At 35.5% G+C, this 144,179-nt stretch overlaps 1 protein-coding gene across 1 annotated transcript; it reads right to left on the reverse strand.

Annotated features, from left to right (window-relative positions):
- Positions 1-4,558: 4,558 nt before the first annotated feature.
- On the reverse strand, positions 4,559-94,265 carry ETV1 (ETS variant transcription factor 1). Its single transcript, XM_054692400.1, is given in 14 exon segments — positions 4,559-6,459; positions 11,510-11,611; positions 16,821-16,990; positions 20,002-20,070; positions 21,876-21,944; positions 39,079-39,132; positions 39,135-39,325; positions 43,549-43,737; positions 46,373-46,502; positions 81,851-81,904; positions 90,953-91,000; positions 92,325-92,412; positions 93,225-93,357; positions 93,786-94,265. Coding segments are annotated over 13 exon segments (1,431 nt in total). The 5' UTR covers positions 93,270-93,357; positions 93,786-94,265; the 3' UTR covers positions 4,559-6,237.
- Positions 94,266-144,179: the final 49,914 nt, after the last annotated feature.

The raw sequence follows: 144,179 nt of genomic DNA on the forward strand, positions 1-144,179 counted from the left end.
TATTTCACGAAAGAGATTTTGAAAGGAATCTGTAAGAAACTTGGAAAGCCATAGAAAAATATTCAGTTTCAGTTCTAATTTAGAAAGTTCCCAGTGTCTAGACTAAGAATATGAGGAAGGAGTAGTAGAGATACCCAATTTATCTTGATAGTCTGATTTCACATTAATTAAATACTGTTATTAAATCTACCAAGTTTCTATTTGGTAATTTTTCCCTTAAAAACATTATCTGAAATTATCACAGTCTTCAAGAGTTTAAGCATAGCTTTACTGTGTTCATCACATCTTTCAATTCAAACTAAAAAACTTGAGTGAAAGAGATTAGTTTACTGTTCGCTGAAGTGAGGCTTTTTTAACGGGCTGCTTTTATATGTTAACATACATTGAAATAACTGAGTTATTTTTGAAACATCAAATAAGTTAGTTACCTAAATAAAACTTTCTCTCCACAACAATTATTAGGGCTTTGTAAAAACAGTATTTGCACATTTTTTTCTGTAATAAAGCTATTAAAGACTATAGCATAAAATCCAGGCTAAAATATTAATAAAGGAACAAGTTAATTATTAAGAAAGCATAAAATTACAATTTTTACGTTTCTAATTCTAATATATAACAAAGTATCTCCTTTAGATTTTTAATAATTTTAGAGTTAAAGACTGAATGATTTCAAAATAGTGGTATTGGCTTATGCAAATTATGAATATAATTTTATTGAATGGTACACTCAAAATGACTGAAATAACAAGGTGTCACATATTTTACTATAATTTTGTTTAATATTTAAATATAAGTATTAAATATGTCTTATCTTGCAGTTTAAAATGTGGTGTCACACACAATGTTTTTTTTTTTCCCACCACATTTCCTTCTGTCCACTAAATTCATATTCAACTTTCTATAGGGCAAATAGTTCTATTGATTATTCAGAAAATTAAAATGTATGTAAGATGTCATAGTCTGCTTTCAGCAATGCTATGTTTCAAGAAATTTTAATAAAAAACTTTATGCTTCCAGTTCTACTTAAAAAAATGTTACTTCTTCTAATTCATGTAACTTTATATCAATACTGCAAGATTTTTCTGAGACACCTATTCCTTTCAGATCATGTTAAATAGCAGGGATCATGGGGGCAGTGTTTACAAAATTCTGAAAGAATTTGATCACTATATTTGTCTCTTTTGGGATCATTAAGCTGTATTCTTCTCCAGTGGAAATAACAAAAGCAGTATTAGCTTCAGTCATTTTGCTTTTTAAATGCTTAAAGAATAAGAAAATAAATAAAAATCATTTGATAATCATGTCATGATATATATAAATCAAAGCATGGTGCTATACCACTTAAACTTATGTAGTAATGCATGTCAATTATTTCTCAGTAAAACTAGAAAACATGATTTGATGTTGCTGTGGATTATTTTGGTTTTGCCATTAACCTCAGCTTCTTCTCAAAGTCCATCAGGGGTAGAGCAATAACTTATGTCATGTATGCTTGGTCTCTGTTCCATGAGTCACTGAAATCATTTAGATAATGTATAATCCAAAATCTCTTCCTGAGATAAACTTGCTAAAGGGACTAAGGAAAATAATGTATTTGAAGAAATTAGAACATAGAACTAGAAAAAAAATAAGGTATCATAAGACCTAAGCTTACAGAGATACCTAGAAAGTGACGGAAGAGAACAAAGATACTACTCAAGTACTCAAAGACTCCAATGATTAGCAGTCAGTCAAAATTTAGGGGACACTGATCAGGTGCACATTTGCCAACTTCCAAAGTGAGGATGATAGTCTAATATTTTCAATTTCTGGCCTTTTATTTTAAATTTTGAGCATATTCAATTTGCTATAATCACATAAATTTCATATATTTTCTCAAACCTTATGTATAATTTTAATACATCCAAGTGAATAAAAATTTCCCCAATTTTATAATGGATATTGGAATCTCTCTGCAAAAAAACCCTCTACCTTACACATGAACTCATAAACCATAGCTCTTCCATATATAAAGAAACAATTCTAAATGAAGTCTTGAATTAAAAAAAAAGTCTGCCCCTAAAAGTAACAAATTCTAAGTAAATTGGGGCTTGCTTTTTATAATCAGGTCCAACCTTTTTGAAATTTGGCTTTATGCATTTCTTATCACAATTGTTCTAAGTGTTCATTTACCTTCTTTTACCTCCTCCAACTATTTTTACCTAATTTCCATTTTTTTACAGCTCTATTTTTCTCCTTCCTCATATCAAACTGTAAGTGGAAAATAGCTCACTCATTTCTTATTTCTGAATTATAATTTTTCTCTTTTAGGAAACCAAATTGAATCATTTAAAGGACTTCTCCTCTGTAATGCTTTGTTATTATAAATTCTGAAATGTTTCCTGACAATGGCTCATGTTTGCAGTTCCCATCACCAGGCCAAATGCCTTAACACTGGGTAATCAATTTCCTTCCTAGTCACACAAAGATAAATTGGCTCATATTTTAGAATTGTTCCTTTGATTAACAGAGACATGTTCTCTAGATTATTCTTACATAATAGTAATCATTTGCAGATATTAAGATTGTAGAGCGACAACCCCTACTAGTCTCAAAAGTATTTTTAAAAATATAAATGCATCGAGACAACAGAATTAATTACACCCTCCCCTTCTCTGATTACATTATGTTTATGCGGGGAGTGGGATTCAATAAAGTTTAGTACCATTATCAGATACTTTAGTGGGGTTGAGAACTTTAATGTAGAATATTTTCAGTACCATTTACGTAAAATTAGCTGAGAGTATATCAATGATAAATTTAAAATGTTCTGTAATTTCTCATCCTCGCTTCCTCAATAGAACTTCTTTGTCCTTGGATAAGTCCATTGCTATTTTTCTTAGAGAGTTTTTTACCTATACAATGGGTTGAATAGCAGACCGCCACACCACGTCAAGGCCCTATATATCCATTTGCTTAGGCCCAAAACCTGTGAAGGAAACGTAAGGTGGTAAAAGGGACTTGAATATGATTTAATAATCTTGAGATGGGGAGATTATCCTGGGTTATCAGGGTAGATACTATACTTAATCACATGTCCATATAAGAGGAAGCAAAGGGAGATTTGACTGTAATAGAGAGGGAAGCGATGTGATCACAGAAACAGAGACTGCAGTGAGGGGGCGAGGAGCAGCCTCTAGAAGTGGAGGAAGCAATGATCAAGTACTCCCCTGGAGCACTCAAAAGAAATCATCCTATGGACACACTTTTAGCCCCAAAGACTTATTTTTGACTTCTGAACTCTGAATATAAGAGGATAGATTTTTGTTGTTTTAAGGTACTAAAATGTGGTTATTTGTTACAGCAAACTGATAAAATCTGTAAAAAGGTAGTACAATTAAAAGACCTTCATCCTTCTTTGACTTGAAAAATCTGCTCTGTACCATGAGCTTTGTGGATTTTTATTTTAAACATTTTCTATAGACATAATTTAAGCAATATTATTTTCTTTAGTTATTTGGGAGGTAATAATTTATGTTGCAGTTAGTCTGTTGGGTATTAACATGTCATTCTCAAGAGGCAGCAGACACTATTGGATATATTTCTTTGAGTTTCTTTTACCAAGTTGAAGGAAAACATTATATCATTAATTTCTGTATTTGAGTAGCCAATCCAATTAGAAATCCAAAAACACAAGCGTCTTGCAGAAATCAGCTGCCAGATTTATTAATCTATCTGAAAATAAAAACACAACCAAACAAAAAAGTAGAATAAAAACAGAACTTAAAAAAAGTTTTGATACATTTCCCAAAAGTTTATAATGCAATGTTCTGAACCCTTCTGTATTGGAAATATCCCAAATGTTGACCAAGTACTTCATTCGTTCAGTGAGTCAGTACCTTAAACAGTAATATATATACATACACATATATGTATATATATACAGACATATATGACAAACTAAATATATATAGTTTGTCCTTAAATATGATATAATTAATACCACTCCTTCCTTTGATCCCTTAAGGTAACTCATGGCCTAATTCTTTCCCACTGGCAAACTAGAACTAGACATTTAAAAAGAAAATGAAAAAAAAAGAAAAGAAAAGAAAAGAAAAAAATAGAATCCTCAATACAAATTTTCATTTAGATATATTTTAAAGACCCACTTTGAATTTCTTGAAATATGTCAATTCTCTTTCCAATAGAATTTTAGTTGAATATTTTAAAATCTGTTTTTATTCTAAGTGCTGTAAATTGTCAAATTTCTGATTTTTAAGGCATACTTTTAGCCTATAATAGGCCTAATGATATATGAGTATGTGGAACAATCACTGAAATCACAGGTTATACATACATGTTGATAATAGAATATTTTTGTAGGATTAATGTGAATGGTATTGATTACAGTATGTGGGTTTGCCAATAACTGTTTATAGAAATGAGTTATGATATGTCCTGTCGGAAAATGGGTAGCTGGGAGATCATCTTTTACAATCTTTCCTGTGCTCATCATAAAATCCTTTTATAGGCTGATTTGATTTTATCTTTGTGTTCAGGGTTTTCTTTTAACATTTTACTAGAGACCCTAACAAAATGTTATTGCTCTGGGATATTGATTGATTGAGCAAAATTCACATTTCTTGCTTGAATCATCCAGCAAGCTATTCAGAGATTCTATAACACCATTTACTTAAGTTTTTTTTTCCAGTAGATGGAACCAACATATTCTGCTTTCAATATTTTCTCCAATGCAAAACAAAACAAAACAAAAACCTTGAAACTTTAAATCTTTAAATCTTCTTTCAAACAATCCAGTCACATTTACACGAGTGTCCAAAACAAGATGATGGATAGTATCAGTGCCAGCACTATGTCATACAGCAACTTCTCAGATTCTTTGACAGTTTGCAATTTTCCATTTTGCCAAAAGTTACAAAAGTTTCCACAGTTTCCCTTAGCAAGCTGAAGCTTACTCTTCATTTGTCAGTGTGCATAAAAGCTGCTTATAGCATAGCATGGCGTAAGCTATTTTTTAAGCAATAAATGGATCAAGTCATCTATTTTGTCCTGAAATGCTATCTGTAGTTAACTGCATTGCTTATAAATGGTCATAGTAAATTCAGCATGAAAGAGAATATTACAGAAAAGACAGCAGCAGAAGCATTAGCATTATCTAATATTTATATATGTTATCAACATAACACAGCAGTAAAAGGTTTAAATGCATATCAATGGGTACCATGTCTAAAAATTACTATAGTACCTATTTAGTGTATTGGATATTTTTCTTAAGGAGTGCTTGCTGTATCTAGAACAGCGTGGTATGTGATTTAGTACAGTTAATTCTTATTGATTAAATAACGGGATTATGTACTGAAGGAAGTGAAAGGAGACAGATATTTTTTGCTTCATTGTGATCCCAGACTTAACATTTAAACAAAAATCTCCAAGGATCATGACAGAGCAATATTAAACTGAATTGGGCTTCAAAAATTTTAAGACAGTATGATTTGTACCTAAACAGCAAGGTGGCCACCAAATACATGTAACGCTACTGGCCTGAGACTCAGTTTGGAGCCAGAGTCCAAAATTGTGCCCTTCACCTACAGTCATGGTGATTACTCAACTACAGAGAGAATTAGCCATTTTATGGTTATCTTCTGTGAGTCATTTATAAAGCAAAACAAAACAAAAACGGCGAATGCAACCTCTAAATACCTTTTTACATGAGGTGCAAAAGTCATTTCTAACAATTAAACTGCCATTTACAGTATTTTTTTTTGTACACCTTGCAGAGTCAAAAATGATAGGGGAAAATGCCCAAGGCAAATAGTCTCCAAGTGGATATTTACACAATGTGAATTAACTGTACCATAGATATCCAGAGAAAATGAACATTTTCTTATGTTAGGAAATCAAATAAACATGATATAGCTTCATCATACTTAAAACCTGTAGGATCCCATCCCATGTCTAAGTAAAAATTAATCCCCACGTCCCCCCGCCCACTCACCCATTATTTTCCTGTTATACAGAATAATGTTTAGATTACTCCCACCCACCCTCAAATAAAGTGCGCAGTCCATGGCAGACCATAGAATAATGCAACAGGAAAAGCCCCTTTTTGTGTATTATTATTTAAAAATAAAATACAAACAACAAAAATAAAACAGAGATTGGCGAGAATTCAGAGATTCTCTGCATCTTGCAAAAAAGAGGGAAAGCGCGGGGAGGTCCTGCTTGACTGTCACCGTGTCAGTACACGTAGCCTTCATTGTAGGGGTGAGGGTTGCAGCAGCCCCCTTCTGGCATGTAGGCCATGCTCTCGTCAAAGTGAGACAGAGGCACCGTGTCCTCTTCATTGATGTGACGCTCCATGTCCGTCTTCAGCAGTGGGCGCTGGTTATCTGGAAAGGCCATGGAGAAGAGGGCTTCCGGGTCACACACAAATTTGTAGACATATCTCTCTCCAGCCACCTGATGATAATATAGAAGAGAAAAAGCCATCCTCGCCATCCCCAGATGGGGATGGACAGGGAAAGAAAAAACCAAAAACATGATTTAATATAGCAGAAAAGATAGAAAGCTGAAGACAAAACAATTAAATATTAGCAAATATACGTGAGCACACACGCACGAGCCTTACTTTGTAGACTAAATGACAGTTCAATGGAGGAAATGCAAAATGTTGATGTTTGAGCACTAATTACACTACATTCATTCCAGATGCAGTTAATAAACTTAGAAGTTTTCTTGTTTTAATAGAAAGGTAAACTTACAATGTCATCTATGGAAAAGAAATCATCCATTGATTTCTTTTAGATGATATCTATACTTGCAAAAAGAGGATCCTTTAAGATGTAGTATCTCTCTCTTAATAGTACATTTTTTAAACTGTTGTAAAAATAAACTTTCAAACCTTGAAAGAAAAATGTGCTTTGTCCCTAATAAGGCTAGACTAGTGATTCACTGATTCACAGTGTGAACCATTTTTTTGTTTTGTTTTGCTTTGTTTTTGTTTTGGCACTGTGTATTCTCATCTTAGGGAAAAAAAAGACACATCGCCTTATTTAAATGAAAGATGGATCAAGAGGACAGCATTATCCTGGATACATCACTTTTAAAAATGAAGGCAAAATGCATTAGACAGAAGTTAAGGATGTGTGTAAAGTGTCAAATTGAAGTAAGAGGTGTAAAAAAGTGAAAGGAATTTGGAATACACAATGCATAGGGAGGAAATGAGAAAGAGCAATGTGACAGCTGCCTGAAATAAAGAAATAGCATAATTTGTAGGGAATGATAGGACCCAAACTTAAATTTTGAAGAGAAATGTTTCTCTAGGATATTATAAACATTGAGAGAAACAACTATGACCCTCTCCCCTCCAGTGTCATTAAAAAGACAATTATCAAGGTTCTCTGAAAATGAGGAAGGTTGTGGATGAATACAATTCTTTGTGCTAACTTTGATAGAAACTTTCTCTGTGTGTGTGTCTGTGTGTGTAGAGTTCAGTAAGTTTAGAAAGGTGAAATCTACTCAACACTTTGATTTCCTGTGTATCAAAAATGCACTGCTGGTTACTTTGTAATGTAGGGGAATCGTGTGTTCATGGCTTCTAAACTATCGATATATGTTTGGAAAAAAAGGAGTAACTACCATGAACACTGCTGCTATGGACCCAGATTTAGAATATTTATGCCCTGGATTCTTTTACCCTGAAGGAGAAATGAATTTAGAATCTCCAAATAATCTCAGTATTCTTAGATTTGAAAACCGTCAACATGGAGTTTTTATCACTGTGGATACATTTCTGAAACTGCCCTCAAATCACCTTTGTGAAACAGAATGCAATAGTTCCTTGGAAGGCCTGCTGTAATGCTGCCATGGAAGTCTCCAACATAGGGAGTGGCAGACAGCAGGGCCTAGCATAAAGTTTTTCACTGTAGCCCTTTATACAAAGGAAATTTGTAAAAGATGAAATGGTAAAAGAACCATAAAAATAAAGATATATAATAACAGAGACAAAGATACTAAATACTAGTTTTCCTTTTTTCCCCTTATGTCTTAAGCATCTGCAGGGAAAAACATGGCCTACACACCTCTGAGCATTTTATAACCTGCTTTGTTTTTTGGGGGGCTGTGGAGAAAGGGGTATTTGTTTTAGGCTATAGGAGCTTTTTTGTCCAGCCTCCTGTTGTTATTGGTTATAATTAGAAATGACTTGATAAATCACCATGGGGGATTAAAATGTATAACATGCTATCAAGAGTATAAAATCTTGTAAGCATTTTGCTTTGACTCATTACTTCCTTCTATTATTCTTTTGAATAAACATTCTTAGGGTTACTACTATATTTATTGGACTAGGTTAAATGCCACAGAGTTTTGAGCAAGGGCTGATAACCAGCCAAGGGAAATAAAGTCTTCCATTATCAGTAATACAATCATAATATAAAAAATGCTTTACATTATCTATACCCAAATTACAGATAAATAAAACATGAAATTTATGGGAGAGACAAATCATAATTAAACAAGGTGGTATCTTTTGAACTGTGCTTTTACAAGACTAGATATTTAAATATGTTTTAACCTTTAAAGTGTCCAAAGTAGTACAGGGATAATTTGAAGGAAAATTTAGGATGACAGATTAAACAAATAAGCAAAATAATCTATCATTATATCACCCAGAAATAACCACTATTAAAATATTGGTATATACTTTTTGAATACTTTATAAATTTTAAATAGAAGTATACATGCATGGTCTATAATTATAACAAGCACTACTTCACCATTTATTTCTTTCATAACCACTGAAATGATCATTTTTTTTACGTTTTTAGATCCACTTGGTTATTTTTAAAATTGTCTAATCTCATCTAATTTTCTTTTATACACATGATATGCACACATAGTGTCAAGTTTATAAACAAGTGAGGTCATAAAAATATCTTTCCCTACACATTAAAATACATAATTCTACATATTTGTTTTAAAGGATTGAGCAATACTCTTCTGAACAACAAAACAAGAATTAACTTAGCCATTAGAATGGTACATATGATAAAATGCTGATGATAGAAGCAATACTTTCTAAAAGAGTGAACAGTAGGAGTGAAGCAATGAGGGAGTAACAGGTGTGTCAAAGAACAGCAAGTAGAATGGCTCAAATGTGCGTGGAACACGAGAAATTTTTTATGGCTATAAAAATTACGAAAGGCCTTGATCATTGTGCTACTTACAAGCGGACTATAATCTCTGCATGTTATATCATTAAAAAAACTGCCCCTCCTTACATTATAGTGAAACCCCAAAAGATCTACATGTATATAGCATTTTGCGATCTGGTATTAGTTGAGAAGTGAATAGTTTCCTTTGGCAATTATAGTCTAATAGAGACAATTGTGAGGCATCTTATTATTTTTTGTTGTTTTCAGCATCTGTGCCATTATTGATTATTTGATAGCATCTTATTTTATTAATTTGTCAGAATAAGAGATTAACAAAAGGGGTATGGGGTGACTGGATAAATGGAAACCTGAAGTGGTGACAATAGGAAGAAAAAGCACTGAGCATTAGCACCTTTGAGAATATATAAGACTAGGGCTGGCATCCTAGAGAGACCCTATCAAACACTTGTCTCAAAGCTGTTTAGAGCTCTTGAAATAAGTTTTTACCCTTTGTGAATGCTCCCTTTAATAAGAGACTCAATGTTCAAAACAGACCAGTCAAAGATGCCTTCATTTCTACTGGCTTCAGGGCATGAGGTGAATTAAGCATGCCTTTTATTGTGCCAGGTACAATGCAAGAGTCTCAAGTAAACTGTTTCAAATAATAACACAACATTATGAGGTAAGAGCATCACTATTTACCAGAAGAATGTGGTAAGAGACTCCAGTGAGAAACTAGCATGTAAAACTAAATTCTGAGTACATTTTCTTTTACTGCAGCAGAACACTGCCCAGGGAAACAGGCAGTGTTCCCAGCGCCAGCCCACTTGTTTTTCTGGAATTAGGGAGAGGATAATGAAGGCACTGGGATGAATTTGAAAGGATTTGGTTACAAATAAAAGTGGAGGATGAGAGAAATAGAGGAATTAAAATGACCCCACGTTTGACAGGAAGCACACATGGTAAATGATTAGCAATTGAGAATATAATTCAACCCTAACTTTTAAAGATCTTGGACATTCTAACAGGGAAACTGAGCAAAGGGTGAGGAAAAAGGCAAAACATGCAGATAAACTATAGATCTGAGGCATACAGCAGGGGTAGGGGAGGGAGTCAGGTCACAACAGGGCAGGGAAGAGCAAAAGGGACTTTGGTGATGGATCATGGGTACCTTGGTGGTGGGAGAATTATGAGGACCACACCTGAGGGGAGAAATCAATGTGGTACAAATATGAACAATGATGTAAGAAAAAAAATAGCAAAAACTAAAAAAAAAAAAAAAAAAAAAAAAACCCTGCAAAAATGAAAAAAGAAAAAAGATCTTAAACATTTTAACTTTTTCTTTACTTCTTTTTTTTTAAAGTTCCATCTAACTTCTGAACTGGACAACTCCAAGAGCACCGATTCCCTATAGTCTAGGAAGCTCAACGAAGTCATTTGTCTCTGTTCAAGTAAGTTTCACACAACAACAGATCTAGTTTTTCTTGGCATAACTGTGATGACATATAAATATGCCACAATGTGCAATATATATGTTCAGGTTCTCCCAAACGAACAAAGGTTGCATAATAAAACTGTAAGTTTCACAATGGATAAATCATAACTTATTTCACAGTCAAGGCAATTAATTGAACATGCAAGCAAGGGGGAAGGACACAACAAATATCCAAATGTTTTATCTTTAGTCATTACCTTGCTCAAAATACTCACATTTTGTACTAAGCTTAACACATTTTTTTTATCTCATTCTTTTTTCAAAAGCTACTTGTAAATATTAAGGGAAACTCATTTGAAGTAATGTAAGATATGTTTAACTTCATTCTACCAACAAAATAAGATCAAATATTGATTTCATAAATGTTTTTAAGGTAAGCTGTTAGGTAATATATTATCAGGCAAGATTTCAGGCGAGGAAAAAATTGTTTTTAAGAATGAATAAGATATGTTCTAAATGTACTAAGAATCTAAAAAAGTCAGTCCAAATTCAGTTAGTATTAGAGCCTATCAGCAAAAGCACTTCAAAATTATGCAACTGGGGAGAATGAAGCAGAGTATCAACTTCTTCTGGAGAGATATACATACATTATCAGCACTGAAACAAACTTTTTTGACGAACACAGCAAAGTCGAGACTTCCAGAAAGTCTACCACTTTGTGTATAATATTATACATTTGTCGATAATGCCCATGAATTTATAAATAGAAGGCTTCTAATACCAAAACCAAGAGCTAAGCATATGTTAAAGTGAGTGAAAACCTCGCTTCAGCAATGGAAAGATATATGGCTTTTAAAGTATAACGTTCAGATTAATGTGCAACATTTCAATGAATTTTAATGCTGTATTAACTTCTCACCTTTTGCATGATTCCTTTCTCATAATAATAGCGGAGTGAACGGCTAAGTTTGTCATAGTTCATAGCTGGCCTGTTTTTCTGAATGCCCCAACGCCGGGCCACCTGCCACCGAAACAGAATTAAGTGTTAACTTATCAAGATATTTCATAAAAATTAGTTAATTAATTAATAACTTTCAAACCCTCCCAAGAAATCCAAATCAAAGACATAAATGGCAAAAGCTGTCATGATCTGAATTTCCTGTGTCCTGGTTTGCTTTTTAAACCAGGCGTGCAGTGATCCTTCTGAAACATCACAATAGAATTCTTTGTCGCTATTGTTTTGGATACAAAATTAAATGGAAATAAGGGACTGTGTTTACAGTGAGAAAGAACAGGCTGCAATTCACCAAAATGAGGCAAGTTTCCCATTCTGAGACACAATGTCTGTTTTTCTCCTTAGCTTTTCAGATAAAAACTATAGATCAAGAACAGCTTAGTGAGCACTGTTATAAAGGTGCTTTTGGAGGTTACGATAAAGGAAAGAAAAAGAAATCTCACTTGACACTAAATAAGAGTGAACACAGTGGCACAGTGTGCACAGCAGAGGAAACGGGTATACAAATTAAACAACTCAACTGCAAATAATTTTTATTGCCTGAAGCAGCATTAGGGTAAAAGTGTAGCTGATACTAAACTGGGGAATTAAGCATTCATTTAGAGAACAGTAATTGGATGCTAAAAATAAGAAGGAAGTGGAAAAGGTCACCATGTATATGAGTCCACAAACAAAAATCTCTGAAGTAGAATGTCCACTTTGTTGTTCTGTGAAAATCTCAGGGTTTTTTATAACATGACTTTGGAGAAAGAACTTATCTGGCAAAGAGAGAGTTCTTCAACAGAACCTTAAGAAAACCTCCTTCCTCACAGTATATGTACACTGCTCTCGTCACCAGCCTGGCTAGCTGAAGCATTATATTGAACAATATACCGTGCTCTTGTCATCCTAGCAAAGGCACGTTCTCATTCATTTCCACTCTTTATTACTTGCACAGAAACTGCAGAGGCCACATATACCTACGCATCCCCAAGAAAGCATTATCTAATAAGGTTAGTGCTTTTTATTTCCATGAAATTCTAAGTTGTTGCTACGTCACATTACGAAAATAGAATGTTTTTCCAAGAGATCATTCTGTCTCTCTCTACGTTATTAGCAACAACCTTTTTCCTGTTTTTTTTTTTTTCTCTTTAAAAATACGGATTCTTGCTATTTTCTCTCCCACTAATTTGTATCCCCTGAACTCAGATACAGTATAATTTAGTCACATGCATCAGAACTCTTTTTAAAGAGCAGAGAGGTGATGTAACAGGGACATGATTATACATCCAAGCAGACAGTCACAGTGGCAGGTACATCTTAATTTACCAAAGATAAACTTCATTTTAATGGAAATGTCCTGAGCAATAGCGAAATTAGAGAATGGCAATAAGGAACAATGGTAATTCTCTCCAAACAAAATGTCATTAAAAGCATAATAATGGACATCAGGTGAATTTTCTTTAATAGACATAGCAACCTAAATGGATGTGAAGATAAATTCCTAATATCTTCTTAAAGTAAACAACAGCTTGTGAATACTTATTCACTTATAAATGGTTCCTTACTAGAGGAACTCAACAGGATGTACCTAGAAAGTAAAACATTTCTTTGTGGAAGTCTCTGGGAGAGGAAAAATGACTTTTTAATACCATAAAGAGTTTGACGCTTCTGATGCTACTCAGCACTCTGGGTGTTAGTAAATATTTTAAAACAATAAAATTTATTCTTAGAACTGTTTCAGTGTTACATTTTTCATAAAGCTGAGGGAAGTGGGACACGCTAATATGCCTATGAGATGCAGATGAGATTACAGACATGGTAATGAAGATGATGAATGTTCTAGAAATTTGTTGTACAGCAATGTGCTTAGCCATACAGTACTGCACACTTAAAACATTAAGAGTAGGCCTCATGTTAAGTGTTCTTATAGCAATAAAAAAATTGAAACTTAAAATTTAGAGATAACATAAATGATTTCTAGGATACGTGAGCTCTCCCAACTAAGAAAGCCCATCCAGTCCTCCCACAGGGCCCACCAATCAACACTATACCCCCACCACTAAGAGCAAAAGCACAATTTCCAATATGGCATGAGTGAGATGATGGCACTTATTTCCTTAGGAAGACTGCTTCAAACAAAAACTTTGGCTATTAGTGAGGAGAGGGAAAAGAACAAAGCACTAAAGCATTCACCCTTATTGTCACATGAATTAAATGGAAAAATGTAATTAGTGCAAGTATTATTCAACTTATTTTTAAGTCATGCTTGAATATGCAACAGTAAACCCTGGAAGCATAATCACGGTCTGACTTCTTGGTAACGCTTCTAGCTCAACAAATTTGAATATCATCAAGACTTCTACACTTAGTCCTATAGATGCTTTACTATGCTAATCATTGTTCCCTAGGATGCATGCTTTAATAATCTCTCATCTCAAATATATCAAAATGAGAAATATTGGAGCTTATGTGATTGCTATAGTTATCCAAACAGACTGAGCAGACAAAGAGTGCAGGTCTGAAATCTCATGAAGTATCATTTTAAGCTGCAAGTTGAATCACCAGTGGAAGAGCAATTCCAACGAGGATGGCTTCAGAACCACCTTTCATGAGCAGCTAAATAGTAGACAGAGGACAGTGACAGTGAGTCACTAAGGCTAGAATAATTCCACATGTTTTCCAAAGAGGAGACTTAAACAGTAGTCACGGCCTGAGGAAAGCAACTGCAACTGTGAGCAATGCAGCAATCAGAAATGGAGGTTTCATTTTGAACAAAGGTCATAGACTTTTTTACTGCTTATTGCACAATTGCCTTTGAGTAACTTACTATCTGGAAATGGTTTACTGATTTCACATTATACAGTCCTTTGTTAGTTTATGAATCTGCTGCAGAAAAGATGTCTAAATGTCAGTTTGGTCTATGAGATAGATGTAACTGTATGTCTTCCGGCATTTAAAATCACAGAAATTCAGAATTTTATGAAATTATGGTCACCTGGCTAAGTTTCTACTTATTTAAATATGGTCATAACAGAGTCACCCACTGCTATGTAAAGAACCTCATCACTTGCTGAGTATTTTTACTCTTCTGAGTGGATCAATAATTACTGACATTCAATGGTTTTCTCTGTCTTAATGAATATATGGTAAAAATAAGAAAAAAATCTGCTTCTCCTCAACTTCATTTTAATCACAGATGGAGGGAAATAACTGTTTTATATAAATTCCTGTTGAATGTACTCAGTTCAAGCATAAACCAATTCTTGCAGTGATTATCAACATCTTTCTCGATGTGAAGAGTACACATTCCCCTCCTGTTAAAGGGCTTTTAAATTACTTTACTTTAAGTGTTTCTAGTCCAATTTGTTAGTGCTTCACATTTTTGTGGTTCTTTCACTTACATCATTTAAGTATATCTACATAAAAACTAATTTCCTTTGACAGGCAAATTAAGTTTTAGACATACTACAAAATTCAATCACCCAGGCATTTTGCCCATGAAAGATAATGGATAATTTCAAATTCTGATATTGAGCCATTTTGTGTGTGTGTGTGTGTGTGTGTGTGTGTGTGTTGTGGGCCAAGGGAGATCGCTTTCTCTAGTGCTACTGGCATATTGCCATAACCTGGAAGAGAGTTAATTATACTAACCAACTCCTCTTATTTCATACTTCTTTTAATATATATTTGAATCAGTCTTTAATATCTTAATAAGTAGTTATTTTATCTTCTGCATATCAAATTAGGCATATTATCTAATTATTATTGAATACATGGTTTAATAGAGCAGAAAATTTAAGATGTATAGGCTCATTAGCTTAGGTTATAGATGTTCAGTATACATGAAACTAATCACTTTGGATTCAAAAATGGTGAGGAAATTTTTATTGAATTTTCTACTCTTCTGATGTGTTTATATGCTATAGGTGAGATGATTAATCATAAGCATGTTACATGAAAGTCTTACATAGCTTTCTTGGTTAATAAGAAATAAAATAAGTTTTAATAGTAACAGATAAAGCACCTTTTAATAAGACAGACATTTCATATGACAGTTATCATTAAAGAGGCTCAAAATGCCTTTGGTGGGCTATGCCACAGCAACAAAAGTAGCCCTAAATCTTCAAAGAATACAAATTCAACCAAGAAATTCTTCATGAAAATAATCCATTTGTATATGCATGGGGCAGAGAGAGAGAGAGAGTTGAACAGTTGGTTGAAAGTGTGTTCCACTTATCTATATCATCTTTAACCAAAGTCCTCATTCGAGTATTTTCTTATGTCTTATGGTGACATTTTAAACTTCATCCTTAACTTCTAATGGAGGGTACACAGCCGAGGTAACTTAAGAGAAATGTCACCAACAATCAAAGGAAAAGCATTGTTTCCTTGAGGAAACACAAGTAGCGCTGTGTCTCCTAAGAAGCACTTAAGGAGTGAGAATTTTCCACTGTGGCCCTTGCATGCCCTTATTCTCCCCCATGCTTTCCTGCACAAGACTTGAGTCTCTAAATGTTCCTCTTCTAATGTCTTAAGACAAAGCTATACTATCCAAATAACTGCCAACTCACAAGAACAATTCTCTGCACACCCAAATCTCAGTGAGCTTCAGAAAGACATCCCCTACCCCCCCAAAAGACCACAGAACACCCCCCAAATTAGACGCTCCTTTTGAGACTTCCCAAGTCCTGCCTTCTTGAATAATGATGCTCTAACTGATTTTCTTCAATATCAGTTCTATAGGATGGCATTCAATTGGAACAAGCACAAAATACATTCATGTTTTACAGTAAATATTCACTTGCTTTTTTTGGGTCCACCTTCTAAATCAGAAAGTTTTCCTGGGCCTCCCCTGGTGGTGCAGCGGTTGAGTGCTGGGCTGCAAAGCTGGCCGTAGCCTCTAGCACTGGTTGTAGCACCGGTTCAATCCCTGGCCACCAGCAAGGGTCCCACACGGCGCGCAGACTTCTCCTGCCATGCCCACTGCTCCCCTCAGCAGTGTATTTTGTCGGTCTGCCTGTTCTGTTCCCCGCTCTGGCTCTGGTGAATTCTCTCACCATACCGTGCTCCTGACTGTACCCAGTACTTGTATAAATAAATAAATAAATAAATCTTTAAAAAAAAAAAAAAAAAAGTTTTCCCAAAGCTGTAACATTAAAAAAATACATTTTGGCATAATAATCAAATCTTTCTATTATATATAAAATTTTAAACTAAAATCTACTAAACTAACCTCTTCAGGCTCAATCAGTTTAAATTCCATGCCTCGCCCAGTCCAGGCAATAAAATGAGAGTTTGAAGGGTCATCCAGAAGAGCTACCAAAAACTGCCAGAGCTGCAGAGATCCCCGTCGCTGGTATGTGGGTCCTTCCCGATACATTCCTGGCTCTTGTTTGATGTCACCTAAATTAAAATTTTTGAAAGTTTCTATCATTAACAACATTATGACATTGACATAGCATTTATATTACTCCAGTCACTGAACTATAAAACCCACTTTAGGAGTTATTAAGAAATATATTACCATTAAATAGAGATTTAAAAGAGTTAGAACAGTTGAACATAAACCAGGAATCTGTACAAACTTACAAACAACTACATATAAGGGTCAATATAAATGCACACAGGTACAGAATAAATTCATGGATATCATTTACTCATAAAAACTTGTATAACTATCTTTCCTTTTCATTGATTTCTTTAGAACCATAGTATCTAATAATACTTTGTTGGTTTTACTGTTAATACCATTATTCACACCTCTAAGCAACAGTGAAGAGGTGGTAGGCAATTTTAAGTTGCAGAAATTTTATTTATGCAAATTAAATTCTTCAAATTACAAATGTAAATACCTTTGACTGCACATGACAAATTTGAAAATTTTAATGGAGATATTTCCAAGTAAATTTAAGAATAACTTAAACTCTGAAGTAATCTGCACTTTATATATATATTAGAAAAATCTTGCTGTCAATTCAAGGCATCCTGGATTAAAATTGTGCCATTGTTCATACTGGCACTAGTAATTTTTCAGAAGCAGTAAATTAAAACTGTCTCTCATTTTTCTTAATTCTTTGTTTGTAATTCACTCACATGAATCCAGCTTGCTATTCTTTTTCCAACAACCCACTTTAAAACATTTATGCTAGAGCTACCTGTCAATCTCCATTTTAAACAAGATTTGTTTGTATTACATTTATTTGGTATACATTTATAGTATAAAATTCTATTAAATAGGTTATAACATTAAAGGTGTTAGTCCTTCAATGCTTGTGGTGCAAATCTGGTCAATTACCTTGGGTTTTATGGGCGGGGGAAGAACCAACAACGAACAAAAGAAAAAAGAAAAGTCTTCCTTTGCATGGCTACTGACTATCTACTTCTATCTCCAGCCATTTCAAAAGTATGTGGAAGTGGTCACATTGGGAGTGGACCTAAAACTGGGGACCTAAAAGTGTATCATTGTTTATGCATGACATTCCTCTCTTAAACAATGAAGACAGAATATATTCAATCTGATCTGTTCACACAAAGTGTGAATTATAATACAGACTAAATCACAACTTTTTAAAACTCTGCTTTGATCAGTAGACAAAAATATGGCTCTAAAGTAATTACAGAATGAACACTTAAAAAACCTAAGCCAAAATATAAATTTATTCAGTCAAATGCTGCTAAAAAGCATTATGTTGTTTTGAGCTAAGCTAGATAATACAGGAGTGTCTCTTCATATTGATTTCAATGACAGTTTTATTTATTGCAGTTTTTCCTCCTGAGATTTACAAAATTTTTTAGGGAGGTAACTGAAAAATTATGCAGACAGAGTGAAACACTGTCAAATTTTATAATCTCTGGATTACTCCTACCTATAAATGTGACATCATACTGACCTTGTACAATGAAAAAAAAAAAAAAAACTGATTTTCTTTTTTCTTGTTCACTATCCTTACAAAATGTAAGACTAATAATATCTTCCCAAAATGTTTCCTTAGTCTAAAATTTAGGAGGTTTTAAAAGTCAAAGGGAGTAAATCATCAAGACAGCTCACAGCGCTAAAACATTAGTGTAACTTTGGCCTGTTAGATTATATAATAATCCTGGGTACATTCATAAGCAATTTTTCTTCATTATAAACCCATACGAATTATCACAAATTCTTAAAATGTTAAGCTCAGTATGAATAAGGAAACTGATGGAGGCCATTCCAAGAAGTCGGGCTTTATGCTTTTTCTCAAGAGGAAAAACTGTACATTGAAAGTGTGACGTTCTGCTAATGCTGCTAAACAGAATAGTTCACACCTCTGAAGCCCAGAGCTTAAAGCAAACATCTACTACAGAACAAGGACAAAAAAAAAAAAGACCCCTATTGGAGTTTAACCCTGTGACCTCAAATAAATTTAGCAATTTAAAGGGAGGTTAAGGAAGCAGATCTTGCAAACATATTTTTCCTTCTGGGAAATATAAGAGTAGCACAAACCTTGGGAACAGAGTAGTCTTCAGGCAACTAATTAGAGAATGAGAAGCAATCTGAACACGCAATTTACTGTTTAAATAATGACAATTAAAAACTTCTGAGAGCTACCAAGTCATTACAGCTATGATCCCCAAAGTTTGTGCAATCAGCTAATCAGAGGGCTCCTGCTCGTTTCCTGTTAAACAATCAAAGCAGGAAATATGGAGACCACTCTGAAGAACCACTAAATCAATTAACTGTTCACTTTTACCCAAGCTTCCTTGTAGATGCTGACTTCTGCCACCCTTGTCAAGAAAAGAAGATTCTATCTAACTTGACACCCTGTTCCAACATCTGGAACTTTATCACAGCAACAGTGAGGGATATTAAAAAGGTAATGCTCTCCTAACTCCATTTTAAGCAATTACAAAGTAATGCCACATTAGTGGCGTTTCTTTCCAGGGGGAAAAAAAAAAAAAAAAGGCTAGCAATCACTAAGTAAATGGGCAGCTATGCTGTTCCTGTGTTCCATAATGCATCTTTTCGTGAACAATAAAAGGAAAGAGGCTGCATTAGTCATCTGTGCATCCACAGTGGCATGCTTTCTGTTCTGCTTTGTTAATTATGGGATCAGCTTTCAATAAATCTCAAACAACAAGCTGCATGTGCTCAGCAAGGCGTTGGGAAGACCCCTTTTACTCTACACAAAGCTCAGCCAGAACCATACTCTGGTTATAGCTCTAAAAACGTGATCTCTCATAGGAGAAAAGAAAAAAGCCTCCTAATGGGATAGGAAAGAGAGAATTTATAAGAGGTAAAGTTTAGCTAGACTTGAGTGCATCATAAATGATGTGCCCTGAAATCCTTAAGTAGGGGGGTCGACTCTACTCAGGAAAGGCGAGAGTGCTCCCTCCACTCCCTCCTTCATAAGTCAAAACATGAAACATGATGAAACACCTACCATCAAATTTCTCTGGGACAACACAGGTGTCATCATAAAACTGCCTAGGGCCCTTTTCAAACATACAACCTGTGGGGGAAAACGGGACACATTTATTCATGATACAAATGAAGCTTAGAAACAATTTAAAAGATACTATTTTGTTAAAAATTAATCCAAACTTGGAATAGAAAATGACTACAGTTTTTCAGTTCACATTTTTCAGGTCACATTGTTTAACCTCTGTGCCTCTCGGTTTCCTCATAAATGGAATTGATTAATTAAACTGTTTGCCTAGAGTTGTTGTGAGCATTAAATGATTTAGTATATATTAGTTTAGAACAGTGTCTGAGCACAGAGTAATATATAAGAATTTGATATTTATGTTATTGCCAACCCAGGCACAGAGACTGCATAGACTGCAAACTGAGTATTAATGACATATCACCTTCTTTTCCATTTTCTTGCAAGTTTTGTTATTCAATGAGACTAGAAGAAAATCAAAGCGAAGTGCTTTTACTTGCCTGCATTACCACCCTGATGATTTGAAAGATATTCAGTTTGCCCCCCTGCTCCCTCAGAGAAATATTTGACCACGCTAACCTTATCTTTTCATTTTCAGTAGCCAAAAGTAATCAGCATAATGAAAAAGTTACTTTTTGTTGTAATATATCTAAGTCCACAGGTTAAAAAAAAAGCAAAATAAACTGATAGTTTTTCATAGTCATTTTCTCCCCAAATATAATGTATATTTGACCTTAATGTATAATGTATATATAATGTATATGAATAAATATAAATAAATATAATGTAAATATAATATATATTATAAATATATATTATAAATATATAAATATATATAATAAATATATATTATAAATTTAATGTATATACAACCTTCATTATAAATAAATATAATGTATAAATAAATACATTTAATGTGTATACGACCTTCATTATAAATGAATATAATGTATATATGACCTTCATGTAATTGTTATTCTCTTTAGGGAGAAATAACAGGGTGAAATTTCATACAGTTTAGGCAGTTTTATTTCTCAAACATATTGGCTTCTACAATAGGTGTATGATATTAATAACAACAGTTACATTTCATTTGTGCAAAGCTTACTGTACATTTATCAGCCCATTGTATTATCCTTTGGACTTAGGGATTTCTTCTATTAATATCATTTATACAAAACAATAAATACTAGCCCTAAGTTAGAAGGAGGCATCTAAGCCAGTCATGCCAGTGACAGCGTTTAGGTTTAAAATCATGCATAGTATTTCCAGGGATTATATCCAGATAAATCATTTTTATTTATTACTTTGCAAGTATCAAAGTCCAACAGAGTAAAGTTTTTCCACTGTGGTTACCATAACACATCCATAATAAAAATTCCTTCTCTACTTCAGACCTCTTATATGAAACTCCATTCTGAGCAATCGCTTCTTGCAAAATATAAAATCAAGGATATTTACAAATGAATACATTCAGATCCACTGTTTCACTTCAAAACAATGACTTAAGTTCATTAAGAAAAACTGAAAATTCCTCGAAGATAAATTTCATTCAAGAGCTATACGCTAGGGTGATCTATAAAGCATATGTTTTATTTTAAAAAGGATGTGGTTGTTGGCAAAAAAAGAACACAAAAATCCACTCTCAGCTATTTATGTGCACATGAGTCATGTTAACAACTAAATACAAGACATCGTGACCTGAAAAAGTCTCCCTATTACTTGAAAAAGATCAAGTTTTAAAATAATAGCATAGAGAATATAAATGACTTTTTCCTATAGGATATAATGATTAATTAAGTGACCGTATCCTGGGGTGTCTGATTCTTTTGACTAGTTTTTATAAGCAAGCTCAGTAATGGAAAACTTAACTTCTGTTCTGCTGGGATGAGCCAGGAAGCCTTCTTGCCTCATATAAATGGAGTGGCAGCTAGGCACTTCTGAAAGAGGAAACAGCATTGGTCAAAGAGGAGTTGGGAGTTGAAAATGCACTGTTATCAATGGACAGAGCATAGATAGGAAAGTAGCAGAAACTGACTTGAGTTTTCTTGAGAGGAACTGTCAACACAGTTAACATTTCAGGCAGTTCCCACACAAGAAATGGAACAATGAGAAACATATCATGTAGACACCGACTCTCTTTAATAAGCATGTGAATTCAAAGTTTTACCCACAACTACCTCACTTCTAGTTGGATCTACCTGCAACTCACATGAATGGGAAGGTAGTCCCAAACAGTGGCATAAGTTAAAGTGGGACATTTGTGGAATAAATTTGCATAACCCGTTGCATTGTATTTACAAACAAAAAAACCAACAAAAGACTCATTCATAGTTTCTTTCATGATAGATAGCAATTATTGTGAAAAGACAAAAATCTCTGAATCTCCTAAAATTGCTCTGGCCTTTTAAGTGACTGCTTTTTCCCCCCAGATAAAAGCATGAATGGCTTTTCATTTTATTAAGCACACAAATCATATTCAAAACCAATGAGGCTCTACAACAGAAATCCAGCAATTTTATGGCAAACACTGTTATTACTCTAAGGGTGAGGTCTTGCCTCTGTAACCAACTTATCACTGTAAAAATAAACTTGGTTTGTGGTTAAACTTGAGTCACAGTATTGGTGATCAGATCTAATGTGTTTAGTTGCTTAGATATAGGGAAAAGGAAAGAAACATGGATTAGGAGATGAAAGATTAAAGTTCAAATCTTTCCTTCACTACTACTTAAACTACAGGACTTAACAAGCCATTAATGTCTGTTTCTATAAAGTCAGGGGTTGGGTCAGATGGTATCTGAAATCTGTTTTTTGGTTCTGAATAAAAAGTTCACTCACATACCAGAGAAGGGTTCATGGTGAAGTTTAAACTTTAGGAACAGTCACTTGCAGGAGTACCTTTTGGGGCCCTATATCTAAATCTGCAATTTCATTTCTTTTTCTTTCAGATTCCACAAATTTTGTAAATTTCAGGTTTCATTAACCTGAACCCAACCCTGCATTTAACATATAGTTTCAATAGGAACCTATAAATGTATGTGATCACATTAATTCTCTAAGTTTTACTACATTTTAAAATAACATATACAAAATAGTGTATATGAAAACTCTTCTATTTAATATATCCCTCTTTCCACCACTTGTAGTTAAGCACAGTAACTCCAAACAAGTAATAAAGTACATGTAAATGAATTGGAATGAAATACCTTTTCTCTTTTCAATTATCCATCTTCAGACTTTCATGTTATATTAATCAGCACAATTTATTTGACTCCAATATCATTCTTTCTTGGCCTAGAATGTTCCATTTGTAAAGTCTATATGATTTATTTAAAGTGTGTCTGATGAATGTTAACCAAAATATTAGACCTTTTTTCCACAGAATTCATTTTAGTCAAAAATATCTTAATGGCTATCCATAAAAGCAACATAGGATCAATAGTTTACAAGTTGAGAACAGTCTAAAGCTCATCACCAAACTTTCTATTATATCATACCTTCTTTAAATAAAATATTATGTACTACACAATTCTGACTCCACATAAAAGTGGTGTTGACCTTATTTCCTGATAACAGCATTTATGAGAGTGTTGCCAATGTAGTCGATCTTTTGGGTTACCAAATAGTTAGCAATTCATTTTAGCCCAATATTTTAACAAGTGGTACTTCAAATTAATTTTTCATTTTATTTTGATTTATTGCCAGCCATAAGGTCCCCCAAAGCAGCTGGGCCTGGAAGCAACAGTGTTAATGACTCCACTATCAGCTCAGCAGCTGCTTGGAGGAAAGCATTTTGTTGTACCAGTGTTGACACCCTGCCACAAAATACTTTTACTGACTGCTGCCCAGCTGGAGTGTGGCTGTAAAAACAGCTGGCTGGCTCTGGAGGCAGTTAGAGGAAAACATATAGGCTAAACTCTATTATAAATAAGTGTGACTAAATGCAGTCTCCTCCAGAGACAGAAAGAGGCAGAGAGGAAATGCAAACATTTCTGATAAACCCACTATTTAAAGTTGAAGGAACAGTGTATAAAAGTGCTCTAACATAATACAAAATCAGCATACTCCTCAAAAAAATCTTGACATTTGACATTAAAAAATAGGATTTGATGGATAATTTCCCTAATATTCATGTATCTATTGAACTAATTTGTTTATTGTTATGCTTATTCTGGATAAAATTCATAATAAATTAATAATTTATCATAAGGCTAATGCCAGAACCTCCATTACATTTCCAAAAACCCAAGTATGTTCTTAAAAAAAAAAAAAAGCACTGGTTGACAATTTAGGAAAAAATACATATACTACACTTATTTGTTTTCGCCAGTTCCTAATGCACCCCGGAACAATTAAAATAAACATCTAGCTCTTGAAATTGACACACTTGGATAGCAATGTTTAAACTCAGTCTATCTTTAAAATCACTGTCCTTTATAAGGTCCTGAGAAGCCTGAAAAATATGACTAAGAGGAGTTTATTCCCATAAAGTAACTAAAGTCATGTTATTCTAAAGTGATATCAGTTAATTTATGACTATCAGAGTGGGTCAGACTCTAATCAAATTGTAGAAACATTTCCAAAGTGATTATTCAATCAAATGACTAACATGGTTAATTAGGAGCCATAAACATTGCTCTGAAGTTCATCAAAGTAATGACTTGCCCAGAAAAATTACTGCTAATTAAATTGCCTGCTGCTTTCATTTCTACCTTATCTAATAAAAAATCCAACCAATGAAGTTTGACATTACATTTTAACTTTTGCTAAATGCTCAACTAAGATCCAAACAGGCTCAGCGGCAACTTCAAAGGCAAACGTTTTGGGGAAGGAATGGAAGCATTGTTTATATCCTCACTTACGTTTTTACATGGCAAAAACTTACAAAGTTTGGCAGCAATTCAAAGCTGTAGTTTAAGCTATGCATGCATGTTCAGATGACAGCATATTTACACTGTCCTGTTAGGAGATCATAGATTAAATCTTAGGATCCTTGTATGTCATCGAATAGACCTGGTTTTGAAACTCGGTTCTGATTTTTGTGGCAGTACGACATTTTATTACTTACGTAATACCTTTAACTCTAACGTTTACATCTATAAAATGGGAATGATAGAGTGCTATACTTGAGAGGTTTGTTGGGAGAATCATATGGAATAAAGTAGGAACTACATTTTGCACAGTGTGCAGAGTGAGAATTTAACATACGGCACTTATCACTTATAACAAATCCACTTTACATGAACCTCTACTTCAAACAGGAAATAATTGTTTATAAATAAGTTATTTTTTTCTTTTTAGTTTTTCCATTCTAAAACATAACTTTACGATTGAGATGCTTACTGGTGTATTTATTCTGCAACATTCTTCTCAAATCTATCATTAACCTATGATTTAAAAATATATATTGATCCATTACAAATTGATGACATATGTTTTACAAGTGAGAATGACCATTACATTTTCAAAATATCTAAAGTACTCTTTTTTTTAAAGATTTATTTATTTTCATACAAGAACTGGGGTACAGGCCAGAGGTGAGGGAGTGTAAGAGGACTCACCAGAGACAGAGTGAGGAACAGAACAGACAGATGGACTGAAATACACTGTGAGGGGAGCAGTGGGTGAGAGAGGAGAAGTCTGCCGCACCATGTGGGTATCTCCATGGCCAGTTATCTCCATGGCCGGCCGGGAATCAAACCTGTGCTGCAGAGGCTGCGGACAGCTTCACAGCGCTGCACTCAACCTGCTGAGCCACCGGGGAGGCCCTCTGGAGGTCCTCTTGAAGCTTTTTTTTTTTAAATTGTATTTAAAAATACTATTTTTTAAAATAGTATTATCCCCTGATATTTTTGTCCTAAATGATTTTAGTTTAAAAAAGTTTTAAATTCAATCTATAAATTGAATTGTGTAAATTGAATTTAAGACAAAGGATTTTTTATTATTTTGAAACTTATGGATCAAAGAGCTCTACAAGGTGACACTAGAACTGAACCAAATCAGCTTATGATAAAATAACCTGTTTAGCTTATGATAAAATAACCTGTTTAGAATTTGTCAAAAATAAGTTTATGGTCATGAAAACGTATCTAATATAGTGCAGACATTCAAAGCAGCATTTAATCATTTTAATGCATTGGTCAACAGGGAAAGTTAAGAAAAACAACAGTGAACTAAAACCCCCATACCAACCAATCTGATTAGCCTTCACCTTTAGTAGCATTATGAAAATTCTCCTTAATTAAGATATGCAGGTATGAATCTAAAATGTTGATTTCTCTGTGTCTTGACTTGCGTTGTAAGGCTGTAGTGGAAAACATAATACTGACTTGGGAACTTTACCACTTTACCGACGCTTTGACAGAAAGGGTAGGTTTGAATTTGCACATTTGCTACCAGGTACTGCTCTGATTTGCATATTCAATGCCCAACAGCACAGAATGGAGTTCCCCTTGGGGAAGAAATGGTTGGCCTAGAATTCATACCAATTACATAAGGCCAGGTCAGAGAGAAGACATTTGCCAAAATCATCTGAGATATCCCTACAATTCACTGAAATTGTTATAAAATGTATGTAAAACTGGAATTCAGATCATAAGTGAACAACTGAAAAGGGGGAATAGCCACCTCTTTTTCATTTGCTGCTTCTGGTTAAATTTCTGTAGCAATAATCTGTGTAACAATTAAGCATTCAAATCTCTGAGAGTAAATAAGAAATTCCAGTAAAATAGGAGCAAGTTCAATGTTGTGTTTTAATGTGATTTCCTTTAATACGAGCAAGCTATATGCTATATGAAAATGGATTGGAATGAAATACTTGACTATATCCTTGACTAACTTGAAGAGGTGACATAACAAAACCGAATGCAACTTTTATGTTATACATTGATAATGATAGAAAACTTGGCATAGTAAATGTCCAGAGACATATATCTGAAACTATCAAGCACTTGATGAACAGTGTGTACATGCATGCCTCTGTGTGTGTTTTCATATATAGTTTTAGTAAGGTTTTCAAAAAATGTGTTGTCTATTTGAAAAAATATTGAGCCATACCAACAACTAACGACCCCTCATGAGAGATCTCGCTAGTCTTATCTGTGTTGAACTTCAACATTACTGCTTTGTTTGTTTCTTCTCATTTCCTGGCAATCTCACTTTTTTAAAAAAAAATAATAGGGCAATCATTTTTAAAAAAGATTTATTTATTTTAATACAAGAGTTGGGGTACAGGCCAGAGGCGCAGGAGAGTGAGAGGATTCACCACAGACAGAGCAGGAAGCAGAACAGGCAGACGGAAATACACTGCTGAGGAGAGCAGTGGGCGCAACAGGAGAGGCCTGCCACGCCATGTGGGAATCTCCCTGGCTGGCCAGGAATCGAATGGCGCTGCAGAGGCTGCAGACAGCTTCACAGCGCTGTGCTCAACCCACTGGGCCACCGGGGAGGTCGACTCTCACTTTTTAATGCTTAAAGCCCAAAAGTATTTTAGAGTGTATAAATAACATGAGCTTCATGAAGATGTGTTTAAATGCAATTGCAGCCACATCCATCTTAGTCTGGCATCTCTTTACTCTGCTTCCCCATTTGCCACACAAATAGACCTCATGTAGCGAATAGAAAACTGAATTTTATAAAGTTCCCTTAAAAGGATGTGAAGGGGAGGACAGTTTTTATACCCAGATGCTATCTTTATAATAGAACAAACTAAAACTAGGGGCCCCTATTTTATATCTACACTCACTTGAGAAAGAAGCAAGTGTGACAACAAAAAGTTCAAGTTTTATAAGACCTATTTGTTGTCAGTCACAAAAGTGCTATGTGACTGTAACACTTAGTCACTGAACCTTGTATGAAGAAGGCAGAAAAGCTGGAGTTGGCTGAAATCTTAAGAATGATGAATGTTTATTACCTCGTTCACACTGAGATGGGCCCTTCATCATTAGGGTTTTTAGTAAACTATGAATATAGAGAATATAAAACCTGCAGAGATATGTCTTCTAGTGAATTTCTGTTATTAGGCTTCCAGGATTGAAAGAGAACTAGTTAGTCTTTATGTTCTAGTATGGAGCTTGAAAAATCTAAGAATAAAAAGTCATAGTTATTAGCATTCAGATGTTTTAAAAAACTTAAAGGCTAAATAACAGTATGGAATTTACTTATGAAATCACTAATGTCTCTTGTAAACAGCTGGGTTATTTTGGAACTGAATTCTACACAAATAATGGCCAGGTTCAACACAATTAGCTATATGATCTACTATGCTCACAATTTTATAAGCCTGTAATGATTTTATTAAATTAGATTTACAAGTAAAATTGGTGTCATGAAACATAAGTATAATTTTAACTTGAACTACTTATTAGATATTATTATATTCTGACAATTAACAGATATTCAAAAGAAAGTATGAGAAAAGATGCCATGAAGCTATAAGGTAGGTCAAAAATAACCAACAAGATGGAAGTTTTAACATTGAGCTTCAATCTTGACTTGCTCCTTTTCAGAAATCTGACTTAAATTATGATTTAAAACAAATACAACATAGATTGTCTTGTTCTTTACTTTCACCTCTCCTTGGATCACCACAATATTCAAATGATTTATTCTACTTGCTTGCAACCCTTGCAATGTGAATTATACTAATAAGATGTTCAGTATGATGGATCTGTCAGATGTAACATAATCATACAGTACATTGTAGGCCCTGCATAATATGATTGTTTTAACATAAGAATCTCTCTCACTTTTGTCTTATTCCTTAACCCCCCAAATGTATTGGTAAATATTAGAAAAAATATGCTATTTTTTACCCAAGGACTAGCTGTCTTCAGGAATATCTCTAGAAGTCAAGATAAAATCTTATCTGTGGAAATCCTCTATTATTTATTGCCTGTGTCCCCAATACTATGTTATTAAGTTTACAAACATGATCTCATTTAATATAAAAATGCAAAGGTGTGAGAATTATTTCCCCCTGTTTATAAATGAGGAAACTGAAGTAAAAAGTTGACAAAACATGCTCAAGATCACAGAAAATAAATAGGTATCAGGCCCAGGATTCCATATAATACATCCAATGTCATACAAACCAAAGTGGTTTGATATTTTTAATGCTATGAGTAACAAAAGCATGTGAATATAGCAGGGTATTGTGGGTACCCACATACTGTAAAAAAAGGTCACCAGAATGGAGAGTTCGAAGATGTTTTTCTAAATTTAAGAGAATAGTAAAAAAAAAAAAAAATCACAATGACATGCTTGTGATATTTTAGGCTTTGTTTTGGTTTCAACTTTTCTACATTTATTATCTTTGAATATTTAACCTTGCAAAATTTTCAAGACTGCATTGGAAACAATTAACTAAAATACATGCACACAAGCACACTCACATCACAGGAACAATAAAAACAACAATCATCTAGTTAAGCTGCCAAAAATTTCTTAAAAATGTTTTCAATTAAGTTGTTCATATCTTAGGTAAATATACTTTATGAAATACAAGTCTCCCTCCCCCCCAAACTGTTCAATCATTAACTGACTTAAGTATAGAAATCCTTTAAGTGTAAAAACTAACAAGATTTCAAACTACTCAAATATATACATATATATAAAATAAATATTTATCTCTCCTTTCTTGTTCTGATTCATGAAACACATACATATGCAAACATACAGTGAGAGACCCAAATGTGCATCTTTAAACTTGCTCACTTAATTCCAAATTTTATTGTACATATAAAAACAGTTGTTTGTTCATTTCAACCACTTGTGATAAGAAGTTTTGGGTCCAAGCATTCTATTTGTTTTCTTTAAAAAGAAACTAAAAAAATCTCGTATCATAAAAGAATGCTCCCCTTCCCTTTTAATTCTCTTGGTTTTTCATATTAGTACAATTCACAAGTAGATTATCCCTCCCTTCCCCCTTTCCTGCCTGTAAAATCGAAGTTAGATAAACACTGTGTGGCTGAAATGACATATTTGAATGGAATTCAGACCCACCAGTTCCTGTTTATGTTTCTGATTTGAGAATGTTGTCTTCTCATTCACCATACATTAGGAACACTGCTAGGCTGTAAACAGTGTCGGGTTACATGCAGGCAGGACCAATGAGCATTAATCATTACATCCAGTCAACTGGCAAAAGCAGCAGCTGATGGAACACTATACCCTTCAGCTCTGTATAAATGGACATTCCAGAGAGTGAGTGTGTGAGCGTATGTGTATGTTTCCTTTCAGTCTCCATTTTATGAATGAAACTCCAGGCTCTATAGAGTCCATTCATGTAAGAGAAATACTTACAGGGCTTTGCCCCTAGGGATCAATCAGTCATGGGTAAAGCTGATATGATTGGTTTAAGACAGCCTTCAGCCTTCCATTACTCACTTAAAATGCAGTCCCTGTCCATTTGACCTGTGTTAATGCATAAAGAGTAAATCCAGACTGTAGTCTCAATTCTCAAATCAAATCACTAGCCAATGCCACTTACTGTAACTGTAGATTCAGAGCATATTTAAGTATTTCTTAGAAAAAGTGATACAGTGGATCACAGTCCTGTTTTAAGAGATTTGCTACTTTAATACAGAGATGAATGAAGAAAACTCATCCCAGATATACATAGCAATAAAAAGCAAGATAAATTGTGAGGTCAATTCATGACCTCTATTATAATAACAAATTCAATTAGGAAGGAATCACTGTCACTTGACACAATGAAAGCACCTAAAAATCATAGGAACTCTGTCATGCCTATAAAAACTGGAATGAGAAGAAACATGAAAAATTCCTGGTCTTTTGTTTGAAACCTGTGAAGGATAGTCTACCATGGGATTATGGCAATTTAATGTTTATCTTCTAATTTCTATTACCTGGTAAATAAAATGGTAGAGGATAAATAAAATTGGCACCATGTTTTTGATTTCAAAATTAAAATATTTGACATAGCCAGGTGGGGAGGTGGTAAGGAATCCTATAATCCACCATACAGAGAAAACAGGGAACAGACCAAGATCACTGAAGAGTGAACATACATTGAATTATGAAGTTTTCAATAACATACTCTTTGCAAGCCTTTTGAAAAATAGTATTCTTCTAAGAATTACTTTGGTGATTTCAAGATATATATGGAAATGATAAAATGAAATACATTTTTAATTGCAACTGAATTTTGTAAAAAATAAAATCATAATAATCAATCGCAGGATTTTCCATTTGGACATGATGCAGCTTGCTAGTTTATTGCTGGTCTGGATTTTCACAATCAACATCAGTAAACTTTACTTCTGTTACATCCAACTTTATTTTTTGTAATTTTTTTTAAGATTTATTTTTATTTATACAAGAGCTCGGGTACAGTCCAGATGCACGGGAAGGTGAGAAGATTCACCAGAGCCAGCGTGGGGAACAGAACAGGCAGATTGACGAAATACACTGCTGAGGGGAGCAGTGGGCGAGACAGGAGAGGTCTGCTCACCATATGGGTCGCTCCAAGGCTGGCAGGGATCAAACCGGCACTGCAGAGGCTGCAGACAGCTTCACAGCGCTGCACTCAACCACCTGCGCCACCAGGGAGGCCTTCCACAATGGTTCCTTTATAATTACTGTACTCCTTATATTTCTATATAGGACAATATATTTGATTATGTATTTATGTGAAACTCAATTGTTCAGAACAGATGCAGGGAAATTTATAAAATAAAAGTCTGAGGTCAATTTCCCTAAAATGTATATCTCCCCTTGAAAGTAAATAATAATTTTTTAAATAGTAACTCCTGATGGCAAAATTTCTAAGATATTACTAGAGTACAGTAGTAACAATCGTAATAGTTTAGAGATAAACTATTAGGTAATTTCAGCCCCCTTAATTTCTTTTTTAATTTTATGCAAGTTTAGTAAGCTGATTGATGTCTTGATACCATCTTCAAACACTTAAAGTACTATTTTTATTTCTATGTGATTGCAGAAAATTATATTCTTTCTCTGTTATTCACTGATTTCATTCACACTTTTCCCAGAATCCCAGATAATGCTTACTAGAGGCAGCATTGGAAACACCTTCGCTCTTTCCCTATTATTAAGGTCAGTAGCCTCAGCACAGCAAGACACAGAATAACATTTTTAACATAAAAATCTTTCTCTTCTGCCATTTTAGAAACCCAAGAGTGGGCCTCCCTGGTGTCGCAGACAGTTGAGCTCAGCGCTGTGAAGCTGTCCACAATCTCTGCAGTGCCAGTTCAATCCCCACTGGCCACGGAGATACCCACATGGCAGGGCAGACCTCTCCTGTCTCTCCTGCTGCTCCCCTCAGCAGTGTATTTCGGTTAGTCTGCCTGTTCTGTTCCCTGCTCTATCTCTGGTGAATCCTCTCACCCTCTGCACCTCTGGCCTGTAACCTGGTTCTTGTGTAAATAAATAAATCTTAAAAAAAAAAAAAAGAAAAAAAAAGAAAAGAAACCCAAGAGTATTTAAATCTCTTGACTAAAGTACCAGTTTGGGCCTGTGTAAGTACCAGATATACTTGTCAACTCTAACAGATTAAAGTTAAAACACATCTCTAAGTTAAACATACCATAAATATTTAACACATGTAACATGATGCAAATATCTTTTCAGTATTTGTTTTATCATTTCTCTGCTAACATAGATGTTTTCTATATGCTAAGTACATGCCATCATTCTCTAAATCAAAGGTTTTTCTGCTGGTCTTCATCAAAGCCCAAAAGCGATAAAAACTAAGTGTAGAACATGGGAGGGGTTGCTTGGATGAAGAACAGACAGATTGTAAAACAACAGGATAGGAAAGGCCAATCTTACTCTTACAAATGTAAACTTTCCTTACACCTGTTTTATATGTTTCACTTCCTCATAACCTTTCTGGTAAAAAATGAATTCAGCTGACAAAAGTTTGAAAATCACAGTTCTGGTTAAATTTTAAGCCATTAAAATAGAAAAGTGAGGTGCGATAAGAAGGGTCAGAAAATCTCAAAGTTCATACAAGCAAAGAATTTTAGAGCTGGATGAGCCACTAATTTGCTGTTTCCTCTAATTATCATGCAGCCTTTCCAAGAAGAACTATTAGGAAAAGTCACTTCCTTGACATCTCAAATCTTGACAATATTTATGGCATATTTAAAAAAAATAAATAGAATGCATTTTAATCATTGGTATCATTTGAGGTTGTATTTTCTTATCTCACAACAGTTAGCACCTAACACCTAACAACTGGAAATAAAGTTTGGGGATCATCTAATGTGAAATGTACTTCCCCCAAGCTGGGAAAAGGGTACCTGAGATCTTAAAACATATGCTCTTATTTTTCTGGATAACGTAGAGTGTCTAAAAATAATAGAAAAATCTTTAATCCAAAAATTAAGAAAGGGGTCGATAATACATGTAAACAAATTATAGATTAAAGAACTTTTATTTGGGATAATTAAATAAAGACTGTGAACTAAGAATAAGAACACATTGGTTCTAGTTTTGGCTATTTCACAAAGTATGTAAGTGATGCTAAATATCTTTACTTGGATAAGTCTTGCTATTTTATCTGTATGATTCAGGTGTGGAGAAGAAATTTGAACTAGGTGCTCTCATGAGTTTAAAAATTTATGTATGATTCAGTGGAACAACTATTGTATCAATTTCTCCAAACTTAAAATAGCACTAACTACAATTGCTACTATAATGTGTTTCATGCCTCTAAACTGAAAGAAGGCCTCATCAGTACCAGCAGAAGTGACTAAAAAACACAATGAAAGAACATATTTTCTTCTGTAAACACATGTCAGTCTTTCCCCTACTTTCTACTTCTACTTCATCCTCTCAAAGCTCATTGTACATGCCTTCCCCTAGTTTCTTATTTCTGCAACCTTCTTGCCCCTGAACATTCTTTCTCCTTTATTCCCAGATCCTACATTAAAATGCTCTACCACATGGCTGGGAGTCATCTTTTAAACTAATTAGAGTAATAGAATAGGCTCTGAGGGCTAAGAACACCTTATTAATTCATTACCTCTCCAGCCAACTCCTAGGTTAAGATTTTTAGCACACCCCGAAGTGCAAAAGCACAAAGCACTAATGGTAGGACTGCAGGCACTCTGCAGGAATGGACCTGAAACGCACCAAGTAGCATGCAATTTCTCTTCCCTTCTCTAAGGCAGCCCTGCAGGACTAACAGAAATGACTAAGTAATCGAAAGCAAGTTAGGTTTGCAACATGAAACTGTAATGTCATCCTTTACTTAGCATTCTTTTTACTTATAAAATTGAATAATTTGAACACTTCTCTTCTTTGACTCTAAATGAATTGATAATTCAGAAAAGATACTTAACACTTTCTAATTAGAAAAGCAGTAAAATCTGGCTTCTCTGGTGGTGCATGGGGTTAAGCCTCAGCACTATGAAGCTATAGGCAACCAGTGCCTTTATCTCCTGCCGGGAGCTACCCACATGGCGCAGCAGGCCTCTCCTGTCTCGCCCGCTGCTCCCCTCAGCAGTATATTTCAGTCACTCCACCTGTTCTGCTCCCCATTCTTTCTCTGGTGACTCCTCTCACTCCCCGCCTCCATGCACCTCTGGCCTACACCCCAGTTCTTGTATGCATAAATAAATAAATCTCTTTTTAAAAAAAAGCAATAAATAAGCATTGTTAAAGTACAATTTATAGACAAAATAGGAATTCCTATATTATCATACATACATGACCACTGCACTTCTGTACCAAGTATTTTCTTCCAGGATTTATTCTTTACATATTTTTTTTCCACTCAATATTTTCATTTCATTAAATGGTTAGAAAAACCAAATGCCTGACTTCTAATGTCTGCTTAATATTTCTGTTATGAAGAGTCATAACTTTTTTCACCCCCAATGAATGTATATTTACAATCTCTCTCTCTCCCCGCCCACCTCCCTTTTCCCTCCTTCCCTCCTCTCAATCTCATTAACTATGTGTCTTCTCATTCCTTGGGATTAATTCCTGAGAGTAAAATAATTCTATCAAAGTGCATTAACACTGTGTGCTGATATTTTCTTGAAGCAAACTTTAGCTTCATATGCCCATGACCTCCCTACAAATACTATTCTAAGCTATCAAAAAAATAAATAAAATGAAACAAATTACCATACAATCACCTAGCACATAAAACTCTAATGCCCGGTCGCACATCAAAAATAACTGTCTCATTAGCCACTCTGGACACTCAAAACCTCATATTCAGGAGCACGAAGACAGTGAAACAGCCATGCTTCTATGACAATGGGCCACTGTATACAACACTCTGAAAGAAGCACTTGATACACAGTCAACATTTTCGTATACTCACTAAGACCTGGGGACAGAGAAGAGATCATGTTGGATTTAGGAAAAACAACCAAGCAATCACACACACACACACACACACACACACACAAAGACTGTGTCCTGTTTTTGCAGCATCATTAGGCTAAAGAAGAACAGAAGGAAAACAACAATAACATATAATTGGATTGCTGAGAACTTAATATCATGAACACACAGGATTGACTCATCAACTTGATCCTAAGCATCGAGTTTTCTTCTCATGTCTCATGATCCATTTTTCCTCTTCTCCTGGATAAAACTTTCTACCCTACTAGCATAATATTTTGCATTTTTTAGCTTAAATAATCGGCAGTTGAAATTGCATTCCTGTAATTATAATTATAACTAATAGACCTTCCATTTCCCATGTCATAATTAATGTCAGGTTTTATTAGAGTATAATCATGCTGCCTTTTTACTTACAAAGTTTCTTTTATTGTCACAACATTATGTTATATCAAATTAAGCAATAAAGAGTTTAGAGGCCTTCTGAAAGGACAACTTTAAGATCATAGGTGCCAGGCAAACTGACTACAAAGGATTTTTTTGCACTGTCTTTAAATCACATAAAATAATTTCTAATGTGCTAATTGTTCAACACAGTAGACAAAATACCAATGGTTTGGTAATGATACATTAGATTTCCTTGAAAAGGTTATTCAGTGTGCTCTCAGCAAGGATCAAAGAAGTAGTGACAACAAAATTTCTAGAAATCATACCTTTTGATTAAGTGTCACAGTGTCAACAATTTAGTGGTCAGTAAAATACATTTTGATAACCACAGATTAATATTGAATGGTTATATTGTTACTACAGTTCCTTTAAACCACATCTAGTATTATAACTTTACTATTTAGCTATTCAAGCAAACCATAATGCATCCTGTTGGTAATACTGAAATTGGAATTCAAAGGTTCTATACAACTTTCAAAACCTGAAGAATAATTTAGAGGGGAGAAAAGTAACATAAAATTAACATGTCTCAAATATTAAATAAATTTTCTACCAAGGTAGATGGTATACCTTTGAAATAGGATCCCGGACTGTTATGGACTAAAAGTAAATGTTCCCCAAAGTTCATTGTTGAAGACGATGCCAAATATGATGGAATTTGGAAGTGGTATTATGATGGCCTATAGTATTAGATGAGGTTTTGAAGATGGAGACCCCATGATGGGATTAATATCCAGAGGGAAAGAAACCAGCCATATGAGAACACAGTGAAATAGCAGCTGTCTGCAAGCCAGGACTCTGCCAACGGCACTCGGACCTTGGATTTCTCAGACTCAGGACTGTGCGAAATGTGTCTGTATTTGAGTCACCAGTTGATAGGACTTCATTATAGCAGACTGTGCGAAGACAGGGACTAGACTTTTTATTTTACAAGTGACTCAATTTGTGTTTTGAGGTCAGATAGTGACTGACTCTGAAATTAACATATAAAACCCACAAAAAGTACAATTAAATTGTATAGCAGCAGCTCCTATGTTTTGCCTTCATTGGAATATTTATCTCTTTCAGTTCACAGTGCCTCAAGAAAAGCTACATATTTGCATATCATATTACATATAATTTTGTTTTACATATATATGTATGTATATATAATTGCATATATACAATCTTCTATCCTCCAGTAGAACTGATAGAAAACTCAGCAGTTATTCTCAGAGAAGCAAAAGTTGCTTCAGATATGCATGTGTGTGTATATATAAATAAAGAGACAGAAGAGAGAGACGCCACAAAATCAAGAAAGCATTTTCAATGCTAATCTTTCTATGTTTATACATATAAAATATTTCTAGAACACACAAAGAAATTTTTTAAATGCCATGCTCTATAAATCCTTTCAAGCCAATTATTTAGGCTATTTGTTTGATTTCATGTAAAGTTTCTTGAAATCATGGGGAATTCAAAAACCAGTTCGGCAGATTAAAATGCAGTTGAGAGAATAAGGATAATATCACTGAACAGTATCTGAAATTTACAGAAAAAAAATGAATCCTACCTATAATAAAGTTCATTGTATTGCAGGCTTCTTAATTACGGACATAAACTACGGACACATATAAAAAGCTCTAAATTGAAAACACTGTGGCACATTTCCGAAGTCTCCAAATTCAAGTCAGGAGGCAAGCATTCCAATAAAGGTCATCACATCACATATTTCAATTTTAAAAATTATAATCCAGACAAAGGAATTTTACATATATGTTCTCTCCCTCTCCTCCTATGAAAATATACCATTGTAACCATGGAATGCAAGAATCAAATTTAGTATTTGGGGAAATTTCTAAAATTAGCCCTGGAGAAATAGTTTGGAGCCAGCTTCCCTTCCTTGAATCTCAGTCTTTCCCTCTTCTTCCCTTTCCTCAGCTCCACACCGTGCTGTACCGTGGGGGCCTCATACACAAACAAGTGGTCACATTTAAGCTCCATCCTCATCCTCCCACAGACAGCTGCCCTTTGACCACCTCTTTGGACCTATGGGGGAACAAAGGAACAGTGTTCTCTGCCTTCAGAAAACTAGGACTGGGATGAACCCACTTAGACCCTGAAAGTAGACTGTGAGTCTGGGGAGCAGGGAATTCATGGGTTCTGGGTAGCAGGTGTACTTTCCAGAAGTGGAGTCATGGCCTCCAAATGGGCGGTTCCTTATAGTCCAGAGCCCTCTCGCTCAGTGAGGAAACATACAAAGGATGGCCTGAGGAGACTACCTTGGAGAGTTTCCTCCAGTCAAGTTTTACTAATTTTAAGAAAGTTGAAAATTCAAGACCTGAAGACAATTTTCTTTCCTCAAGCAGAACTGACAATAAATCTGAGCAGTTATTCTTAAAGAAGCAATAGTTTCATCATCAAGAACATCTATCACTTTATATCCAGAAAAAAAGGAAATAGCATTGTTTTCAGTTATCTCCATGTCTAGAACCATCTACTTACCACAGTTAACAAAATATTAACAGTAATATGTGAGAGGCCCATGGTACCCTTCTTATCAACATTAGCTTTGATTTCATACGCTTTTTTCAGAATTCTCACGATATGTGAAAAAAGACGTTCTAATTTTGAGGTTTTAATAACAGAAACTAAACACCAGTGTGTTAAGTAATTCTTCTATGGTCTCAAGGTCAAATGTTGGCAAACTTGGTAGTAACATTTGGAACCAATTATGTTTAAGCAGTCCTTACAGCTCTATCCACCTTCACACAGTACTTTGCAGTGTTTCTGGCTCAGTGAGACTGAAGCTGAAGTCTATGAATAAACCACCAATCTGCCTTTTTTGCTACTCCTCTCCTAAAATATAAGAACCCTTACTTTCTGACCTTTGGAATTTGACACCAATAAAGGAAAACAAAGTTATAAGCAGTAAGTGGTTCAGTACAGAATATTACTTTCTATAAACATTGTTATTAAATAGTACTGACATAGCAAAAGGAAAGATTGCACAGAACCTAGAAAATATTACAATGTTATTCTCTTGGACCGAGAGTGGCCAGGATTTTGCAAATTTCACTTGGAACTGCTTTCATTTCTAGATATTTCTTCAACAATTGGCTCTTACCAAAATGGCTTGACCATTTTGTCTGACCCTTCACCTATAGGCAAAATTCAAATCAGGAATTAAATCAAAGACTCCACCAAGAAATGGTCATGAGCCACTCTGTCTGATGTCAGTACCAATCACAGTGACAAGCAAATGAGATACTTTAAATATAATTCCTTAAGGCATGCACCTACCTGAATCATATGCAAAATCTCTGGGTTCTTGTTTAATCATCAGAGGAGGGGGAAGCTTTGACTGGCCGCACCACCAACCATGGTGTTGTGTTCATACACTGGGTCATGGTACTCCTGCTTAAAGCCTTGAGGTGGGAAGGGGATGTTTGGTTCAGACATCTGCCGTTGATACATAGGACGTCCTTCCCTTGGCATTGTGGGCAAAGGAGGAAAGGAATTACAGGGCTCAGAAAGCTGGCGGCGAAATCTAGGAAGGAGAGTACAAGTTTCAAATGAAATGGTATCAAGGCCACTGCTAAATTTGACTGGTTTGAAAAAACACAAGACAAAAAAAAAAAAAAAAAAAAAAAAAAAAAAAAAGAAACGTCAACAAGGAATAGTCTTTTAAATACCAATACAATTTGTAACTACCTAGCTAATGAACATGACACCTGAATTGAAATGTACACCTTAAACAAAGACTAGATTTCTCTTTCCTGGGTCAGTAGCATGATGCTTTCCTCAAATCACAGTGTGATCTGTGTTCCTCATCTAATTAATTAGTCTCTCATAGCAACATTTCCATGATTTGAGTAGGGATAGGAGAAGAGCACCCTGTAGGGAGAAACTGTATATACCTTACCGGCTAAAATGTCCCATTCTAAATCAACTGTGTAACTTACCCAATTTCTCAAACAATTACATAAAGAAAAAAAAAAAAAAACAGAAAATAAAGAGTGTGATCTCAAATGGCATCCTCTTTTAATCTGTTACCAAACTTATTAACAAGAAAGTAAAAAATAAGGAGCCAAATAAAAATCTACTTGCAGGTTTTCCTTCCCTGACCATCATTTATGAAGAAAGGAAGAGGTGGCTCTCTTCTCAAATGGGCAAGATTTATCTGAATCTTCAACAATGTTCTAATTAACTTTGTATTCTCATGAGAAAGAAAACTGGAAAAGAGACTGAAATACAAGTTGGTTTGTTAAGACTATCTCTTTACTGTCAAGCAAAAAGAGAGCACAGTGGCTTATAAAAACTTCAAATAAAATATCAGGTTGATTTTAAAAAGTAAGCATAAAATACAGCAGATATCCAAAGATGAAAAGAACTTGTTTTATGCATTATGTATATTTGTGTGGTCATGAGGAAGTTCTGAGGCTTGGGTAGAAAGATGACAGTGAGCCTCTGCAGTCCTTCCTTCTTAGTTACACTGTGTAATGATTGGCTAATAACATAATCATTCAGTTCTGTGTTTCTCATCCATAACATCGTTGACGCAACCACACATTGTATTAATTAAAGATTTAAAAGTGTTCTATGAATGCCCCAAGAGTGCTTAAAAATAACCTATCCAACAATTTCTGTGAGTAAATAAAGCCTATGAACTCCCCTCCACTCCAATCCTTAACACCCCCCATTAAAATTGTTCCTGAGACTTTAATTTGCAAAGTTAACATTAATTTTGGTAACATTAAATAAAAATAAAGGCTAAAGAAAGGCTAAGCAATTGGCTTGGCATTTCTAAGAACACTTGATCCTGCAATTTAACTCTAGGCACACTAGCTGCCATGGAAAGCACTGAAATTCCACCTACACCTGCAGAAAATAAACTTAGAAACTCAGATATTGCAAAACAGTGAGGCTGACTGGCACTGCATTCATTTCCCTTCTCTTGCTTATTTCATTAGCCAAAAAAAGAAACAGAAATTATCATTAAGAACTGTCAAGGAGTGAATCAGAAAATTGTAACTTGAAGTTAAAATAAGAAACCAACTCACTTGTGAAGCCTTAAAAGGAAGTTAATAATACTTATACTAAAAGCTTTGTAAGGAATCAAGCCATTTGTTTTTACGAGTCAAACTGATGGCAGTTGCTATTTGCTTAGGACCATGTATACATACATGGAACGCATAGGCTTCAGTGGAAGCTGCACATTTTTGGTGCCATTTTTATGAACCCCTGACTAATGGTAAAGAGGTGACTCAAGAAGCTTCTGGAAGAGAGATAATGGGCACAGAGAATATTCTAATGCTATCTTTGATATAGAAAAACAATGCATAAGTAGTGGGGAACATGAAGAAAAAGAGACCAGGATTCCTGCAGAGTGGGATCTGAAAAGTGCCAAAGACCTGAGCTGAGGGGCAGTGAGCCTGAGGAAAGGAAGCAGGGCGCAGCCCAGTTGGCCATGAAACATTCCCAGAGTGACGTGGGGTGCCCAGGCTGGAGGGGGCTATTTGGGGAAAGGATCTGTTCCCAGAGCAAATTTTTCCATTTATAACTGAGGGACTGTCATTTGTTAGCCAGAGCCCTCCAAGAAATCCTCCTCAGAAACATACGGCTTCAGAGATTTTCCTGGGATTGGCCAGCTGGTACTGTACTCAAAACCCAGTGGGGGGCAGTGGGAAAAGACCCTGAGCTTCCCTCTTAGAGTTCCGGGCCGGCTGTTCTCAGTCTCAGATATTTGACTTCAAGTAGAGAAACTAAAATGGATTTGGCTAAAGCACTGCAAGTTAGGTCACCTAAAAACAGGCATCCTGCTTGCTCAGCAGTCACTTTCCATAAGAAATAATTCCACAGAAAGCAACTACACAATCCATACTTCTGGCACTTATTTGAAGTTTCAGAGGCTCAGGTATTATGAACTCTGGGAAGTCACCAGAAGAGGACAAAATAAAAGATGCTTTTTTGTAACTGTTTCCCCTTTTAGCTCCACACAATGTGCATCTGTTCAATGGCCACCCTGCACTAAGATATCTTTCATCTGTATTTACAAAACTGTTTACACAGATGCACATACCATCACGCCCTGACGAGGTCTCGTGTCTATGGGGTGAGAAGGGGAAGATAGTGGGAAGTGTTTATAACTAAAGTATAACAGAATTTATGATGGAAACAAAGGAAGAAGATACAGCTTACTGTCACATTAGAAAAAATGTTTTCTTCTCATCCCTTCCTAGGAAAAGTTCCCAGATTTGAGACTGGGGCCCAGTAAGTAACCTGTGACAGATTTGAAAACTCCCTTATTTTTATAAAGTTGCCAATGTCACATTTTCTGGTCTCTTGCTGATTTCTAGGAGGTCCTTTGGCACCTGTATAATGGTGTGTCAGAGCTTGTTTGTGTTGGTTTATATAAATTTGCAGGAACATTGTGAGCCACATGTTAAACAGCTATTAAGCATTAAATTAAGTCAACTTATAATATTTTAAAGGCAATAAACACTCAAAGCTCATCATTTCCCAATTACTTTACTATATCTTACTAATAATGATGCTTTTGAGGTTATTTATACTATTATATCTACAAGGTAAAAATATAATATAATGGCATGGCATTACACATTCCTTTTCAATTTCTCATTCAGGGTTATCATATTGCCAACTTGGGGTGAGCCATGGGGGTATGGGGAGGGGAGTACTGACATCACAAACGCATCCAATGCTCCAGATCTTTTGTTTTTTTTTTTTTCTCCCATACAGCATATTGTTAAAAACTTGTCAGTACTATACTGACTACGCATAAGTAAAAGATAGCAGGGGAATGAAAGAATACTATATATAAAATCTATCTGTGTTTTAAGTTATACTATTATTTTACTTAAATATGATTTTTTTTCATCTCTGGGAATCAAGGCTTTCTCACCACAGTAATCTCTCCAGCTCCATGCACTAAATCCTGACCTCCTCCTTTCTAAGTTATACTAGTCAAGTCTTTATTTCTTTCACTTTACATTCTCAGCTTCCAGGGTCATGCAGCTACTAACATTAAATATTTATCAGTTGGGAAGGATGGAAAGTAGTTTTTATCAAAGAAGTGCTATTTTGCCAAACTATGTACAGATAAACCATTCAATCTAAAGTAAGGAACCGAATTCCATAAGCCACCTTCTAAAATTAGTCTCCTAGCGCTGGGCTGCAAAGCTGTCCACAGCCTCTGCAGCACCGGTTCAATCCCCAGCTGCTGGCGAGGGTCCCACAAGGCGTGCAGACCTCTCCTGCTGCGCCCGCTGCTCCCCTCAGCAGTGTGTTTCATCAGTCTGCCTGTTCTGTTCCCCGCTCTGGTTCTGGTGAATTCTCTCACCCTTCTGCATTTCTTACTGTACCCAGTGCTTGTATAAATAAATAAATAAATCTTAAAAAAAAATAAAATAAGTCTCCTAACGTTATAGAACAAATACACACATATGCTCATAAAAATGAGATGATCTGATTTAAAGTTTAAGTGAAGCAATTTAATTCAAGCAAAGCGAGGGAGATGTTGAAATGTCAGTAGATAGATTAATTTTCCAAATTAGCAACCAATTTAAATGTTTACAAAAGGAATGTCTGTTTATAAAAGACATTCTCTACAAATTATTTATAATGATAGAGCAAGCTCTTTCTAAAAATATTTTTGCCCGGAAGAGCAACATTAATGTGTTCACTTTAAATCTACTATAGGTCTTAGGAATTTCTTCTATGAATTTTTAAAAAATGGTATTTGCAGTTTACCTGTGGTCCATGGGGTAGCTGCTGTCTTGCATGGACTGCGATGGAGGGAGGTGAGCTGGAAAGGCGCGGTCAGGTTTCGGAGTGTGAGTTGAGTTGGGGGATGCATGATGTAGTGGGGACACTGGAGTGCTGGACGGTGTTGGGGGGTTGGAGGGCCTCATTCCCACTTGTGGCTTCTGATCATAGGCACTACCCAGGAAACCAAAAAGAGGAGAACATTTCTGCTTTAGAGCAATTAAAAAAAATTTCAAACCCATAAGTTAGAATGTTATTATTTTTTTATTTTTTGCTTCTGTCATTCCAGAACATGTGATCAAAATCATCACATTCTTATAGACAAAAATTAGGAAATTAATATATTACCTAGTAACAACATGAGTAGAAAATGCTTATTTATTTGCTTTTTACAGTTATATTTACTTCTTGCAGAATTTAGGGTTCATAATTCCAAGAGGTAAACCATCATCTTACAGGAATATTTTATCCTTCAGAAACAAAGAATTTGTAAATACAAAGTGAATGCTAAATATTCACAAAATGCTATTTTAAGGGACTGTGCAAACAACTTAAAATAAGGAAAACCACTGAAACTGCACCAATGAAAACAGTGGCATAATTTCTATCTATTCTTAATACAGCTCCTTGTGCAAGTTTGATATAGCTCTTCTAAATCATTAAATATTTCTGATATTATAATTCAACTGCATTATAAAAGATTTTAAAAACAAATTTTAAAAACAAATGCCTTTGCTTATTTTCATTCTTCTTATGTAAAATAAATGATGCTTGGCATTAACCTCCTCACATGGGATAATAAAGATTAATAAGGCAAATTAAAATGTCCATGATATATTAAAACTTTCTTGGAGTACAAGAATAGGCAAAAAATAATGTTAAAAGGAAAATCCTATTATCATTTTCTAATTCTTAAACACAACTACAAAAGAATAAAATTAGTAATCTTGTTTCTATATACACTATGAATTTAAGTTGCTTCCCTAGCTTAGCTTTCAGGAATGTGATTTAACTAATTTTTATCATCTAAAACATTATTTTCTTAAAAAAAAATTTTAGTTAAATTTCCAGACAAAAAAGTTAATTCTTGGTTAAAACACTATATTTCTTTTTAATAAAAAAAATCCATCAATACATATTTTTCTTTAAAGAAGAAACACTTTTTACATTGGCTTATGTAATCATTTATTCCATTGCTGGTGCTATACAATATAGAATTTCATCAACGTGCAAAATTACAGAAGTATTTGCTATAAGTCTACTGTTACTTTAATGAAAAGTCAACAGTACTCATAGTATGTTTGGTCTACCTATTTTCTTTACTGTTATTACTGAATGATAACACACCTCTTTTATAAAATGGTTCACCTGTCTCATTCCCATGTAAAAAGAAAACATCTTCTATCAGAGGATGGTACTTTTTCCCATAAAATGCTGTATTAAGATTTTTTTCCATAATGAGATAGAGAATAATGAGAATTTAATTTACATATCATTGTAGAAATTATTAGTCTCCAAGAACCTCAAGACAACTCCTCTCCTGTTAAATTATGTATATCAGATATGTCATATAAAATAGTAGTTATTTTGTAGTCATGCTTCCAATGAAAGCTGAGATGCTACAACAATTCTGTATTTACCTCATTAATTAAATTTTTAATATTTTAAATAACTATTTTGTGACTACATAATACTCTTAAGGAGAACGTGGGAAAATTAAAAATACTATAAAATAAAACTTCTATTGATCAATATTGCCTTGTCTGAATTCAGTATGCTTTAATAGCTTCTACAAAAGATCTTTTTGTAACAGTTTTTCAATTTCAGTTGAGTTGACTCATAATTTCAGGCTCTGGTGAACCTCCTGAAAAAGCAGATATAAAAGATAAGTTTGCAAGTACAAATAGTAATAGAATGTCCAAGCATTGATCAGCTGCCAGGAGAGTATACAAATCTGAGTCTTGAATTTAATATTTATCTTGAATATAAACAGTATATGTAATAAACATATGATGATACAGGAGATTCTGTCAGATCATATATTTTTTAAATTTTAACTGGTGTAAATTACAAAACTCTAAATATTTGTAATCATTTTTATAACTTTCCAAATAAATTCCTTTTAAGAACTAAGTTTCTGGAGTAATTCAGAATTATATTATACAGAGCCAACTTCTTCCTTATGCAATTAGAGACCAATATGAAAAGCAAGAGAATGCAATTTACTGTGAGGGGTTTTTAATGAACATATATGTTATCAAATTTTCTAACAAGTGAACAATGTACTTTTACTGCTCCACCCTTTATTATCATCAAAAGGAATAACTGGCTTTTTAATAGATAATAGCCTTGGCAAAGCCTTATAAAATTCTAACTTTATTGCATTTATCCATGAATGCATCTTATAGATCATTTGCAAAGCCTGTCAGATAACTAATGTACTGCTTAGACCTGCCAAATGTTTCATTTTTTCCCTATAAACTCCATCTAAAGTGCATAATGCACTCATTCTAATGAGAACTTTCAATAGCTGCTCTTGCCAAGTAAGACCCTCTTTTCAAACCCAAGATGTATCACTGAAGTAGAAAAGCTACTAATAATTGCAATGAAAATTATTGCTTTAAAATGATTCTGAAAGAGTGTGATTGGATGGTAAACGGTTCTTCAGTTTGGCTAAATGCTAATCCAATTAGCTCATTGGCCGCTGAAGATGAACTCACAAAACATGACTTGAGATTTTATATAATTCTGAACTTTTTGTTTCAATAAGAACCACCATTCTCTATATATGCATGACTGACTATTTTACCTGACATTGTACAGGCACTTTTCTCCATAGCTGAATTTAAAGGGTTGTTCTTGACTGCAGGCAGAGCTGAGTTCTGAACATGGACTGTGGGGTTCTTTCTTGATTTTCAGTGGTAGGCCATGAAAAGCCACTAGAAAACAAAATATCCACAAAAAGTAAAATAAAGTTAGAAAACAAGTATGTTAATTTATTCTATTTCTCTTAGTTAAAATGTCACTAATATTTCATAGAAATTTACACATGGGAAAAATCACACTTCTAAGAAAAAATTCTGGAAAATTTCAGCATACTCCTCGTTCTGCTTTTATTATATAACCAAATGCATGCTTGCACTCACTCTCTCATTACTTAAATTTGTTATTTGCTTAGCTATATTAACAAAACCAGTAACTCAGTTTTACAAAGTTTTGAAAAATTTTCAGAATGATTTCCAATGAGTTAAAGCAGAAAGAGTCAACTGATTATCTAAGAATTAAAGGAAGACAAGATAATTTTAAAGCATAACTGGAAGGAGAATATCTCAATTGTACCAATAGTAATAATCTCATCGAGAATCACAAGTGGGGGCCTCCTTTGTGGCGCCGGGGGTTAAGCACCGCACTATGAAGCAATCCTCAGCCTCTGCAGCATTATTTCGATCCCCCACTGCCAGGGGGCAGCCCACATGGCGCGGCCCACCTCTCCTGTCTTGCCCGCTGCTCCCTTCAGCAGTGGTCGATCTGCCTGTTCTGTTCCCAGCTCTGGCTCTGGTGAATCCTCTCACCACCCACATCTCTGGCCTGTGCTCCAGGCAATAAAGTAAATCCATTGCAAATTCAGTGATAACTGATGACTCTGGATTTCCGCACAAAAATGTTTTAAATTCTACATCTTTGAGGCCAATGGTTATTTATAAAAGAGTCAAAAGTATCTTTCTATTTACCACAATTGTGATTGAAATGTAAGAAACTTGTTGAAGTTATAGGTCACATGTACTCTACAATAAAATAAAAATCTGTATCATACGATGTTTTATTCTTTTCCATGACTTAATGTATGATTATGCTTATGTCCATTAATGCTTAATATAATACAAAGATCATACAAAAAGGTAAAAAATATGTATGTTTGTGGAGGAATCTTAACATATAAACCAATAAATAGCACTATACACACACATACACACACACACATATTATTCTTCTATAATAAAATTGAAAAAATACCTATTAGAGGTCCTAACAAAATTATTAGTATAAATGAAAAAGTAAAAGATGAAAGAAAAATAGGAATGAGAATGAATTTTATTTTCATGTACAATATGTACAAATATGACTAATAAAGGGTTAAACACAACAAGGACACAAATTCTGGAGATTTATTCTTAACTCCTATAAAAACTGGAATTAAAACACAAAATATTAAGTCTGATTCTATAAAGGGAGCTATAACAAGAGAAACTTTGTGGCTTATGGTGCCATTCAATCTTGATTATGACAGTACAGCACTATACAGTTGCACTAGCTTGAATGTCACATAAAATTTTAGTATAAGAATTTGAGATCAAGGAGTACCGAGCATCCAGGAAAATAAGGGCTAATGTCGATGCACATAACTTTAACAGAAATGTTCAATGGTAATCAAGAGTAAGTGAAATTTAGAAAACAAATTTGTCATTGAAATAAACACATTTCACCTAAATTAGTCATCTAAGGAAACTGTAATAAATAACAATAAAATAATTTCATTGGGTGGTCTATTTCAAAGTATTTTCTTAATGTACTGTGTGTTTACTATTCCTATTCAAAGTAGAGAGTAGAGATATAGACACAAAGAAGAAACTATATGTGTCTCTATATGCCAAGAGTGCTCATGTTCACCAAGTCAGAAAGTTATAATTTGTTAAACATTCAATAAAAGAAGTTAAGAACCCCAAGTAACAATTAGGAGGATTTATTTTATTCTAATTTCAACAAACCAACTATGAAAAGATAACATGCAACAAATGAGACATTTGAATATAGACTAGATATTAGATATTAAGAAATTATTTAATTTTGTTGGATGTGCTAATGGAATGGCAATTGTAAAAAAAACAGACTTAAGGTTTCAGATTCATAAAGTATTAAGATTAATATAAAATGCCTGGACTTTTCAATAAAACAGTCTTGAGCACTACTACTTAGCATGACAAATATGGCATGATGCATACATTTGTCATATTTGTTACTTTCTTAAAAGACAACATTTTTGGCTGTTTATTACTTTGAAGATATACAGCAAAAAGGGCATGCCCGAGTTGAAATACTTTGAATAAATATTGGGTTTTACATTTTCCAACAAAAAAACAGCAGCAACACATAAGAAACTCATGTTGTCTTTCCAGGTAACATCATTACACCTGGGTGTTCAGATCTTATTTATTTGAATAAAAATATTAAGATTTAAAAAGCTGATGAATATGCAATGTGGTGCAAAGTGTGCAGTGTGATCTATTTATCAAAATATCAGGCATGTTGGAGACTACTATGTTTAATATTACTCTATTTTAAAAGTCTTTGGTATCATGAGGTAAGAAAAGATTAGTAATCAGAACACAAAAATCACTAACCATATGAGGAAAGAATCTACAAATTAGGTTTCATTGAAATTGAAAACTTTTCTTCATCAAAAGATGCTAGTAAAAGAGTAAAAAGTGAACTACACTGAAGATGTTTGCAATGCAATAGAAATTGACAAAGAACTCATATTTAACATTGTAAGAATTGCTACAAATTAGTAAGACAGAACCAATGATGCAATTAAAAATCGGCAAATGACTTTAATAGGCAGTTCAGAGTAACCACACAAACGGCAAAACAAATGAAGAACAACAAAATATGTATGAGAAGGTATTCAACATCTTAACGCTTCAAGAAAACACAAATATAACCACATGCGGTTATCACTATATGCCCACAAGATTGGTTAAACTGCAAAAGACTGGTATTACCAAGTTTTTAAGTAGACACAGAACAAGACCTTTTATATATGCTGCTTAGAGTACACATTGATATAAATATTTTGGACATCTTTTCGGCAGTCACTACTAAGGTTCAACATAAATAAATGTACCCTGTATTGATCCAACAATTACACTTTTAGGTATAACTCCAAGAGAAGGATTCCACAGGTTCAACAACAAACAGGTAAGTATAAGAATGTTCATGGTAGCTTTATATATGGTCAAACTGAAAATTCTATGGTGCATCAACAGGAAAATGGATACACTGTGGTATAGTCACACAATGGAATGTTACAGAGAAATAACAAGGAAGATATTATTGATACACGCAAAACCACAGCTCTCACACTGAGTAAAAGAACCCAAGCGGGAAAGGGAGTATCATATCTGAATTTCACCACCAGACTAGACTAAGCCAGAGTTCAAGGATCCTTTTCTTTTGGTGGATGTCAGTGTTACTGAATGCAAAAGGGCACCAGTAATACACAGTGTTGAAAATACTTTATATCTTGCTCTTAGTTGTGGCTATGTAACCATATATGTGAAGTTCATCAATACGTACACTTAAGGCTCTGTATTATAATGAATGCATGCCTCAAGAAAGTTAACAAATGTGAAGAGTATTAAGCAATGCTATACTACATAAATTAAGATAATTAAACATGTCAGGTCTCTTGTTCTGACTGAGATACCTGAGAATACACTTTAATTTCATAGAAGAAATTATTCCAGGTGGGTCAGGGGAGGCAGGGTAAGTCTGGCATGACATCAGGAATGCTTCCTAGCATGATGAAACCCACCTACCAAATGCCTGCTGGTGTCAACCTAGAAGCCAAAGGCATGATCCATGGTGGGGTATACACTGTTTTGACCTCTAGCACTTTAGACTGATCCTACGAACTTGCTAAAGTGACTCTGTAGGGAAAGACATAAGGATTCACCAACTGCTATCTGAGGCAAGTTGATTCTGAACACAGGATTCTCAAATCTGTTCAATCATCCTGTTACCCAGGGAGCATTTGAGAGAATGGGGATTCCTATACCCCATGTTGCAGAGAGAGAGAGAGAGAGAGAGAGAGAGAGAGTTAGGGAACAGAGACACTTCACCGTAGAACATGAAGTGAAGGTGGAGGTCAGCATGATGCTTCTATAAACCACGAAATGTGAAAGGTTTCCAGAACCAAGAGGAGAGGCATCAACCAGCCTGTCTCTCAGCCCTCAGAACTGTGTAGATACCTGAATCCAGTCTCCAGCACTGAGGGACAATATACTTCTGTTTGTGAAACCACCCAGTTTACAGTCTTTTGTTATGGTAGCCCTAGCAAAATAATACTCCACTCTCAGAAATTCTGATTAATAAGACTGGAATGTAATTCAGGAGTCTGTAGCTCATAAAAATGTCTAGGCTATTCTCATATCTGGGCAAATTTTAAATCCACAGTGATACTTGGCAACACCTGGATGCAGTGGGAGGCACTCAAATCAGTTCAACACTTGAAAAGACTTTTAAAAATTATCTAACAATGTCTTCTTTTCTTCGACACTCAAGGATTCTCACAGGTTGTATAACTCCAGCAGCTCAGGGATCCTCTACCCTCTGTAGAACACATTCAACGTGTGTGGGCCACTTCACCATTACGGGCCCTTGGAACTGTGATTTTTTTTTTTTCCTAATCATAAGCCAAAGGAGTAATCCGGTGAATTTGCGTTGGCTAGCATTTTTTTTTTAATTGCTGTGTGTGAGGGGGAAGAAAAGGGGTCTCAACCTAAAGAGCTTCAACATTCTGCACAAGAACTACATACAACTTTATTCTCTTCATTTTCACCTTCCTGCTTGCTGGAGATTCTATATCACAAAAATGACTCCCCTTATTTATTCTTAAATAAGGTAGGATAGTGACTCCCACCAGGGAGGGCTGAGCTGAAAACGTGTTGGGTATTTCATCACAGGGCTGAGAGTCTGAGCGTCTGCTAACAGGCAGTTTTCCAGCTCACTGGCACAGGCACAAGTGAAAGCAGCACATTCATTTTGTGCAATTTGCTTTACCTTCCCACATGGAGTTGGTGCATGTAAAAGGCTGTTAAGTACTAAATTATTCCTTATCAAATCACCATCATCTGGAGTCATGATCAACACTAATTAAATTACTTTCGCTGAACACGGCTCCAGCCTGCTGCTGAGGCTGCTAGGTACATTTCATTTCGCTTACTGTACTGTCCTTACTGGGTCTGCAACAGAGAGCTTACAGGCATCTGCGTTGTTTGTAGTTTTAATTAAAGTGAATCTTGTCTTCTTCAAGTACATCAACTCAAGTGAGTTAATGCCTTCATTTCATTTACAAAGAAGTGATGATTCAAAATGATACTATAGTTTCTCTTTATCCCTGACTTCAGACAGTTCAGATAATCTGTCTACGAAATCTATAGGCTTCCTTGGGCAATCCTCAAACACATTTCCATCCAAACTTTAACAACCCGCAACTCCTCTGACTCCACCACACAATCAGATATTGAGGAAGAGAAGCAGAAAGAACACTCAGGAGACACATCTTGAAGGTTTTTTCTTTCATTGATGGAAGCTTGACCTTTAAAACCACATCTTAAAGCTGACTAATGATGACTGAGTTCTAATGGTTAAATTTAAGAGCACCAAAATGCCAGGACATTTAAACATGCACTTCCAAAATAAACTTAACCACTTCTTAATTCAAAAGTTTACTTGGGGTTACGGTATTCATCGTTAAGTGTTAAATCAGCAATTGTTTAATTTTAGATCTACAAAAAATGAGGCATCATCTCGCTTCCTTGTTTTTCCACCGACATGTTAGGATGGAGGCACAAGCTTGCTGTCATTCTGGGCAGCACAGAAATGCCCTTCGCTTTCCAACCACAACGATGCTGGTATGCAAGCATGTCTTTGGCTGAAGGCACACATATCATAAATCACATTTGAATACTTATAATATCTATGGAGTTAATGAACTTAAAATCTGTTCCTAGAAAAATAGTTGCTTAAACAATCATGACATCAGGGCATTTTCTGTAGCATTAAATTGAAAACAGACCCTATTTGTTCTAACTGACTGCTTTACGTTAGTTCAGAGAATAAACAAGGAAATCTCAATGACCCCTGTTTCTATTTATTTTTATCTTCATCATTTATCTTCATCTTACAATGAAGATGATGATGTCTTGTAAATTTTAAAAAGATAATATACTTAGCTAGCTGGAAGTGTCAACTTTCAAAGTATGTTTGAGTTTGAAATTCTGATAGAAAATACCAGCCATAATGCTTTTAAAAACAAAAATATATAAAAAGTACAGCATTAAGGAATTTGCAAAGAGTTTTAACTACTCTATTTGATTCTCATCATTCACGACTTAAAATCTATTATCATTCCCACTTTGCAAAATTTCTTAAAACACCTAGAGAAGCTAAACTTCTTGTAAAACTAAAGACCTAAGACTTACTAACTCATATAACAGGCTAAAATTAGAGCCCTGAGCTTTGGGGTGTAACTCTCAAACCCTTGAGCTTATAATTCCAATTTATTTTGAATATACACACTTATTTCTTTCAGGCAGGAGCACTACTGTAACATGACAGCAGATGCTTCTTTGTCCAGTCCTTACTTCATTAATCTTTTCAGGTGTTATGGCCCAGACATACTACGGAGGGCACTAGCAAGGGAAGGGACCAAGAGTGGCAGAATGAAAAAAAGAGTAAGACACAGTCATTACCATCAAGAGCATACAGAAGTCCAGTCAGTGCTTTATTTAGGTTTGTTTTTAAAGTGTTTTCTCTGATAAAGATATTAGCCAATATTCTTTACATTTTAATTAATTCGTATGTATGCAATACATATTTCTGTATATACATGACCTTAGTAATATATTCTTGGCACGTGCAGCTAAATGAAAAAACACTTCTTTGAACATTCGTGCTTGCTTTTAGGCATTCTGCCTTCCTTCAATTTACTACTGTGACCAAGTGCATTTAAAAATTCACACCACTCATACTCTTCTAAAGGAAAAATGTTGCTATCCAATATCTAAAGCATCTCCTAGACTTTGATGGCCAAAACATCATGAGGGACAAGTCCCCTTCTAAATGTGGACAGAGAATGTAAATACCATGATAAATTGTCTTGACTGACCTTTCACTCTGCTTTCCTCCCAACTCTTATCACAAGAATGAAACAGAGTGGCAATTTCTACGAGTACAAAACAATTTCTCTGCGAAGAGAAACACATTTTTTAATTGCTTCTTCTATATAATTTTCTAGAACAGGAGTTAGCAAATCACAGTGTGGTCCAAACCTAGCTTCACACATGCTTTTGTAAATGAAGTTTCATTGGAACACGGTTGCAGCTCACAGAGTTACTCTGAGGCACAATGAAGTCACTGTGACAGAAATCCTATGACCCACAAAACCTAAAATATTTATTATCTGACCCTTTCTAGAAAAAAGTTTGCTGATCCTGGTTATAAAATATGGTCTACAATGAAAAAGAAGAAAACATAACAGTGGACAGATGGAACAGTGATGCCTGCTAGGGATATGGGACAGCTAAATTAGTCAACAAAGGACATTTAATTTTATTCTATTAATTCTGTGTAAACTCTGACTCACAAAACCAGAAGTATGAGATCTTGCACAGCCACTTTACAGAGATATACACAAACTAGGTGATGAAAAATGACACGATATTAAGGCTCTAAAACACTACAAATTTATGGGCTTTGAGGAATTTCAAGGCATTTATTTAGACCAAGACTAAACATAAAGTGAAGAATTTTTTACACTCGTTTACAAAATATAACTGAAAATCAAAACAAATCATTCTGTGGATGCTAAAGTGCTTGTAAAAAATTTCATTTGGTTAAGCAGCGAATTAAAAAAATAATCTCTGTAAAAGGGGGAAAAGGTAAATGGTATACATAAATTAGATTATTTAAGACCAGATACAAGCATGGCATAAAAAATGCATGCAGCCTTTTATATAAATATATGTAGTTAGGAATATACACACTAGATGAAAAGCACTCACTTTAAGTTAATATCACTTCAATTTCAGGTGATAAATGGATGGCAATGACCTCAATTAGTACTCAGTTAAAATCCAGAAGCAAAGGGGAAGGCTTATGTTCAAATAAAGACAATAGTGTCATCACATGCTCTGTAAATCCATCTTGCAAGATGCACAGAAAGCAGCAGCTTCTCTGCTAGATCTGAGCAGCCTCTCAAGGGTTCTTTTCCAGTACATTTACCTCTCCTGAGCCCTCCCCTCCCCCACTGTGTACACACACACACACTCACACACACACCCCAACATCCATTACTAAAGGGCCTAATCTCAGCTATCAGCAGAGTGCCTTGATGGGGCCATTAAACCATTTCTCTTGTTTACAGTGCCTGAAGAAAGATGTGAAATATGTCTGTGACAAAGCAAGCGATAACATTTCTAAACTGCTATCAAAATGCAAACTGAAACACATTTAAGGAAAGGGACCCTGATTCAAGTTTTCATGATTCTCTATTATATGCAGCATCCAGAAATGCATTTACCTACAATATTTCTGAGGCAGGAATGAGACCATAGCCCAGCAAGTTGATACTATTTTTTCTAAAACAATATTCTTTAGGGAGAACAGCTGTAAAAACGACACAATGATTTTAAAGTTACATTATGGGTGGGGAGAGATTCCATACCTAGCTTGCCTGTTGATGTTTTCTGACAATACGTAAGCTGCTGTTTAGCAGTTAACGACAAGGGCAAAATAAAGAAGACTCTCCTCCTTTGTTATGAAGCTCAGATTTTTTGAATTGAAGCGGTTATTAGATATGGTCACATTTTAGGAATTCAGTTGATGTTTGGCACTCAGAAACCGTTTTAGTAAAAATAATCCTTAGTGAAGTCATAGCAAAAAGTGAAGTGGTAAAAAGACAAAAAAGGGAGCTACTTTTACTAGAAGAAGGCAAAGTGTCATCAACCTAGAAGGAGATATTCAGCACCCCAAAGAAATTTCCTGGGCAATTTGAAAACCAAACTAAGTCTGAGAAACCAGGTGTTTTTCAGACAATAGCATATTTCCCCTCTAATATCAAACTTCCGTCAGGAACTGAGCAGTGCACTCTATGGCAAGGTTCCTACATGGTCTTGCCAGTGGCAGAGCTACAAAAGGAGGAGAAAAGTTTCAGAGGTGATCCTCCTGCACTCACAGCCCCATCCAAAATCAGGCGTCTACAGACTTGGACACAAGAATTGAGGACAGAACTGAAAGCAGAAGCGATGATGCTTTACAGAGTAAAAAGCCTTCTGATATTGTTACAGCCTCACAAGACTGCTATTTCTTAAACGTACACTTAATTCAACTTCCTCTGCATTGCAGAGTACCATTATGACATCTTAATAGACAGAACAGCCTGGACAATTACTCTGAATTAGGGCCTATCTTTCTTCTCTTCAAAAAATAGTGGTGATACTGAGATGTGGCCAGCGCTCACTCACATGAAGGCCACTCATTCACCAGTCCCGAGGATCCATCCAGGGCTCCCGAACACTTCCCGTTTGGGTCACAGTGTGGTTTCAAACAATTACGATTTGTTGTGATCATTTAACAATCAGCTTTAAAACCTTGTTTCTGACTTTAAAATCCTAATTTCTGGTTTCCCTTGAAAAAACACAATACCTAGCAACACTGAATCTACTTTTCAGTTAGAAAAGCAAGGCTTCTAGAAAGCAGCTGTTTATCAGTTGGCCCTCTGGTTAGGATTGTGTTTTCCTGTTTGCCACAGTCCCCACCAGTCCCACCTCTTCATTCCCCATTATTTCTGCACCGAATTCATTTTACTCACCCACATGCATGACAAGTGAGTTTCCCACCCCTTATCTAACACACGGCTAAGTAATCATTAGTAGATTTCCACACATAAATGTGCATGTGCACGTGCACACACACGCACATACACCCTCCTAATCAGCAAAAATAAATATTATAAAACTCACATTACACTGTGGCTTGGATACTGAAGTACACATTCTCAGGCAATAAGGCACAGGGCAAAGCCAGCCAGCACTTAAATCTGCCTGGTTTCCAATCCTGCCACTGCCACTCACCAGCTGTGAGACTGGGCAAGCCACATAATCTCTCAGCACTCCCATTTCCTCATCTATAAAATGGGGGTAATAACAGTAACTGCCTCCTGGACTTGCTGAAGATTCAATGAGACACTACATGTGCAGTGGGTTGCTGCTCAATAATGTCAGCTCTTGGCGCTGCTACACGCAAATGCAGAATAATGGAACATAAGAGGTGGGAGAAAGCTAGTTCATCAGCCAGAAACAAATCAGCAGAGTGGTTAAGGGCAAGGAGACCAAATCTCACCTTTCCTACTTACTAACCAAAAGACTTCTAGCAAACTAGGTAATTGCTGTGGGATTCAATTTCTGCCTCTGCCATAGAGAGCTAATCCACAGGCCTTTGTCACGGGATTTGTGTGAGGCTTAAATGAAGTGACACACACGAGAACTTAGTGCCTGGCATGGGGTAAGTACTTGGTAAATGTCAGTTACTACGAGTTCAACGACTTCCTTTTACAGAAGACAAACTAGACAAGACTGAGGTAGGAGCAGGACTTCGGATAGTTACTTCACAATTTTTTCGACTTTACCTTGTTCTCAATTTTACTTCATGTCAGTCAACTGCACACTGACAGCCAAAAACAATTCCACAAGGAGAAGAGTCTGTGAGGGAAAGGAACCCTGACAGACAAAGAGGCAGCAATGTAGCCTGGCAGAAAGGGCACTCAATTGGGAGGCAAGTGGTCAACACCTACTTCCTACCCGGCCCCAACTAGTCCCGTGACCATGGCAAATTGTGCAAACTCTGGCCTTCCGCTCCTAATATACAAAATGTAGGCATCAGACTAAGCAATATTTCCTTGCAGTGCTAACATTTAATGCCTGGGTGTAAGCACCTGCTTACGATGTGAGAGGAAAGAGAAAAATGTCCAGATCTGACAGAAGATCCCAAGGCCACACAGGGATCCACATACCCCAACAATAACTGAGGACATGACTGCATTTACAGAGGGTGGTCACAGACATTTAAAACGAGCCTCCCCGGTGGCGCAGCGGTTGAGCGCTGGGTTGCGAAGCTGCCCGCAGCCTATGCGGCGCTGGTTCGATCCCCGGCTGCTCCCCGGCCACCGGAGGAGGGTCCCACATGGCGCGCAGACCTCTCCTGCCGCCCGCTGCTCCCCTCAGCAGTGTACTTTGGTTCTTCTGCCTGCTCTGCTCCCCGCTCTGGCTCTGGTGAATTCTCTCACCCTCCCCTGCTTCTGACTGTGCCCAGTGCATGTATAAACAAAACAAACAAACAAACAAATAAATAAATAAAACATGCCTCTATTTGGAAAATTTAAAATAAATAAATAAATAAAAAAATAAAACGAGCCTTAACCATCTAGATAAAAGCAAAATCAGGGGTGATCTACTATATTCAAGAAGTAGATCCACTATGTTCAAGGGAGGGGACATAATGCACTTTAAAAAGGTGTGTGTGTAATATGCTTGACATTTTAAAACACTTGGTGCTGTAAAAGGTGTTTCACGGACCACGAAATTTCCAGTTGATGTCAGAAAGTAAAATATTATTATGATAATAAACAAAATGCAGAATCCAAAGACAAAGTTATATTTCTCGTTTTAAAAGCATCACAAGCAACATTAATTTAAAAATAAAGAGGCCAAGTAAAGAATGTGTTACTTCAGTCCTCTAAATTTTAAAGCCCAATTCTAATAGTACTTCGACAATACTGAAACTAAATGATCCTCATCTTCACAGTTTAATTGCCAGGAGAAAAGTGCCCTGGGAGGGAACTGGTTCTTCCATCTGGAAAAGGGTAAGAACAGGGAAAGGAAATTCTAATGTACGAACAATTCAAATCTAATCAGTTTGCATTTTGCATTGGCTTTATTGTTTTTGGTTTTGTTTTTGTTGTTGTTGTTGTTGAGCTGACTTTTACAAATAACTTATTTTTTTGTGTGTTTTTTATATCTATTTTTAATTGTATTTTATTGTATATATTTCTTACATCATTTTTCATTTTTGCACAATGTATGCATTTTCATCTTGGTTATAGTCCCCATACAATTCCCACCTGCCTTCTTTTGATCCTACTCCCTCCTGCACCCTCCCCCGCACCCCCCCCCACAGTGTGTCTCTGGTTTATAGTTGCCTGTTGATTTTGATTTTTACTTTATTATAATTAGTCTTTTTCCTGGTCCCTTATTTAGGTTTTCTAAATTCCTGCTATGCATTGGCTTTAAATCAGATCTTCCTACTCCTACCCCTACTGGTCCAGTAGATGGAAAGCAGCATGACACTATTTTTTTGGAAACAAATTTTGTACAGTAAGCCCAAACATACAGTAGTTCATGTCCAACTGGCAGAATAAAACCTGAACAAGCAACAGCTATTTGAGAAACAGATCTAATAAATTGAAATGAAGTTCTAGATCAAGATGCCTACCCAAACCCTATGCCTCTCAAAAATTGTTGTGCTTATTAACAAATAACCTAATTTATAACCTTTTTATGAATATGGAAAATACCTCTTCTGCAGAAATTGTTCACTTTGCTTTAATGGAGTTACTCTGCAAGCCCTGCAAACTTCCAAAATTATTCTTCCAAAACTATTACTTCTCTTAGTAATTCCTGCAATTTCTATTTTTTAAAGATTTATTTATTTATTTATGCATACAAGAACTGTAGTGTAGGCCAGAGGTTCAAGAGTAGGGAAGAGTAAGAGGATTCACCAGAGACAGAGTGGGGAACAGAACAGGCAGATCTACTGAAATACACTGTTGAGGGGAGCAGTGGGCAAGACAGTTGAGGTCTGCAGTACCATGTGGCTCAGCTCCCTGGCTGGTGCCACAGTGGCTGGTGATAGCTTGATAGAGCTGAGACTTTAACTGCTGCACTACTAGGGAGGCCCAAATCCTGTAATTTCTTATAAAGATAGGACAATACCACTTGGAAAAGACTCAGTAGTACCTATATATTATTCCCTCCTAGCTGAGTAAGGACTGGGAGACCCCAGTATTGCCTGGTGCATGAAGAAAATCTAAGGGACACTGTTAACAGATGGCCCCTCAGAATACCCTGACATCAAGGTCACTGTGTGACCATGAAAGTGGGTTCTTCCTACAGAGTGGACATGTGAAAGGTGGGCTTTCCTCTACCCTGCATTCCTCATCTCCTCTAGCTCTCTATAGGAAAAAAAAACCCAGACTGTGGACTATCGGTACAGATATCTGACAAATGGTCCCGAAAAAAGCGATAAATACATTTTTTGAAATCAACAACAAAAAAAAGAAAGCACATAACAGACATTAGAGAATAATGGTGTGGATGGGAGCCTCTAAACATATTTTACTTAGAATAAATGAAAAATATGATCTACATGTTTTCTATTTTTATCACATCACAAACATTAGAGCTACAACGTAAAATCTTACATCTATTACTCTATAGACCATAATAATATACAGAACAAAATTATGATGTTATTTCCTTGCCAAAGAAGACTGCCAATAACTTGTGTCTGTCATCACTTTGGAAAAATAATTACTGAAAAGACAGGCAGTTCTAAGATTTATAAGTTTTTTGAAGAATGAGTAGTCAATTAAGTTTATATGAAATAAAGTGTAACCATTTTCTCCAGTATTATTTTAAAAGCAATGAAATAACTATTTAGTGATGCAAACACTTGCTTAAATGAATTTATTACTGTGGTCTTCACAACTATAGCAATGTAATTCTAAATTTAGAATTCATTTCACATGCATCAGCATGATCTAGAAAAGCCTATAAATCAGTCCAAAAGTAAGAGAAATGATATATTGCCCACAGACTTAAGCCACCTCCAAGACAATCGAAACTCCAAACCTATACACCACACTTAAAACTGAAATGAAATTTTATTATTGTTCTATTTCTTCAGAGATCTGTCCTTTACATATTTTAGTATTTATTCCCTGAAAAAAAAGATTTGGTTTTGATTTGGTGGACCTATGCTACTTGAAAAATTCTATTTTCTTTCAACTTAGTGAATCCTCACTTTTGAGCCACAATTTCACATGCTTTTGTCCAGGCTGTATGGGAAATGAGGCAATAATTTGCATGGTCTTAAATTGACCACTTTACTACTAAAATGATACACTGGGCAGGAGGAAGCAACACAGAGAAATGTTCAAGTACACCTTGTAGCAGCTGGATGTCACCCCACTGCAGATGTGATCCACTGACACATTATTAGCTCCTAGCTTCTTGTTCAAAAAGACCCCGTTGCTACATAAACAATGTTGGAAATATGTTCCAAATAACAGAGCTAGAAAAGTTTGCCCCAAAAAGAAAGCCATCTGGCTAGGACCAAAAAAGTACTTTTCAGTAAATGCCAATAAAACTTTACAGGCTGCCAAAATAACAAAGACAGAGTAACTACAAAGGAAACTTTGTAATTTTCTTGACAATAAACACCTTCTTAAAAGGAAATTATCTGTCACCTGGCCTCAATTGTTATAGCTGCTAATACTAGTTTGGGTATATCCTACAAACACATTTTATTTAAATCTACTACTAATTTGGCACATTTTTATAATTTCTTCCCCAAAATAAATTTGAGGCATTTCCTCTTAAACTAACCTGTTATAGTAATGCTTAATTCAAGTATATTAGGGCACTTTCCATATTAGAACAACACTCTTTAGAGAAAGATTTTTCCCAAAGTATTTTGCCTATCTGGAGAAATATTCATTTAACTGTGTCAGATAAAGAATCTCTCCAAAAGAAAAGGGAGTTGTATGAGATATAAAATTAAAGGCCATGATTTGAGAGCCACTTTTTTAACCCCAAAGTAGGCTTTGTGCAGGAAAAAAAAGATATTGGAAATATTTATGAAAATACACACTATTTTTCACATAACTGATAATACTGATGTAGGCCAAACTTCCTTTTGAAAGTCCATGAGACTTTCTTAATATATATAATTCATCTAGCTAAAGTTGTAGTGTTTGCTTCCTAGTCTATGACAATAACATCAGCATATCCTGTTATCATTTTTAATGATAAATATTAACTTAAAAACAGCTAAAGCACAAGTAATATCAACATAATAAACCATAAAAGTCTCTACTGACACAAGCTCAGCCTTCACCAATAAAATAAAGCAAGAAGCAAACAAACCAAATGCTGATAACAAATACCAAGCAAGAGAGCCTTGTATAGACTTAGCCATGGCCTTGAAATAGTTTCAATATACATGATAGAAGGATCTGATTCTTACTTTGTTCTTACTTTTGTTCTTACTTTGCAAGACCAAATGTAAAAGCAGTGTATACACAGATTGTGTATTCAGAGCTCAAGGCTACAACCCCAAGAAAATTGTTACTGGAATGAAGAGTTTCAGAATTACAATAGCATTTTGTATTTTTTGTGATTTCTGAAGACTCATTTTTAATAGATTGTGTTCTTTGAAGACAAACTTCTGTTACTAGACATGTTACAAGTTAGACTGATTTTTTTTCTATAGGAATACATCTAATTTTTAATTAGTATAACAGTCAGGAGTTATAAATCACAAATGATGCTGGTCATATTATAGTACTTCATAAGGGATTTAAGAGATCAGTCTTGTCCACCTTCATAATCTTTACAGTGAGCATTTATTGAGAATTACTTTATCATGGATATAAAACTTAGTGAATTTTATTTCTAGACCTTGCAGCCCAATTCATGTTGACCTATTTATACAAAGTGACAGTTATATTTGACTTAGTTCATATAATCCAGTGATATACTATTGTTAGAATAACAAATCAAGCATTTTCAATTATTTATTTTAATTTATTAATTATATATACCTATAACTTAGATTTTTTTTCTTAATTTTAACCTATTTACAGTATTCCAGAAAGGCACGTAAATGTATAATTATCTTTCTTTTTTTTTTTTAACACTTTATCAAGTTGTTGATGTAACTTCTCAGCTGCTAGTTCAAATGATGTCTGTTTCTTTTTTTTTTCTACTCGAGAGCCTCCCTATAGCACTATCCCACAAGTACACCCTTGAAACTACATTATAGGAGAAAATTCCATATACTAAGATCATCCTGATCCTTCAGGAACCAAGCCCTGTCTGATGGGAACATGAAGACAACTCACCAGGTACTAAATCTGACTCCACAGCAATAGTGTCATGGCAACATTCCAATATATATTTTTTACTTTAACTTGCTAACTGCAAATAAGGGAAAATTAGATTACCACATTAAACATAAAATGCAGAGCATAACAAGGTAGCTGTGTTGTACAGGTGTTTTGGAAACCGAAAATTGTAGTGCAGAGGAAATAGTATTTGAGGACTAGAAATCTTTATACATCTCAGGCAGATCATTTTGTGGTAACATCAAAACACATATCAAATATTCATCTTTGCACAATGTAAGTCTTTATGCACTCACTGGGAAATAAGTTCCGCATTTGATTTTATTTTCAAGTGAAATTCCCTTGAATAAATATTAGCTACATTAATCCTTGTGAGTTTTTAAAATTCTAAACATAAGGTATATAAAAGTGGATCTTTATTCTTAAATGAGGAAGTATATGCAAACACTCAGCACGTTGTAATGTTTAACTGCCTTCTTTTAAACGATGCAAACTATATTGTGATGTCCATCTAAGGCACCTGTTTCAATTTTTGAGACTCAGATGATTAACAAAGTCCATGTGAAAGAACAGACAGAATGATGCCTATATAGATCACATTAGCAGGCTATTCACTTTTCTAAAACTTGGTGATCAAAGAGGATGATAGACAACGACAACAAGCAGCATTCTTTCAACCCCCTGAAAGGTTAGCCAGCACAACCCAGTATAAGAGACTCACGTGTAGAATCAATGTTTAAAGTATTTCCTTTATATTTTGTAACCTGATATATAATCTAATTCTGTAGAATACAGAGCTCTGCCAGTGCATCTGCCACAACTCCAGGTGTAAGGCTGACTATTAGGTGTGCCGAACAGTGTAGCTGGCTGATATATTCAGCAGCTTATATTAGCACCTAAACACAAAGAAGATTTATACAGCACTCCTTTGTAATTGATAGTACCAAGAAACCAGAAAAATATAAAGATGAAAGAATATGCTGCTTTCCTTCCATGTGTGCAAATAGAAAAGATGAGCTTTAGAGGAACACATGGATACCACCTGCAAAACAACCATATGATCACAAACATAATAGGCCTGGTTTGCATTCTCCTCCTCATCCCTTTGAAGTTAATAGGAGCTTTGTAAATTGAGGGTGTGCAGAGGGATAAAAATTAAGTCAGATAAAAGCTTAATTTTCCTCTTTCCTTATGCATGGCATAAATTCTTAGCCAGTACATATTTCTTTGAATTACCACATTAGATTCCACTGATATAATCCCATTTCTGATATATGGGTGTTATTTAGTATGTATTTGTTTTAATATAATTAACTATAGTGTGCCTGTAAGCTAAAACACATTTACAAAAAATATATTATGCCCCATTGTTTTTCCTCTCCTCTTTCTCACCCAATAATATGACATTGAATTGCATGCTTAGAAATTTGTAGGCTTGTTCTTAGGATAAACCTCAAATATTATCTGATTGACTTCTGCTGGCCTACAAAATTTTACTATATCTTATCAAACTGCATCTCCACCACTATTCAATGCACAGCTCCATCTAAAACACTGCTGCCATTCTCTCCCAGGACAGTTTAGAAAACGCTTGTGGAGCAAAGCAATTTATATCTGGTCTTAATCCCACCCAATAGGACATCCCCTTGTCATTGGGTAAGTCACAGAAATTTGAAGAGCCAAGTACTACCTATCAATCAGGACTAAATGTAACTACCTTAGTTGGCACACAGCTCTATCTGAAACAGTGGAGGACAGTGGGTAAGGGTGTGAACACTGGAATCAGATCTGCAAGGCAGTTGCTGTGCAACCTAGACCAATCATTTAAGTAGTCTGTGCTTCAATTTTCCCACCTGAAAAAAAATAACAGTTCTTGCTAAATTAAGTCGTATAAAGATTGGGTGCATTCAGATATTTACAAAGAGGTAAGAAGAGCACCTGAACTACCACAAGCAATGTGCAAGTATTAGTTATCATTATCCATCAAATAGAAAAACGAGAGTGTGCATCTCTAGATTTATTCATGTTCTTCATGAAGCCATTCTCAATTATTCCATTCTGCATTGATTCCTACTTTACAAAAAAGCCTGTAAAATTTACTGTCTATAACATTCATTTAACTTGCTGTCATGTTACATTTTTATTGTTAATATTATAATGGTAATAGTGTACATATTTTATTCAGTTCCACATCATTTCCACATCTATGGCATCCTTACTATAAGTGAGCCCCTTTGTAATAACAGGAAATTGACCAGTCAAGTCACTAGCTAGACAGTAGTGAGTGGAGCGTACATTGTAACTGACTGCAGGAGTCAAATTAGACAGACATTGAGCCTGACTAGTAGGACTCCAGAAACAGCAATCTTAATTGCTGTGCTAACTTCCACTGTACCGTATCTTATTTTTTATTTTTTTATTTTTTAGTAGAAGAACTGGGGTTTAGGTCAGAGTTGGGGGTTGGGGGAGGCCATGAGAGGATTCACCAGAGACAGAGTGAGGAGCCGTACAGGTGGATCTACTGAAATACACTGCTGGGGGGAGTAGCAGGTGAAACAGGAGAGGTCTGCCGCACCATGTAGGTTAGTTCCCTGGCCGGGGATCAAACTCAGGCTGAAGCAGTGATAATGTGATAGTGCTGAGATTTAACCCCTAGACCACCAGAGAGGCCCCCTGTACTGTATCTTAACTATCTTCTTCTTCTACCAAAATCCCCAGTATGCATCTGAAGGCAAGGATTATTTTTTTTTTTATTGTGATAACACTGGTTTAGAACACTGTATATTATTCATAGGTACAGGACCGTAACTCTTTAGATATATATCACCATGCCACACTCACTACCAAGGGACCACTGTCATTTTTTAAATGTGGTTTTATACATATGAACTATATCCTATATAATGCTTAAAATATTTGTCTTCTTTATCTTGGCATTATAACTGTAAAAATATAATTATACGATAATACAAACAATCCATACAATTTCTAAAACAGAACGACTCTCAAAACCATGGCTTAAAATTGGTTTTGTCTCTGGAAACGTTTTCTCCCCCAATGTGAATCATGAATATAAGTATGTAGCTTTCACAAAAGAACTACTTAAGAGCACTGGGCTCTGCCAACTACTATAGAAACGAGAGAGAGAGCAGGTCTTCCGCAAGTCTGTTATGTATATGGTGGTGTATGTATAGTGCTTCCTGCTTTGGAGTAATCAATAGGACATTAAGGAAACGAGGCTGGTGATGTCTACCTTTTGAGAAAACATTCTATTCATCATGCATGTATCTTCTAGGAAAGACAGACTACCAGCATGTGGTAGGCAGCAGGATTGGTATTACAAGTCAATCTTTTCACTGCTAGGAAAATCAAATGCAAACATTTTGAGTTCTTTTTAACTGTGTTATTGGGATTACTCTCCTGAAGCTGTTACTGAGGCTTACCCTGTGACCTCAAAACAGTATAGAAATAATAGATCCTCAAATAATATCCCTTTATTCAATGTTTTGATTTGGAAAAAGCATTGAACAAAATGATGTTATTGAGGAACTGCTTTTATTATAGCTTGTTTCACCTACAGTTGCTATTTCTAAGAACCTACTGATGACATAAGTGAGGACTTACTGAATGAGTAGATATTGATAAACTCTTCTGTAAAACTTGAATTCTGTGTGGTAAAATCTTTATATAAATATGTCATTTAATCATGGCAGTAACCTTTTTGCCTTACCTTTTGCTTTAGAGTGTCAAAGAAGTAATGATAATTAAGCTCAACATGAAAAAATGGCAAATTATGGAACCAAGATTTGCATCTAGACATGTTAACTTCCAAAGCCAAGACACTGCCTCATAAAGTTAGAGCTGCTTTAAGATTTGTATGTCAATGCTGAATAATTCTCTGATGTTAGTAATTCCAGGGTTTTTCTTTTTTTGCTACATCTAGAATTTACTTTTTTAAATTTTATTATGCAAACTCCTGTTATTAAAACTCGCAAATTTTTATTTATTTTTGTGGTCGTTGATTTTCCTTCAGAACTGAAAATACAAGAATCTTTTATATGAATGTTTTCAGTCAAATACATAATGTCTAGTAGGCCCAGCCACCCACTGCTTAATAATGAATCAGTGGTGGGCCTCCCCGGTGGTGCAGCGGTTGAGCGTTGGGTTGCGAAGCTGCCCGCAGCCTTTGCAGTACCGGTTCGATCCCCGGCTGCTCCCCGGCCACCAGAGGAGGGTCCCACATGGCGCGCTAGACCTCTCCTGCCGCCCGCTGCTCCCCTCAGCAGTGTACTTCCTCTCCTGCCGCCCGCTGCTCCCCTCAGCAGTGTACTTCGGTCATTCTGCCTGCTCTGCTCCCTGCTCTGGCTCTGGTGAATTCTCTCACCCTCCCGCGCTTCTGATTGTACCCAGTGCTTGTATAAATAAATAAATAAATAAATCCTTTAAAAAAAAAATTAAAAAAAAAAAATAATGAATCAGTGGAGTATTAGATTTTATAAAGATGATCTTAGGTTATTCATAATTTCAGGAACCAGTTACTTTTACATGCTATCCAGAAGGCCATACCTAAAGTTAAATACAATTTCATCCCAACTAGGGGTACAGCAAGGGTCCTGTGGATTAATTTTTATTATTTAAATAAGAGATGATCATAAAATTAGCACCCTTCTAATATAGTTCTCATCTTGATTATTGCTATTTAACCAGTGAAATTTTTTCGTCAGGCTGAGTGAACACTATAATTATTATTGCTTGCATTGTAAAGGTTGCATCTTAATTGAAAAATCAACACTTTTTTCCCTTTCAATGAGTACATCAACTTCAAAATCAACAAAAACACTGAAGATGCAGGCCTTGCTAGATCCACAAATTAGGGTGCCCTTGATCAACCAGAATTCATAACCCATAATCTTAAACAGAAGATATTAACTGAGCCTATAACAGCCTAGATTACAAGCCCTGAATGTTTCTGGGTCAATTTTCTGCCTATAAATCCCTATGGTCAAAGTGAGAGTAAGTTGGAAGACACGGCACTTCTGAGTTTCTTCTCATTCACTGTGGATATTCCCTTAGCTGCTTCATGTGGCCAAGAGTAAGGATCAAGTTGTTCTTACAGCTACCTATATCACAGTATGTGTAGATACAGTCTATTAAGTTGGTAGATATAGATTTAATTCTGAGCATGGCAAAAACAACACAGAAAGTTAAGCCAATCAAAATAAATGCATTTCTGATGTAATGAATTGTGTATTCAGTATAATGCATATACTATGCAATATAGAATAAAAACTTGTATAATGCAACATATAGAATAAAAACTTGTATAATGCAATATAGAATAAAAGTTGTATAATGCTTTCTATGTGTCAGACATATTCATTACATAAATGTCTCATATCGACATACTTGAGTAAATATATGTAGTCATTTAATACTCAAGACACCCTAGGGAAAGGTAACTTTTTACCCCTTTTTTTATGCAGGAGGAAACTAAGCCAAGGTGATCTTAAGTTGTATATACAAGGTCACACATAGACTGAATAGCAGAGATTTGAACTCCACTGTCTTAGGTCTCATTTCTTTTTTTTTTTTTTCTTTTAAAGATTTTATTTATTTCCACATAGAAGAACTGGGGTACAGGCCAGAGGTATGGGGGATGAGAGGATTCACCAGAGAAGAACTGGGGTACAGGCCAGAGGTATGGGGGATGAGAGGATTCACCAGAGACAGAGTGGGCAGTAGAACAGGCAGATCTACTGAAATACACTGCTGAGGGGAGGAGCGGGCAAAACAGGAGAACTCTGCTGCACCATGTGGGTTAGCTCCCTGGCTAGGGATTGAACTCACGCTGCAATGGCTGCTGATAGCTTTATAATGTTGAGACTTAACCGTCTAAGCCACCAAGGAGGCCCCTCATGCCTTGTTTTTATGCAGCACATCGGACTCAGTCCTCTGAACAAATCCCCTTGTTTTATATGACATGGCTTAATAACTATAGCACTAATATTAAAAAATAGCCTAAATGGATATTAAAAAAAGCACTATCAGAGAAAACACCAAATGCAATGTTCACTTAAATTCCACAAAATATTAGCAAAAGTTTTTTGATCTCCTCATGGGATATCCAGATATAAAGAAAATATTAAAACAAAATTTAAAAATTCTCTTTTGAAAGCATCATTGCTTTGTTAAGCAAACGTTCAGGATTCCTGTAACTGAAGGCTTATGTATACATAGGACATAATCAATTCAAAGCATGAAGATTTTCATAAAGTAATAGGGAATATTTTCATAGAGTAATAGGGAACATAGGGTGTTGTCTACTCCACCCTTGCCTTTCATCTTTGTATTATTTTGTATCTTATGTTATAAATTAGAAGAAAAGTGAAATACAAGAAACATTTTTGTTTTCCAAATTTACTATATTATATAAATACACAAACTTATGTACGTATACATGTATGTGTCAAAAACACTGAAATGTATTTTATACACTAGTATAGTCATAACATTTCAATGAATGACTGGTTAGCACATTTTGCTGGAATGCTTACAGCAGAAAATGTTACAAGATAGTTCTTGGTTCTGTTCTTCACTATCTTTGAGACTTTGGGAATTGACACTAAATATGTGTGAGCCTTGTCTGCTCTGCCTACATCCCAGCACCATTATGAGAAGCAAATGAAATATGGGATGTGAATATGATATATGAATTCTAAGTTGCCGAACAAAACTGAGAGTAATATTACCACTAGTACAGCATTTATTTTTCAGTCTATAGCAACTAGCACCTTGCCCAGCACTATGACTGTTTATTTACCAAATTTACTTTTCAATATGGGGGAAAAAAAAAGCCATGGTAGGAATTTAACCACAAGAACAAGTTTCAGTTTACCGAAATAAACATGCCAAACCTTAAGATATTAAAACTGTTATCAATTTAACTATGTAATTGACATAAAAATCAAATATTTTTTATTGATTTCTTACTGTTAATGTTTATATTTTCTGTTTATAATTCAAACAAAAATTACATTAGGGGCTTAGGAGCCATTTTAATACTAGTGTTAATAGCAAAAAGGCTTAATATATTTAAAAATAGAGAAGTTTGCTGATAAGAATTTGATAAGAAGGACCTCCCCGGTGGAGCAGCAGTTGAGCGCTGGGTTGCGAAGCTCCCTGCAGCCTCTGTAGCACCGGTTCGCTCCCTGGCAGCTCCCCGGACACTGGAGGAGGGTCCCACATGGCGCGCAGACCTCTCCTGCCCCGCTGCTCCCCTCAGCAGTGTACTTCGGTCCTTCTGCCTGCTCTGCTCCCCGCTCTGGCACTGGTGAATCCTCTCACCCTCCCGCGCTTCTGACTGTACCCAGTGCTTGTATAAATAAATAAATAAATAAATCTTAAAAACAAACAAACAAACAAACAAAAAAAAAAACTAAGAAAACATTGCCATTTACTATCACATTGAAAAGAATCAAATACCTAGGAATAAATTTAACAGAGGTAAAAGACCTCTGCAGTGAAAATCACAATATATCACTAAGAGATACAGAAAATAAAACAAAAGCCAAAGGTCTAAATTTTAACTTCGATCAATGGGATAGCTTTATCACAAGATGGGATGACTGAAGGTTACTGAGTAGCTGATAACCTTCTAATGTACCAAGCATTAATCTGCAATAAGACAGTGAATGAATGTAGAACTTTCAGAAAGGAAAACTAAGTTTGATTATCTTTGTAGAAAACAAGAACTTGGTGAGGCCCAGAAAAGGAAAAATATCCAGAAAAATAGAGCAATGACATCCATTTACTTGGCTTTCCCTACAGACCATGAGTTGAGACAACAGTGTCACCTGACATTCTAGCACCAGTGCCAAGAACTAAAGAGTCAAATCAAATCAACATAATAAGGCTGTTGTATCCATGAGAATGGAGAAAAACAACCTCAAACAGCAATAAAAGTTCACTTCACAGCATGACTGCCATTTCAAAGGAAAAGCTAATATTACTGAAAAGTTTACTTTGATATTATTCATATCTTGATAGCAATGAACCATTTTTAACTGAATCTAGCAGCCTTCATTGTACTTGACAGAACTTTTGCTGGCAACTCTAAGGAACTCTACGAAGCTTATTATTTAGGGCTACGTGTTTAAAAATTCATGGGGGATGTAGACAAGGAGGACATGCATTTCTTTCTGATGAAAATTTATCTGGAATTTGGTAGAGCATAGATCCTGATCATAATTAGTGTGAAATGCCTAAATGACACTAAATTTAAAATTATGTGTAAATACACTAAAATTGATAAAAATAAACAAAAAACTGACAGAGATGTATTGAATTCACTCCTTCACCCAACACTTACATATTTATATTAGTGAGAGATCAGAGTTTAAGTGTATATTCTCTAACAAGAAAAGGGCTAAGAAAAATGTTTCTTATTCCAGTGTTACAAGATTCTTTAATTTGGTTAAGATGGCTAATAAGTGAAAGTATCCAGTTCATATTCTTATTATTCTACCAACACACTAGGGCACACAGCCAATCCCCTTAAAATTAGAGAACCCAATAATATTTTTGGGTTTCAGTTTTTCTTCTTCAGGTATATTGATACCACTCATCTATAATATCTCTTTAAGCTAAAGCTCTGGGATTTTCATGATTATTTACTATAACTTTGAGAATTTCATGAAAATGCTACTGTACCTAGTACTGCTACTAATACTTCTGCTCTCTTAGCTTCCACCATAGTCTAATTACCCATATGGTTTGTCTCCCCTGGTGAGAAAAATATGCCATGCCTCAGAAATATTTCTGAGGTCAAAAACCACAAATAAAACTATAGGTAAATATACAGTGTTATCAAAAATCTCTTAAATCCTGGATAAATAAGAGAAAATCGGTGAAGTAGGAAAATGCCAACACTGCAGCCTAGGTGAAAATTGGAAGAATTCCCAAATACCACGTCCTTGCATTCCCATAGCTAGTAATTAAATTAGTCCATAGACCATAGTTCTTGAGTTAAACCCCAATTAGAAGGTTCTCTTAGTCTCTCTGAATCTCTAATACCTTGATAAGAAGAATTTCCAAATAATATCAATGTCCTGTATAAAGATCATTCTTTATAGTGATGTAGCACTGTTTTTGTTTCTTTGAAAATAGTAACAATTTTGAAACCTTTCCAAATGGACTGAGTATTAGCTCTCCCGAAAGACAGAAGAGCTCCACAGACTAAGTCAATATAAGCCAGGGATCTTAACTGTGTAACTGTAGTCATCACATGCTGTAGTTATTTGATTATTTTTATGACATAGGTTTCTCTCAATATAAAATGGGAACAATACCAAATTATTCCAGAGTATTAGTGCTAAACAGTGATTACTGAGAAATGTATTGGGAACTATGAGTATCAAATAATATTTATTAGCGAGCCTTAATCTCATAACGGTGACTTGGCTCTCAAGTTACAAAAATGCAGCTTTCCATTATCTCTCAAAGAAAAATGAAACACTAGAAAATAAGAGCAGATACTGGCATTAGATTTCAAATAACTTAAGCCACCTGTGCATGAATATGTTTAAAAAAAGAGACTCCCAATATCCAAGAAGCTATTCATTCAAGTCAATTCAATATTCACTGAATAGCTACAACTTGTAAATTATACAAAGATGAGTAAGGTTTGATCCACCCTCTACAAGCCAGTAGAAATTGTATTCAAGTTGAGATGTATATAAAGCCTCTATAGGCACAGAAAAATCATCAGTTCTAAGATAACAAAGAGAAAATGATACCTGAACTCAGTCTTACAGAATGAGTATGATATGAAATAAAGCAGAGTAGGTTAATGCATTTTATATAGTAATAACTACCATTGTAGTACACAACTTTTTAAAAGTCTTAAAATATTCTTAATCCCCATAGCAGGAATTTAGGCATGGCCAAATAGGTGTGAATGCAGAATCAGATAGTCATCCCTTGGGACAGCCCACAGCCACACCTTTGAGTAGGGTGATTTTGTGGAAATAAACATAAAGTCAAAATTAAAAAAAGAACTAGGCACATTTTCTTTGGAATAGGCTAGATTCTGAATGCACTATGATTATGCATATAAACTGACCCCTATAAGATCTCACATCCCTCAACATGGGATGAATAAGCCTTTGTTATACACTAAGCTGTAAGGGAGGAGAGGAACTTTTCTGGTCTGTCCACTTGTATCACATGTGCCTAAAACAAAGCATGGCACATAAGAGAATCAAAACATATTTGTTGAATAAATAAACTTTTAGAATGTGTAAACCAACTTAGCATCCTTAACAAAAACATACAACTATATATACATCTATGGGTAGGTGAAACATCAGTATGTGAAATAAGAATTGTTAATATTGTTATTCATAATTTAAATCATACAAATGAAGATAATGAACATGGCTCACATGTATATGAATATAAACATTTCAACTTTAGAAACAGAAACTGGAATACAAAATATCCCCAAGACAGAACATAAAAGAACAATCACAGTTGAAGGACTGTACACAACTTACAAGGATTGGAAAGCCAACAACTATGAGTATGTACTATGAAACAAACCTCTGAATGGTTTAATAGTGCAGCATCCACAGCAAAATGAATTTCTTTGGTAAATCTTAGATTTTAAAAAAATTCTAAGGTTACATAAAACCATTAACACAAAAGTACTTTCTATTATTTTAAAATTTAATCAGACATGGTATATGCAGTATTTTTAATCTAGCCATTCCTGATAAATTGTCATTAATTGAGATTTACAGTTAACAACACCCTCAGCTAATGTTAATGTAAGTAAAGCTTGTTGGGGTATCATTCATTAGGTTAAAAAAAAAAACAAAACAAACCATTTTTACTTAGTGAGACACAGCATAAACTCTCATTAGGAGAAAATTCAATAACAGACAGAAGCATATATGCACTGTGCATCTTAAGTAGACATTCAATGTTATATAAAAGGATAGAAGAAAAACACTTAAAGTATGACATAAAAATTCATGTCCTACATTAGCTTAGATTAATTCTTAATATCTGATTTCATGAAATTTACATATTCTTTGAAATGGTGGCCCCAAATTTACTGATTTTCATGACTACTTTGCCTTTATAGGCAAATATTAATAAAAGTTAATTTTTATTCATGTCTATATATAATTGTAGGTGTATACATGTAAATACTGGGACAAGGAATATATTGGTTCTGCTAATAATTTTCCTTCCCTATTTCTTACCTAAATTTTCTAACAAATACTGTTTGGCTTTAGTCTAATAAGACCAGCTACTACATAACAACATACTTATCTAATAATGAGTAAAGTTCCACAAAGATGGCACAAATCCCTTTTCTCAAAATAATTTGTTACTAATTATAGGAAGAGTTAAGTGGAAAGTATTTGCTGACATACTTCCTTTGAGCATACTTCTTGAAGTCAATTTCTATGACAAGTTGTTAAACCGAAGCCATTATTAAGGAAGGATAAATTAAATAGGAAAGAAAAATCTAAAAACTTGGGTTGAGATATATAATTTTAGCTTTTGGCTATAATAGGACATTAAATCCCAGGGTGGGGGAGGTTGTTTGCTTTCTGGTCTTTACTTTGGCATTAAGTCTGAACTGTCTACCTTAGGACATACAAGTAAATGCAAAATTTTGAGTCTGTACTAGAGCAAACTTTATAAAAATGGCTGCAATTTTCCAGTTATAAGTATATAGTCATTTATAGCAATTTCTCTTTATATGTATTCGCCCATTATTTTTTCTAAAGTCCAATTTTAAGTCCAACAAGCACTTTCCATATTCAGATGTTATTCTTTTTTTCCTGAAGTATGAAAAAAGTATCACAGAATCATCTGTGACCTAGGCCTCAGAGATTCTATGGGCAAATAAGTCATGCAAATCATACATGTTAAGTGGGATGCCCAAGGTGTATGATTTAGATTTTGTTTTTTTAATTGAACATGATGGATTCCTGGGAGATTATCTAAAATAAAAATTTCTGTGAGATGCAGCCTATTTTCCACAGGTCTCTATCTTGATTTGACTAGCAGATTTCTCTTGAAATAATCAAGCATCAAAGTATAACTTTTGTTTTGCTGAAAGTGCACTGCGGAACTCTAAGCTTGTGGGGCTTGTGGGCACCAGCCATGGGAGAGGTAACAATCTGATAGCCAAAATCTTTTTTTTTTTAAAGATTTATTTATTTATGCATACAAGAGCTGGGGTACAGGCCAGAGATGCGGGGGTGAGAGGATTCACCAGACACAGAGTGGGGAGCAGAACAGGCAGATCTACTGAAATACACTGCTGAGGGGAGCAGCTAGTGAGACAGGAGAGTTCCGCTGCACCATGTGGGTCACCTTCCTGGTGGGGGATAGAACTCATGCTGCAATGGCTGCGGATAGCCACTTGTGTGATGGCCAGAATCTTTACTCCATGTAATGAGAAAGATCAGGGACACCAATACTTGGTTTTGTCTAATGAGCATTGGGAAGATTCGCAGTGTGGTAAGTATCCTCCTAAACTAGAACTGCCAGTCTGACAGGTATCTGAAGTCAGTAATGATTTTCTTGTAGCTAATGGTATAAGTAGTACAATATAGGCTTTGGAATCGGAAAATACAAATAACTCTAGAAAAGATGATAAAAATTAAGATAGTATTTTAACTCTATCATTTAACAGTCTCCCTTTTAAATTTCACAGTATATTTAAGTAACATAAAATTTTTCAGAAGCTATATATTACATAATAAGTTATAAATAGCAGAGTTGATCTCACAACTTAACTGCAAAAGGCTGATACTCCTGTCTTTATTCTACAAATAAGTCAGTGACAGGATATGCAAAATATCTAAACTTGTGTTTTATGGAAGACCTGCATCGGAATCATCTAACGGTGCCTCAGAAATTTGGGGACCCAATTCCAAAATCAGAAAAATCAAATTCTCACGGAAACACAAAAACTATATGTGAAATTTTTTCATACTCTTATGTGGATAAAATTCCTGGACTCAGAGAGAATTGCATAACTGATTATTTTCAGTAAAATAACTTATCAAAAAATGTTTACCTAGGGGCCTCCCCAGTGGCGCAGCGGTTGAGCGCTGGGTTGTGAAGCTGCCTGCAGCCTCAGCAGCGCTGGTTCGATCCCCTGCTGCTCCCCGGCCACCGGAGGAGGGTCCCACATGGCGCGCAGACCTCTCCTGCCGCCCGCTGCTCCCCTCAGCAGTGTACTTCGTCAGACTGCTTGCTCTGCTCTCCCCTCTGGCTCTGGTGAATTCTCTCACCCTCCCACGCTTCTGACTGTACCCAGTGCTTGTATAAATAAATAAATAAATAAATCTTTTAAAAAAAAAAAAGTTTACCTATATGAATATGGTAACAGATAAAAATTTTAAACTGATAAATCAAAAGTTTCAATATACTGTTTAGTATATAAGATAACTAAGTAGGGGGGGAAAATGTTACCTCCAGAGATTAGGACTGAGTAGGAGGGGGGAGTTGTGGAATTTGTTTTTTCCCTACTCTATATATTATTTTGATAAAATATTTAAACTGAAAAATGAAAAGGACAAAAACAATGCAACATACAATCCAAAAACAATGACAACAACAAAAAAACATACACGAAGGAAAGTTAGAATATTCAAGAGCTCGCCATTCCTTAGACCTCAGCATTATCATCTCAGACGAGGAAGTCAAGAGACAATTTGTTCCCCAATGTCCTCCAAACTATACAAACCAAATGGATAGTTTGAGTCTGACTACAGTGACATGTTTAAGTATGCCTCCAAAATTTAAAAAAAAAAAAGAAAGTAAACTTAAGTTCTCAAATTCCAGAAGTGGAATTCCTTTTTGAATGTTAGTGTACCTTCTGGAAAAAGCAATCAGATAAAGAAGAGGAAGGTTTTTTGGCCACGCCCAAAAATTTAATCAGGCATGAAAAAATTCAAAATTAACAACAAAATTAAACCTTTTGTAAAGTACCATTTATGTGTAGCCAGGAACAGAATGCAGTAAAGCAGCATAGTAAAAAAAAAGGCAGAAAACTAAGACACATAAAACATAAATGGAACTTTCCAATCCAGGGCGAGTACATATTAACATAAAACAAGTTCAACAGGGTCTGCAAAGACCTTTCTGACTTCATTTTTTTTTTTTTAAGAAGCATATTTGTAGCAGTGATCTGTTAAGGTATTCCCCTCCCCCCCCCACATCCCCACCACTTCCCTGAAGAAGAAAAAAAATGAGCCAAAGAGCTATTCTTTTCAGGCTATGACTCATTTACTTGAACAAAGTGTCACCTATGCAACTATGGTGTGAAAGAGTTGAGTCCCCACACAACTGGTTTGTCTTGATTATTTTCAGATGGGTAAACAGCATCACAAATGTCAAAGTACAGAAATTCGCATACTTTTTGACTTTTGGAAATATAGCAGAGTCCAGGTTATTATACTTTTAACAGCATCATTTTAATTGGCCTAACTATAGTGACATGTTTAAATATGCCTTAAAAAATTCTTTCTTGAGTATAAGAGAAAGGGGTAGAGTTACAGGGATATACCCTGCTGGGAATTTTGCATAAATCTGGCTATGCCCATGGGAAAGTGCTGTGAGAATGTAAAATGTAAATGCAAACGTCATCTATCATGTTAATCACTGTAAACACTGAAATGAACTAATGTAACTAAATGGAAACAAACTAGTTAGAAAAACATAACACATAACTTGTAATGAGGAAAATGAGAGATGTTAGATTTCAAAAGATTAGTGATAGACCTAAATTAAAAATACAGGATGAAGAGATTACAGGTGTATAAAATTTAAAAGATGATTTACAAAAATTCAATTCATATACAAATTTGTACCTACTTTGGAAAATAAATCTCATTTATGGTCTAAATACTCTTTAAATTCTCTTTTCTGAAGAGATACAATTGCACTTCCTCTGGCCTGAAGAGTATCTGAAAGTAATTCTATTTTTTTTTTTTTTTGCAGCAGCAGCAGTAGTGTCTAAGTTCTAGAAAAATATGATTCTGTGAAAAAAACTGTTAGTCACTAAACTCTTTCTCTTAGTTTTCATTAATTTCCTAGAATAAATTTGTTTGGAGTTTTTATATGGTTTGTTTCTATTTGCCTTTAATGTCTATACTTCTTCAAAAGTCAGTTCCTTTCAAAGATTCACAAATGATACAGTGCAGCCAGATTCCTGATTTCCAGTTGATGTATTTTGTGATAAAAATAAAGAATGCTCAAGAATATTTTTAGATGATACTCAGGTGTCATGACATCATCTCATTTTCCACAATTTTTGAATGATTTTCTCTCCCATATATATTTATACACGTTACAATCAAATAAATGTTGCATGACCCAATGCTGGGCAGAATTTTATTGTTCATTCTCCTATTCTATATATACCAAAATCTAAAGCAATAGAAGCAAAAACTGAAGTATATTATTTGATTGAGATACATAAAGAAATCTGATTATTTATTTTTAAAAAAAATCGCCCCATAGAAATTACAGAAGAGTACTGGACAATGGAATTGCTTTCTATTCCTGAAGATATTATCCCTTTGCCTCACTAAGCATTTCCAGACAGATGAGAATCAAACATTTGAAAAGAGCTTTTAGGAAATATACAACTTCCATTCCAATTTCTAATATATTTCTCCATCCAAAACCCCTTAAGATCTAACCCATATGCCCTAGTCCTCTTTATTAATCCTTGCTTTTTCCTCAATGAAGGTTGAGTTTATTAGCAGGCTGCCATCATCTGAACAATGGTCCTTTGTGTCAGTGAGACCTTGAAATAAAGCACACCTCTACTTACTTCCTATTAAAATATTTCTGATTTACTTTTACCTTTATTTATAGGTTTTCTTTATAATTAGATATTTGATTCACAAATCCCAGAGTCATATTCGTTATACTGTAAATATTCACTAGTTGAAGTGAAATAAAACATAAACATTCTCAAAATGTTGGGTTAAACATTCATGTTTCCGGCATGACTTTTCCACAATGAGATGATATATATTGTTTGAAGTCACGATCATATATTTTCACTTCAAGAAAAGCATGGGGACTTTGAAAACACTTAGGAGAAAATAAGCACTGCAGAAGCTGATTATGATGACAATTTTGCTTATTGTGTTTCTATAATACACAAGGCATGCTGAATAGGACATGTTCCTAGTCCTCAAGAAGTTCATAGTCTATTAAAAAAATATATGTATTTATACTACAACCGAATAAATACAAGATATAAGAAGCTGTAGCATCTAACTCTGCAGGATCAGGATGTCAGGAAAAAGTCAAAAGACTCAAGATGCTAAACTCTAACTGGAGTCTGGGCCAGGAGCATCACCAGACCACAAAACAAAAGTAGAAAAATTTAAAGCAAAACGAGCATGTGCAAAGACAAAGAAGCATCAAACAGACCTCTTTGGGAAACTGAGAAGTTCAAAGGGTTCAAGCTCAGAGAATGAGAACAGATGGGGTGCTGGAAAGGCAAAAGTTAGAACTGAAATGGCAGGCAAAGTCCAAGTTACAGAACAATGTTGTGGAAAGCTAAAGAATTAGACTTTGTTCTCAAGGAAGTTTAAGGAGAAAATTAACAAGGCCCAGGGGCTGTGCTGATGCCACTGCAGAGTGAACCTGGAGAAAAAACTCAAGGCAAGAACACCACCAAAAGAATGATTCACAGCCCAGTCAAGGCAGAACGTGGGTGTGAACTAAGTAGTGAAGCAGAGATGGAGTAGAGGCCATGAAAGGAAGGTATTTTGGAAACGTAGCATCAATAACATGGTAAACAATCAGAGACTTAGGTAGAAAATTAAGAACTGAAAATTAAAAGCTTGAAGCTTGGAAGACGATGCTGTCAACTCAGAAAGGCAATAGAAGTAGAAAAACAATATCTGTCAGGAACAATAATGATGTCAACATTGGCCTTGCTGAGTATGAATTGTCTGCAGAGCATTACAGCGAAGTTCAGTGTTGTCGTCTAAAAGGTGTTTTCTGACAACTCACAGCTGAAGGTTGAGGGGATGAGTTCAGAGATGTTGCATTTTTCTAATATGCACAAGGACCCATGTGGTGGATCAGGTGAAGATGTCCAGATATAAAACGGGCAGGGTGGAGACCCAGTCTAAGAGTAACAGTGGAGGAGACACAGCTACACAGAACTATGCTGACTGCAGCAGTCAATAGCCAGTGTCTATTTAGAGTCATGAAAATTAAATAAAATTAAAAATTCATTCCCATTAGCCACATCAAGTAGTCAATGGCTAATGCAGTTAACTGACAACTGTATCAAACAGTAGATATAGAGACTATGACATCTTGGAAAGATTCATGGGACAGGGCTGGCATGGCATGTGTCAAAAAAGAGTAAAGAACTTGGGGACAGAACCCAAGAAAGAGGAGGGAAGGAAAATGAGTTAAGTGAGGAGGAATTAAAGGAATACAAAGAGAAAGGGAAAATGATGCCAGCGCGATAAAGAGAAGAGAGTTCAAAGAGACAATATAGCCAAGTCTAAATTGAAGAAGTGCAACAAGAAGAGTAAAAAATTAGGCTTAAATTGTTATTTTAACCTGGCACTTGGTATAGTATTGGAATCATTACCAGTTTCTTCAGATGCAAAGTGACTCAATAAGCCTAATTCTTCCGCTCAGATGACAGTTCTTTTAGAAAGAACTCAAGTGTCCCACAGAAAATAAAGTGTTAGAAATATGACCATTCTCTTCTCTGACCATACTTTAATGAAAAAGGAGAGGCCTTAATCCTTAACCATTATCCTTCTGGAAGTTGCTATAAGCCTCTAATTGAGGTCTCTATCATTGCTGAACAAGTTTCTTCACATCATATGACTATTAACTGTATTCTGACATCATTTAACACATAAAATTCTCTTTTTGGATCAAAAATCAAGCTAATAGAATAGTAGCTACCAGGGAGCTGGGGACAGTGGGGAATGGGAGTTAATTTTTAAAGACAGATTTTCAGTATGACAGTTCTGGAGATGGAAGTATTCATGCTTGCACAACATGTAGTTCAGTGATACTGAACGACACATTTAAGAATGTCAAATTGGTAAATTTCTAGTTATGGATATGTTACAACTGAAAAAAAAAAACCAAAACCTTTTTTAAATGAACCTGAACTTATGGGTAAGAATCTGGAAGAAAGTTCTCATTACCCTTGACACCTAGGGAATTTGGTATAGCAAACAAATGGTAAAAACACTGGTCACAAACAGCTGCTACTCGAAGAAACATAGGTATTTATATTGGATTTATGATATTAGGTGTGAAAATATGGGTTTGATAAATTGTAATACATTAAACATCTCTTGTTGTTGATAGCTTCTTGTAAAAGTGTCAGTGGTCTGGCAAAATGAAACAAGTTAGAGTTTAACCGGTGCTAAGAGAACAAAAAAATGTATTAGTTCAGTTTCATAATCGAGATGGCATTTATACTCTTTTCTTTACTATTTGCACCTCAGGTCAATAGCTGCCGTTAGCTGGTAGAATGGTAAAGCATAAATATCAGAAGTAAACCCTAAGGCAACCATGTTTGTACAAGCAAAATGTTCCCCAGTGCAATTAAGGAAGGGCAAGTATCCCATGAATCACTCACTCTTCATGTTGCTCTGACAGTCAGGCCCTGGGGCCAGGCTCAGGAAGAGGAACACTAAAGAGATCCTAAGCAAAGACAACAGTCACTTCCATTCATGTCATTGCAACCAGGAAGCATAAAGTGAGGCTAAAAATTAAATCAAAACAGGTGACAATTCATGAGTGTACAATATACAAAAAAAAAAGTTTAGTCCACAATTTTTATGTTCTACCGTAAATAATCTCCTATGGACTTTTACTACTGTCTCCATCAGCATCCAGACTCTTCCTGGTAAACATACTAAAAATCTGGGAGTAAACACTTGCACATTCATAGATCACACCCTGTTTCTTCTCCAAGGAAAATAACAAAATACAGAGAATAGGGCCATCTTCTGAAACTTACATCGTTTTCCTCAGCTACTATTTGAAACTCGGCTAAGATCATTCTGCTCATGTCACAGCCTCACAAAATCACCTCATGACTGTAAATTAAAAAAGCACTGACACAATGCATGAACAGACACTGCAAGTGGAAACCAAGCAAAGAGAAAGAAGGAAACAAGAAAGACAAAGAAAAATTCAAGAGATGAGTCATACTATACTTACAACTTTCAGCCTGATAGTCTGGCACAAACTGCTCATCATTGTCAGGTACCTGAGCTGAAGAAAAAAAAATTAAAAAAAAAAATTAAGAGAGAAACTGCCAAGGCATAAGGAATGTCAAGTAAGATCTTTCAAATAAGATCTTTTTAGGCTGAGATCAAACCTTACTATTATTTGCCAATGAGCTCCTATTTAAAATTGCTCCTATTGACACCAATACTTAGGAGGGGAAAGAGAAACAATCAGATCATTGATGTCAATTAGAAAACATGTATGTCAGGAACATAATGGTGGCAGTTGTAGTCCCTCTGAATTTCACTTGCCAGATGGAAATAAAAGAGACATGCAAAATAAAAGAAGCTACAGGATTTCTGTTAGTTGCAGGGTTTCTTTTTGTAAGAATGGAGTAAAAAAGGTTTTGAATCCCACTGCCAGAGCTTAAACAAACAACCCATGTAAATTAACCACACTACTCTTTCGAGTGATCTGCAGTTATCACACCCAAGACTGCTACTTTCGAAATGCCTGCTTTTGGTTAAGTTTGGTCTATTGCAAATTAGATTACCACAATTAGAAATGTTCACCGTAAAGTTGGCCAAAATATGCCACAAATTTTTTTAAGTGAAACATGGTTGTTGATTTGGGTTAGCTATAATAAAATACTATATTTCAGTGTTTATGATGAGAATAATAAAAATAATAAATCATACAAATAAACTCCATCTTTTCATGCAAAAATATTTTCCTGGCAACTCTTCAGCACTAACGAAAAGAATATCACTATTTCATGAGTCCTAATGTCAAATGACTTCCCTATTTTTAGTAAAGGAAAAAAATACTCAATAGCAAGGACTTAATGCATTCTGCAGCAATCAAAACACAAGAAGACTTTTTCACTTCTAAGATATTTTCATCATGGTTGATTTAGACACCAAAATAACTTGTTCCAAATTGACAGAATATTACAAGAATGAGTTTTCACATGTAGAAGCAAATATACTCACACACAAACTACATAAAATAGAAATTAGGTTTCTTTTAATTTGGTGAAAATATGAGTTACCATCCTAATTAACTTACGGTATCATCCGATTAGATGACATTATCTAATACTGAAACTTACCCAATCAAATCATATTAAAACAGATGTCAACTGCTTTTAAAAAGAACCTATTTTATATAGAGACTGCATATTGAAATAACAAATCTCTGTTAAAAAAAAAAGTCTGCGGATGGTAACTGAAAGAGGCAAGAAAAATTCTATATATAATTATATAAAAGGAATACAACATACATAAAATGAAAGGTTCTACTTATCAGCTTCTTTAATAGTAGCTTAAAAGCCAGAAATATTGGGCTGAATGTATTATGCTAACAAGAAACAGAATCAATGATAATCTTGATTAAAATATATACAATCTGATAATCAACTGTTTCTTAACAACTTTCTTCTGTACACTGATACTTATGCTTATTCAAGACAAATTCTATCCTCTGCACCAAATGAAAGGAACTATCTTAATATGAACCATCTTCCAACTTAAAATGTATGCCTATTTGACCAGCCTACACTGCAAGAAGTTTCTCTCTCTGGATCCCAATTTAAAACCAGAGTTCTTCTATGACTTACTATCTTTGTAAGCTGTGTGACGTTATTTAACTTCTTTGGAACTCCTTCATACTCATCAGTTTAATAATAATAATACAGGGAATTTTTTGGTGATGATTAAATGAAACAGTGTAAACACAATCCCCAACACAGGCCAAATACTCAAGTAACTTCGCTTATTTTCTTCTTTCCAGTCCCTTACAACCCTTCCTTTTCGTTCAATTCACACACAAGAAACTACTTCAATCACTACATGTTTAATATCTTCACTTCTAATGAACCATATGGGAGAGATAAAAATAACAGCTAAAATATATGTACACTGGCATCCTGTTAGCTATAAACATTTTTTGATTTTGTGGTAAACTGATTTTTCTCAAACTCATATGTTAGAAGTGGAGGAATATTCTTTAAATCTTCACAACAAAATTTTGTACTAAAAATTACAAAAATATTTTTAATAGCTATTTAACAGCAGGTAGACAGGATCAAATCCTACATATTTTTTCTATCATGGCCACATTTTGGTTTTCCCTCTAAATTAACAGCTAAACAGATATAATAATTATTGAGATGCAAAAGTATCAACCACAGCAATTACTATGCTTTTAAAAAGCCAACATTTACAAGAATCTAATAAAAATGAAATACCCCTTTACAGGAATAGTTAAAAATAGATGGTGAGTAACAAAAGTATATTTGTAACTGAATATGCGGGTATGTGTGAAAGGCTAGTTTTTTTTTTTTTTTTGATTACTATCATAAGACAAAGTTGCAACTCCATGACATATAATCACTGCAAGAAAGGGTGTAGAGTGCCTTGTGTGTGTGTGTATTTGTGTGTGTGTGTTTGTATACATGACTCTGGAAAGAAATGTAGCAAAACTTCAGGAGCAGAAGAAACTACAAGTTATACCTCACAAACATACATAAAATAACTGCATACTAACAATTTGTAAAAAGCATAAGAATCACTTTAAGAATTGCTATTTCTGTTCTAACTCCTTAACATACTGAATAAATACTTCACACTTATGCCTGAACATATTACAGAATTTTAACAAAAAACATATGACTCACATTTTCACAGAAGCTAATCTTAAGAAACTGGATAGACCAAATGAGGCAGTGTGCTACTTAAATAGACAAAGGCTTAAGTATACCTTTAATTTCAAGTTAGAGTAAAAGGAAAGCAGTTAACTGAAAACACAAGTTGGATCTGGGCAAGGAAAATGTGACAAAGTACTGCCACACTCATATCATATATGCCCTTTTTTCTTCAATTCACAGGAATTCTGTGAAGTAGCAATCTCAGGCTACATGAAAATTTGTGGTAAGGCATACCAACGCCAAAGGGAAAAATTAACAATAGAGGCCAACCTAAAACAAATGGTTTTTTCACTCCTCTCTATTATAAATTATGCTTGAAATAATCACCTTTGGGGAATGAAAATGTTTCCCCACACTATGTAATTAAAGAGGAAGGGGAAGAGTAAGAAAGACGAAGGGGGGGGGGAAGTATATACCAAAAGACCAATAAAAGGCTTTCAAGAAGATTAAGCATGTGGATTTTATTGGTAATAGCTGGAGCGACTCTGTCAGTTCATTGCACATTAATAGACAAGTTGCCATGAAGTCTCAGGACTTCGGCTTTAAAAGGCTAGTATCTGCACTCTCAGCTATTTGATTTACGTAGATTATTTCCAAAGTTTTTTTTTTTTCCTTCTCTCTCCTTTTTACTGCATAGCAAAACAAAGTATGAGAAACTCATGAAAATATTAATCAGGACCTATCCATCATGAGATGACTATAATTTTTAATTTTAATATAGCTTCTGAACTAACATTTCAGTGTGGGTGGGTAATATTTATAAAGTTTGTTATTATTTTATACTTCTTTTAAAGTTTCAAAGAATAATCATAACTTAAGATGAGGCATTTGAATGTTTCTCAAGGTTAACTATAGGCAATTAACTGTCTCCTTCTTTGCAAAGTAGGTGCCTGTTGGATTTTCTTTTAAAGCCAGGAAAAAAAGTAGAAAAATTACAAATGAAACAAAAGTCAAGTAGAAAAGGGGTTAATATTTAATTAAAACCAGTTCTATCCACTGTAACAATGACCTGGAGCCAAACAAGGCGGAAGATGTATGAGTCATTCTTTCTGCCCGTGAATGAGACAGCTGATCTCCTCAGCAATTCCTCCAGACAAGCAGGCAGAACTGGAGTTCTGCCTCCATTCACAAAAACACAGTCCAGCGTGAGCCATGTGGCCCAACCACAATCTTTTCATGTCACACCCTTTCAGAGAGCTAAAGCAAGTCAACTTGAACTTACAACATAAACACACCAATTTTATTACTCTGTCTCAAACACAATTCAGATCCATGAAGGTACACATTTAAATAAATGGCAAGTTTACAAAACTAAATGTATATTGAATCCACCCTGCTTGCTAGGGTAACTTGGGGGAAAAAAAATTAAAAGGAAGGAAGAAAAGAAGGGAAAAAAGGAAAGGAGGGGAGAAGGAAAGAAGGCAAGGGAGGGGGAAGGAACGGGAAAAACACTGAAGAAATGCTTTCTTTTTCTTGCCTACTATTCAAATTTTATTTATCTTAGATTGTAATAGATTATTGGTGAACTTTGAAGCATTTCACTTGGATCAAATGTTTAGAAACAAGTTACCCTGAAGAAATTTACATTTGATTTTAAACAAAACAAGGAAATCATCCATTGCACAGTGGCATTCTGTTTAATCCTGTAATGAAGCTTCAGGCCATGGAACAAAATATCCATGAGGCCACTAAGCCTAGTTTTATACCACATCCACTTTTAACATTAAAATGATTGTACCAATGTATAAGCATTAATTAATACAGAAGTATAAACATATTTAAACAGACAAAAAAAGAGGCCATTTCCCTACGACAGAAACTTCTTCAGAACTTGAAAAAGACATTCTTTTTATACGCTCAAAAAGAAGGAAAACACAAGTTGTAGTTGTCTTTAGTTCATATCGGCTTTCATTCCAAACTCTGAAGAGATCTGCAGTGACTTAAAAAGTCAAGGATAGCTCGGAGCTGCTGTTTGTTTTCCATAATACTACAGAACTCTGATAGTATGGTTGTATTATTAGTATCATTATTCAGGTCAAAGGGAATGAAGTTATATTACTGAAATTCGAGAAAATATGCTTTTCCTGTAACTGAGCTAGAGAAGCTCAGAAATATTTCATTTGCACTTGTCCAAGCCCTTGGAGAAACTCTATCTAGCCTATACCAAATTCAAATTTCATTTTTAAAATGCTTTTTTCTATTTTGCAAATAAATGTTTAGAAATAAAATACATTTACTCTAACCAGGTATCTTTAAATCTAGTTCAAATGGGAAGTCTTTCCTATTTTCGAGTATTTCCTGGCACAATAAAAAGAAGGGCAGTTCCCCTTCCCCCCACACACCCATCCTCTCTCTCTCTCTCTCTCTCTCTCTCTCTCTCTCTCTCTCACACACACACACACACACACACACACACTGTCTCTTGTCCTATTTTAAGTTGTGAGAACGTTTGTAATTTAATACTTAATACTCAGTTCCTTCTTTATATATACCACATGAAACAGTTTTTAAAGGCTTTATTTCTTCTTGCCCCACACTTAAAAAAAATTCATAAGCACATATCCAATTTTATGTTCCATTTCAAAAAAAGTGTAACTTTTGAAAAATTAAAAAATAAGTGCACGATGACTACTGTGCATTGTTGATGGCACTATGTAACAATAGCAACTATTAAAGAATTTCATATAAATTTCTTATCAGTCACTGAAGTGAACAGAGGAGATACAATGACATCTCTACTTTTAAGTCAACCTACTGTTTGCAAGTCATGTTAAACAAAAATGAAAAAGTTTTATCTGCATGAAGTAATACCCTTTGGCTTAGAAAGATTGCTCTTAAGAGATAAAGCTTTGGTTCAGTTTTGGTGGCAACATTTTAAAAACTGGACCTTCTACTACAATAAGTTTTAAAAATATTACGCCCTGACAACAGCGAATCATTGTGGACTTTTTTCCTTAATATTACTGATATGTTACCTCAAGAACTTCTAAACCCACATGAAAAATAATCATAGAAAGTTGTTATGTATTTATATTAGATGCACATAAAGTGTATTATTTTCCTATAAGGAGCATTAGTAGGTAAGCTTCAATAAGCAATTTTACACCCTGTTACTACTGTTTTCCCACACACTAAAGGATCCATTTTAACTATCATTTCTAGGACACTATTTACTAAAGCACAGCTTACAACAGGTTTAAGAATAAGACGTTAGCATAATGTTAATCGGATTGATATCTGAACTCATTTTTTTACTGGATCAAATAATTGAAATCGCCTTTCTGTCAGTAACAATCTAATTCAAAAGACAACGAATCAATAAAGGATGTTACATAGTAAAATTACAATAGAACTTCTAAACCCACATGAAAAATTTAAAATAGGCATATTCTCTAATATTTTTTAACTGCTACTGCTTTTCAGTTTTCATCAGTATCAGATGTGATTAGTAAAATTTAAAAAAAGATTATTTTAAATTGTATTATATACACTACAAAATAAAAATATACTTTAATTACTTGGAAAGAGACTAATATAAATTATATTCTTCAAACATATTTTAGACCCTGTATGGAATTTTGGGGGGAGAATGGGAGAATATTTTCATAGGACTTTAGTAACCTGGAAATACTAGTTTCAACCCCACTCTTAAGTAGTCCTCCCTGCTTATCTATCACAACTCTCCCTTAGACATAAAACACATTTCATAATTCATAATAATGTACCTATATGGCCAATTCTTATGTTGCACTTTGGGTCTGATTTACAAAAATTCTTAGAAGAGAAAAACAAATTAAACATGCTAGAAAATGTCATTTTCCAAGTAATTAGGGATTTTGATAAATTTTTAAAATATGATTTTCATATGACACACAACTAATATGATCTTCATGTATATGATTTTTAGTCCTATTTAACCTCCCATTGTGCTTGGATTCTAACTTAAGGGGAAAAACTTGGTTAGTTGTCAGTGATCTTTTTTAAAAGGGTCAAGATACCTTAAAATTCCATGGTCATTTTCTTGGCCACAAAGCATTATGAAAAGAAATATGTCAAAGGCTCAATTGACAGTTTGGCAATGTTTTAATTTTTGGATGTCCTGAAGAACATAAATGAACAAACCTGATATGAATAAACTGGTGTAACTTTTAGATGTCTTCTTATTAATGTAATTTTTCAAAATGTGGGATAAGTCAATTAAAAATAATAATTCAAAATAATATAATTATATGTGATTGCTAAAAATAAAAATAAATGTGCAAGCTATTAATGAGGAAAAATCTCTCTTCTCCCTATTAGATTTTAAAAATCATATTAACAAGTCTGCTTTAACCATGATAGGATTAACTAATGTTAACTATTTTGAAAAATGCTTAAATTATTTTAAAATGCAGTTTTAGCCAGAGTTTGTAAACCACAGCCCACCTGGGTATTCAATAAAATACTCCAAGGATTAATTCCTGAACTTATTTAAGTTTATCAGTTCTTTTCTAAGTTCATTTTCCTCCAAATGCATCGGTCATTTTCTAGATTATACATGAAGCTAAAATCTTCAAATTGGATTCATAGGTATTTTAATAATCATAGATAAAAAACACTCAGCGCAGCATTTTAAAAGATACACTCAGGTAAAATATTCCAATTATCCAAACAACAAAGAAATGAAACAAAAGTGAAAAACTATATAAAAAAAACTGATATAAAATGGTAAGTCTGTCAGATTCCACATTTTTAAATTCCAGGAAGAGCTGCTATGTACATTCAAAATCTGCCAGCAAGTGCACTGCTTGGAATCAAGGAGACTTAAACATCTTAAGAACCCACAAGTCTTCCAGAACAATTAAAACAGATTATTTTTAATTATTTTGAATAAGTAAATAAATGCCCTCATAAGTACAATGTTCTCCCAACCTTCAACTTTGCAAAACAGATAAAAAATTATTACAAAACCTCTGTGCAAATTTTTCTTGAAAAGTTATGTTTAAATATATGGCTTATGTTGCAATAATAAGTAATCTATTGCAGTAAGTTTCATTTACAGAAACAAGCAAAATGACCTTTAAATACAACTAAAACTTTCATTTATACTTACCTTTCATTAACATATAAATGCAATCACCTTTTCAAAGGGCTACCAGGAAAGCTATTTAACTTAAAAGATTTATATAGATTGCAAAAGTTCTTTGGAGAACTACAATATCAGCAAAACAAAGAAACTTATTTTACATGCTAACAGCAACTTGATCAACTGCATAAAAGACCACCAGATAAAACAGCAGTCTGCCTCAAAGTAGCTACAGCAGCAGTTGGGTTACATTTAAAGAGAACATCTCTCTTCTTTTAACCAGCTTAAAAATCTGATTCAAAAAGTGCATTTTTGCCACAGAATGCAAAATCAGAAATAACACAATTATACTCACTCCTTAAATATCTATAATTCCCTCTGTGTGTTTCCCACAAAACACACTAGGATTCACCTAGTATGATAAAATAAATATTTCACATTTATTTCGACAAATCTCAAAGAGAAAATTTCAAATTATAGATGCCAGCAAAAGTACCTCAACATTAGACATTACTTAAGTTGTACAAAGCTGTACTGGAGCAATATGTCATTCCTATAAAATAAAGTTTCAGATAATAAAAGATTACAACATAGAACTGTATCCAAAAAAAGTGCAAAATAGAAAATAATGCCTTTAAATAGCTCCTGGCTACAGTCAATTCCTAGTAAAAGTAACATAATATCAAAGGTCAATTTCAACAAACATCACATAATAGTAGCAAATCGAAAACATCTTTTAAATCTTCAAATCCCCCAAAGAGTTATTTTAAAGTCATAGATTTTTCTAAGTATTGAATACACACCTAACCTTCTGTGCTGGGAACAAGGTGGGAAGAAGACACTTGCACTTAAATCTTGAAGCATCCCGTCCTGATGAACCCAGAGAAACTAATTTCTGCCATCAGAAAAGTCCTCCACCAGAACACCAAATAATGATATGCGCTGCTCTAAAGGAAACAGCAAGCTGGGTTCTGGCTCTAGGAGGTCTCTCGAGGTACAATAATATAAACCTGATCAATTGCAATTAAAATCTGAACAGAGGCTTAGAACTTGAAGTCTTGGTGCATTAGTTCTTGCCAAAAGCAGATGTGATTGTGAGCTGGAAGCAATTTCTCCTGGTAATTTGTGATGACACTGGGTAGTGCAGCCCCAGATTCCCCAAAGACAAACTCATCAGAGGCTCTAATGTATGCATGACACATGAGGTGGCTCTTTTAGAGCTCAATTAATTGGGCTGAACATTAAGACAGCAAGTTCAGGACTTTTTTTTCCCTTCTAGAGTAGCTTTTCCCCTCCTCTTAAAGCAATTTTTTTGCCTTACCTTCTGCAAGCCATGTTTCCTGTAATTGACTTAGATCTTGAAAGAGTTCTAAAAAACAAGCCAAAGACATAAAAGATTTGCAAATTTTAGGCTTCACTCATTAAGTGGAAATGTTTGTCATAAAATTGGTATTAAGTATCAATTTATTTAATTTGTGGAGGTCAATAAAAAAGAAAATAGGATTCAATAACTGAAATATCTCAATAATCTATTCATTTTGAGGCTACTTAGCAATTCTTCCTTAAAACATATTCTTTTTGTCAACCAAACAATTTAGTTGATCACCATTTTTTTCCCTCCTTATCAGGGACCCTAAGCAGCACACAGACTGGGATACACAAAAAGGTTGTCTCTAATCACAATATTTTTTCTTAAATTCAGCTCTTGCTAAAACAGTAACATGAAAGCCTGAAAGACATTTCTATCTTCTGAATCATAAATAAAAGATGCAATTCTCAAAGTTACCCTTCCATTTCAGTTTCAATGCCTCAAAACTAAAGAGGAAAACTTTCAAATGCAAGTTTGCAAGAGGAAAATCACTCCATTAATAGGTTTACATAAGTCAAAGAGAGAGAATTCTCTGGCACCTGTTCATTATTAAGTCCCAAACTGTATATTCTTGTCCTAGGAGGAAAGGAGGGGGTGTCCGATAAGCATGAAGACTTGAAAAAGTTTCAGAATTCAATATACCTAATCTACATTGCAAGCTGAACTCTGATAATTAAATTCAAGCATATTAAGTCGATTATGAATTCTCCATATGGCTGAAATAATTCATAATATATTGACCTCCTACCAACAATTCATAAAAAGAATATGTAACCTCATTTCCCAAATAGGTATTATAATTATTCATTAGGCCTTAATTATGATTCAGTGAACACTTTAAGGCTTATAAAACAATATATTATAACCTCACCATGTACATCAAAATCATCCATGGAAAGTTTGATGATAGTATATGGTTGCAGTGTAACTGGGAAATGAAGCAGTAATTTATATCATTTAACTTCTAATAAAGTAGAAGGGAAAAATTCAGCAATGCACAAAGCTGCTTAAACTGTCCCACTGTGTTGGACATTTTTAAATTGTGATCTTGCGTATGAGATTAGTTATATGCCTTAAGGACTAGGGTTTTTATACACAAAAGAATGATTTAAAGAAGGATGTCACTGTTGTTAAGTTTTTATTTCCTTCTTTCATTAGTTTGTGACAGACCCATAAAATATTCTCCAGTTCTAAGAAAATGTTTTAGTTAAATGCAGTAATCTGAAAGTTTGTTATTTTAAAAATAAGTTTGAAGTGCTCCTCTTTTTATGAGAGTGGAGAATACAGGTAATGAGTGGGAATTCAGCCCAAAATCAAACCTCACCTTCTGAATCATGAGCCAGATCTCTGTTAATGAATTTTCTTTTCCTGACATTTGTTGGTTTCTCGTTACAATTTCTCCCACGCTGATTCTACAAAGGGAAAGATAAAATTCTTTAAAAGAATATAAGCCTCAGATGTCTCACACTCACTCACTCACACACACACACACACTCAACACAACACAAAACACATGCACACATAGGTCTACTGGATCCTCCCTCTGAATAGAACATAAAAGTCCACAGCATCAATTCCAATATTCTTTTCTAGTTAGTTTGACAGTGAAAGCTTTTGATGAGAATTCAACAACCAGGGAGAGTTGCTTTCCAGCACTAATCCTAACACACTACTACTCATCAGTCACATATTCATGGTATCTCAGCATCAAAACAACATTAAGCAATTATACTTAAAGTCGTTTTCAGGCTGGATCAAACCTAAATTAAAATACAGTGAATTGTATTTTCTCTCTAATAACCACCCCCCAAATCAAAAAGAGGTGAAATGAAAAATGAGGAAAAAAGAAACAAAAACACCCCAAGTAAACAAAAAGTGTCAGCATTTGTCTCAACTTCGTTCTTTTCAATGTGGCAGACAAACCCAGCCAAAAACTTTGAGTGCAGCAGCTGCTGCTGCCCTCCATCTCCTCTTGCACTCATCTTGGGCACTTTAATCAGAAAAAGGGATCTTAAAAACAAAACTATGCCTTATCCAAATCACTGAAATGTAAGCTCATTTTGAAGATTGGGCTTCTAGAAGCAGAGTCGCCCTACAGTGGCAACAAAGCAGATAAAGTATCTGCAATCCCAACCCCCTAAGCACCCTCCCTTCTCATCCCCTCCTCCCCCCTCACCCCCCCCAGTCAAGTTTATAAACAGCAACTTTCGAACTGATCACTCACATTGGTGACCATGTAAGGCACTTGCTGGTCATAAAATCCATCCATTCTGCTGCTCTTCGCAATTCTCAGCTCAGTGTTTTATATTTTGAGCATTTAGGCTGGAGATTTCCTCGGGATCTGGACTTCTATCAACCTAGAGGGGAACAAGATGGCTTTTAGGCTTAAAAAAAAAAAAATCATGAATGAAGCTCTTGAATTTGCATAGCTAATTACCCTCCGACAGTCCCATTCACAAAAATAACCCTCCCTACACCGCCTCCTTCACCTGGATCCAAAGAGAGCCAAGAGAGTTCACAATTTACATATTTTCGGCAGTAGCAAAAAATCCGAACAAGAGGCGATGTATTTATTTACACTCTCGATGTTTCCCTGCGCGGTCGGTGTACCCCGGGCAGCTCTGATTCGCAAACGTGTGCAAAACTAGCAATGGCGATCAACGAGACTTGCTTTGCACCTAACGGGACTAAAGAGACGGAGACACCTCTTTCATAAGGATAGTTTTTGCAACCCACAACCATGCAATTATCTGGAGAGACATAAAAAGTTGTTGGAAAGACCCACCTGAAGGCCACGCTAGGCGAACGGCTGCAAAAAAATCCCTCCAAATTTAATAAAAACATTAATTATTGCCCAGCACTTCCCCCTTGGAAGCCGAAAGCGCCTCTGACAGAGCTCAATTCGGTGGTTTTTCCTCTACTTCTCCTCCAGGGGCCTCCAATCCAAACTGATGGATCGCTGCCTCCCATTGGCTCCGCGTCTCTTTCACAAGATCAGATTTCGGGCTGTCAATCAGGCGGCAAGCTTCCCCTTCTCTTGGATCTCCCGCGCCCCTTGGCCCAAACCTGTGCTCCGCCGGCTGGCGCGGGGTCCACTGTCTAGAAACACCACGCAGGAAATCGACCGCCTTCCTAACCCTCTGCTTATTGTTACCGCGCCCGGGGACAATGAGTTTCAAGTCGCCAGGTCTCCTTACTGGGGTGTTTGGTTCACTAGGAGGCTGATTTCCTAAAGCACTTTTAGGAAACATACAGGTATATACACTGAAGCTGGATCCCTGCCCGTGCCCTCCTTAGCCCGCCTTCACCCTCTCCCACGATCTCCAGCCCTTCCCCCCACCCCACTTTTAACCTGACGAGGAGTCCACCTCGCTCTGCAGCCTCGTTCCCAACTAAGCTTCTGGCCCAAGTTCTTTTCACCTTCTTCAACATCCACCCAGCACCCTCATGGTTTAGCGAAAGCATTTTCCTCAATAGCATCCTCAACTAAAACAAGATCCTATCGCTGGTGATGCGCAAAAATAAAAGAATCGATAGGGAAAGCACTTGGAGCAGCAGAGCAATTGCTTGTTAGCAAGGGATGCGTCGGGAGGAAGAAACGGGAGGATCACTGAGCCATCTAGGTGAGGAAAGTATAAAAATCTAACTTGTGCCCGCGTGTGCACTCGTAAAAGGTGCTTCCAGTCCACCGTGGAGGTGGGGAGGAGCGGAGTGGGGCTGAGGGCGCTCGGATATCCTAGGAACCCGCACGTTTCCTGAGCTTTTGTTATGTATACACGGAGGCGGGGGGTGTCACTTACTGTACTTGACGCTTTCACTTCCTCTCCAGCTTTCAAACTGCCGGAGCCTGGAGTTGGGGGCGAGCGGTGAGGGGGCTCAGGTTTCAAGGACAATGACTAGGACGGTAAAAAAGGGAGGCTGCATCTCTGAAACCACCGGCCCTCGCCCTCCGATGGGGATTGAAGCCAGAGTTACTTCACCAGCCTTGGCCCAGCAGGGGATAGGAGGCCACTGGGAGGGGACCAGGACCTCCTTGGTGTTAAAATTCACTTGTGGTCTTGGTGGCGGCCGAGTTAGTTACCCAAGGCTGTTTCCGGCAGCCGTCCCGCCCGTTGGGAAATGTGCTACCACTCTCCATCTCCATTTGAAAGTTTCCTTCCTTAAATGGAAGGTTATAGGGACGAAAATGGAGCGTGAGCGCCCAAGACTCGCTTCGGACGCATGGAATGAACCCGGAGAAAGATTCACGTGGAAAAACATGAATTTACTAAAATAATTTACTGGGCTTTCCAGCTACATGCAGTAACTGTGGACAGCAAGGACACACACCGTGCATTCCTTGAAAGTAGTAAATCGGAGTAGCGGTCCTAACGCGCTCACGCACTGGCATTTTGAGCGGGAAATGCACTTTAACCTGGGACAGGGAGAGGTCCTCGGCGCAGTCTGTGCCCCCAGGCTAGGAGAGTAAGCCTCGTGGGTATTTTCCGAGGATGCAATCACGCGGGGGTAGGGAGAGAGGGTGGAGGGGGTGCAATAGCAAGGAGGTCCGCCGCCTGACACTCCCGGGGTAACCCAGCCCCTGAAATCTGAGCAAGTTTCCAAAGGCTGCCCTAGAGGCGAGAGCCTGACTGGTATCCCGGGTAACCGGGAGAGGGCGGAGCTTCAAGTTAGGCCCCCGCGAGGTTCCAGTCACAGCCAATAACGAACCGTAAGTTCCCAGCCCATTGTTGTTTATTGCTGACCCCGCAGCGCTCCGCGAGGTGATTGGCCGAAGAAGAGAAGGGGGCGGAGCGACTCCCGCCCCTGCAGCTGCCTTTCGGTTCCATTCACAAAATTCCGGTCTTTCTTGGTCACGTGGCTGGGGGCGTGGAGGGGCAGGGGAAATGACACAACAAAGGCCAAAGTTTCCCGAGCCACAAAACTTTTTTCTGCCTTGCTGCCTCCTCTCTGATCCGTCCTTATACAAAGAGCAGGAGATGAGGGAAAGGAGTAACAGTTGGATTTTAAAAAGTCCGACATGAAAGGCTCACACGGGGTAGTGCCTGGGTGCACTGCAGAGCAGAAGAGGAAAGGAAGAATTGAGAGTAGAAAGTCTTCGGGACAGACTAGTGACTTTTGCGTGCTTGCAAAGTCATCCAAGTGCAAATAGTTCTTTGCAGATATATTTTAGTTGTCTCACTCGACGTTTATGTGATTTCCATCCCTACCTTTAATTTGTCTCAGTTTCTTGTTGGTTTTTTTTTTTAAAGCTTCTTTTAGGAATATTGCAGGTTTTCGCTGGCTGACAGTTTTAGTTTCCATTTCCTCTCCCTCATTCACAAGTCCCCTAAAACACTTCTCCTATTCCCCCACACCGCTGGACTGGCAAACTGAAAAGGCGAACTCATTCTTTGATTTTACCAGGTATTGCTGGGGCTCCTTATTTCCACTTATGATTTTTTGTAACTCAGGTTTTAACTATTTGACCTTAAGAGTAATTGAAAATTATGTATGTGAATAAACAGCCACACTTCCCAGAGTTCAGTTTTATTGAAATGGCATAAATTCGTTCAGATAAGTATGCCCTTCTTACAAGGACCCTAGCCCTATCTCTCACCACTTTCTCTTCTGTTTATTCTCCTTCAGTCCTTTTTCGTGCCTTGACATACAGTAAGACTGCAGATATTAGTTTGATTGCTCTTTATCTTCTATGCTTGGCACTGGAAAAAAAGCAATAGACCTAGCGCTGAATGCGCTGAAGGGGCTGAAAATTTGTTTTTCAAAAAATGTTACCAGTATGGAAAATGTCCACCGAGGTAGCTGTTAGATCCACAGAAAGGAACGTCAAAAGTTGCACAAAGTTTCCACTACTTTTAAAAGTGAGTCTTTAAAAAAAAAAAAAAAAAAAAAAAGCTTAGTAAATGCCAGTCCTTCTTGAATGGAAAATTTCATTTTGGCAGGAATTCAGGCATCGAATGGCAGAGCAGAGTCCAAGAGGCTTTGACATTTATTTACTTGTATTTTGAAATCCCATCTGGGTTTTGAAATAAGAGCTCTTGAGAGAAAGCCCACCTGCCCTCCCTTCCCTCCCCCCAAATCCGTTTCTGAGTTTGGAAAGATTTTTAACTTGCATATAGAGCTATTTAAATCTTTATAGTTCCTTTGCTGTTATTTAATAAAATAACATCCATCAGTGACTGTTCTGCTGTTAATTTATTACAGAATTATCTTGGAAATACATGATGTTAAATAAAGCAAATTTCTAAAAAGAGCAAAATAGGAAACAAAAATGAGGCCACTTGTTTTAAATGGTTAATTTTAAAATTAAATGCATTTTTCCCAAAATTGGAGTGAATATTAAGTAAAAGAGTAACTTACAATTTATTTAAATACTATATAAGGTAAGTTGTAAGGGCCTACTTTGCACAAAGCTGAATTAAATAAGGAAAAGATAGACAAATAGCAAAATGGGCAAAGGGAATAAACAGTGAACATAATTCCAAAGGAAAACAGAGACTACTGCCAGCATGATGGAAGATTTGTGGCTTTTGTAGGCCCCTGTGGACAGAGAAGCAAGGATTTGGGAGGAGGGTGGAGCCTAAAAAGAAGATAAGGGTGTCAAGAAGGTTCACAGTGTAGGAAGGTTTCAACTTTGAGTCACAACCCCACCTTTGTCAACTGGTGAATATCTTGCCAGCTCTTCAAATAGAGGAAAAGCAGGGCTTATAAACCTGTGCTTTAGAGGATAACTGCACTGGAACTCAAAATATTATGCATTTAAAAATTAAAAAAACATTTTTAACCCCTCAAGTTTGCAGATTTTTCTAATATCTAGGGATGTCGTTGTCAGGATAAGGCTGAATTCACTTATATTGCTATTTGGAATATGACTTCTTACCTTTTAAATGTGAGTTTACAATATCTAACACACCCTAAAGTGTACAATATCTTCTAGACCCTAAAATTAGATTCAACAACCCTGACTTGAGAAGTTCATCCTACAAAAATAAAAGCAATGTGCATAAGGACATTCTTTGAAGTATTATCAATAGAGGAAAATAATTAGAAGCAACTTCAATATCTAACAATAAGAAAATGGTTTTAATAAAGTTTGACAGTTTCATATTTTGGAATGCAACTATATACTATGGTTACACAGATGTTAAAAAGTGTGCTATGTCCTTGGATCTCAAACTTCAGATTATACAGGAAGCTCTGCTAAAAATTCACATTCTTGTGTAGAGCTAGAGTGTAACAATCACTAAGCCTGAGCTGGGGCCCTGGAAGCACACATCATGCGGAAATTCTGTCAAAGGGCTTTGGAAATTCTGTTGAAGGGGTTTGCTGTAGCTGGCCTCTGAATTTTCTTGGAAAACCAGGGATTGGATTTCTACCAGAAATCCAAAGATAGGCCTGCTCCATTTGCTCATGCATGCATGTTTGGCTTGACTCAAGCAATGCTGACCTTCATGGGGAATATTGCCATTGCTTAAAATTCAGATACCAGGGGCCTCCTTGGTGGTGCAAGTGGTTAAGGCGCAACCTATGAAGCTCTTCGCAGCCACTGCAGCACAAGTTAGATCCCAGGCCAGGAAGCTACCCACATGGTGCAGCAGACTTCTCCTGACTCACCCACTGCTCCCCTCAGCAGTGTATTTCAGTAGATCCTCCTCTTCTGTTCCCCACTCTGTCTCTGGTGAATCCTGTCACCCCCCACGCCTCTGACCCGTACCCCAATTCTTGTATGCATAAATAAATCTTTAAAATAAAATAAAATAAAATTCAGATTCCAATACTGCTTCAAAAATCAAGGTGCATGATAACACTGGGCCCAAATCCCCACATGGCTACCATCAGCTGGAGTACAATATCATTATCCATTGTAAAGGAGCATGGACTCTGAATTTTACCACAATCCACGTTCTTCCCCAATTTCTGATCCTTTCTGTTACCCACCTAAACTCTGAGCATTTGCTTATGTCATCCCTGATTTAATATGACACAGCATATTAAGTGGAAAAAAAGCAAGAATATAGAGTAGCATGTATCCTGTTTTTGTTGGAAAGAAAAAATCGTGTATATAAATACATGTATATGTATCAATGTTTCTCACTATTTTTCTTATTATTGACCCCTAGGGCATCTTTTTGGACTTTTTTTTTTCCTAATTGTCCTGCCCCATGTAATTGTAATACCACAAATATACTGTATATCTGCTTGTGTCCTTAATTTTACAAGGACAACAGAAATTTTGATTGATAAAATAGCAATGTAGCTAGGTGGTTAAGGTTCTTTGAATCTTATGCAAACTTTGCAATAATTAATAAACAAGGAACAAAACATAAATCACAATTTTTTAGAAAGTGGACCCCTTGCATTTCTTTTTGAATTGAAGGCATGGCATTGGTAACTTTAAAATAAATAGTAAAACATCGGTGGAACTCACTAATCTGTTTGTTAATCTGTTTGTAGCTTTTGGACCACAGTGAGAGATGTTGGTATCATTGTGCTTTCCTCAAATGTAAAAGACAGATTAGTAACAAAGGCAGCAAAAGATTTGCAAAATACATTTCAGAAATAGAATTTATTCTCCTGGGATACCTCTTGATTTGGAACTATTTAAATCACTAACAAATGAGAACCTTTCAGATGTAATACACTGGGAAGAACATATTTCCAAGCTGACTTCCCAAAGTAACTCTTCTGGGAGATCTTCCTGGCAATAGTTTGTTTTCCCTGGTTCTAAACCCCAAAATACGATTAGGGAAATTCTTGTAGGCTCTCAAAGCTGGCACTTTTCCATAGCTCTAACTTCTTATAAATACTTACTGTTGTCCTTCATTTCAGACAGTTCTTAGGACCTAGATTACAATTCTGTTCTTAGTCACTGGCACATAGAAGGTGATTAATGCTTGCTCTTATGAATGAATTAATGAATGGATGACATGTTTCTGCACTGCCTTAACCAATATGGACAAATTTCAAATACTGAAATGTTGTGGGTAGTGACTGTTCTGAAAACCAACAAATGAACAATTCATTGCCCCAGTAAAATGGCTTTTAGATAGAAGTTTCTCTTAAAATTAGTATCAAAAAAGAAATTAAAAGCTGCACTGGGCTAAATATACATCTCTTGCATGGAGGTTTATTTCATCTTTTTGACACATTCTTTATGATTTATAAAGATGTAGTATTTATATGTCCAACAGCAAAATGACTGAAGTATATAATTCAGAATTTCAGCTTATACCTTTCTCTTTGATTAAATTTATTACATAAGGGGTTTGTACTAGAATGCCCTTGAGAGAGCACTTAAGAATTTATCCCTTTATGAAATAAAACTCAATTTCTTATTTTTTAATCAATGGCTATATTGAATTCAGAAAAACAAACAACACTGTTGAACAGGATTGGCTTCAGACCATCACGAATTTAAATACTGGCACCAACACATGCCACATAATTTCATATCTGAGTCTCAGTTTCCACATCTGTATAGTGAATATAAAACCTATTATCCAAAATTACTGTGAGGAAGAAATTATCTATTGTATTTCATCTGCCTAGCAGAGCTGATACTCAATGAAAGTAATCTTTCTTGTTCATTGATTTTTGCTGACATGACAACAGAGTTCTCATTCCTGGTGTCAGCCACCATTGGCCTTATACCTTCTATTGATCCATATAGAATAGGAGGATATTTAAAATAATCCTTGAATCCTGGGAGCAGATACCCTGACTTTCTGGCCATATTTGAAACTATCTTTTAGCTTCCTATCCTGCTGAGGGACACACCTGGCCTCCCTTACTTATCCAGCTGTGGTAGAGGCTGCACATCAAATTCCTACCCCTGATCTCTTGTGGGTCAGTTGATGGGATCCCTGAAACAGCACCCCAATTTTCTTGTAGTTCAGATGCCCTTACTGAGTTGAAAGAGTCTAGTGTAGTAGTTGAAGGAGAGAGAAAATGTTTCATGTTGAGAATGCACAACAAAGAAATTAGCCTCAAGAAAGTAAAAGAGAATAGTGGTTCAAGTAAGAGAGCAGTTGCTGAAAAGGGGGCAAAAGAATGGCCTCATGTCCATCACTCCCATGAAACCTAGCAAGTCTGCCCTGGATGAGGGTTGCCAGTGATACTTAACTCAGCGTCGTGGTATCTGAAGAACAATGTTTCTTTGAACTTTGTAATAGTGATTTCACTTCTTTGTGATCTTCCTGAATTCCCTTTTATATTTAAAATGTTCCTTTTGTCCTGAAATTCTTCTCAAGTTTAAAAATAGCCGTTTGACTACAGGCATTTCATGTGAACACATCAAAGAAAGCTACAAATCTTCTTTGTGTCTATATGACACACTAAATAAAACTTAGGTTTTTGCTCATGGTTCACTTTCATATTCTAAGTTAGAATTATTCTCTGTTTCTATCATGTCAAATAGCAATCAATGCTCATTGCCTTATCAGTTGTATCTGGGAGTAACACAGTCAAACCCCAAAATAAATTACTCATGAATGAAATTCTTACCTTTGTTGATAAAAAATGTGTATCTGGCACTCTTGACATCAGTGAAGTCAATAAAGGAAGGTGTTTATCAGAAAGATATTCAGTAAGCAGCATCACACTGCTTCAACTATGTGATGGATGAGGCCTAAAAATAAATTTTCATTTAGACTTAAAACAACGATGTTATTTCCTGCAGATATACACATTCTCACATCTACTCCTACTGAAATATACTTAGAATTCTTAAAATAATAAGTGCTATCAGTTAAAATATAAGAAAAGGTCATGACATTCATTATAAATAGCTCTTGCTATTTAACTCATTTGTGATGTAATAGGAAATATCAGGGCTTACATTCTAGATAATACAATCTTCCAGCAAGAAGAGACATCAATAGTTCATCAAGATTGTTATCAATGTCATAACTACTCCTCTTATAATCCAACACATAAAGCTGTACTCAATAAGAGCTTGTCAATTTTTACTTAAGTCTTCAATATCTCATCATTAAGAACAGTCTAGATCATTGTTTCTCAAACTGTCAGCAATGAAAAACCTACAATGATTATTTATCACTGAATAACTGACATCAAATTTAGAGACTGAATCAATCCACATTTATTATCTGATTATTTCTGAGAGTAAAGAATGTAGGAACAACTTAGTTGGTTTTCTGACTTCAAGTTTCTCTTTGGATTGTAGTCAATTGTGGACTAGAGCTGCAGTCACCTGGATCTGGCATATCCACTTCTAATCTAACTTACATCGTGGTTGTTAGTCTCCGTTCCTTGTGACTGATGACCTTATAGTTCAGTTTCTTACCATGTGGTTTCTCTATATGGCTGCGGATAACATGGCTTTCCCAGTGTAAACAATACAAAAGAGAGAGCTCAATATGAAGCTTTTTACAACCCAATCTTGAAAGTGATGGATCTTCAAGTCTGCAGTGTGCTATTGGTTAACTAGGCCAATACAGTGTAAAAAAGGGTAGCAAAGGGTGAGAAGACCAGAAAGCCAGAATCATTAGCAGTCATCTCACAGGCTGTGTTTTTTTTCCCTTATAAAAATACCCAACCCATCACAGATGGAACAGATTTATTTGCTGTTCTAATTTATATAAGATGGCTTCCACGATTAGACCTAAGGCACCAGGGATTTATCTTCTTCATGGTTGTATTGCTATCACTTCGCTGAGTGAGAATTAAGAAAGGAATTAATAATCACATTTTTTAAAAGTCACTAAAACAATGTTTTATTATATAGAATGTTTATTTATGGTCTATGAAAAATGTATATGTTGAAGTCCTGATTGCCAATATTATGATGGTATTTGGAGAGAAGGACTTTGGGATGTAACGAAGTTTAAGTTAGGGCATGAGTGTAGGTCTTCATGGTGGAATTAGTGGGTTTATGAGAAAAGGAAGAGAGAAAAATCTCTCTCCCAAGCATATGTTATACAAGCACATAGTCAGAAGGCAAACCAAAAAGAGAGCTCTCATCAGAACCAGACCACTCTGTCACTTTCATCTCTTAGATTTTTTCAGAATCATGAGAAAACAAATTTTGGTTGTTTAAGCCACCCACTGTATGGCATTTACTTATGGTAGCCCAAGAAGTCTAAAACAAAAAAAAAAAAAAAAAAAAAAGATTAAAAACAAATCCACAACTTCAAGTTTCAGTACCACTGAGGGACTATAACACTTCAGGACTAGGATCTGTTCAGTAATAACTAAACTAGATCCCTTATGCTGAAATTTTACTTATTATTCAACTTACTTCCTCCTATTAAATTCTCTTTCCAGCTTCATCATCACAACACAGCAGCAATTGTATTAAATTAGGAACACACAGTAATCATATAGCACACCCCAGGAAATGATGAGCCTAAACTAGAAGTAGAGACATAATAACTGCAAAACACTTATTAGAGGGGCCTTCTGTGACCCATTTCATGTTTTCCTGGCATATTAATCTGTTTCATTTTCATCACAGAATTTAACTTGTTTAAAATTCTCCTACTTGTACCATATATTCCCTCTAGTTTTGTTTGCTTCCTGACCCCTTCTCTCTCCTCCTCTCCCCACTACAGCAGAAAGCAGTGTGGATCCTAGTGGTTTTGTTCATTACTTGATTTACAAGTCAGCCTAGAACTAGTTTTGACACAAACTAAGCATTCACCAAATGCATATTGAGCAAATATAGTTAACTAGAGGTATGTTCAAGACAAGATGGAATGTATTCCTTTTTTCCTATAAATTCTCTCAGACTGTCTATGACAAGGCCTAAAGTTCTTCATTTTTCACTTGTGTTTTCACCTAAGATCTTGCCTTTCAACATTTTGATCATTGTTATCTTTTATTCTGAGTCCTCCTCTTTTCCCATTTGTTGTAGAGTCACAACAAATAAATATTGACATCATCTAAGTTTTATAAAATATTTTATAAATATTGACATCACCTACGTTTAGAACAAAGTTGTGTCAATGGGAATCATGCATGAATGACTGCAAATGAATGTTTGTAAATTAAATGAAAATTAAAGATATTTTTAAGATCATTTGTTCTCAAAATAGATCTGTTTTGCAATTAGTCTCCTATAAGATCATTTTGTAGTAGTTATGCAAGTAGCAGGTAGCACACTAACTGAAGATGAGTAAACCATTTCCTTGATATTTATAAAATGTTGAATGGGAAAAGTTTTTTTTTTCAATTAAGATTTAGTTATATCTTAACTGTTCATTTATAAAACAATTGTAAAACAAAGAATGAGGAATAGCTAGTGAAAAAAATGTTGAGTTTTGCTCTGTGCTAAGCTGTACACTGGGTACTTTGTACTGTATGAGTTCTCTCTCTGTATCTTTAGAACAATACCACAAATGCAGCACTAATATTTCAATTTATAGTCCAGGAAACTGATACTCAAAAAAGTGAAAGCAGGGCCTCCCCTGGTGGTGCAGCGGTTGAGTGCTGGGCTGCGAAGCTGCCCAGTCTCTGAAGCGCCGGTTTGAACCCCGGCCACCAGGGATCAACAGACCTCTCCTGAGGCATCCGCTGCTCCCCTCAGCAGTGTATTTCGTCAGTCTGCCTGTTCTGCTCCCCGCTTTGGCTCTGGTGAATTCTCACACCCTCCCGCGCTTCTGACTGTACCCAGTGCTTGTATAAATAATTATATCTTAAAAAAAAAAAAAAAAGTGAAAGCATTCATCCAGTCACAGAGTCAGCAAGAGGAGGAGCAAAGCCACAAACCATAGCTCATTTGAATCCATGTTCCTCAAGATTGTGAATAACATGCTACTGGATAATTGCTCCTCTGATTTCAAGTACATTCCTCCGTGTAGCCTGGACAACTGTGGTTACACAATACAGTCATGCCTCCCTTAATGATGGGGATTCTATCTAAGAAATGTGTCCTTAGGCAATTTCATCATTGTGCAAATGTCCTAGAGTGTAATTATACAAACCTAGATGGTTTAGCCTACTTCACACCTTGGCCATATGGTATTGGCCTATTGGGACCTCCTAGTACATACTATCATTAACCTAAATGTCTTTAAGTGTAATGTGACAGTAAACAGAACAAGTTTTCCAAAGCTTGTCATGAGTGAAGGGTATTATCTTGAAAACTAACAGATGTTATCTGGAAAAAGAAAAAAAAAAATTGGCAGGGTAAGTCTCAAGGTTTGAAAAATGCTAAGTTGAACAGAAACCAATTTAAAATTTAAAAGGAAACAAAACAAAAAATCTTTGACATTTATCAGAGCCTTAATATGCTAATATTCCCTGTGAATTAAATCCCAGTGTAGAGGGTTTGGTAGCTCTCATACACATACATACATATGTGCTTATAGGTATTTCACTTTGTTTTACTCTGTGTCTTAGTCCACTCAGGCTGCTGTAACAAATATCTATAGTCTGTATGGCTTATGCACATAGAAATTTATTTCTCACAGTGCTGGAAATTTGAGATTAAGGTGCCAACACATGGTGAGATTGTGGTAAGAGCTCTCCTCTAATTTATGGATGGCCTACCTTTGTTACCAGTTGAAGGATGGAAAAATTGTCACCAGATCAGAACCTCTCTCACCAGTTTTTGTTTCAGCCTTCCACTAAACCATCAGAAATGCAAACAATAGGAACTTTGGTGTAGCTAAGAAGAAGAAAAAAAATCTAACCAACAGTGTAGAGAGAGAAAAAGAAAGTTCAGTTACTGAATGATGGAGTTGCGGCTACGGGAGCTGACAGGGTGTGGTGGGGGACAAGGGGTGCCCAAAAGTCTGCTACCTATGGGGCAGATGCCTTCCACAACAGCCTGCAGCTGCTATCAAAAAAGAGAGTGAAACCATGTGCAATGCTCTCTATTAAAGGCTCCCCAAATCACCTACTCAGCCTTGTCCCCTTCCCAGAACCTCCCCCACTCTCAGGGGTGGAGTTCAGATCAACACATTGAACTGGCATAGTCCCTTCCTTGGCAGGGGTGATCAGATGTTAGGGGTTGGAGTTTGGCTCCTTATCCCACCTGTGAGGTGGCATTTATCACTCCAATGGATAGGAAAATGCAGAACTCAGATGGCCTGGGAAATTCCAACAATTTTCTCTGTATTTTTATTTTTTTTTTATTTTTTTTTCCATTTCTTATATGTTTATTTTTTTTATTATTTTTTTTAAATATTAAATTTTATTTTTATATTCCCCCATACAATTGCAAACGCCCCATTCTGACCCCAATCCTTCCCCTCCCGCCCCCCACCCCCAAAAAGTGTCTCTGGTTCATAGTTTTTTGTTGATTTTGATTTTCACTTTCTTATATTCAATTTCCTGGTCCCTTATTTAAGTTTTCTAGATTCCTGCTATGAGTGAGACCATCCGTATTTTTCTTTTTCTTTTTGGCTTATTTCGCTGAGCATGATCCCTTCCAGTGCCATCCATGTTGCTGCAAATTGCATGTGTTTATCTTTTTTGAATGCTGAGTAATATTCCATGGTATATATGTACCACATCTTCTTGATCCAGTCATCTATTTTTGGGCATTTGGGTTGTTTCCAAAGCTTAGCTATTGTAAACAGTGCTGCTATAAACATAGGAGTGCAGGTGCTCTTTGGAATTGATGTTTCTGTGTCCTTTGGGTAAATACCTAGGAGTGGAATTGCTGGATCATATGGAAGCTCTATGTTTAGTAGGTCCAGAAATCTCCACACAGCTCTCCATAGTGGTTGGACCACTTTGCACTCCCACCAACAGTGCACAAGAGTTCCTTTTTCTCCACATCCTCGCCAACATTTGTTGTTGCTAGTTTTTTTAATATGTGCCATTCTCACTGGTGTGAGATGGTATCTCATGGTAGTTTTGATTTGCATTTCCCTGATTACAAGTGATGTTGAACATTTTTTCATATGTCTGTTGGCCATTTGCATTTCCTCTTCAGAGAAGTTTCTTTTAGCTCTTCTGCCCATTTTTTGACTGGATTATTTTCTTTGTTGTTGCTGAGTCTCATCAGCTCTTTGCAGATTTTTGTGATCAGTCCTTTATCATTAGTGTTGGGTGCAAAAATGTTCTCCCAGTCGGTGGGGTTTCTCTTTGTTTTTGTTATTGTCTCTTTTGCTGTGCAGAAGCTCTTTAATTTGATGTAGTCCCAGCTGTTTATCTTTCTCTTCACTATCACTGCTTTGGGTGATGTGTCTGTAAAGATGTCTTTGATGTGCAAATCCCGTAGTGTTTCGCCTATATTTCCTTCTATGTATTTTATGGTTTCAGGTCTTATGTCTAGTTCTTTAATCCATTTTGAGTTGATTTTTGTGTATGGTGTGAGGTAGTGGTCAAGCTTCATTCTTTTGCATGTAGCGACCCAGTTTTCCCAGCACCATTTATTGAACAAACTTTCTTTGCTCCAATGCATAGTCTTTGCTCCTTTGTCAAAGATTAGTTGACCATAAATCTGTGGGTTTATTTCTGGATTTTCTATTCGATTCCATTGGTCTGTATGTCTGTTCTTGTTCCAATACCATGCAGTTTTGATGATTATGGCTTTGTAGTATAGTTTGAAGTCTGGGAGTGTGATGCCTCCATTTCCTTCTTTTTTTTTCAGTAGAGCTTTGGCTATTCGGGGTTTTTGGTGATTCCATATGAATTTCATCAATAATTGTTCTATTTCTTTGAAGAATGCCATTGAGATTTTGATTGGAATAGCATTGAATCTGTATATTGCTTTTGGAAGGATGGACATTTTAATAATGTTTATTCTTCCAATCCATGAGCAGGGGATGTCTTTCCATTTCTTTGTGTCTTCTTCTATTTCTTTTAACAGTGTTTTATAGTTTTCTTTGTATAGGTCCTTTACCTCTTTTGTTAGATTTATTCCAAATATTTGATTTTTTTTGTTTCGATAATAAAAGGGGTGGTTTTTTTGATTTCTTCTTCTTCAGATTTATTGTTTGTGTATAGGAAGGCTACTGACTTTTGCGTGTTGATTTTGTATCCTGCCACTTTACTGAATTGATTGATGAGTTGAATTAGTTTTTCTGTGGAGATTTTGGGTTCTCTATGTATATTATCATATCATCTGCAAATAGTGATAGTTTGACTTCTTCTTTTCCTATTTGGATTCCTTGGATGTCTTTCTCTTGTCTTATTGCTCTGGCTAGGACTTCCAGTATTATATTGAAAAGCAGTGGTGAGAGTGGACATCCTTGTCTTGTTCCAGATCTTAATGGAATTGCTTTCAGCTTTTCACCATTGAGAATGATACTGGCTGTTGGCTTGTCATAGATGGCCTTTATGATGTTGAGGTATGTTCCTTGTATCCCAAGAATTTCAAGGGCTTTTATCATGAATGGGTGTTGCACTTTGTCGAAAGCTTTCTCAGCATCTATTGATATTATCATATGGTTTTTATATTTCTTTTTGTTGATGTGTTGGATAACGTTGATTGATTTTCGGATGTTAAACCATCCTTGTGCCCCTGGAATGAATCCAACTTGGTCGTGGTGAATTATCTTATGAATACATTGTTGGATTCTGATAGCTAAAATTTTATTGAGGATTTTTGCATCAGTGTTCATTAGGGAGATTGGCCTATAGTTTTCCTTTTTGTGTTGTCCTTATTCGGTTTTGGTATTAGTGTAATATTGGCTTCATAGAACGTGTTTGGTATTGTCCCTTCCTTCTCAATTTTTTGGAAGAGTTTGTGAAGGATAGGCACTAATTCGTCTCTGAATGTTTGGTAGAATTCATTTGTAAATCCATCAGGTCCTGGGCTTTTGTTTTTGGGGAGGTTTTTAATTACCATTTCAATTTCGCTGCTTGTAATTGGTCTGTTTAGGTGTTCTATTTCTTCTTTATCTAGCTTTGGGTGATTGTAGAGTTGTAGGAATTTGTCCATCTCCTCTAGATTGTTGAACTTGTTTCCATATAACTGTTCATAGTAGTTACTGATTATTCTTTTGATTTCTGCTGTGTCCGTTGTGATTTCTCCTCTTTCATTTATGATTCTGTGTATTTGTGCTTTCTCCCTTTTTCCTTTGTGAGCCTGGCTAAGGGTTTGTCTATTTTATTGATTTTTTCAAAGAACCAGCTCTTGGTTTCATTGATCTTTTGGATTGTTTTTTTAGTTTCAATTTCATTTATTTCTGCTTTGGTTTTTATTATTTCTTTTCTTCTACTGGTTCTGGGGTTTTTTTGTTGTTCTTTTTCTAGATCTTTGAGCTTCGAGATTAGGTTGTTTCTTTGAGTTCTTTCTTGTTTTTTGATGTGAGCTTCTATTGCTATATATTTTCCTCTTATTACTGCTTTTGCTGCATCCCATACATTTAGGATATTGGTGTCCTCCTTGTCATTCAATTCAAAGAATTTTTAATTTCTTCTTTGATCTCCTCGTTAGTCCAGTGGTCTTCCAGTAGTGTGGCTTTTAATCTCCATGAGGTAGGATAGTTCCTTGCCTTCTTTTTATGATTTATTTCTAGTTTGATGCCTTCGTGGTCAGAAAAGATGGTTGGTATGATTTCAATCTTGGTGTATCTGTTGATGTTTGTCTTGTGCCCCAGTATGTGATCGATCCTAGAGAATGATCCGTGTGCGCTTGAGAAAAATGTGTACTCCGTTTTTTTTGGTTTAGTGTTCTATAGATGTCTGTTAAGCCCAAATGCTCTAGGTCCTTATTTAGAGCTTTAGTTTCTTTACTTATTTTTTGTCTTGTTGATCTATCCATTGTTGATAGTGGTGTGTTGAAGTCTCCCACTACATATGTGTTTTCTCTGATGTCTGTTTTCAGAGAGGACAACAGTTGTCTGATATATTTTGGTGCTCTTTCGTTTGGTGAGTATATGTTAATGAGTGTTATTTCTTCTTGAAGTATTGTCCCCTTAATCATAATGTAGTGACCATTGGGGTCTCTTTTTATCTTTTTGAGTTTGAAGTCTGTTTTATCTGATATAAGTATAGCTGTTCCTGCTTTCTTTTTTGGCCCATTTGCTTGTAGGATTGTTTTCCATCCTTTGACTTTGAGCCTATTTTTATCTTTGTAGCTAAATGTGTTTCCTGGAGACAGCAAAAGGTTGGGTTTTGTTTCTTAATCCAGGCTGCAACTCTGTGTCTTTTTATTGAAGAGTTTAGTCCATTTACATTTAGAGTTAATATTGATATGTTAGCATCTGTATTTGCCATTATGTTTGTCTTTCCTTTGATTTTATTTATTTATTCTTTTAATAACTTTTTTTTTTTTTTTGGTCTTCTTTCGTTGTTATTCGTCCCTCTGAGGTTCTGGCTTTAGGATTCCTTGTAGTATTTTTTGGAGTGGGGGTTTAGTCGCAATGAAATTCCGGAGTTTCTGTTTGTCTGGGAAGGTCCATATTCTTTCTTCATGGAGGAAAGAGAGCTTTGCGGGATAGAGTATTCTTGGTTGGCATCTGTTTTCTTGGAGTCTGTTGACTATGTCCCTCCACTCTCTCCTTGCCCGTAGTGTTTCTTCAGAGAAGTCTGATGTCAGCCTGATTGGTTTTCCTTTGAATGTTATCTGTTTCTTCCCTCTTGTCAGCTTCATTATTTTTTCCTTGTCCTGGATTCTTGGGAGCTTTACTATTATGTGTCTTGCTGTGTTTTTCCTTTCGTCGTGGAAGTTTGGTGTTCTTCTTGCTTCTTGTATATCAATTTTCAGCTCCTTCTTCTCATTTGGGAAGTTCTCTTCAATTATATCCATGAATATTTTCTCTGTTCCTACATCTCTCTCCTCTCCTTCTGGAATTCCTATAACTCTTATATTTCCTTTCCTCATGGAGTCAGATAGTTCCCGAAGTCTTTCTTCATTCTTTTTCCTTCGTACTTCTCTTTCCTTTTCTGTTTTGGTTCTTTTTATTTCTGTGTCTTCAAGATTACTTATTCGTTCTTCCATTTCATCTATTCTGCTTTCATTGCTTTTCCCAGAGTTCTTTAGTTCCTCCATTAATTCTTTGATCTCCTGCATTTCTCTTACTTCCCTCTTTAGGGACTCAATTTCCTTCTTCTGATCTATCACTTTTTTAATCATGGCAATTTTAAATTCTCTTTCTGGAAGGCTCAGAAGTTCTTCCAAGTTGCTGTCGTTGCAATCTGGGGAGTGGTTTTCTTTTTGTGGTGTGCTTCTTTCCTGAGGAGTTGTTAGGTTGCGTGTGGTTCTTCTACTCCCTACTGTCTGTTTTCTAATTTGTCGTATGCGTTGGGACACTGTGTTGCTCGGACTGACTGACATCTTGGGTGAACTTCTCCGCTCCCCTCTGGCTCTTCCAGGAGCCATCTCTGTCTTCTGGGGGAGCTTTCTGCTGGTTTTAGGCAGTTTTTACTGAAGAAATGTCCCTGTTCTCAAATGGCGAAGCGGGATGCAGTCCCTGCGCCTCCGGTTTCAGGCACACTCTTCTGCGCCCCCGGTCTGCCCCGGACGTGGGTGCCTGCTCCCTCTGTGGGCTCAGACTGCTGGTCGGAAGGGGCCTGGCGTGGAATAACTTCCCGGCTGGCCACTGGGTCCTCCAGAAACCTTCTGCCCTTTTCAAGCAGTCTTAAGAAATGTCCTGTTTTATAGGGTGTTAGTGACTTTTTTTTTTCCTGGTCGCTAGGTGGCACCAGAGATCTCTCCTATTGGCCTTGGGGGGCTGTTTTTCGCCTCCCCCCACCCCGTGGGACAGAGAACAGAGCGGGAATGGTAGGGTACACCTCAACAGCTTTGGGGTGCTGTGTCTGCCTTGTGCCCCACCGTCGTGGAGAAACCACGCCCCGAATTTTCGTGCCCCGGCTCTCAGTTCAAAGCCCTCAGTTCCAGGACGCGGGCTGTAGCCCAGTTCAGTGGCGCGGGAATGGCGCCTTTTGCACCGCTCCCGTGCCTGGGCGCCTGGTTCCTCCTCACTCAGGGAGGGACCTTCACCTCAGTGAGGACCTCCGCGCGTCTCCCCGCAAGCCTAGGTCGTCTCCCCGCAAGCCTAGGTCGCAGGCGCGGGGACCTGGGCAGCCTCGATCCAGGTCTGCACTTGCTTTTCAAGCGCGCCGAGTGCGCAGCGTTTCCGCGCCAGCTTACTGGCAGCCCGGGCTGTGTGCGCGTCTCCCGGGGTCTTTGTTCTTCTCTAATGGCACCCGGAGCCGTTCGCTCACCGCCGCGGCGGATCCTGCAGGGTTCGCCTCAGCTCCCGTTCACGGGGTGTGGTGGCTGCAATAGTTCCTTTCCACTCACAGTCCTGCTTGCTGCCTCGTTTGTTCTTGTGGGCCGTTTTGGTTTGTTGTTTCCTCCTCTCTGCGGTCGGAGAGTGCCGCCTCTGTGGGCGGGGGAGGGAGCAGGGTTCTGCGCTTCCCTCCCTTCTGGTCCTCTTTTATGGCCACTTTCTTCTTCGGGCAGTTCGCTGGCGTCACCCGTTTATCTTCCGTGTCCCAGTTGTCACTGGGACCTGCTGCTTTTCCTCCCTATTCACTTTTTTAATGGGAGATCTTACTCGCAGCGTCTCCTCGCCGCCATGTTGCTCCGCCCCCTTCTTTCTCTGTATTTTTAAATAGCGGAAAGTACATATATGCCACAAGTATTCTTGTGACTTTTATTTTTATTTTTTATTTTAGAAAACTTGGATTTATTTGTAAAAACTAATACACAAAGACAAAACAATTACATTCTGAAGTACTTGCAAGGACTTCATCCTGATTTCATTGTTCTGGTAAAGAAACTGACCTAAGAGGTTGGAAATTAAAGGATATAACCTAAGATGTTATAAAAGATAAATACTGACAAATATGGTGAAACTAGCAAAAGCTGCTTTCCATTCTCCTTTGTATATTTTTGACTGTTCATATTAGTGTGGGTTTATTTCTGGGTTCTTAATGCTACTCAACTAGTCTGTGTGTCTATTTTTATTCCTATACCATACTGTTGTGATTACTATAATTTTGTAGTATAGTTTGAAGTCTGGGAGTGTCATATCTCCATTTTTCCTTTTTGTCTGATTTTTTTTTTTTTGTAATTTGGGGACTTATGTGGTTCCATATAAATTCCATGAAATTTGTTTTATTTCTTTGACAAATGCCACTGAATCTTTGCCAGGGATTGCATTGAATCTGTGTATTGCTTTAGGTAAGATGGCCATTTTAGCAAAGTGAATTCTTCCAATCCATGAGCAGGAGATATCTTTTCAATTTTTTTTTAAGATTTATTTATTTATACATACAGGAACTAGAGTACAGGCCAGAGGTGCAGGGGGTGACAGGATCCACTAGAGACAGAGTAGGAAGCAGAATAGGCAATGTACTGAAATACACTGCTTAGGGGAGTAGCAAGTGAGGCAGGAGATGTCTGCTGCACCATGTGGGTCAGTTCCCTGAACTGGGATCTATATCAAGCTGCAATGGCTGTTGATAGCTTCATAGTGCTGATACTTAACCCTTTGTGTCAACATGAAGGCCAACTATTCTCCCACACTTTTTAAAATGTAAAGGGGTAGCATGATATATATTGCATATTTGATATTCATAATTTTATTCTATTTATTGGATCATCTTTTAAAAAGTATTTAATTCAAAGACATGCATATATTTAATGAAATAACAGAATGTAAAGGGAAATTTCATTTCCTGCTAAACATAATAGAATATCTAATAGTAGGAGAGCCTCCCTGGTGACGCAGGGATTCAAGTCTCAGTGCTGTCAAGCATAAGCATTCCCCAACCACTGCAGACTTGGATCCCTGGCCAGGGAGTTAATCCACATGGCACAGCAGATCGTTCCTGTCTTGCCTGCTGCTCCCCTCAGCAGTGTATTTCAGTAGATCTGCCTGTTCTGCTCCCCACTCTGTCTCTGGTGAATCCTCTCACCTCCCCCGACCCCTGACACACACACCTCTGGCCTACACCCCAGTCCTTGTATACATAAATAAAATTAATCTTTAAATGTATGTGTAATATTAGGAAATGGCTTCTAGTGTTGCAGGCAGTGGTATATGTACTACTACAGAATGATCTGCTTTCCAACCATAGAATAAACATATATGAGCGTAATTTTGGTGTTTGTAAAGGAAAGAGTTGAGAATATTAAATCAGAGATTGGAAACATGGGTACTTTAGGGCAAGTCTATGTAAGTACATTTTTTAAATATAGAAAGGGAGGAAAAGAATATTTATGACATTTGTCTAGCCATATAACATTTTTCTTATAATTTGACTGTATAGCTTATTTTCTAGGGGTTAAAAATCAAAGATAGGATTTCTGTGGCATTTAGATATAAAAATGTTATGGATACTTCATGAGACAGACTATTCCCCAAGGTATTTTCTTTTCTGTGTTAGTTATTTGTAACGTTGTTTCTTTGGGAAGAGGATGAAAATTTACTTGCTAGAATAAACATTCTCTCACTTCATTAAGTACAAAGTATAAAAGTATATCAATAATGATTTACTGAAATAATTAATCCATCTAATTACATTGCATGAAAAGAAGATTCTTTATGTTCTAGATTTAACATTGCTCCATAACTTTAGGGAATTCAGGAAAACTGGAACAGAAATATTACTAAATGAGTTATAAAATGAAATAACTGCTTTCTTTACTTTCTTTCCTGCCCCCAAATCCTGTGGACAAGTCTGAATATTTAGAGTTCAAGTGAATGCTTTTGTTTTAGTCTCATTAAAATATTTCCTATTGTTAAAGATTAAAATGCAAAAAATATGTATGCACTCTGTGATTGCGTAGTTATTAAAGTGATTTCCAACACACATTCTAGATTTTTAAATTCAAAAGAGTGCTAATACTTTGATATTCTGGCTCTGTTGTTGCAAGGGACACATGTGTAACAGATGCATCAAATAAAGGACATTACTGAAAAAAGAAAACTAAGCAAGCACACATTCCCTATTTTTAGTGAAATGAATATAATATAAAGGCTAATGGATGATGCTTGTGTCAAAGATACTGCCTTAGCTGAAACCATTTTCAGATTTCATCCTTTGAGGCTGCATCATAGCTGGTAGCATATTCTTATTTAATAACGTTAGTATGAGAGTCTTTGAGGGTGAATTTTCTTTCAAACAAAAAAGTCATTGAAAGTTATCTTGTAAATACACTAAGGAAGGCAATGAGCCTTTGTTCAAATATTGGTGTGAATTTCATGTAGCAAACACTGAAACTCACTCTGTTGGGTAACTTAGGTCAACTCTAAAAAAAAGTATTAAAAGGGAATTCTGAAGTTTTAGCTGATGAGAGAATCATTATAGTGACTCCTCTAACTGGCAAAATGCCTTTTCCATGAATGGCCTTGAAGATGGTAACTCTCAAGAATTTGACTACAACTCTGGGAAATAAAGTACCAGGCAAAATTGTCATTAGAAAAGAAAATTTAACTTGGTTGTAGCTTTGGAGTCTCTCATTACCATCTTTTTAATTTCCAGATGATACTACTAAGAACCCGAGAAAGTTGAGCAATTTAACCAAGTGCACCCAGTTAAGGTCAAAATTTGACAAATAGCAGAGTATTTTTCCTATCACTACAGCATGAATGGTGACAAGTTCATAGGCTGCCTCTTGAAATACAGCTAAGATTTGTAGAGGCAAATTACTTGAATGTTAGAGATGTACACTGATAAATGCTAGAGAATGTATTAGTTAATTTTATGTTTTATCCATTAGGTTTATAAAAACAAATTTGAGAGCTTTAAATTTCCTGCATGTTAAAAAAAATTTCCAGAGAATTTTTACCTATAATGATGTATTCTAAAAAATTGTAATGCTATTGCACTCTGTTAGACTATGTATATACACATACACACACACACACGTGTGTGTGTGTGTGTGTGTGTGTGTGTGTGTGTGTGTGTGTATGTTTGGAATCTGAATCCAAACTTCTTGCTTGGATGGTAAAAGAGCTAACTAGCTTCAGTAATTTTGGCAACATCCACCTGCTTCTCAAGCGCTGCACAGGAATCAGTTTTACAGGATGACTGGAAAATGGTGGAAGGTCTAAGTTCTTTATTCAAACATGTCTCTCTCTCTGAATGTTCAATATCCAAGCTCATTTCTTCTTGCAGGTATGTAGTGCCAGGCAAAAGAGTCTTTGTAAAAGATCCTTTAAGATCAACCTTTTTGGAATTCCCATGTAGGCAAACATCCTCCCTTATATCCCTCCATACTCTTGGGATCTTAGTAAGAACCAAGTTATGAAGTCCTGGTAATCATGGATCAGTAGCTATCCAGACCCTACCTAGATATACCATCTTCTCTCTCTACTTTGAAGTTTCTGTCCTCTACTCCCCCCCACCCACTTTTCCTACTTTCTTACCAACCTCCATCATAACCCTCCAATAATGGAGGATTTTGACAACAAAAGTTGGGAAGGAGTCTATTTTCAGGTAACAAAGGGAACATAAATTCTGGGCATTTTTGGAATGAAAAAGGGAGTTAAATAGACATGTCAACAGAAAAATATTTCTGTTCTATTTTGAGACTTCCATAGCAGTGAAAATAAAACATTAATACCAGAGTAAACTATCCTATCATATTTTCTACACCTAGGACCATCATGGACATATTCTATATGTTGATGATTATGAATATTGGTATATACATAATAGATAAGCACAATTTTCATTATTACTATAATGTCCTGTTATCAGAGGTGAGCCCAGAGGTAATAGAGTACCAAGTCCTCACTTTACAGGAAATAAAATTAAGAACCAAATGGGGACATCATCATTCTTACCACCAAAATTAACACTCATTTTGGTAAAGTTAGTATTAATTACCTGTCTAATACCTTTGCATTAGAGAAAAAATCAAATATTTTACCCTATAAATTGGAATAAATGATTTTCATGAAAGCTGTAGAACTTTTAAAGACACCAATATTGACAAAGTTGACAATAGTTTCAGAGTAATGTGCACTTAGCTCATATCTGTTATAAACCTGAACCCCAGAATAAAATATTGAGTGATACAAAAATCTACAAAGAGCTGATGAGACTCAACAAAAACAAAGAAAATAATCTGGTCAAAAAATGGGCAGAAGAGCTAAAAAGAAATTTCTCTGAAGAGGAAATGCAAATGGCCAACAGGCATATGAAAAAATGTTCAACATCACTTGTAATCAGGGAAATGCAAATCAAAACTACCATGAGATACCATCTTACACCAGTGAGAATGGCACATAATAAAAAAACTAGCAACAACAAATGTTGGCGAGGTTGTGGAGAAAAAGGAACTCTCCTGCACTGTTGGTGGGAGTGCAAACTGGTCCAACCAATCTTCTACAAAGACTCTTTTGCCTGGCACTACATACCTGCAAGAAGAAATGAGCTTGGATATTGAACATTCAGAGATTTCTTGACCTACTAAACATAGAGCTTCCATATGATCCAGCAATTCCACTCCTAGGTATTTAGCCAAAGGACACAGAAACATCAATTCCAAAGAGCACCTGCACCCCTATGTTTATAGCAGCACTATTTACAATAGCTAAGCTTTAGAAACAACCCAAATGCCCAAAAATAGATGACTGGATCAAGAAGATGTGGTACATATACACCATGGAATATTACTCAGCATTCAAAAAAGATAAACACATGCAATTTGCAGCAACATGGATGGCGCTGGAAGGGATCATGCTCAGCGAAATAAGCCAGAAAGAAAAAGAAAAATACCGGATGGTCTCACTCATAGCAGGAATCTAGAAAACTTAAATAAGGGACCAGGAAAAAGAATACCTATAAGAAAGAAAATATCAAAATTAACAAATCACTATGAACAAGAGACAGTCTATGGGGGTGGGGGTGGGGGCGGGGAAAGGAGGGCTTGGGGTAAAAATAAGGGGGTTGTAATTATATGGGAAATATAAAAAAATTTAAATTAAAAAAATATTGAGTGATCATATAATATTTAATAAAACAGTAATTATATAAAAATGAACTTTTCATTACAGATTACTTCAAATTAGAACATTCTCCCTGCTTCTTCACCCCACCTTATAGAAAATACATAGATACATATTTTTAGACAATACATGAATTTTTAAAATTTCCTTTTTAGTGATATTGATAATTTGAGGAACCCACTTTCCATGAGATCTCCCTTACCTCTTCTCTATCCAGGACTACTAGAGATAAATAACACATGTGTTGAGTCACCCTTTTCAAAATTCCTGGGAAGAGAGAGAGAACAGTAATTATTAAACTGCATGTGGCAAAAGAACATCAATGTCAGGATTGTTAGGTCCATTTGACTTGCCATTTATTATAAAACTGAGCTGAGGAGTTTGGCCATTGCAAACAGGCACAAAATAACAGCTAATAATAATTCAATATTCAATCTTTAAATTTGTCACAATAAGGCATTTTAAATAATTCTCTATCTTAAATTTCTCAACTCAAGCATAGCAATGTGACCATTATAAAAGTTACGAAAGGCATATTAATTTCCAGGAAAAAAATTGAGTTAATTAAATGCTTATATTTTCATTCTTTTCAGCTATCTAAACCTGTTTCATCATTATAAGGGACTTGAAAGGCTTTTAGTAGTTTGACCATTCCAATATTATTAACAAAAAGTTTAGTTAAATGAATAGAGATTTTAGTATTTTGGCAAAACAAAAACTTTTTGGAAATAAGCATGTAACATTTTGTTAGATTATAGGCAATCACTCAAGAAGGCAAAGATTTGGTAAACTTAATAAATGTTGAGATCTTAACGATGCCATTTTCACATAAAAGCCAATTTAAATGTGTAATATATTCTGTTATGTATTTTATAAATGTTCTCCAGGGAGAGGGAGAGGTATTCTAAATATAAACCCTGGCAACGGGCATTTATTTTCTTGCTAGAAGATAGTATATCGATGAGAAAATGATGGACTTATTAGAGAGTAGCTCTAAGCTATTGTTAGATCATGAGAAAGCAGCATTAAAAAGGGAAATTCAAGTATATAAGCAATCTTTTTCAAACTTTACTGGGCATGAAAGTCACCTGGGGTTCTTGTGAAAAATACAGTTTTGTGAGTCTCAACATTATAAATCTTGAAAGATTTGGTGTGTAAAGGCAGAATTTGTATTTTACTAAGTACCTCAAGAGATAATGGTGCAAGCAGCTTGCAAATCATTCTTTGTGCATTGCTTGAAAATAAAGAGTAACAATAAAAGGAAATATTATTATCAACTTCCTATTTGCTCCTGCTGACACTTGGCCAAATGCACGCATTCAGTACCTCATCTCATTCACTAAGTAAGAATGTCTAAGATGTAGATATTAATATTATTTACCAACCTACCACAAACTAAGAATCAGAGGAGTTCCCTATCACCTTGAAAGTCATAGAGCTTGTAAGAGAAAATTCAATGTCTGAATCAAAGACTGTCCAGCTTCAGAATTCACATTGGAGAAGTTCATGATATTAAAGACTGTAGTTTATGCCTTTGTTCTTGTACTTTCTCTTTTCAAAAGTTTCAACTGATTGGGATCAGTGCCATATTTAACAAGATTGTCTGATTAAATTTACTCCAGTAAAAAATTTCATTCCTAAGTAGAGAAAGACCAGCTGGAACATAATCAGTCATCATAGTGGGATGCCCTAGATATGAAGATGCCCATCCTACCAAGAATAATACATATGCACATAGCAGTAATTCTAAAATAAATATAGAAAATTTCTACAGCATGTGTTATTATAACCATTTATGCAGAAACAGAAGAACTTTAAAGGGGACATTATCATTGCCTTGAACATTTTTCCTCCCTGTCTTAAAACTGACATCTCAAAATAAATTCATGATCTTGAAGTCTAACATTAATTGTCTAAATGAATGGTCTGCAATAAAACATGCTAAGAGTCAGATTTAACTTTATTTTTCTTAACTATCTCTTGGCACAAACACCTATATATTTTTAAACTGAAGAGCTGGTCATTTATCTACATTTCCTATGATAATGGAAGCATGTTCCCTCACAAAAGGATATGAGGTAAATATGTTATGGGTGAGAATCAGAGTACAATCAACCCAGTATGTGTATTAATTTCCCAACTATAAGAAACAGGCCCAAAGAGACCACAAACAGACCACTCTTATTTTTGTACTGGAATTTAAAAAGAAATGAACACAAAAAAATTCAGCATTGGAAGAGGTATTGATATCTGTCATCAGTTATAATGTGCCCATTTTAGACTCAACAACTGTTCACTATCACGATGAAGGAAAGGTTGTGATTATTTTAGATGAAGGAAAGGCATACTAATAGGGAGTTTTTGCTCTTCTCATCAGTGAGGTTATTTCATGTAGCACTATATCTCCCTTGCACCTAGAAGTGGCAGTGTTGGAAGAACTTTTAATTTGACTTAGTAAAATCAATTAATGAAGTTTTCATTCTCTTTTTAGGCCTTTAGAAGTGGCTTATTTCAAGGTTACTCACAACTGACTATATTCCACACACTGTGTACTCTAAACTATATGTAAGACTTCACTGGGCACTGATTTCTCTCTTTTCCTTTCCACTGTATCCAGCTTTCTATATATATTCTTATATACACAAGGAACTAATTAACCCCCAAAGTGTAAGGAAAAAATAAAAATTCAATACCATGAGCAGAAAGGTTGAAGTATAATAATAAAAAAAAGCCTTTCAAATGAGAGAACTGAAGAATCTCTAATTTCTTTAAAAGAGCCATTTACCACAGCTCTGACAAAATCTCTACAATTCTTCAGAGTCTCACTCCATGTATGTCCTCTTGTCTTACATTTCATTATAAACTTTTTGATTACTCAGTAATATGGAGACAGCCTGGCAGTTTTTAATGGAAATGAAATACCATTGATACCAACATTATTTACCTAGGATATGATAATTTATTGGAAAATCAAAGCTAATTGACTACATCTTTTAAAAATTAATATTTAAGTACAAAAGGTAGATAAAAAATATATATATCTAAATCAAGTATTTTTACCTATAATTAGAAAATACCTTGAGAATAAAAAGACCCCACTCCTAATAAATACAAACAAAAAATACTCAGAAATAAATATAAAAAATGAGTGGAACTTATATGAGAACTCTATGGAAAATTAGTATCTTTTTATATAACAAGTTCACATAAATGGAGAGATAACAGATGTGAATACTCCGTATTGCAAAGATGTCTATCCATTCCAAGTGAATCTATAAATTTAGCACAATTCCACTCAATATCCCAATTATGTTTTTTATAAAAATAAAGAAATAAGGATATGTCCAAAATTTTGCCTTGCATATTTGAGATAAAATCTCAAAAACATTTTATATCATTATTAATATGATATAATGTGGGCACAAGAATTAACAAGCAGATAATTTGAATGGAAAGAAAATCTAGAAATAGAAAATGACATATATAATAGCTCAGAATGTAATGAATTTACCACTTGAATTAGGTAGCAACATAATTAAATATTTAACATTGGGATAATTGACTAAATCACTTAGAAATATATATACATCAATGCTTCCCAATGTCATGATTACAGCAAAATAATTTAGAAATAGATTAATTGAATATTAAATCAAAGTAATATTATCTTCCTCTAACACAGATTTGACCAAAAGTGAAACAATGAGGGAAAATATGAATTGACTAAAAATTTGAAACAAAGAGCAATATGCATAAAAAGTTTTAAAGTGCATATACGAGCTAACAATTTTTGAGAATTTTCTTATTTTCAAAAATGTAGTCAACTTTTAAAATTGAAAGGGAAAAGGAATATTGATGTTCTATCTTAGAAAATAAAATAGGTGAAAAATAAAGAAAATGCCCCTTTATATGAGCTAAAATTTCATTGCCACTCACATCACTTTGCCATTCACATTAATATTGTAGGAATGAATTCCCAAGTTATTTGTATCAGAATTCATTCATTGAATTGTCAAAACCATTCAGTTTCTTAGGGTAATGAACACAAAAGAAGTGAAAAACCATTTGACTTGAAGGATCTTAGGAAGCTCTATTACCTATACAATGTTCACTTTGCCATGTAGGTGGGGTAACAAATTTGCACAACACAAACTTAGATGGATCATTCAGAAAATTTTTAAAAACTCAGCATACAATATCCTCCTCAGTCTGTCTAATTTACCTTTCTTTACTCCTAACCCACAGAACAAAAGGGCGAGTGGAAATTTTTCTGATTATCTTCTCTTTGACATACTATGCTACTTAGTTCATACCCTCGATTATCTTGATCATTAAGTGTTAGACGTGCAAAATCTCTGCAGCCATTTCATCTGAATTAAAATTCTGGCTTTGCCTCTTGAGTAGCTGTGCAACCTTGCATATATCACGTAGCTCAGTGTTCTTATTTGCATACTGAGATTCTGTATCCTATATGACTTCTTCTGATTTTTACAGCTAACAGTTTTTTTGTTGTTGTTGTTAATGCTATGCTATGTAAATCTAGTAAAACAAGCAAGCTGACCATAGATCTGAGGCATGAAGTATGGGAGGGGAAGGGATGATCAAAACAGGAGAAGAAAACACAAGGGAATGTGGTGATAGTTCACAGGTCATATCGTGTTGGGAAAACTACAGGGACTACACCCGAGACAAGAAATCAGTTACTGTACAAAAATGAACAATGATGCAAGAAAATACAAATAAATAGTAAATAAAGCACATATGCAAGTGAACACGATCCATGGGCCGCCACCTTATTGAATCTTGGGACATTCAGAATAAACATCAACTCTTGGGTTTGTCATAAAAGACCCATCTTTGATCTGGCCCTGTCTTTCCTCATCATCTTCTTCAGCTTCCTTGGCTGTTTTCAGTGCTTAATACACAACATACAGTTCAATGCCAGTGCACATGTTGTCTGTCTAAAATTCCATTGCAGCTCTTGCTTTTATGAACAATTCTCATCATGAAGAAGTCAGGAACAACTTTTGTAGGTAGCAGTCCTAATCCTCACATTTGTCTAAGCTAGATTTCCTTCCTTGATTTTTCCAGAGCACCACATGTATTGCTCTATCATAGCACTTAGAAAATTATGGAGAAGTCATAAATCTGTCTCTTTAATCTAGATTCCAAACTCTTTGGACACTCTGTCTAGTGTTGTAAGCTTCTGGCCCAGTTTTGTACACAAAACATTTATCAATAAATTCCTTGTCTTTCTGTCCCTTCATTTCTAACAATGATAAACAAATTTACACTTAATGGTTAATTTTTCACAAGGCTTAAGTGTTGCTAATTTTCTGGTATTTGTATTAATTGTGAAAGCCCTGCTATCAATTTATAACACTAATGACCTCTGTTAGATAATTTCTTCGAGGTCCACTGTTCTCTGGCCTACATATTTTATTACCCTGCATACATAGAAAGCATGGAGGGCTGAATTTTTGATCATGGGTATTTTGTTTTCATAATTGCCTTCTCCCCCTCTTTGCTCGCTGGAAGGCTGACTGTTGAAATGCATAAAAACCTAAAGTGAAAAGTATACATGGGGGAGTCACTTGTATGGAATATGGATAATTTATAAATTGCATAAATTGTTCTGAATATTGGAGACTTGGCTATTTAACACGACTATTTAAAAATAAATACATGTATTGTTCCAAATTATTTTTAACTCCTATTGGTAAACACATTGCCCAGTTGTTTAGGTATAAACTCCAATGTGAAGACCTACAAATAATTCTCTAATCTCTGGTAAAACTATTCTTTTTTGGTGTTCACAGGAAGCATGAAATGAAACAAAGGAGCAAATGACTAAAGCATAAAATATGCTTAATACTGCTTGATCTAGTAGCTGTTTGTGTGGAGAATCTGTGAGCCTTCTTCAGCTTCTCCCTAGACAACCTGCTCACCTGCTCCCGGCATCATTACAGCAAGCCTTCCCATCATCTCATCCTGCTCTTAAAGAACTAAAACAGAGTTTCTCAATATACTGAGAAACTGGGCCAGACTATCTCATCAAAATCACCTGGACATATATATTCAAAATGCAGATTCTCTGGCACTATGCCAAACTTACTAAATCATTTCCCAGACATAAGTGGAGAATCTGCACTTTTTCACTAGCTTTCCAATTGGTTCTTACCTATAGAAAAGTCTGCAACCAGCAAGAGAGAAGAAAAAAAATGCTGCGCTAATTTTTGTAAAAATGATAGAAAATAAAAGATAACATTAGTTTCACAAACTGAATTATGAACTATAATTTTATTTTTTCCTTGATAGTAAAAAAATCACAAGCATTTCAATAATAGATTTTTAAATATTGAAAAGAAAGATTCTTGCAATAAAGAGATTTGCTGCTTTCTCATTAGATTGTACTCCTGTTAACATTTTTTAAATTCAATATTCAGGGTAGAATTTTAGAAATCTGTTCTCTACTTAAAAAACAATTATGACAGATTAGTTTCTTCCTTGAAATTAAGTGCCTTTTTTTTTTTTTGAATGATTTTCTATTTTCAAATTTTATTTTCTGGCAACTATATTCTTTAAATGAATTATCAGCATGAAATAGTCCTATTATTCCCACTTTTTAAAAACCTCTCTCTTTGTCCAGGCATCCCCTTCATTTCTTTTTACAGCAATATTCCATCAAAGGTTTGTAGATACTTAAAAAAAATTTCACCTAATATCTTTCTTTAACTCACACTAACTTAACACCAGCTTGCTCTTAAGGTTACTAGACTTCTACGTTGCTGAAATGAATGGTCTGTTCCCAGTCCATACTATATTTGATCTGTGAGTTGCATTTGACAGCTAAGTTTAGACACTACCTGCTAAAGTAATTTTTCTCTTGACTTCAAGGACACCACACTCCCCTCGTCTTCCTATTTCATTCCCATCTTCTTGTTCTCATATTTCCTTAATGAACAATGCTTGCTTGATCTAAGTTTTGGGTGATTCTGAGTTAGTCTGTACATCTCATTATATATAGCATAAGCATATATGATGTTATCTAATCTCAAGATTTTAAATAACATCCAGCTTGTATTTGAATACAGTAAGCCCTTACCATCATTGACATGTTCTTGGAAACTATAACATTAAGCAAAACAAGGTCTAATGAAACATATTTTACATAGACAACTGAATTAGTCTAATTCAATTAGTTTGAACATGAATTAAGTTCCTATGCCATATTTCTAGTCACAACATCACCAATTTATAGAGGCCCAAAACACTTCTAATATTAAACAATCATTTGTATTTCATTCATTCATTCATTTTCCAACCTACTTATTTCTATACAATCCGAAAAAGCTCTCAATGTGTTCTTTAAATGTAGCATATTCTGACTACTTTTTTCACTTCCACTGCTTCCACTCTAGTTCAGACCTCTAGCATCTCCTATAACTAGAGTAAAATCCTCTTAACTTTTTGCTGTGACTATATGTTCTTCCAAAATGCATATGTTGTGGCCTCCCTGGTGGCACAAGGGGTTAAGACACAACCTATGAAGCTGTCCGCAGCCACTGCAGCACGAGTTTGATCCCTGGTGGCCAGCCAGGGAGCTACCCACATGGTGCAGCAGACCTCTCCTGACTCGCCCACTGCTCCCCTCAGCAGTGTGTTTCAGTCAATCTGCCTGTTCTGTTTCCCATTCTTCTTTGGTGAATCCTCTCACCCTCTGCACCTCTGGCTTGTACCCCAGCACTTGTATGAATAAATAGATCTTAAAAAAAAAAGAAAAAAGAAAACAAAATGCATATGTTGAGATCTATGTCCAATATAGTAGTACTAGGAAGTGGGGTCTTTGGGAAGTGCATAGGTCATAAGGGTGGAGGCCTCAAAAAAAAAAAAAAAAACCCTTAAAAATAAATAAATAAATTATGACTAACAAAAAAGGGGGGGAGGATTAGTGCTTATAAATGAGACCCTACAGATATAGGCGAAACGCTACATGATATGCACATCAAAGACATCTTTACAGACACATCACCCAAAGCAGTGATAGTGAAGGCAAAGATAAACAGCTGGGACTACATCAAATTAAAGAGCTTCTGCACAGCAAAAGAGACAATAACAAAAACAAAGAGAAACCCCACCAACTGGGAGAACATTTTTGCACACAACACTAATGATAAAGGACTGATCACAATAATCTGCAAAGAGCTGATGAGACTCAACAACAACAAAGAAAATAATCCAGTCAAAAAATGGGCAGAAGAGCTAAAAAGAAACTTCTCTGAAGAGGAAATGCAAGTGGCCAGCAGGCATATGAAAAAATGTTCAACATCACTTGTAATCAGGGAAATGCAAATCAAAACTACCATGAGATACCATCTTACACCAGTGAGAATGGCACATAATAAAAAAACTAGCAACAACAAATGTTGGCGAGGTTGTGGAGAAAAAGGAACTCTCCTGCACTGTTGGTGGGAGTGGAAACTGGTCCAACCACTATGGAGAGCTGTGTGGAGATTTCTGGACCTACTAAACATAGAGCTTCCATATGATCCAGCAATTCCACTCCTAGGTATTTACCCAAAGGACACAGAAACATCAATTCCAAAGAGCACCTGCACCCCTATGTTTATAGCAGCACTGTTTACAATAGCTAAGATTTGGAAACAACCCAAATACCCAAAAATAGATGACTGGATCAAGAAGATGTGGTACATATACACCATGGAATATTACTCAGCATTCAAAAAAGATAAACACATGCAATTTGCATCAACATGGATGGCGCTGGAAGGGATCATGCTCAGCGAAATAAGCCAGAAAGAAAAAGAAAAATACCGGATGGTCTCACTCATAGCAGGAATCTAGAAAACTTAAATAAGGGACCAGGAAAATGAATAACTATAAGAAAGTGAAAATCAAAATCAACAAAAAACTATGAACCAGAGACTCTCTATGGGGGGTGGGGTTGGGGAGGGGAGGGATTGGGGTCAAAATAAAATGGTTGCAATTGTATGGGGAATATAAAAATAAAATTTATTTAAAAAAATGAGACCCTACAGAGCTCCCTGGACCCTGACAACACACCAGGGTACAATGAAAAGTCACTAGGCTGCAATGTGGATGAGGCCTTCACCAGAACTCAACCACGCTAGTACCCTGATCTTGGACTTCCAGCCTCTCCTAGTGTGAGTGATACATTTCTCCTGTTTGTAAGCCACCCTGGCTATGATACTTTAGTTACAGCAGCCTAAATGAACTAAGGCACTCTTCTTTTTGCTTCTGGCCTTATTCCCCCTAAAACCTTACCTAGTACAGCAGCAAGAGTAATCCTTTTAGGGGTCTCCCTGGTGGCACAAGGGGTTAAGACGCAACCTATAAAGCTCACCGCAGCCACTGCAGCACAAGTTCGATTCCCGGCCAGGGAGGTGACCCACATGGCATGGCAGACCTCTCCTGACTCACCCGCTGCTCCCCTCAGCTGTGTATTTCAGCCGATCTGCCTGTTCTGTTCCCCACTCTGTCTCTGATGAATCCTCTCACCCCCCAAAACTCTGGCCTGTACCCCGGTTCTTGTATGTATAAATAAATCTTAAAAAAAAAAAAAGAGTGATCCTTTTAAAAAGTAATCACTCCTCTGCCCAAAGTCTTCCAGAGGCTTTCCATCTTGTCCAAAGTGATGAAATGTCATCATGAGGCCCTGTACAATGGAAGTGAGCTATGAGTGATCTATAACTAAAACAATGTATCCTAAAACTTAATAGCTTAATACAACAAATATTTGTGTATTACTGTTTTTTAGCTCAGGAGTCTGGGTGCCACTTACTGAGTTCCTCTGCCTCAGGAAATCTCAGAGGTTGTTGGGTGTTGGCTGAACTTTTATCACAGAAGGAAGATCCATTGTGGAAGATTCTCTCCCATTCACACTCATATGGCTTTTGGCAGGTCTCAGTTCTTATTGGTTTTTGGATGAAGGCTTCCCTCCGTTAGATTAATTCACAGAATGACAGCTGGCTTCCATCAGAACGAGCAAGAAAGTAAGAGAAGGCAAACAAATTTGGAAGCAGAGTCTCTTGTAACCTATTCTTTGAAGGAATATCCCAGAATTTTTGCTGTGCTGTCTTCACTAGAAGCAAGTCAGCAGATCCAGCCTACCCTGAAGTGTTGGTGTGAAATAAGAGCACGGCCAAGTGAGTTGGCAACCAGTGGGTTGGCAACACTGGGCCCAATATTTGGGCAACTGAAGCTGCCCCACACAAATAAAGAGCACCTCTCCCATCACACATCTGACTTTATCCTTGCAATTTTTTTCATTCTTCTCTGCTTCAATTACATTGACTTCTATTCCATGTGTGAGCTACTCCCTCTCAGGTCATTTGGACTAGACATGTGATGAAATTTCTAATTTTTTAAAAAATATTTATTTATGCATATAAGAACTGGGATGTAAGTCAGAGGTGTGGAAGGTGAGAGGATTCACCAGAGAGTGGGGAGCAGAATAGGCAGATCTACTGGAATATACTGCTGAGGGGAGGAGCAGGTGAGACAGGAGAGGTCTGCTATGCCATGCGGGTAGCTCCCTGGCTGTGGATTGAACTCGAAAATTCATGCTGCAGTGGCTGGCGATAGCTTAATAGTGCTGTGTCTTTAACCTCTGCACCACCAGGGAGGTCCCCAAGAAATTTCTAATTTTTAAAGATTGCATCCTAGGCCTCAGAAGCTGCCTGGAGCAACAAGGATAGTAACAGTCTCATATCAACTTTACAGGAATCTATTGCTCTCCTGAAATCTCCTGAAATAGAGTCTTGAAGTTGACAGTGGATTATGGAACATGTTACCATAAGTTTACAGCATTGTGGGTGATGGGAAATACCACAAGAGTCACACGGTGCTGTCTATGTGAATTACAGGATTATCTTGGCCAGTCACAATTTTATTAGTAGGTAGGATGTGAATCTCAGTCATCCCAGAATTTGTGCATTTGTGAAGATAAGAATGCCACTGTGACTGCAATGTTCAGAATGACCAGGAGAAAGTTACTATGTAAAAAAACAAGCTACAAATTTAGATGGAAACAAAAGCACATGGCTAAACATTAAAAAAAAAAGAAGAAGAGGAAGATAAAAGTATTATAAAAGTTAACTAGATTGAGTTTCACAGTAACTTGTAAAAACTACAGACAACCCAGAAAGTCATCATCAATGAAATGCAGAAGTTAATATCATAGCATCTGGGTAAAATATACCATTATTATGGAAGCAAGACCAGTGATATGGACATAAGTCTGTGCTGTAAAACAAAATACACCATTAATCTGCTTTGATGAAACTGATAGAAAGGAGAAAGTCTAAAGGGTAATATTATAAGGAGAACTCTATTTGGTAAAATGTTTGCCTTTTTATACCAGATCTTTCGTTGGTAACTCCTTGCAAAGGTTGCACATGTTAACCTGCACTTCTGTAAACAAAGAGCTGGCTTTGTGCATTTCCAGGGAGCTTTGTAGTTATGGCACAAATATTACAGTTAAGTTAGATGCAGCAAATGACGACAGGATCTTTATCACTAGCACATTTTCTTGACCATTATATTATACATAGATGGGTGCATATTTTTATTCTAAATGACAACAACATGTGTATTTAGGGTATTTCCATGTCATTATTTTACTATATCCTACAAAAGATTTATAGCTCAGTTAATATGAAATCATATTTTCACTCAAATAGAAAGACATAATTTGAGTATGATGGTTACTATTGTAAGTATCAAACACAAAGGACTATTTTTTTTAAGATTTATTTATTTATTTATATAAGCACTGGGTACAGTCAGAAGGGCAGGAGAGAATTCACCAGAGTCAGAGCGGGGAGCAGAACAGGCAGAAGGACCGAAGTACACTGCTGAGGGGAGCAGCGGACATGGCAGGAGAGGTCTGCGCGTCATGTGGGACCCTAGCTGGCAGCTCGGGATCAAACCAGCGCTGCAGAGGCTGCAGGCAGCTTCGCAGCCCAGCACTCAACTACTGAGCCACCAGAGAGGCCCAAAGGACTATTTTGAAAGAAGTACTTTTACTGTTATAATAAAAGGTCCAGATTTTTAAAAATAATTATTCTGTAAAAAGTTTACTCTAAGTTCTGTTATCAATGCAAACATTCCCAATTGTTATATAGTACACAAATAGAAAGGTTTTTAATATATTAACAGTGAGGGGTCATGTATTTGGTTAAATATATCTAATACTTGCTAATCATAGTCTGAGTTCTCTTTACCTAACATTGTTTACCTGACATTTAAAAATTAAATAGAAAGAAATGCAGTCTGTGCTACACATTTGAAATTGATAGCTTATATTTGGTATAAAAGGGATAAAATTTATAGTCCTGGTTGACAATTTTATGTAACAAGGCATGAGAATGTAAAATTCCATTTAAATTCTTTTCTTATCACTATTCATGAAAACAGCATTTCTCATCTGGGAAAGCTAACAGTGATATTACATGGTGACATTATTTCAGAAGAGTTGTCTACGATGCAGAATATCTAATTTTTTCACACATGAGTAAGGACTATGTAAAATTTAGCATTTAATTTGCATTCTAGACGCCATATTTTAAAGGGCAAGGTTAAGTATTTTTTTAGATATTATAATAGTCTAAAATTAGTTTAAAAACAGGAATTTATAACTATGTACCTTTTTTCTTCCAAGTCTTTCCAAATAACTTTTCCAACAGAATAGTACATCTAGATATACTAAAGATACAAACACTATTATTGCTGCTTTGGTAAAAAGGAAACTGGAGCATGGAATTGCATAAATAATTTTTCTGAGGCAGTCCAAATAAAGTAGAGGAATAAACGAATCATAATATAGCCACAGTTTCAGTATTTCTCATTTTAGTGCCTGATGCCATTCTTTTCAGTATTAAAGCAAGTGGAACAACCTAATAACATCATATGCAAGGGACAAAACTGTGAACGGCCCTGTTTCACAATATTATAGTATTTTAGTCAAAGTATGTATTTACAGACAAGAAAACTTACAGGTGGAGGGACTGTGTTTTGCCCAAGGCCATGGAGTATGTTAACAATGCAGATAAGTCTCAAATTCAGGTGTCCTTTGTACCTTGTAGAGTGCTGTGTCTCCCAAGATTAAGCAAGAGAATTAAATCAGGTTCCCAGATGGTTTGATTCGTTATGTAATTAAAGATATAAAGCATTTTGTTATAATAGAGTTACATATTAATGTGTTTCAAATATATAATGCGCACAAGAGGCATTGTTTTTACTTACCCTTTATAGTTAAAAGGCGTTATAACTTTAAGTCTTTCTTATTGAATTTGAAAATAAAACGTTTGCCACTTTAAACATCTGATTCTGTATTTTCTTTTATAATAGCCATTACTGCTTGAAGTTCTTCAATTTAGCCATATAAGGTAGTTGTGAGTATACTTTTTTGTAAAAAGCAATATAGTAAATGTTTTTGTAACTAATCAATTCTGGAGCAAGAGCCAGTGTTTATTCCACCAAGGCAGTCACAGATAATGTGTGAGTGAATTGAAGCAGCTGTGTTAATAAAACTTTATTTACGAAAAACCAGGTCATTAGTTTATGGGCTATCATTTGTTGACCTCAAGCTAAAGCTTGGTAAAAGCAGAACAAAGGACTAAGCTGATGCTATGGCATTTCAGTTGACAAATATTTCTGTTTAATAATAAGGCCACCATCAATATCTTAGAGTCCTAGTTTTCTAAGTATTATCGATACACCTGCCGAGTTGGCATAACTTTTTAAAAATAAAATTTACCTTGACGTTTCTCAGATTTTCTTTTTTTTTTTTTTAAGTTATCTTAGTTTTATCATTGGTGTCTTTTTTTAGAGAGCAAACTGAAGAATTATACAGGGTTGCAAAAACACATTATATGCTGTCATAAACACAATTATTTCCAAACCTTGACTCTCATCTTCATTTGTCTCATCTTTGCTTTTTGAGAATAATGATAAAATGTCAATAAAATAATTAAGAAAGGTATCAATTCACAATGTTACAGAGAATGTGGGGAGAGACACTGATGGGTCTGGATATTAAGCATATTGGAAGATGGAAGGAGCAGTGGTGGTGCCTCAGATTAGTGAGGAAAGCCGAGAGTAAAGCGCCTTTTGAGGATGCATGGGAAATAGGCCAATTCAAACTCCAAATTACAAAATGTCAGGAATATTTAAATGTACCACTTAAGAAAGTTAAGAGGTGAGGCATGGAACTGAAAATAGGAATAATGGTTTAAATCTTGCACACACACAAAAATGTTGAGTTAATGCCTCTTCCCCATAGATCTCTCTTTCTCTCTCAGCCCTGAATCCCATCAACATCTCCATAACTAGGTACTGGAAGTTTAATCTAAGGAAACTAAGCCAGAGAAGCTGAGGGCTCAGGATCATGCAGTCCAATAGAGAACTGGAGAGAGAAATGAACAGAAAGCAAGTAGAGTGAGTTAGTGAGCACAGTTGAAATCAAGTGTCTGTAGGTTTCTTCTCTTACCTTGTTCCCGGAACACAAGCCAGAAATTCTGAGGAGACTTCCCTTGAGTAAATAGTTCTAGAAAAAAAATAAGAAATCATGTACATTTACTTACAAGGGTAGCAGCCACCCAACTTAAGTACTCAAATATTTTTTGCCCTCTCTCTCTCCAATCATTCCCCCCATGCTGCATAGCTCCCACTGGCTTTTCAGGACTTTATTACATATGTTATTTGTCAGGTAAGGATCACCAATCATTGTAAGAAAGTCGACATAAAAGGACAATACATCAAAAGAAAAATTAAAAAACACAAACAAAACACTAAACTAGGAACCCAGAGCAAACAGACTCAACACCAGAAATAGAAGGAAACTTACATTTTTAATATCATCAAGGAGACAATATTCTTTTAACCTCTAAAATAGGAACAGAATGCTTTTGTACAGTAATAGTGATAAAATAAAAACCTCTTAAAATTGAAATGTGACAGTGATTATAATTCAAAGATAGGAAGATGAGAAAATATTGGAAATCAGAATAAAGAAAAAAATAAACGGAGGGCTGATCTTAAATGACCAACATCTAACTGATGGAGTTTCTAGAAAAAGACAAAAAGAGGATAAATTACAAAAAATCAACAACAGAGAAATTTTTAGACATTTTTAATATTTAAAAAAAAATACATGAAGTGTTTAAGCATGTTTTATTTTTTTTTGTTGTCTAATGTACTTTCATACACAAAGAACTGTTATACTAGAGATGAGAAAATATACTATGAAATTTAGAGGACTAAAACTTCCATCATGGAGATGAATTATGCATAATGTGGTAGAAGTTAATTTTGGTCTATTCTGCTTTAGTTGGATCATAAATGGGGATGTTGTTTCTCTATCGGGTGCTATATTTTCAAAGGAATATATACTCCAAGGGATAAAGTAATAAAATAACTAACAGGCAATTTGCAGTATTATGTATGTGAGTGATATTGTAGTTAGTCATTTTTGTTTACAACTGAGACTGAGAATTCAAAATTAACATCTTTGCTGGCGAGCTGTGCTTTATGCAATTGAAACTTTGTTCTCTGGCTGCCATCTAGTTTTGGGTGGATGGTGTTACCTACAAGGTCACTTGGAAGACCAAGTTCTCCAGATCGTATTATGAGTGATTGTCCAAGTGTGGGAAGCTTTTGCTTATTTTTCGTAAGGCATTTTCAAATTGGCTAAGGTAGTATTCTCCTCTGAGCAATAAGTGCAATGAATGCTTTCTCCCATTCACAAATGAGCCAGACTCAGATTTTCTGGAAAGAATTCAGAAGAGGAACAAAGATTACAACAACTTTCCAACCACCACCAAATTCAGTTTCCTTGACTGCTGTTATATTCAGTTCCCTCAGCTGATGTGAAGTCTGAGTTCACTTCCAGTTCAAGGAAAGGCTGAGAGATGCTGGATTCCAATTCATCCAGCTTTTCACCTTTGGGAGTCACTGTCTTCACATTCAAACTGAATGTGGCCTTCTCGTTGAGCACCAGCCTAGGCTGAGCTGTTACCAGATTTTACTGCTATGAAAATCTTTTAGCTTCAAACAATAATCCTTCCATTTGTTTTTTTCTAGAGGTTAACAGTTTCAGCTGCACCCTGCTGAGTAGCGCTTTTGCTGGTCTAATCTGGAGTTATTCACATAATTGCAATCCTTGGGTGGCTATTCCGGGACTGAATATCTCTGGTGTGTGCCTGGAGATCGGAGGCGGCCCACAGACATCCTGGTGAGGAGTAACCCAGACTTCTTTACTCCAAACCATGTCACATGAGGAATGTTTGAAAATATTAGACATGACTAGCCTGAAGTAGGGTATATGAGCTATGGTGATTGTATTTGGACATTTGAGTATTATAATGTGGTAAGAATGTTATATTTTTTAATGGACTCAATAGGTCAAATAAAATATGCATGCAGAAGTTTCAGAGAGCCAATTTCTGCTTAATACAACAAAGAATCCTTAAAAACGATAAATTGTGCTATAACAGGAAGGCTATAAGTGTATGTCAAGCCACTATTTGTTTTGGACACAGAAGGAATTAGTGCAGGGTGACATGAACTATATAACTTTTGCTATCTCTTACATCCTGGCTCTCTTATGAGTATAATTTATGGGTAGTATAAGAGAGTAGACAGGCTAGATAATATATTTGGGAGTGTCCTGTGAATAAATGACTCAACTTAGTAGTAAAAGTGTGTAATCAGGGAGAAGAGCAAAAGAGAAGAGGAACAGAACCTTGAGTGACAGAGAAACTTCAGGAGGGAGAAGCAATGCCAAACAAAGGAGTAGCAGGAGAAAGGGAAAAAAATCTGAATGTCTGATTTAACATAGTATGTCACCTCAGCATTTATCTCTGCAAGTAAAATGCTGTATTGTATTCAGAATATCTATTTCATCTTATTTCTCTCTGACGCATAAATCTTTTTCATCTGAAATTCCTATTTGTGAAGTTATTACTTGGTTTCAGAGTTATTCGGGCTCAAATGGCTCCCTCCCCACAGAGTTTTCCATTTATAATAGCATTCTAACTAGTAGATCTTTCCTGGGAGGATAAATTACTACAGCTGTGGGTTTAAAATCTATGGTTACCTTCCAACCTCCTGCATTTTTAACTGAGTTTATATTCCGACTCTTCAGAGAGAAATATGACTAAACAACCAGGAGAAGGTTGCATTACCTAATCCAATTGTACATTAGTGGCAGGATAAAGACAAACTCTAGGCCCAATAAGCAAGGCAGACAATTTCCTGGAGACTCTTGTGTCTCCCACTTCACTATGTAGCTCTTATCTGGAACTGACTGCAGCATGATAATAGTGAAAGTTATTGATAAAGGGACAGTCACATTTTTATGAATCCCTCCCTACTTATCTAGAAGCAAGACCTTTGTACTATACATTTTGTAGATGGAACACCACAGAAAGAATAGAAACAGAACTGTTAATAGAAGATTAATTATAAGAAATCATTTTCAAATGGAATCAGGAAACTGGCAGGTAAGTCAGGTCAACCTAACTGATGAAATTAGCACCAGTAGGATATATTAGGAGCAAATAATGTCTGAGTGGGGTGTCGTCCATTATCAGATTTAACCTGGATAGCTCCTGATGTGGGCATATCACTTTACTGGGGCAGGTTAAGGTAGGTTCAGCTAGGAATTGCCGGGCATGGGGAATACTTCTTGGCTTAGTCCCATGCATTCCTCCAGTTTTGCTGGAGACCAGACCACAGCCAAGCAGAATGCATGTGTTTCTGCCTGCTGGGTTTTCCTACCAGGAAACCCACTGGTTGGTATAATTGGCACTTATCACTTTAGGAATCTCTAGTTATGCAGATGTATGTCTATCACATCTATTCCTACTATTCCCACATTCTCTAAATTCAACTATCTAAGGAATTCATGTATTTTTCCTTTTCAAATTCTTTTGGATTCTTACTGTGGTGCTCTTTTGCAACAAGTTAACCCATGTAGTGTCATTTACCCCAAGCTTTCTAACTGAATCTATAATTTGGAAATTTATATTTATATAAATTTTCTTTAAATATATTAGAACATGTATTTATAGATAACTTGATATAGGACACAGAAATATTTGACCAAATATATTTTCAAGCATATCTAATTATTTCTGACTTCTCTTCCTGCATTTTATGAGGATTTGAAATAGCTAAAGAAGGTTTTTGGGATTGATTCCTTCCTAACCATTGTTAGCTTTGGCATTTGTTCTCAGTCATCAGTAGTGAAAATGACTAGCATTTTATAGTCACAAAACATACAAAAATATCAGGATTAAAATAAGATGGTCACATTTCAATAGTTCGAACCCCGTTACCTGTATTTTTTCCCAAGCAAACTATGCTTCAGAGTTAGTGCTTATTCTTACAAATCAATAACAACATACTTCAGCTACTGGTTATTTTTGTTTTTGATATTTTTATGTATTACCACTAGTGAACAAATTTAGGGGAAATATATCTACTGAGAAGTGAAAATTTCCTATACTCTTTCTAATCCCAAATCTCAAAAATAGTAACTATTAACTATTTTATACCTACAAGAATTTCTAGTTTTCCCACATGGTTCACTCTTCCCCCCATTAACTAGCATCATGCCATACATTTTGATTTTGAAAACTTTATATCACTGACATCACTAGAGATTAATATAACTGCTTCTATATCATTATTCTTAATAGCTTTCAGAATATTCCTCTCTATTTTACTGAGTAATTTTTTAATTTTTATTTTTAATTTATGTATTTTTTACATCATTGTCCATTCTCTCAGGTGTAATCTCCATAAAATTACCACCACCAAGACACCAGTGAACCATCACCATGGTCTGATTTGTTTGTAAATTATCGATAGATATGAAAGATGCTCTCTGCTTTTTTTTCTTTTTAAAACCAACTGGACAATGAACATTCGCACAAGTACACATAGTAGAGGCAAAAATGTGTACCTTTTTTGTTACAGAGCATAATTCTTAAGTGGAGTTGTTAAAATAATTTACCTGCCAAAAAAGATTTTATCAATTCCTACACTCATCAACAATTCTTGACAGTATCTTTCCTCCTATAATTCATGTCAAAATATATATAAATTTTACAATCAAGATGGACAGGCAAAAAAAATGAAATCTTCATGTAATTTTTAGTGGGGGGTAACCACTGTACACAACCTTGGCCCATATTGTGAACTGGGTTTTGTTTTTTTTTTTAATATTGATTTTGTATCTATTGATTTGGTAGTTTTGCATTTTTATTTCTTGACAGGAGATCTGTTTTGTTACAAACATATTCTACCTGCCTGTTATTTTTCCATGTATTTTTCTCATGAAAGAACTGTGAGTTGTTTTCTAATCACATCCTCTATCCTGCCCCACAACACAGAGCAAATCATCCTCCTGAAAATTATGTGTTCTTATTCCTTATTGTTCATAGTTTGTTTTTTTGTAAAATACATAAAATGTATTTATGTATTCCTAGTTAATATGGGGCTGATATTTGCTTGTTTCTAAATGTGGAATTACACTATTCATATTCTTCTGTACCTTGTTTTTACTCAGTGAAATATTTCTAAAATTTCATTCATGTTAATATTTGTAGCTGAGTTCATTTCTTTTCATCAATTACTCTCATGTCCAAAAATGTGCTAAATTCTCCTATCAGTTAAAATAGGTGGTCCATGTATTTGTGTTTCTATGTGAAAAATCATAACGTTATTAAATAATGATTGTTTCATTTCTTCCATCCTGTTATCTCAATTATTTCTTTTTCTTATTTATATAAATTAACCTCTACTCAGTGTTTTAATGTCAACTGCTTCCATTCAGCCCCTCCATACACAGCCCTGCAACCAAATTCCTTGATTTGTAATATTTACAATTTACATAATGTGAAAGAATTCTATCATATGATGGCCAAATTCAAGTTACCAACAGTCTGTTGGCATTCGGAGGAGGTGCACATAACGGGCTATCTTCAAGTCTGTATGAATAGACTCTACCAGGCCATTGGTTTGTAGGCATGCTAGTCCAGTTACTAATTTTTTGTTACTGAATCCAATAATTGCTGAATTTGTTTTTTTTTTCCATAAACATCTTTGATTGGTTAGAGAGTTCATTGTATTTCCAGTTTGCTAAATGTTCGCATCACAAATTTTGAATGTTCTACTTACTGTCCTGGAACTAGTGAGATGGTCTTTTTTTCCTTCCTCATTCATCTCTTAATGCAAAAGTGAAATTTAGAAATTTCCTAGTACTGATACTCTCTTACAGCTGAGGTAACCTAACTTAGTAATAATATATTATCCTTTTAAAGGAATGCTAGATTCAGTCAGATTCTGCATCTATAGCCAAGTGTTAGTTTTTCAGGTGAGTCTGTGCACGTTCTCAATGATCTGTTCCAGGAATATTTTTTAGAATTTGTCTTAAAAAATTGTTTAGCCTGGTGAATTCTTAATAAATAATTGGCTTTAATTAATGGAAATAGGAATAATCAGGTTTTTTCCCCCATGCTTTTGGGGTCAATTTTGGTAAGATTTATTTTTTCCAAAACTTTCCCATTTTGTATATGTTTTTAACATTAATGGGTATTTTCTTGTGTGTATTTACCATTTTTATTTTTATTATATCTTTGATCATATCCCTGTTTGCACCTCTCCTCTTTCTTTTATCAGTTCTATTGGAAGAATGAACATTGATAATTTTTTCAGACAATAAAATTCCTATTCTTTGTAGAGCCTCTATTGTACCTTTATGTTATTTCATTAAGTTCTGCATTAATATTTCTTTTACAGCCTTTAGTTTGTAGTATCTGCTTTTTAATAAATGTATTCATGATGTATTTTTTTATACAGGTTATTTAATTTTTATCATTCAATTTGTTAATCTTTCATTTTATGATTCTCAGTTTAATGTTATTGAATGAAAGTTCTCTTCTTTACACCCTAGGTAAAAAAAGTGATAACATATATTCTTCTAGTACTTTTATCATTTCTTTTTGTTGCTTGTTATATATTTAACCAGTTGGAATTTGCTTTTATTATAGTTTGTATTACTTTCTTCAAATTGATAAATTAATTGCCCCAACAAGTTTCCATAAATGCTTTTAAAGACAGACACTCTTTTTTGCAATTCATATATTAAACTCCAGTCTCTAGCTGGATTCATTTCTGAATTCTTCATCCCATTCTACCTAGTCAGTTGTCTATTTGTTTTATGGTATTATGTTGTTTTAAGAATAGTAGCTTTACAGATTATTCATAACATTTAATCATGCAAGACTTGTCATTTTTGTCATTATCCTACAAATTTAACAATTTTCAAACATTTATTTTTTTACAAACTATTTCATTTAAGATTTAGTAATATGTAAATGCATGACAAAACTTACAAAGGGACTATAAAGTAAGTCTCTTTGTACAACTCTATCCCAGTTCTCAAATTTCTCACTAGAGATAACTCCTTTCATCTAGGATATGTTATACCATAACAAAGCTTAAATATATTTTCTTTTCCATTTTATCTCAGGATATGAAAGCACTATATGTAATAGATATAATGTCTACTATTATGTGAGTTATACATATTAACATGTATTATATACATATATAAATAAATCTTCAGAAACAACTTGACAAATTTTCAACCCAATATGTATCTTTGAAAACTCAGGCATATGACCAAATGCTATTTTTCAAGTGTTATTTCTTTTGACTTTTATCAAAGAAGTAATATTTTATTGTCATATGAAATCAACTTTTCAATTCAATCAAATCACAAATTAAGTCAATTTGTCGATAATATTCTTTTAAAAATGAAATATACCAGCTTTCGTGTCTTCACATTATACTGAGGAAATGCTAACTTTACACATACACACACACACACGCGTACCATACTTATTCTCTTTAGGCAACAGTTTCCTCATCTGAAATAACTGAGTTTACTTTCAGCTCTAAAAGTCTATTTTATTTGCAAAGCAATTACTTCTTGTTAGTTCAAATACAGAAGGATGTGTTTATACTTCCAATGCATGGAAGAATAATGTGATATATCTTTGACTTTCTGGAAGAAGGAAACAATTAATTTTTAAAAACGTGGTGATCATGGCAGCTTCAGTGAACTCATCAGTATCCAGTCATGGTTGGCTCAGCAAAATACTACCATTAATAGAATTCAAACCTTTCAACTACCCTGTTTCATGTCTAAATTCAAAATCCCTTGTTTGTCCCCAGGTCTTGGACTCACTAGAAGGCCACAGTTAGGATCAAGTATCTGGATTGAACCAGATGTGAGTCTCCAGTCACCTCTGCAACAAGATGTTGAAGGTAGAAAGATATACCAATAGCTGTCTTTGCTAGAGCACTTCATAGTAAGTGAAGCTTTTTCGAAAAGAAGGCAACTTTATCGTGACCATGACAACTACACAAAGAAATGGTCATTTATCCAATATGAAGGGGACTCTGAATATAATTCTGCATGCTAGGCATATTACGGATTTTATATTTCATTAGGGAATTAAATAATGAGCATCATTAATAAATACTTCAATTTCACAAAGGAAAATCATTTGTAAACACTGAATTTGTGGTGCTTTTTATTTTTGTTTTAAGACAAATGTGATTTAAAGGAATAGGTTCACACCTACTCGGATGTGTCACCACACCACACCTAACATCAATGGTGCTTTATTTCTACATACACAAAATTTCTGAAATTACTTTAGTTATTCCTTCCTTATTTGGTATAGGTTTACTGCTAAAATGTAAGTTTAATTCCTTAAAAAGATTAAAGTCTAGTAGAAAATGAAGGCATATTGATTTCACAGGCAAGTCAAGGAATACAATTTTAAAGATAATGTATTCATTTATATTTATTATTTTATAGCTATTTCGTATATATGGCAGTAGATTAAAAACCAAGTCATGTTACTTTCCTTGTCCATGAAAGGGGACTAGTAATTTTGACCTATGAAAGGAGAATATGAGGGCTAAGTAATGCACTTAAAGAATTTAAGAATAACAAGAGTTGAAAATATGACGTTGTAAAGATACTCATGGTCTAGCTTTTCCTTAATTGTTTTACCAGATGATTGCTAGGTTATAAGCTCCCTAAGGACAAGAATCAAATTCTTATCGCTTATTATTTATAGAAATTGTGGCAAATGATCAATGCCTTCGTATATGATAGAAGGAAAGTGGTCTTGGGGGGAAAGAGAAATGGAATTACAATACAAAATGTACCTAAAATGAGACTAATAAAACCACACTGCAAGGGTGAACTGGCATAGACCCTCAACAGGAATGCAAGCACAGGGGAAACAGAATTGGGGGAATTAGAGGTCACAGCTCGCATGGACCAGGAAATAAGAACACACTGGTGGACTTGACCAGCTCTCAAACTTCGCTGCCTCAGGCTACTGTTGATTTTCCTCTTGTTCTTGTGCCAACCTGTCATTTTCCTGATTCTTTGAAACCATGTAGATTCTACAACAGTCCTAGGAATATTTCTTTTTTATGGCTTTGAATCTTTAAATCATATTCAGTTGATATTTGACATACTTGTTGACAGCCTAAATGGATTTTTTAATAGTGTAGCTTAGATAAATCTTTCTTCTGTTGTAGAGAAGCCAAAAATGTTTTTATGGCTAACTCTAGCTTAATAAGCAGGCAGAGGTTGTTTTTTTTTTTTTTAAATGCAACCATTTAATTTTTAATATGGATTGGTTCCTTTTGGTAATTAAAAACAGACATTTTGTAAAGCTGCCAACATATTAATCAAAATAATATAGGGTTGTGTACATCAGGCATTTAAATATGTTTTAAACCTTTCTAAGATGGAATGATGAAATAAAATTAAATTACATTGAAACAAGGTCCTTTATTGCTTATGTCCTGTGTAGACTAAAGGTCATGTATAAAGTTCAGATAGGGCCATATTAAATTTCGATAGACTCCAAGTTTACTTGGGGTGGCACATATGTGAAAGTTTATGTCACTACAGTAATGCATAGCAGCAGGAAATAGAAGGACTATGTATCACTTTGGTTATATAGGTCTCAAACTTTTTGCTCCTGGTCAAGTCAGATCAATGACAATTCAAGTCTCTTCCATTTTTCTTATTAATAGCATCACTAATATGCTGCTCATGTAAGAATAACAATGAAGCTAGACCTTTTCTGGCAACGTAGAGCTATAAACTCTCTTTTAGTGAAAGATAAAATAAAAGAGCCTGAGATTTTTCTTTCTTTCCTTTTTTGCCTAGAAGGCTATATTGTTAGTAAGCTCCCAGGTTTAGGGATTATCAAGTATAATTATTTCAGAGTCTTGAAAGGGTAAGATTTTATGCAGTCTATATAATGTGCTGGCATTTCACTCACTTCTATTATTTCTGTACTCCCATGGATAAGCCAGAATTCCTTTTCTTTTCTTTTTTTTTAAAGATTTATTTATTTATTTCTATAAGAACTGGGGTACAGGTCAGATGCGCGGGAGGGTGAGAGGACTCATCAGAGACAAAGCTGGGAACAGAACAGGCAGACTGACGAAATACACTGTGAAGGGGAGCAGTGAGCGAGACAGCAGAGGTCTGCTGTGCCATGTGGGATGCTCGTTGTTGGCTGGCTGGCCTGGATCGAACCGGCACTGCAGAGGGGGCTGACAGCTTCACAGCGCAGTGCTCAACCGCCTGCGCCACTAAGGGAGGCCCCAGAATTTCTTTTGTTATGTTAGTCACTAGATCAGTAAAGTAACAACCAAAATACAAGTAATCTCACATTTGTTTATAATGAAAACCAACATGTAAACATTTTTTATCTTAATGTCAAACATCATGTATTTTATTCATTTACTAATACTGTACTAGTTTTACAACATAAAATCCTATCATGTATATATAAACAGATATAGATAATGATAGATGATAAACTGTCATGCCATCCTTGCAACATTTTGGTTTAATCCGAATCTTAGATCATTAGGCTGTTAAGAATGATCAGACATCATCTAGAACCCTGAAAGGATCCAAGTAGCCAGAACGGCATGGAGAAAGAAGAACCAACCTGGAGATCTCATTCTTCTTGATTTCAAATGATACTAAAAAGCTGTAATAGTCAAAATAGATGATACTGACATTAAAAAAAAAAAAACAACATAGATCAATGGAACAGAAAACACAGAAATAGATTCATGCATATATAGTCAATTCATTTTTTGATAAAAAGGGAAAGGATAGCACATATAATTAATGGTGCTGAGGAAACAAGATATCCACATACCAAAGAATGAAACTGGATTGTTAGCTCCACCATCCACAAAATTCAATTCAAAATGTTTGATTTAAAGACTTGATTGTAAACCTAAAACCATAAATCCCCTAAAACTAAACTGTGAGGGTAAGTACTTTGACACTAGTCCTAGCAATAATTTTTTGGATTTGGCACTTAAGCCCAAGCCAAAAAAAAAAAATAGAAATAAACAAGTAAGATGATAGAAAACTAAAAAGTGCATGCACAGAAAAAGAAGCCAAAGCCATCAGTAAACTATGGAAGGGGAGAAAATATTTGTAAGCTGCATTCTGAGTATGTGGTTAATATAAAAAACATACTGAGAATTCATACAACTCAAGAGCAAAACAAACAAAAAAATTAAAAAAAAAAATGGGCAAAGCCCTGAAATAGACATTTTTCCAAAGAAAACACATGAATGGCCAACAGGCAAGAGAAAATGTGCTCAACTTCACGAATCACCAGGGAAATGCATATCAAAACCTCAATGAGCATCAAAACTCATATCTGTTAGGATACTATCACAAAAACAAGACCTAATAAATGCTGGTGAGGATGTAAAGAAAAGCAAACTCAAGTTCATTATGCTGGGGATGCAAATCACTATTGTAACTATGGGAAACAGTATGGAGATTGCACAAGAAAATAAACCTGGAAGGAATCTATGATCCAGCAATGTCACTACTGGAAACATATTCAAGAGAAACAAAATCACTAACTTAGAGATAGCTGTACTTCCATGTTCATTGCAGTATTATTCACAATAGCCAACATATGGAAACAACTCCATGTCCCTTGGTAGATGAATGGATACGGAAAATGTGATATACACACACATAATATTATAATGGCACATTGTACATCCTTCAAAAAGGAAATCCAGCCACAGATAGATGGAGGGCATTATGCTAATGAAATAAGCCAGATACATAGAGACAAATACAACATCGTTTTACTTATATCTGGAATCTAAAAATAAAAGTCAAATGCAAAGAAACACTGAGTACAATG

The sequence above is a fragment of the Talpa occidentalis genome, unplaced genomic scaffold (assembly GCF_014898055.3).
Source record: "Talpa occidentalis isolate TD23 unplaced genomic scaffold, MPIMG_talOcc4v2.1, whole genome shotgun sequence".
Taxonomy (NCBI): domain Eukaryota; kingdom Metazoa; phylum Chordata; class Mammalia; order Eulipotyphla; family Talpidae; genus Talpa; species Talpa occidentalis.